Below are 144,179 nucleotides of genomic sequence, written 5' to 3' on the forward strand. Positions count from 1 at the left end.
CTATATCTCTGTGGTCCAATATATGGCAGCCACAATATGGTAGCTACTGAGCATTTTTTTTTAAAGATTTTATTTATCTATTCCTGAAAGACACACAGAGAGAGGCAGAGTCACAGGCAGAGGGAGAAGCAGGCTCCTCACAGGGAGCCCGACGGGGGACTCGATCCTGGGTCTCCAGGATCACAGCCTGGGCCAAAGGCAGATGCTCAACCACTGAGCCCCCTGGGCTTCCCACTACTGAGCATTTGAAGTGAGACTAGCGGGGATCCCTCGGTCACTCAGCGGTTTAGCGCCTCCCTTCGGCTCAGGACGTGACCCGGGGGTCCCGGGATCGAGTCCCACATCAGGCTCCCCACAGGGAGCCTGCTTCTCCTTCTGCCTGTGTCTCTGTCTCTCTTTCTCTCTCTCATGAATAAATAAAATCTTTTAAAAAAATATTAAGCGAGACTAGTATAAATGAAGAAATCAATTTTTAGTTTTATTTAATTTTAATTAAGATTAAAATTTAATAGCCACATGTAGTGGATGCATAGGACATCACAGTGTCTGGCCTACAAACACTCGAGCTACTGTGATCATCTAGTCCAAACTGCTTCTTTTATAGGTAAGGAACTTGTGACTTAAGAGAGGCGAAATAACCCGTTGAAGGGCACACAGCTGCTTATTTAAGGAACCAGCAAGTCGCTAAGCTTCTGAGGCGGTGCTCCTCCCTAGGATATCATTTGGTTCTATATCCAGGATATCGTGAACTTATAATCGAGGTCCAGGATCCTGACCTTGAGATATGGAGAGACGCTTAAGTATATTCAGAATTATTGAATCATGCTTTTTATAATTATAGTATGCTCACTACAATTTTAACATTAAGTTGATTTTCTTACACCCTGATTACCTGAGAATTATACTGGAAGTGTAATGTGTGCGTTGTAGGTCCACGGGCCCATCACTACGAAACGAAGCCTCTTTATCTGTATTATCCGCCTCATTATGTGTAAGTGCTCACTGGCCAGACGCTAGCCCCCCTCTAGGTGACCCCAGTCACTTCCGAGAGTTCTCAAGTCCTTCCTCTATGACTTTTCACCTTATTGCCACAACGCTGTGTCTGCTGCTACTAACTTTTGAATCACAGCCTCAGGCTCCACCTGTCCCAGAAAGACATGCGGATGAGAATTCCAGCTGTGCGGTGTTCTCAGGGGGATTAGAGATGATTTATGTAAACGCCTGGCATGCGGTAGGTATTCAGTAAAGGCAAACTCTTATTATTATTTTAGATTTCTTTGCCACCGGAGTTTTTAAGAGCACAGCTAGGCGGCTGAGTTGATGAATCTCAACATCATTTTCTTCAACTTTCTGCATTTGCTATTTGCTTTAGGCGCTCTCAATAGCGAAATCGTCTCATAACACGATTATGAGCAAGGGAAGTTCATTCATTCACTCACTCATTCGTTCAGAAAGCATGCGTGAGATTCAGTTATTCTAGGCTGGGGAGCACAAATATGTACAAGCTATTTCAAGGGTCTACGCAAATCGCAGCAATACGAGACGCTTTGTGAATTCTTCTGAGTCGCAGAGAGGAAGATACCCTCCCGGTTGGAAGGATGGTAACAACTAATATTAATCTAGCCATTTCCAAGCACTTCCACGTGCATCTGAGAACTTGATTCTCACAAACACCCTGTGATCAGAACTCGGGTTTGTAGAGGAGAATACAGTTCACGGGAAAGAGGGACTTACCGGGGTTGTCGTGGTCGGGTCCGCCCTAGGGTCTGACTGGCGAGGTCCCGAAGGCCGCTCCATGGTGTCCTGCAGGGAAACCTTCGTGCACAAGGGGGCTCTTCGCCTGAGTATTTAAGGAGGGACCACCTGGGGCAGGTGGACACAGGGCCAGGGCCTTTTAAGTAAACCAAACAGCAAAGACGTGAAAACTGGGAAGGTTAAGATGTATTTTGGAAAGGGTGAGTAGGGCATGTTAGCTGAAGCATCAGCTATTTCTGGGGGAGTCAGACGTAAGAAAAGAGCACTGCGCTGCGGCTGCATCACCCGGAGCTGAGCCACCCGCCTAAGTTGTTTAGGAAGTATTCAGAGGCAACGGGAGAGAGGAAGGCGTGTGCTGAACGCAGGGAGAATTAGGACAATCCGAGGGGTGAGTCAGACTGTCGAGGACAGCACGGGGAAGGCAGGGGACCCAGTTAGGAGGCGACGTTAAGGCAGACTTGTGGGTGGCAGGGGAAGAGGAGCCAGATCCCAGAAGCACTGGATGGTGTGTTCGTGCTGCGACGGTGCGGGCGGGGTGGCGAGGCGTGGGAGCTGAGACAGAGGCAGGGGAAGATGCCTCTTGGCTTTGAGTGGAGACCCTGCGAGAGTGGTCACGCCGCTAGCAGAGCAGGCGTAGCTGCAGAAGGAGCTGGCTCAGAAGGACAGATCCTGAGCTCCCTTTGGTTCTGCTGCGTCTGGGCCGCATTCTGTGTCTTGCCACCTGACTGTCCACTGAGAAAGTGGGAGGTGAGGAAGAAGAAGGGTTTGGCTGACCTCCCTGGCAGAGGGCTCTTCCTTCCTGTCTCTGCTCTGCTCCCCAGTCCCCCTACTGCGCCTGATGACAACAACGCCTGCTATGTGGTAAACACTCAACATAACTTGGAAAGAAACCCACTTAAAAGAAGATATGTCGGGAAAAGTTTTAGGGCAAGGGAGAAGACGAGGGTGCTAGAAGAGAGATGTGTGCCAACAATGGGAAGCACCAAATTCGAGTCACTGGATATAGCAATTTCTTGGAGATTAGGGACTCCGAGGCCTACGTTCTATCTCAGTGTGGGAAGGAGCCAGGAGATTCGAAAGAAGGGGAACAAAAGTTGGGTAAGGGGTTGGCTTCTAGTCCTATTTGTACCATCGCATTCTGAAGCAGAAGTCCAAGAAGTCAGGGAATTTAAATTCAAACCCAGACTTCCAGGTTGTAAAGAAAGCACCAAACCGCTGAGTCACCCAGGAATCCCCTACTTTTTTTTTTTTTTAAAGTAGACTCCACACCTAGTATGGAGCCCAACATGGGGCCTAAACTCATGACCCTGAGGTCCAGACCCGAGTTGAAATCAAGAGTTGGACACTCAAGTGACTTGGCCACCAGGTGCCCTACACCTTCTCAATATTTACATGTGTGATATGTAGATCTCCATTTGGGATCCTATCCTGCCGTATTAGGGGTCTTCAGAATCAGCCGGTCATAAAGATCTCCCTTGCTGTGAGTCTTGATCTTCCTTCTCCTTTCTTTCTTTTTTTTTTTTAATTTTTATTTATTTATGATAGTCACACACACAGAGAGAGAGAGAGGCAGAGACATAGGCAGAGGGAGAAGCAAGCTCCATGCACCGGGAGCCCGACGTGGGATTCGATCCTGGGTCTCCAGGATCGTGCCCTGAGCCAAAGGCAGGCGCCAAACTACTGCGCCACCCAGGGATCCCCTCCTTCTCCTTTCTTGACAACCACCACACTTTTTGGGTAATAACTTGTTTTATTGGCTGTCTCCTCCGACAGACATGAAGCTGCGAGGAGGCAGGAACCAGGCTGTCTTGTTTACAAATAGATCCTAGTGCTAGTGCAATAACTGACGATGGTATGTGCTCACTAAATGGGTTTCAAACTCTGAAATGATGAAAGACTTATTACACATTTGATGACAGCAAGTAGGGTGAAGAGAAGCGATGGAAGGGAGTAGAGTAACCTTTAAAGAGAATGCCTTGCTAAATCATAATACAAACAGAGCAGCAGTCTGGCAGTTTCTCTCACAATCAGGGAAACTGCCAAACGCACACTTCTATTGCCTTAAGAACTAGAGTTGAAGTAATCTATTCATTCTAAATGTTAGGGGTTTGCTGTTGTTGTGGTTTCCCTTCAAATGAGTGGTTGGATTAGGATCAGATATCATAAAAAGTGAGGACCTGGAGTTATCAAGCAACCGATTCACTTAAGTGCATTTAAAAAAAATGCAAATTGACATTTAACAATGAAGAATAAAACACAGCTTTTTGGTTTTCCTTGAAAAATTTGGGGATCCCTTGGTGGCTCAGCGGTTTGGCGCCTGCCTTTGACCCAGGGCGTGGTCTTGGGGTCCCTGCATGGAGCCTGCTTCTCCCTCTGCCTGTGTCTCTGCCTCTCTTTCTCTCTCTCTCTCTCTCTGTGTCTCTCATGAATAAATAAAATCTTTAAAAAAAGAAAAAAAAATTGGACCTTTGGCAACAGTGGTCTGAAGCCTTTCCATGGGCCTGTGTTTATCAACAGGCCACATCCCACCACTCCCAAAGCAAATGCTACCGGCATTGTAAGGCCTCCGGAGTCATGACCCTTGCACTTGCAGGATCTTTAAGGCCCCTTGCTTGGGGGGAAGCTGTCTTCTTTGATCTCGGTAGGGTTCTATTTCTACCGACTTTTGAATGACCTCAGTATCGCTTGAACGGTCCTATGATATTGCATACCTGCTTATATCTGCCACAGACTCTGAAACTGGCTATTTCACACATAATCAGGGGACCCCCAACTGCTCCAGAAGGCTCCCTTCTGCTACTGTTATTGATCCACGTTTCCTCTGATCGGTCCTCCGATGACCCTAAGGGGCGATCCTGCTAGGACAGCTGGTCTGCAGGTGGGAATCTGAGTGCTGCCCTAAGGCCGAGAGCATCGTGTGCGGTGGTGGCACCAGAAGGGTCGGGGACGCGGAAACGCGGGGACTGCGGGGGTGAAGCTTGCAGGACCGGGCCTGGGAGGACGACCGAGACAGGACGCCGCAGGGCCCGCGTGCTCGCAACCCGCCCAGAACTGCGGTCGCCGGAGCCGAGCTCCAGGTGCGCTAAGCCAGGTAGCGCATCAATGAACACGTGCACCGCAAATCTCCATGTCAGATGGAAGTAACTGCTATTTATAAAACCCAAGCAGAGCCGGGGAACAGCGGGCGAGGGCGGCTGCTATTCCGGGAGACCCCAGAGCAGCAAGTCAGCCAAGCCCAAACCGTCCACCGGCTTCTAATCCTCCAGGCTCCCCGAGAGCGAGCCGCGCCTCCCGCGAAGCCCCGCCCCCCGGCCTCCCCATTGGGCGCCGAGGTAAGCCCCGCCCCCGCCCCGCCCACAGGCCGCCTTGGGGGCGGGGCTCCGCGCCGCGCTGAAAGCCGCGCGCGCAGACTTCCCGGCATTCTTCGCGTTCTGTCAAGCCGGGAGGCTCGGCCCCGCCTGTCCCCGCTTCCCCCTCTCCCGCTCCCTCCCGTCCCACCACCCCCTGCGGTGCGTGGCATGCTGGGAATTGTAGTTCCGCCGCCGGCTCTGCGTCTCGCGCGCCGCATAAAAGCGCCGGATCCGGTCGCGTCGGAGCACGCGGCCTGCCTCGTCGAGGGGGCGCGAGGGGGCGCGAGGGCGGGCGGCCCGCGGGGGTCCTCGCGAGAGCACGCGGGCGGCCGCCCCGGTCACGTGACCCCCGCTGGCCGGCGCCGCAGCGCCATTCCCGCCGCGCCCGGCAGCCGGCCTGCGCCTCCCCAGGCGCTGCTGCCACCTCGCGCTCGGAGGCGTCGCGGAGCGCGCTCCCCGGCGCCCTCCCCCTCCCCCTCCCGTCCCCTCCCGCCCTCCCCCGGCTCCCCCGCCCGAGCCTCGCCGCCGCCGCCGCCGCCGCAGCCGCAGGAGTAGCCGCCGCCGGAGCCGCGCGCAGCCATGGCCGAGAACCCGGGCTTGGAGAACCACCGCATCAAGAGCTTCAAGAACAAGGGCCGCGATGTGGAAGTGAGTGTGTGCGCGCCGCGGCGGCCTGGGCCCCCCGCCCCGCGGCGGGCGGCGGGCGGCGGGCGGCGGGCGGGCGGGGAGGGGCGGGGGCCGGCGGCGGGCGAGCCGGGCGGCGGGCGGCGGGCGGCGGGGGCCGCGGGGCGGGGGGCGGGGGCGGCCCCGTCGCGCGGGCGCGGCCTGCAGCGGGCGAGGAAGGGCTGCGCGGCCGAGGCGGGGTCGGCTCCCCGCGCGGGGCTCCGCGGGCCGGGCCCGGGCGGCCGGAGGGGGTGGGGACCAGCCGGGGGCCGGGCAACCGACCTGCCGGCGGGCGGCGGTGGGGGAGGGTAGGATGCGCCGGGACCGCCGCCTGCCGCGCGGCGCCGCCGGCCTTGGAGCGGGCCCTTGGACGTGCACAATGGTGCCGCCCATTGTGCGGAGGCCCCGGGGGCGCCGCGGGCCCCGGCTCCGCTCCCGGGACCTGTTCCCGGCGCCTGCCCGGGCTCCGGCTGGCGCGCGGGATGGCCGCGTCCTCGGCGCCTTCCACCGGCGCACACGGGATGCGCCGCCCCCGGGGCCTCGCGGGGCTCTGCCTCGCGTGGGGCCGCTGCTGGCACTTGCGGGCGGTTGCAAAACCGCGTACACAGCGCGGTCGCTCGGTCGGCCGCCACTCCGCGTGTTGCCATTGTCTCGCTAAGGTGACACCAGCAGGTACTGTTTGCAAACTCGGCTTAGGGAGGCAGCGCTAGAGGTCTCTCTGCAGCTACGGAAAGCAACATAGTATGCAGGGCACTAACTTCCCTGGGACTCTGACCTCTGGGCTCGACGGGGAGGACGTGCTTGTAGGTCCACAGCGTCCTTTTCCAAAGCGAGGTGACATGATTTGCAGTTTTGGGATTCTTGAGAAAGGGCCGGTGGGACTAAGAAGCGTGCATGCCCCCCCCCCCTTGTCTTAGTGGTGGGAAAGCGTTCAGCGTTCAGTTTTGTCCAGAAACACACACACACACAAAAAAACCTCAAGCGATTCTTTTTTTTTCCCCCCAGAGCTATAAAACCGAATGCTAATTGGAAACAAGAAAAAAAAAAAAAAGCTAAGGAAATACTGTGGAGTTCCCATTCGATTAACACAAGTGAAGGTCATCTGTCTCTCCGTCCTGGTCCTGGTTACATTTCTTTTTGTGAGAAATAATTCTAAGCAAAAGTGAAACTTTAGGAATAGCAGCAAGAAATTTGGGGACCGCCTCTCGTTACTGGTTCACTTGATGAGAGGAATTAACTGTGAGCTCTTTCCATCAGTAATTGTTTTTGAAGCTTTACCTCTGTTGTAGAGCAAAACTTATGTAGTTTGGGAAATGCCCATAATTGTGTAGAAGAACCAATAACGTGGTTTCCTCTGTCGGATGTTGATGCTGGGTTTTGTTTTATTATTTGGCCGTATTACTGTGTTCTGGGAGCTCAGTGCTACCCAGTCAGGACGCTTGGACGTGATGGGTATAGGATAAATGTTTGCTGGTGATCAGAATGTGATCAGTGACTTATAGGTGCCTGAAAAAGAGGATGGTTGCCAAGCCTTTTAGCCTGAAAATGTTGATCACATTACATTCCCCAGGATACATCGGGGTAACTAAGGCATGAAACAGCAGACACTACACTAAGAGCTTCATGAGATTTCATTTAATCCTTATAAGAACTTTATAAACTAGATATAGAATTATCCCTACTTTACAGGAGGAAAGTACTTTAGGCGAGGACACGTGAGCGTGCTTATGTAGCATATAGAAGGTCCCTAAGTGGCAGCGAGCATTCATTCACTAATTGTCACTTGGACGTCTCACAGTATTAGGTCTTGGGGATACAGAGGAGACTAAAATTCAGCCTGTACCTCAAGAAGTTTACGGTTCAGTGGGAGTCATAGAAAAGTAAACTGATAATTGCAACGCAATTCATTGATAAGTACATTCCGAGAATATTCTGACTTGAGGCCGAGCAGTCCAGGGAGATGTTCTGGTTGATTCCTAGTGGATGAATTGGAGTAAGCTGATCCTGAAAGGTGAAAGAAGGTTGGCCCGGTAAAATGCAGGAAAAGGGAGGGCGCAAGGAAGGGGCATTGCAGGCTTGGGGGAGGAGTAATTGGGCAGCCCTGAGAGAATGCGGTAGGACTGCTGCGAGAGAAGGGAGTGTGACTAAAGGGTGAACTGGGGTCAGATCTGATAAGGAGGTGCCTCTGCTGTGGATTTAGGTATAATCAAGACTAGACACTGTACATAATGTAGTTTTATCCATTAGAAACTGTGTTAGGTCAAGCTTCCACGACAAGTTAGACTTGTGACTAGTTGAGATTATTCGGTATTTAAAACAGTGAGATGCCCTTTGATGAGATAGGATTCCTATCTAAACCTTTTCATGTACAGGATCGAGGAAAGATGAAACATTACAAAGTATGCAAGCAGCTGATACACGAATAAGATGCTGGATGCAAATATAAAATACATATTTTCCGAAGAAAACTCACAGGAAATTGTGAATGGGAAGAACGTTGAGGAAGAGAGTAATTTCAAGAATGACTTCCTAGAAAAGATGTTGGTGAATTTTATAGGAAGTATGTGCTAAACCTGAGCAGAGCACAAAAGAAATTAGTGAATAAAGACCCAGGTGAGAAGAAACAATAGATTCGGGAGTGAAGAGATGAGACTTCCATATAGCGCATGGTGGCCTGAGAAATATGCCCGCAGCGCAGAGTTGCTTGGACACTTCTTGATAGGGAGATCTGAGGGAATTTATTCCGGAGTCACGTTAGAGGTACAGTGTGGGTAGAGTGGTGGAAAAGGCGTGACTGGCAGTAATATCTAGGATTAATTCTGGAGGAATGATGCCCTTATCCCATATGTAAGGAGGAATTTTCAAAAAACATTGAGATTGGGGATGGTCATAACACGGAATGAGAATTTGAACTTCCTCTACCGCCGCCTCTTCCTTTCTCTTCCTCTTCTTCATAAAACTCACAGTAGAGCAAGGGGATAAAAACTTATTCTGAGGTCTGTAGATACAGATAGGGGAGGAAGTAATTATCCCGGATAGCAGTTTGGCGCTTTAGTAGGAGGAATGGATTTTGTAGCTAAAACTAGGGAATATGTTGTGGAAAGGAAGCTCCTAATTATCTTCATTTGCGCCGGAATGTGTGTTTTAATACTAGTCTTTTTTATGTAAGGCATTGTTCTTAGGCTTCCCCCCGCCCCTTAAAAAAGTATTTAAAACTTTTCCAAGACACTTACAGAAAAATGCACAAATGGAAATGTTAAATTCAATGAATAGTTATAAATCAAACACTCTGGTAATTGTCACCCAGGTCAACTTGCTTTTACTTGTTCCCATATGCCTCAAGAATATAACATTTTTATCAATAACAATAATAGCAATTATTTTAAAAATCTTAACACTTTTTAAGACTTTGCAATATACCTATATACTTATATACTCAGTATTTCATATGGATTAGTCTTCGCAACAATCCTATGAAGTATGTACTATTCTTATCCAGATTCACTGCTGAGGAAACTTGAGGCCTACGATTCTTAAGTAACTAGCTCTCCATCATCAGGGGTAGGTGGCAGGACCTAGACTTGTGGTGAAGCAGGATGACACTAATGCCAGAACTCTTGCTCACCATTCTTTACTGTCTCTCCACTGCATGGAGCCTCAGATCTAACTTTATGGAACACATCTGAACGTTAATTAGTGGGGAAAATACTTAAGAAATCTTGGCTATTTCACAGAAATTCCTTCTTGGTATTTTAGAACCTTGCTGATAAAAATTTCTGATATCATTTGATTTATGTGCCTCTTTTTCCTTTTTACTCTCACAAAGTTTCCTTATTAATGAGGAGCTAGTTAGTTTCACCAAAAAATAACAGCCACTGTCCTTGGGCCTTAACCCTTAAATTTTATGCTTAAGTTTCTAATATTGGGGATAATATGTATTTTCTCATCTGCAAATTTGACCAGCATTACCAGACTCAATTTTCTGTCTTTTGGAGCTTCTGTTGCTAAGTGGTACTACCTAATTGCTTAAGCTTGAACCCTTATTCTTGACTCCCTTTTCTTCCTTTCCTTCACTTTTCTGTATTGGTCAGTTATCCGAAGAGCCTTCGTATTTTACCTTCAATACCAGCCGTACTACAGCTGCGCTGGTTTGGGCTGCTGTCACTTTCACCTGCGTGAGTATGCTGGTGCACCTGGGTGCCCTGTCGCCAGCATCTTCCCTTCCAGTGGACCTTGTGGGTTGCTCTTTCTGAAATCTTTTTGTATTAACTTTCTTGGTAAGATCATTCCCATTGCCCTCAGGGTAAGAGGAAAACTTAAGATGCCACACACAATCCCTTTTATCTTCTTTGTACCAGTTGTGAGAAAGGACTGGAGATGGTGTGCGATTTTCTCTCCATGCCTCTGCACACGCTCTTCTCTCGTGTACCTTCTTTTGCTGTTTAGAGGGGCTAAACTCTTTCACTCTGGCAAACTCTTTCTTCACTCAGACTGCTTCCTGCATTTCTGGAACAGCAAGATTATAATTCTGCCACAAGCATGTCATCCTAGTTCAAGAAAACAAACTCTTCAGAAGGGCTTTTCCTGACTGACCAATAACATATTTAGTACTATCAGTCCCTAGTTTTTTCTTTCTAGTGCTTTCCTAGGTGAGTTTTCCTTTACCTCCTTGGGATAAACTGCTATGATCTACAACAAATCCTGTGTGTGTGTAGCTGTTAAAGTGTGTGGGCTCTGGGGAGGAAGCTGTGGGGATGGGGCAACTGGGTGATGGGCATCAAGGAGGGCTCTTGATGGAATGAGCACTGGGTGTTATATGCAACTGATGAGTCACTAAATTCTGCCCCTGAAACCAGTAATACACTGTGTGTTAACAAAATTGAATTTAAATTAAAAAAAAAAATTTCTTCAGGGGTGCCTGGTGGTTCAGTCAGTTAAGCCTCTGCCTTCGGCTGGAGTCAGGATCCCAGGGTCCTGGGACCAAGCCCCACCCACATCCCTTTCCCTGCTCAGGTGGGAGCCTGCTTCCCCCTCTCCCTTTGCCTGCTGCTCTCCGTGCTTGTGCTCTCTCTTTTTCTCTGTCAAATAAATAAATAAAATCTTAAATTTTTTTTTTTTTAAAGTATGTGTGCTCCATAAAGAAGCTCACTGAGGGTAGAGACCTTGGGCTGTGAGTGGTCATTTAGTGACCAGTCTATAAAATTTAACAAATATTCTGGGAAGAGAGACTAGATAATATATTTAAAAACACCGTACATTTGGGATCCCTGGGTGGCGCAGCGGTTTGGCGCCTGCCTTTGGCCCGGGGCGCGATCCTGGAGACCCGGGATCAAATCCCACGTCGGGCTCCCGGTGCATGGAGCCTGCTTCTCCCTCTGCCTATGTCTCTGCTTCTCTCTCTCTCACTGTGTGCCTATCATAAATAAATAAAAAAAAAATTAAAAAAAAAAAAAAAAAAACACCGTACATTTGGGAGTGAATGGTACTCTTTGATTTTAGGATTTCAGTAATTCCTTTTGGTGTTGACTCCATGGCATTGATACCGTTGCCTCGCCCTCCTTTGACAGTCTGTTCTGCTATAGTGTATTTCTGTAACATGAACTAATTCATATTTGAATGCTGAAGAGGAATGATGTTAACATAGAATTCATGTTGATCCATATTTGATTTTTGAGTTGCTTTTTACCAACGCATTGATAGCACTTGAACATGAACACGGGAAGTACAGAAACACAGTTGAACACAGCAAGTCTGAGCACACCCACATTGCTCCTTCACCCATAACCTACCTCTAGGCTCCATTTAGCCCTGCGTTCCATCCTAAAGGTGCTTGTAGCCCTAACCATCTTGATGTATTTTCTTTTTTTCTTAATTTCGCAGACCATAAAGTTTTTCGGGAATTCTCACACAGCAGATAGGTTATAATTATCTTTATTTGAACTCACTAATGGCATAAAATTTCTTCTCATCCTTCTGCCTCATTGATTACTCCTTTTTGGTTGATATTGCCAACTCTTCTCCCTACCTACTGAGTGTAGGCATGTCTTAGGATTCTGTCTGTGACTCTTTAGATTGTTTTTCTTACCCACATCCAGCAGCTCTCTTGATTTTAACTATCATTTCAGCGTGGGGGACTTAAATCTGTTTTAAGCATCTGCTGGAAATTAATCACATGAACATCACATCAGCTTCTTGAGTTCAAAGTGTTTAAAGCTATGTTCTGCCTTTTTTTCTTTTTTCTGTTTATGGCATCATCACCCTCACTGTGACCTGAACTTGAAACTTGAGAGGCTTCTTGGACTCCTTCCTCATCTTCCACATTCGGTCAGATGTCAGTCATGTAGCTTGAATCTCTGTGCTGTCTCTGGGTTTTGGCCCTGCCTCTCTATTCACTGCCTCCAGCTCACTTTCAGGCTTAGTACTTATCATCTAGCAATTTAAAAGTTGCCCCCCAAAGTGGTGGTCTTTCTCCAGTTTATGAGATCTTTCAGTGAGTCTGCTACCTGATAATTTTTCCAGATTCCACTTTCCTCCCTCCATCCCTTTCTGCCCCTTTAAGCTCTAGCAACACTGAACTTCTTATATGCTTATACATAATCTGGAATCCCGCCCTCCACTGCTTGCCAATGCTATTTCTATTCTCAGGGCTATCCTGCTGACTGGAATATCCTTCCCTGCCTCCTGTTGCCTGGCTAATTCCTACCCCTCTTGAAATACTCCACTCTGGGTTTAGCTCTTAAGAGAAATCTTTCTGAATCTCCTCATCTTCCCAGGTTGAGTTAGGTACCATTCTTCGCTCCTGAATCTATCTTTCTCATTGCAGTTATGATCATGCATTTCAATTATGTTTTCTTTCTCCTACTAGATTGTGAACACTCTGAGCACATTTGCCTGCTTCTTAGTACAGGGGCTGGAACAATGTAAGCACTAAAATATTTCTTGAATGAATATATCTGTGCTAGGTGACACCAGCACAATAATTTTCTTAAAATACATTTTTGAACTGAAACTTTTAATCTTTTAGTGCCTTTTCCTATTGCTTTCCAAAATAAGTTCAAGCTTTTTATTATGATAGGTAAAGTGTTGGGAGATTAAGACACATGCATAGTGAAATAATTTTAAATTTTTTCTTATTTTTTTATTTTATTTTTTTGAAATATTTATTTATTTATTTTAGAGTGAGATCAAGTGAGGGAGGAGGAGAAAGAGTTGTAAGCAGATTCCATGTCAAGGGCAGTGCCTGTCTTGAGGCTTAATCCCCCAACCCCTTGATCACAACCTGAACTGAAACCACGAGTCAGACACTTAACAGACTGCACTACTCAGGTGCCCTCTTACTTTTTAATCATAGAAATATTCCAATATATAGGGAAGTAGGGAGAATAGTATAATTCCATATGTATATCACTTCCATTTAATAAGTAACAGCTTGCTCTTTTTTTCATCTTTTATACCATCTACATATATAACAGACATCATGACATTTTACTCTTGAAGACTTAAGGCTACTTCTGTAAAAACAATAATGCATTCTTACATAAATACCATATCACCCTGACGCAATAATTTCCTAATAACATCTAATCTAGTCCACATTTAAATTTCCTCAGTTGTCCCGTCTTTTTCTTTCTTTTCTTTTTTTTTTTTTTTTAACATTTAGTCATAAGAACCAGGATTAAACAAGATCAGATCACATTTGGTTATGTTTCCTAAGTCTCCTTTGACCAAGAACAGGCTCTTCCCACCATTTTTTTTATTGTAATACAATATACATAACCTAAAATTTACCATTTTAAAACTATTTTAAGTATACAGTTCTGTGGCATTAAGTACACATTCGTTGTGTAATGATCATCACTGTTCCATCTCCAGAACTTTTTCGTCTTTCCTAACTGAAACTCTGTCTCTATTAAACAGGAACTGCATTCCCTTTCTCCTCAGCCCCTGACAACCTCCCTTTGACATTCTGTCTTTATGGATTTGACTCCTGTAGGAACCTCATATAAGTAGAATCATATAATATCTGTCCTTTTGTGACTGGTTTATTTCTTTCAGCATAATGTCTTCAGGATTCATCCATGTTGTAGCATGCATCAGAATTTAGTTTCTTTTATTATGACTGAATAATATTCCTTGTATGTAGGTACCACGTTTTGTCCATTCATCTGCTGATGGACTTGGGTTGCTTCCACTTCTTGGCTATTGTCCCCCAACATTTTATAAATGCTGTTAATTTGTTGAAATGAGGTCAGTTTTCTTGTATTAAGTTAAACCACATGAAATTTCCATTTTTGAAGCTAAAAGTATCTGTCAAATATCACCAGTTTCATATGGTTCAGCCTAATAAAATGACCTAATTACTAGATTTGTCTGTTTCTTTGTTCCTCCTGTAACTTGCTCCTCCTATTTCTTAGCCACCTCTGGATTTTCTCTAAACTGGAGGTTAGTTTTAGAGGCATGATTATCTTCAGTTTAAACATTTTTTTTTATTTAAAAAAAAAAAAAAACTTCCATTGGTGATGCTATGTATTTCAGACTATATCCCAGTAGTGGTGCTAATATCAGTCAAAGAGTTCAGATGATAAAGAGTAGATAAAGATAGTTTAGATAAAGAATTAGGGGTACCTGGGGGGCTCAATTGGTTAAGGGTCCAACTCTTGATTCCAGCTCAGATCATGATCTCAGGGTTATGAGAGCAAGCCCTGTGTCGGACTCCATGCTGAGTATGGACACTGCTTAGGATTTTCTCTCTCCCTTTCTCTCTGCCCCCCCCCTTTAAAAAAAAAAAAGAATAGTTTAATGTTATAATGTCATAGTCATTACATTTGGTGAAATGAATTTTAGTTATTTGGGTAAAATGTGACATAGACTGGGTAACATTTGAAGTGAAAAGAGTAATCTGACATCTTGGTATCCAACAAAGGAGTTAGAAAATGTATCTGGAAAATCTAACTTCAAAGTCTGTGGCGTTTTCTTTCCATGACTGACACTATTCTTAAGTTACTTTGGTTTCTTAGCATAAAGTTTGGCTATATTCTCATTTCCAAGGCTCTATTCCTTTACTTTGAAGATAAGGCAATAGTGTAGGGAGGATATAGCTGTACTTTCAGCATTTTTGCCACAAAAGAAAAATTTTGTCAAGGTGCCTGGGTGGCTCAGTTGGTTAGCTGTTTGCCTCGGGCTGGGGTTGTGATCCCGGGGTCCTGGGATCAGGCCCCACAGGAGGCTCCCTGCTCAGTGGGGAGTCTGCTTCTCCCTCTCCCCCTGCTGTTCCCTACCACTTGTGCTCTCTGGCGCGCGTTCTCTCTCTCTTTCTGTCAAATAAATCTTTAAAAAAATCTTTGTCACAGCCTAGGATACCAACATTAATAGTTAAAATGTGATAAAAATAAATCATGACTATATTTATTTGGAATTAACCTTTCTAAATGGTTGTGTTTCTGAGCTATAAGTTTATTTGTTTACATATACATACCAAACTTTCTGTTATTTTGAAAGGTCAGTGTTTCTGAAAATGTCCTATACATTTCTCTACATTCTTAAATAGAATGTAATTTATTTTCTTGTTTCTTGAGAATCACCATTGTGCATATGGACATCAGTTTTTACTTTTATTTAAGTAATGCCATTAGGTTCTTAGATTTTATCCTTAATTTCTAAGTTTAAGGAGTTTTTGCTCTTCATAATTCTTTTGTCCTTCCCTTGCACAGTCTGTCAGCTTTCTCTTTTTTATTTTTTATTTATTATTTATTACCCTGGAATTATGACCTGGGCGGAAGGCAGGTGCTTACCCAACTGAGTCATTTAGGCACCCTGTCAGCTTTTTCTTTGATATTGTCAGTGTGTTAACCTATAGTAGTTCCTCTCGTCTCCTTTAATTTAATGCTTCATATATCCTGGTGACTTGAATAATAGATTTATCACTTATATAGCATTTGCTATGGGCTGAGCAGGCATTGTTAATGCCAAAGATAATAAGTATAAATAACATTGTCCTTGCTCAGTTTAGTCAGAGACTGATACCTAAGCATATACAATTGACTCCTGAACAATGTGGGGATTAGCAGTGCCCATTCCTGTGCTGTCAAAAATTCACATATAACTTTGGATTCCCCACCTAACTACAGATACCCTGCTGTTAACTGGAAGCCTTATGGATAACATAAACAGTCAACCAACACATACTTTGTATATGTATGTTTTATATAGTTGTGTTCTTAGAATAAAGTGAGCTAGAGAAAAATGTTATTAATAAAATTATTAGGAATAGAAAATACATTTATAGTGCTGTAAAAAAAATTGTGTATAAGTAGACCTACATAGTTCATACCCATGTTGTTCAAGGGTCAGCTGTACTCTGTGTACAGCATGGTAAGTTCTGTGATACAGGTATGTAATTTGCAAAGTACTATGAGAGCATAGAGAAAGAGAGTGACCATGCCTGGGGAAATTGAATGAAGTTACACAGAAGATCACATTTGAGCTAGGTCTTGAAGAATGTGTAGGAGTTTGCCAAAATAGAAAAACAACATAACAGTGAAAATGTCATGGAGTCTTAAAGGTGTGATGTGTTCAAACAGTAGTTGATTTGGTAGCCTTAGATACATTCTCTTCTTTTGGAAACCATTCAGATGCGGCCAATTTCTTAGGAAGCTACTCTTCTGCCGTTGGGTATCTTTTGGGGAGATTTTTAATCTAAGTGGTCCTGTCTCCTTTCGTTGATTAAAGTGTCTTTTTCTGTTTAACACAACACCAGTCAAATGCTGTCCTTAGCATGTTAATCTTAACTGAGCTGATACTGATACCTGAGTGATTCAACTTGGCAGAAGTACTATGAAGAAGTCTTTTATTAATTCCCACCACTTAGATCTGTGGAGTTGTTTTCATCCCGAGTTTTTCATAGATGAAATTCTATAGCTTTTCCTTTGCTTCTGTGAATTGCTCTATATTTTTTTCAGTGAATTCTCCTGCGCCTCCCTCCCCCTTGTTTCTTAAACTAACTCAAGTCTGTTTTTATTGTTTGAAACGTAACTCTAATTTAAGGTGACCAAATGTTCTGGTTTGCCCAGGACTGAAGGAGTTCTCAGGACACGGGACTTTCAGTGTTCAAACCAGTAAATTCCTGAGCAGACCTTAACAAGTTGGTCACTTCACTGTAATTGAAACAGTTTGGGAGTGAAGATAATGAGTTTGGGGAACCAAATGTTCAGATGGAAATATCCAGTATGCAGCTGAAAATAATGTGTGCAGAACTAGCTTGCTTTGGTTATTCACTCAGCAGCTATTTGAATTCTGAACTAAGTATGAGAGAAAACAGTGGAAAATAATAACCAGTAACTGTTGAGCACTCACTATGTCCAAGGCACTATGCTTAGAATAATAATAGTAAGTAGTAATGATTAGATAATTGCCATTATACAGTGTGTTTAAAGACCTACAACTAGGAGGAGGCCGACCTGGAATTCAGTCCTAGATTTCCTACTTTAAAACCCTCTTCTGTTACTAACCATCCTTCTGCTCTGCCTCAGGACTCCCAGTCAAGGAATGTGTTGATTAATATGGAAATGAAGTAACAGCAAACAAATGCTTAGAATGGAAGTGTGTAGAGAGAACATTGGGCACATAGAGGAAGATTCAGCATGAGAGAGCCAGAGAAGGCTTCATGGAGATGATTGTTCTTAAGCTGAAACTGGAAAAATATAGGTCTTTCTTTGATAGTAAATCTTGGGTGGGCCTAGAGATAAGAGACAGCATGAAATATCCTGGAGAATAAAGTAAATCAGTTTTTTCTTACAGATGGAGTGACTGGAACGTTGGATAGAATAGACAGGGGCCAGATTGTGAAAGACCTCTCCTGCATTTTGTGCATTTAAGACTGTTGCTTCAGTTATGCCATAGGAGATAGATTGGTGAGGGTGAGAAGGGAGCTGGGAAGAACAGTGAGAAGACGGTCAGGGGTCTTAGAGAGATGAACAGTCTAATAACAGCACTGGCGTTGGGGTCCAAAGGCAGGAAAAGATTAGAACTGTTGTGTGGTATATGTTACCTTCTATTTTTTTTTTTTTAAGATTTCTATTTATTTATTAAAGAGAGAACTGCACATGTGCACTGGCAGCGGGGAGGGGCAAAGAGAGAGGAAGAAGCAGACTCCCTGCTGAATAGGGAGCCCAACGTGGGCCTTGATCCTAGGACCCAGAGGTCATGGCCTGAGCTTAAGGAGGATGCTTAACCAACTGAGACACCCAGGCGCCCCTGTATGTTACCTTCTAGAACAGAGGTTGGTGAACTTTTTTTTTTTTTTTTTTTTTTAATAAAGGTCCATAATATTTTTCAAAGCCTAAGTATTTTAGGCTTTGAGGGCCATACTATTTATGTCACAACTATTCATCTCTGCTGTGAGCATGAAAGCAGCCATAGACAATAGGCAAACCGATGGGTATGGCTGTTCCAATAAAGCTTTATTGATAAAATCAGGTGACAGGCTAGATTTGGTTTGTGGGCTAGATTTAGCTCATAGGCTGTAGTTTACCTAACCTCTTCCTAGGATATGGCCAGTAGTAAAGATTTGGAAGATAGGTCAGGCAATGATTTGAGTAATTAAGATGCTAATATAGATGAGAGTTCTTAGGTATAAGAAGAAGAGAGACCAGGGGAGGAAAGAACCCAAGGAAGCACATCATCCTAGGGCACTAGTGAGAAAGCCACTGAACAAGAAGTCTGTAGGAAGCTTACAGCAAAGTGGTATATTAGAACTTAGCGGGGGAGAGTTTCCTGAAGGAGGGGCAATAGTTACACTATCAGTGCTACTGAGAGGAGAGGTATGAGGAAGGACCTGAAGTGAGCCATTCATTATATTTGGCAATTGGGGCCAGGGAAAAGTGGAAAACCAAACAGTGGAGGAGGCTGGGAGCTTGATTATGATGGCGTGAGAAGTGAATTGGAACCGAGGTAGTAGAACCAGTAACTAGAAACTCAGTTTAAAAATTTGGTAGCCATGGGAAGGAGGAACCACAGGTTTGTGTGAGGAGGAAGTAGGGTTAAAGAAGGCTTTTTGTTGTTTCTTGTTTAGAGGTATGGAATTGACTCTTGTTTGTAGGCTGAATTGAAGAAGCCAGAGCAATAGAGTTAAGGATCTGGCTAGAAAAGGAGTAAACGATTGAGCCAAGAGTAAGTAGGGAGCTGTTAGGAAAGTGATATAAGAAATATAAGTTGTGAGGGATCCCTGGGTGGCGCAGCGGTTTGGCGCCTGCCTTTGGCCCAGGGCGCGATCCTGGAGACCCGGGATTGAATCCCACGTCGAGCTCCCGGTGCATGGAGCCTGCTTCTCCCTCTGCCTGTGTCTCTGCCTCTCTCTCTCACTGTGTGCCTATCATAAATAAATAAAAATTAAAAAAAAAAAAAAAGAAATATAAGTTGTGGTTAGATTCTGAAGGGCCTCAGGTGGAAAGGACTTGAAGATGAACAGAGGGGAATGAGGATGTGCTGAAGGTAGGGTAGGGAAACTTGAACAGATTATACCTAATGAAAAAAAAAAGATTATACCTAATGGCCTCTATTTTCTCTGATGTGATTCTCTCTGGGGAATAAAGGGCCTAAGAGAGGAAAAGGTTTTTCAGAAATCCAGGATATTTGGGGAGCAAAATATCTAGGAACAAGGGACCCAGATGAGTAACTATAGTGTTATTTTGATAACAGTTGTAAGCAATTTTCAGTTAATTGTCTCAGAATTAGCTATAAGTGCTTTTTTTTTTTTTTTTTGTAAGTTCATTTTGGATTCTAGTTAGGGGACACCTGGGTGGCTTAGTGGTTGAGCATCTATCTCCCTTTGGCTCAGGGAGTGACCCCGGGGTCCCAGGATTCAAGTCCTGCATCGGGCTACCTGTGTCCTTTGCCTCTCTGCCTGTGTTTCTGCCTCTCTCTCTGTGTCTCTCATGAATAAATAAATGAAATCTTATTTAAAAAAAAAAAAAGATTATAGCTAGAATGGTTAAGCCAAATTCTAAGTGTAGAGGTAATATTCCGTTGAATCATAAAAAAATTGAACTAGCAGGAATGTCAGGATTTAATGAGTCCAAACCTCATTTTCCACAGATGTGGAAACTGAGGACATAGAGAAAGAATGAATATTGTCTACTTATCTAGTTGGTAGCCAGAGTTTCTTAAATTCCAGTACTTGTATTATTTAATACAACACACTTAAAGATGACAAAAGCTATAGTTTATATATTTAAAGTAGGCTCCATGCCCAAACATAAGGCTTGAACTCATGACACTGAGATCAAGAGTCACATGCTCTACCAACTGAGCTAGCCAGGCTCCCCGACAAAAGCTGTATTTTAGAAAACTTCCAAATATATGCGAAGTACAGAGAATGAGATATTGAACTGCCATGTACCATTTAAAAACAAGATAAATAATGGCCAGTCTTGTTCACTTATATCCCTAAGCACTTCATCTTCCTCTGGATTATTTTGAAGCAAAATCCAGACACCATCTTTTTTTTTTTTTTTCTTAGAGCGAGCAAGCGAGCAGCAGGGGGAAGGGCAGAGGAGAGAGACAATCTTAGTGGGCTCCATGCCTGGAGCAGAGCCTGAAGTGGGGCTCAGTCTCACAGCCCTTGAGAGCATGACCTGTGCTGAAATCAAGTCGGACACTTAACCGACGGAGCATCCCAGGCGCCCCCAGACATCATCTTCTATATGTCAGTGTTTTAACATGTATGTCTAAAAGTTAGGTCAGTTTTTTTTTTTTTTTTTTTTTTTTTTTTTTTTTTTATTTATGATAGTCACAGAGAGAGAGAGAAAGAGAGAGAGAGAGAGGCAGAGACACAAGCAGGCTCCATGCACCGGGAGCCCGACGTGGGATTCGATCCTGGGTCTCCAGGATCGCGCCCTGGGCCAAAGGCAGGCGCCAAACCGCTGCGCCACCCAGGGATCCCCAAGTTAGGTCATTTTTGACACCAATTCTAACTTTTGAGTTTTTCCACATACCAGGTAATTCTCCTACACCCGCTGGGTGTCCTGCAGTTCAGTTTAGTTCTGGCACTGGGTACCTGGTGATAGCATCGGATTCCACAATTTAAGGGCTTAGTTCTACAGGATTTTACCCCCTGCCCCCCACTGCCCTTCCCATCTACACCATAGATTGGAGGTTCCTACAACCACCACCTCCTTTTTATTTTGCTGGAGTGACTCACAAAACCCAGAGAAACCTTTTACTTACTAGATTACCAGTTTATTATAAAAAGAAGTAACTCAGGAACAGCCAGATGGGAGAGATGCTCTCTCTTGGAGAGTGCCACTCTACCAGCATCTCCATATCTTCACAAAGGAAGCTCTCTGCATCTGGTCATTTTGGGTTTTTATGCAGCATGCTTGATTAAATCATTGGCTGTTGGTTACTGAAGTCAATCTCCAGCCTCTCTCCCCTCCTTAAGGTTGGGATGAGTGGGGACCGGAAGTTCCAGCCTTCTAATGACATGATTGTTTCACCAGGCAACCAGCTCCCATCTTTAGGTGACCTAAGGGGACTTTCCAAAGTCCCCTCAATAACACAATGAAAGACTCCTTTATAGTTGTCAACACTTAGGAAAGTCTAAGGGTTTTAGGGCCTAGGTGCCAGGAACACTAGCTGAAGATCAAATACATATTTCTTATTATAAATTGTAATATCACAGTAGGACATACAGTATTATACTTTAAAACCCCAAAACAGTAATTGTCATATCATTACCAAAATAAAAATGTACTTCTGATAAGAAGTTTCAAAGTAAAAACACTTGCTGTCATACCACACATTTACAGACCAAAAGAACCCCTCTTGGTCAGTTGTTTTGGGGTTGGGTGTGGCATAGAAAATTAATATGTTAAACAATTTCTCCGGGGATCCCTGGGTAGCTCAGCAGTTTAGCACCTGCCTTCGGCCCAGGGCGTGACCCCAGGGTCCCAGGATTGAGTCCCACGTGGGGCTCCCTGCACGGAGCCTGCTTCTCCCTCTGCCTGTATCTCTGCCTCCCTGTGTCTCTCTCTCATGAATAAATAAATAAAATATTTAAATAAAATTTTCCTTCTCTACTCAAACTGAAAAGAAATAAAGGAATAATCTCACCTCTGTCAAAACAGGTTGATGATAATGTGTAGTTAATCTTTACAGAATGGTATAGAAATTGTTACACAATGAGACTTTATGGAACTAAAGGTGTTTCCGTATTTGCAATATTTTGATAGTGATTTTCTTTCACTTTTTCGGATGAAAATGACCAATGAATGCTATTATACATTATCAGAAAGATATTAAAGTACTGTGTATGTCTTTGAAACAGCTTGATGCGTTCCAGTTTATTAAACCTTGACTTAAGAAAACAACAAAAAGTTTTCTTACCAAATGTATAAGCAAAAACAAATGTAGAAGCATTAGAATAATCAAGTAGGACAGCAATGAATTTGTGCTATGGTCCTTCCTGTGTTGAAACACTGTGTTCTTTCTTTGCATTCACTATCTCAGAATTGCAAAGCTGGTAAAGATCAGCTTTTCTGGGTATCTCTGTGATGTATACAGAGAGTATTAAGGTAGACACTGTTGTCATTTTTCTGTACTTAAGATAACAGTGGAGAGACAGGGACACCTGGGTGGCTCAGCGTTTTAGCGCCTGCCTTCGGCCCAGGGTGTGATCCTGGAGTCCTGGGATCAAGTCCCTCGTTGGGCTCCCCGCAGGGAGCCTGCTTCTCCCTCTGCCTCTGCTCCTCTCTCTCTCTCTTTCGTGAATAAATAAATAAAATCTTAAAAAAAAAAAAAAGTGGAGAGACAGCTGAAGACAATGGAGGAAGGTATCTGGATAGGCATTAAAATAAGAGATTGGATAATGTCTGCATCTTCCTCTCAAAATTCACGTATGGGAGAAAAAAAGGAATTAGGTAGCCTGAGGATGATCATGTTAGGTGGATATTGGGCTGTAGATGGTAGAGATGCAAACATAGATGATAGAGGACAACGTACAAAGTGTATTATACAGTGTTAATCTCAACTAGCAGAGAGCCATGTACTATACAGTTAGTATCTTTTTTGTAAATTCGAACCTAATTTTGCTAATTTGAATCTAATTCTATGATTATCTTATATATGTATCTTGGTTTTAGAATAAAGTATAAGAACATTTGTTGAGGCTTTTTAAAAATACTTTGTAAAAACAAATTTTTAATAACTTTAGCATTTGGTGTTTTAAAGAAAAACCTAGGAAGTGGATAGAATATTTTGGGAATGGTACTGCATAACACTGATTTGTGTACTAACTCGTATTAGTAGTTATTCACTTATTAGTTGTATTTATTCTGGTTTTATTTAAAAGTTAAATATATTTTAAGGAGCAAGAGAAGATGAAACTATAAATCATGATTCTAATGAGAAAATTTCAGCATTTGGATATATTCACAAATTTTAGGGAAAAAGTTTATAAACTGGTAATTCCCAATTAGGGTTATCACACTGTTTAATGATAAAATACAAATTTACTCCTGTATGAAAAGAAATTCTCATTGACTGAAATCCTTTAGTGAGAGTGACGATAATTTGGAATGCCTGGGTGGTACAGTCGGTTAAGTGTCTTACTCTTGATTTCAGCTCAGGTCATAATCTCAGGGTCATGAGATTGAGCCTCCGGCATCTGCTTAAGACTCTCTGCCCCTCCTCCTCTGTCCCCGCTCCCCCAGATAGATAGATAGATAAATTTTTTTTTAAGTGACAATAATTTAAAATGCTCCCTCACTTCCTTTGGACGGTTTACAGTTACTGTCATGGACTGTGGCTGCTGGCAGCGGTGTGGTTTTCAGTTATGCATTGAGTTTGAGAACTGTTTTTGCTACAAATAAACGAATTTGTATTTGGATGTTAAAGTTCTATAAGGGCTGAATGTTTGCTTTTGCTTTCTAAATTTTGTGAATGTGGGGCTAATACAAATACTTTTCTTCATCCTTTTGAGGTTTTGAAACTTTGGGAAGGTGGGATACTTGACAGACTTGGAACTAAATTAATCTAGATTTGGAATACAGAGGGAGAAAAAACATAGACTGTATACTGTGATTATGATATAGTGCAAATAGCACTGTCACTGGATATGACTCATCCAGCTTCAGATTTAACATTGGTTGTGTAGACCACCCTTTTTTGATGGAAAAAGATGGAGCAGAGGGAAATAAAAATGAATGAAACAAGATCCCTGCTGTCAAGGGGCATTTAATCTAGTAGGGTAAATATTACAGCTAAAGATAACTATAAGGCAGAGTGCGGTGGTTTAATAAAAGAAAAGATAGTTTGAGAACAAAGAGGAAGAACAGGTGAATTCCAGCCTTGCTGATTTGCCAGAGCTTTATAGCAGAGCTGACATGAGTTGGACTGAACATTTATTTCACGGTTTGAACAGATGTTGAATTAGAATAGCAGAGAAAACAATTTTTTAAAAAGATTTTATTTATTCATGAGAGACACAGAGAAAGAGAAGCAGGCTCCATGCAGGGAGCCCGATGTGGGACTTGATCCTGGACTCCAGGATCACGCCTTGGGCCAAAGAGACGTTCTCACCTGCTGAGCCGCCCAGGCGTCCCACAGATTTTTTTTTTTTTTTAAGCTAATTTGTGATCATCTGTGAATGAATTTCCCTTTGAGCATGAAATTCTGTGGATCTAGAGCTCCCTTCCTCTCAGGAACAGAAAAGGGAGAAGGAAGCAGAAGAGAAACTTAGTTTTAAAGTTTGAATTTACAACCCTGAAGAAACCAGGCAGCTGGATATCCTGGCCTAGGTGTTACAGGAGCAGCCTAGTTGTGACTGTTGGCAGGTGTTGAATTCAGGCAGTAGCTCTAGATCCTGGGACTGGTATGGCATGAAATCCCACCCCTCACCCCGCGTTGTATCGGAAAGGAGAAATTGGAGCTTCAACTTTCTTCTGTTACCAGAGGAGACACTAAGACAGTTCTAGCGAAGAAATAGTTCTGGTGCCACAGATTTTCAGAACATGACTACTTTGCGTGTGCGTGTGACATAGAAGATACCTGTTGCCTAGAGGCGTTTAGGGCTCTTCAGAAAAGATCCGGCATCCTCTTGCTCTTTTTGTTCAGTTCCTCTGCCTAATAGACTTTAATAATGTTAGTTTGGCTCCGTAACAGTACTGTAAATAAAATTTTTTTTGCATAAGTATAACATTAAATAAGTGTCACGTAAACAGCATTGTAAGTTTTATCCATAACACTGTTAAGGGTTAGTTATTGACTGCGTACAAATTTTTTTAATTATAGGGAATATTTATCAACTGCTGAAGTAGCAATAAGCAATACAACCAGTGCATAATACAGCTTTAATAGAAGAAAAAAATTAGAATGTTATTGGTAATTATGTATTATAGAAACATTAATCTTTGAAGCAAATTAATTTAGGAAGGGTTTTAAATAGTTTGAGCTTTTCTCAGTGGGAAAATGAACTTGTTTTAAATTACAGAAGTAATACACACAATTGGTAATATAAATTCAAAGGAGGAAATGAAACGTGTTACCTTCACTTGCCATCTCTCTATGCAAGTAACAACTTTTAATAAACTTTATTGGGGTATATTTATCCATCTTAAGTAATTAGCTTGATGAGTTTTGACAAATGATTACTTCCTTCTAGGCACCATCACTGCCAAAATGTAGAATATTTCTCCCTCAGAAGTTCCCCTATGTCCGTTTGCAGTCCTTTCCAGCCCCAAATACTAATCTGCTTTCTCTCATCATAAATTAGTGTGCTTTTTCCACTATTTCATATAAAGGTAATGATAATACCTACTCCTTTGTGTCTGTGTCTGTAGTATAACAAATATTTTTTTGTTTACTTGGAGTTCAGTATTGTTAATTGGTGACACATAGTCCATTCTGTGAATGTATCATAATTTGCTTATCCATTCGCCTGTTACTGGACATTTGGGTTCTTTTCAATTTTTGGCAGTTATGTGTAAAACTGCTATGATACTTGTTTACAAGTCTCTGTAGGTATTTTTTTTCTCTTGGATAAATCCCTAGGAGTCTAGGAGTAAAATGGCTGTATTATATATGTGTGTGTTGTTAGCCTTATAAAAAATTTTGAAACTTTTCCGAAGTGGTTTTAGTATTTTACATTCCCACCATAAGTATGTGAGTTCCAGTTATTTTTTTATTTTGTTTTGTTTTGTTTTTGAGTTCCAGTTATTCCACAACTTCACCAATACTTGGTATTGGCAGTCTTTTTAATTTCAGCATTTAATGAGTATATGGTGGTATCTCATGGTTTTAATTTTTATTTTTCTAATGGCTAATGATATCTACCAGGTTTTTGTTTATACACTTACAGGCTAGTCATATATCTTCTTCGTGTACTGACTTTTTTGCCTATTTTAAAGTTGGGTTAAAAAAAAAGTTGGGTTGATTTTTCTAATTACTAAATTGAGTTTTTAAATAATCTAGATACAAGTTCTTTGTCAGATATATGTATCATGAATATTTTCTCTCAATCTTTTGTTTGCCTTTTCATTTTCTTAAGTGTCTTTTGAAAAGCAAAAGTTTTAAAGTTTTGAAGCTCAATTTATCAATTTTTCTTTTATGGTTCATGCTTTGTAAAACCTTGTTTTTCTTATGCAAAGATTTTTTTTTTTCCTTGTTTCCTTCTGGAATTTGTTACTTTCATTTTTTCATTTAGGTTTATGGTTCATTTCAAATTAATATTTGTATGTACCATGAGATAAGTTGTTACAACACTTCAATTACCTGGCACTTTTGTTGAAAATCAATTGACACATATGTATGGTTCTCTTTCTGAACTCTATTCAGTTTTACTGATCTGTATGAATATCCTTATGCCACTACCTCACTGTCTACTGCTCTAGCTTTATAGTACTTTTTTTTTTTTTAAGGGGCAAAGAGTTTGTCATAAGCACATTGTTCTGAGAAAACATTTTTATTGAAAATATGGGAAGACTAAGTCTTGAAGTCAGCTTTTGTAATCTTCTATACCTTGTTCTTCCTTTATGAGATTGTTTTGGCTACATAACAGACATCATTGAACACTTTACCCAACAAGGTTAGGCTATACATTTACATTCTTCAGATTTTCATGGGACATTCTATAGGATAGGTCATATGTTGGGTCATAAAAGAAGTCTCAATAAATTAAAAGGTATTTAAATCACACTAAATATGTTCCTTGACCCCAGTGGAATAAAACTAGAAATCAGTAATAGAAACTTAGGAAATTCACAGATTATGTGGAAATTAAACAGCACACTTCTAAATAACCAATGGGTCAGTGAAATTACAAGGAATTAGAAGATGAAGAAGTTAGAAGAAAACAGAAGAAATTTAAGATGGATAAAAATGAAAACGCAACATGTTGAAACTTACTGGATGAAGCTACAACCATGCTCAGGAAAATGTATAGTTATAAATACCTAAATTAAGGAACCCCTCGATGGCTCAGTTGGTTAAACATTGACTCTTGGTTTCAGTTCAGGTCTTGAGCTCTGGTTCACGGAATGGAGTCCTGTGTAGGGCTCTGCCCTCGGGGCAGAGTTGCCTTGAGATTCTTTCTCCTCCCATGCTTCTCCCCCACTTTCCCCTCTTCTCCCCCTCCCTTCCACTTCACATTTTCTCTCTCAAATAAGTAAAATCTTTAAATAGATACATTAAAAATGAAGTATAAACTAACAGCAAACAGAAGATAGGAAATAATAAAGGTTAGAGAAGACAAAAATGAAATCAAGAATAGAAAAATAATAGAGGAAATCAATGAAATCAAAAGTTGGTTCTTTGAAAATGTCAACAAAATTGACAAACCTTTAGTTAGACTGATGGGAAAAAGAGAAAACTTAAATTATCTTACAGAAATAAATCCGATAATAAAGGAATACTGTGAACAATTGTATGCTAGCAAATTACATAACCTAGATGAAATGGAAAAATTCCTTAAAAAGACATGAACTACCAAAATTGACTCAAGCGGAAATAGAAAATCTCAATAGATTTGTCACAGGTAAAGAGATTGAATCCATAATCGCAAAACTTTCCACAAAGAAAAGCCCTAGACCAGAAGGAACCAGGAACATTTTCCAATTCATTCTATGAGGTCAGTATTATCCTGTTAACCAAACTAGACAAATGTATCACAAGAAAATAATATTACAAACCCATGTCTTTTATTAATATAGACACGCATATCCTCAAGAAACTGGGAGCAAATAGAACTCAGCAATATAAAGAAGATTGTACATTATGACCAAGTAGATTTATCCCTGGGATGCAAAACCTGTTCTCCATATGAAAATCAGTCAACATAATATACCATATTGATAGAATAAAGGATAAAACCACATAATCTTCATAATAGGTACAGCTATAGCATTTGACAAAGTCCAGCACCCTTTCATAATAAAAATATTCAAACTAGGAATAAAAAGGAGCCTCCTCAAGCTCATAAAGAGCATCTATAAAGTATCTACAGTTGGTCTCATATTAATGGTGAAAGATGGAAAGAAAGTTTTCCCCCTAAGATCAGGAACAAGATAGAGATGTTCGTTGTTCTTTGTATTCAACATTTTACTGGAGGTTCTAATCAGGACGATTAGGCCATGAAATCTTTAAAAATTTAAAAAATAGAAATAAAAGCCACCTAGATCGAAAGTAAGTAAAACTATTCTCTATTTGAAAATGATATAATCTTATATATGGACAATCCTAAGGAATCCACAAAAAAACTACTGAAGCTCTAATATGTGAGTTCAGCAAAATTCAGGATATAAGATCATTATATACATAGCAGTTGTATTTCAGCACTGTCAGTGAACAATCTGCAAAAATTTAAGAAAACAGTTCCATTCACAAAGAAATACTGAAGAACACTTAACAGAAGTTTAAGACTTCTACACTGAAAACTGTAACTTCATTGAAAGAAATCAAAGATCTAAATAAATGGAAAGACATTGTGTGTGTATGGTTTAGAAGAGTTAATACTGGTAAATTGAGATGCTCCCTACATGATGTACAGATTCTATGCAGTTCCTAACAGAGTCCAAATTGGCTTGCTTTTTCTTTCTTCTTTTTTAGCAGATTTTGACAGGTGGATTCTAGAATTTTTGTGGATATAAGTGACTCCAAATAGTCAAAACAACCTTAGAAAAGAACAAAGTTGGAGGACTCCTACTTAGCAATATCAAGACTTTTACTACACACCTACAGTAATCCATCCTGTGCAGTACTGGCATATGAATTGGGCCTCTGCCTCACAGAATACACAAAAATTAATTCAAAGTTGATCAAAGATCTAAATGTAAGAACTAAAGCTATGAAAGTCTCAGGAGAAAACATAAGTATAGATCCTCATAATCTCAGATTAAGCGTTGGGTTTTTTTGTTTTTTTTTTTTGTTTGTTTTTTGTTTTTTTTTTTTAGTATGACAGTAAAAACACAAGTGACAAAAGGAGATATCCAATTGGACTTCATCAAAATTAAAACCTTTTGTACATTGTGGTGCCTGGGTGGCTCAGTGATTGAGTGTCTGCCTTCAGCCCAGAGTGTGATCCTGGTGTCCTGGGATCGAGTCCAGCATCAGGCTTCCTGCAGGGAGCCTGCTTCTTCCTCTGCCTATGTCTGTGTCTCTGTCTCTGTCTCTCTCTCTCTCTCATAAACAAATACAATTTTTAAAAAATCTTTTGTACTTCAGAAGACACCAAGGCAGCCCACAGATGGGAGAAAATTGTATGTCTGATAGAAATTTTTATCTAGAATATATAAAGAACTCAGAAGTAAAAAGACGATCCAAGGGGCACCTGGCTGGCTTAGTTGGTGGCATGTGCAGTTCTTGGTCTTGGGGTTGTGAGTTCCAGCCCTACTTTGGATGTGGAGATTACTTAAATAAAATTTTTTTTAAAAATCCAGTTTTTAAATGGGCACAGGACTTGAATAGAAAATTGTCTAAAGTTATACAAGTGGCTGATAAGCACATGAAAAGATTCTCAACATTATTAGTCATTAGGGAAATGCAGATCAAAACCACAACGAGATATCCCTTCATACACATTAGAATGGCTAAAACAAACACATAATACCAAGTATTGGGGGAGGATATATAGCAATTGGAAAACTCATACATTTCTGGTAGGGTTGTAAAATAATGTAGCCACTTAGGAAAACATTTTTGCAGTACTTCAAAATATAGAATTGCCATATAACCCAGCAATTTTACACCTAGATACATACCCAGGAGATACAAAAACGCATGTACACAGATGCTTATAGTCGCATTATTTGTAATAGGCAAAATGTGGACACAACCCAGTGTTCATCAACTGATGAATGGGTAAATAAAGTGTGTATATTTATACAGTGGAATATTAGTAATAAAAACAAGTAAAGTACTGATAAATGCTACAACCTGGTTGAATCTCAAAAGCATTTTGCTAAGAAATGAGACAAAGGCCACATAGATTATTCCATTTATATGAAATGGCAGTCCATGGATACAGAAAGTAGATTAGTGGTTGCTAGGGTTTGTGGAAAAGTACAGAGAATGAATGATAAAGGGTGTGTGGTTTCTTTTATGACGAAAATGTTCTAAAGTTAGATAATGGTGATGGTGTACAACTCTGTACTAAAAACCCACTGAATTTATACTTTAAAGAAGTGAATTTTATGGTATGTGAAATATCTGAATAAAACTTAGAAAAAAGGTAACGTACACCTAATATATTAGCACAAGTTACGTAATGAAAGCATTTTCAAAATGGAAAATTATATGTAACAAGGGTAATGAGTTCTGGTATTTAAAGTCATTGGGGTTTTTTTTTTGTGAAAGGGCAGTGTTGTTAAGTTTCAACAGTCTTTGAGAAAAAAAAAATCACTTAAGAAATGTCATCTTTTCTGGGAAATTCCTCTAATACTCCAAGGCAGAACTAGTTGGTGTTTCTAATGATTACACACATTGCTGCCCATACTTAAAGGCTAAGAAAAGCTTAAAAAGCAAATTGTAGTCAGCACTAAAGTGGAGTATCTTGAGTGGGATAAAATATGTATCTAGAATTCATGGTTCCTGTGCAGCTAGGTTGCCCTTTTCAGTCTGCATTCATCCCAGGAGGTGTTCTCTTCTCAATATTCAGGCAAGGGCTTATTAGTGGCTTTCTACCATAAAAATTAAGTGTTCAGGGGAAGTAAAAGGATTTCAAATTGAAAATACAGATCTCAATCTGTAGAAAAGGGAAATAAACATTGATGACAACCTGCTTTGTGATACAAACTGTGCTTTTGTTAATGTTTATCTCATTTAATTCTCAGAACCACTTTTTGAAGTAATTTATTCTACTTTTGAAAAGTGCTGTTATCTAGAGTAAAAACAGTAGGTGAAGCAAGATCAATGAGAAAAATGATGAGCTCAGTTTTGAATAGGTTATGGGACTTGGGGTTTTTCTGGGGAGTGATCCAGGAGGCACTTCAACACAGGAGAGAGAGTTGAGCTTAAATTGAGCTGCTTACGTTCCCAAGGGTGTTGGTCTTGCAGAATATACCAAAACCTGCTTACTTACAAATACAACAGTTTATTTAAAGTATGCTGGCTAAAGGGAGCTGCAGGTGAGGAGATGGTTCAAGTCTGGCATCTAAAATTTATATTGGCGGGCAGCCCCGGTGGCGCAGCGGTTTGGCGCCACCTGCAGCCTGGGGTGTGATCCTGGGGACCTGGGATCGAGTCCCACGTCGGGCTCCCTGCATGGAGCCTGCTTCTCCCTCTGTCTGTGTCTCTGCCTCTCTCTGTCTATGAATAAATAAATAAAACAAAAAAATTAAAAATAAAATTTATATTGGCTGCCTTTCCTTCCAGGAAACTAAGCTTCCTTTCACATTCTCTCCCTGCCCCGATCACACATTTTTTTTATGGGTAGCACTTAATTTTTTTTTTTTTTAAGTTGTGCACAGACTGTTATCTGCTGGTGTGGATAGTCTCTTTAATTTCATTTTTAAGAAATTTTGTATTTTCTTAGGGGCTTATTCTTGAATGAAGTCTTCACATACTAGTAGTACTATTTTTTTTTTTTTAAGATTTTATTTATTCATGAGAGACACACAGAGAGAGGGAGAGGCAGAGACACAGGCAGAGGGAGAAGCAGGCTTCATGCAGGGAGCCCAAAGTGGGACTAGGATCACACCCTGAGCTGAAGGCTGCTAAACCACTGAGCCACCCGGGCTGCCCTAGTAGTACTAGTTTTAACAGCTTATCAATCAACAGTAATGGTTCATTAACTGAGATTGTGTGTTACTGACCTAAGGATAAGCATATAGATCAATAGAATAAAACTAAGAGTCCAGAAATAAACTTTTACATTTAAAGTAAATTGATTTTCAGGGGTGCCAAAACAGGAAAAACAGTCTTTTCAGCAAATGGTGTTGGGACAACTGAACTGGATATTCTCCTGCAAAAGAATGAAGTTGGGCCCCTACCTTACACTATAAAATTAACTCAAAATGGGTCCACAACCTAAATGTAAGATCTAAATCATAAAAGTAGATGAAAAAAATGTGCAAATCTTTATGTTCTTGGGTTAGTTTCTTAGCAGCAAAAGCAATCACATAAAAATGGATAAATAGACTTCATTAAAATTAAAAATCTTTGTTTCAAAAGATATCAGGGAAGCAAAAAGAAACCCATAGAATAGAGGGAAATATTTGCAAATCATATCTAATAAGGGACTTATATCTAGAATATATGAAGGATTCTTAAAACTCAGTGATAGGAGTGCCTGGGTGGCTCATCAAGCATCTATTTCAGCTCAGGTCATGATCTCAGGGTCCTGGATTGAGTACCCTCCTCATATTCACACACACTCTCTCTCAAATAAATAAATAAATAAATCTTAAACCCAAACCCCTCAATAATAAAAAGACAGTCCAATTCAGAAATGGGCAATGTACTTGAGTAGACATTTCTCCAAAGAGGATATACAAATGGCCAATAAGCGTGTGGAAAAATGCCAAATATCATTGGTCATAAGGAAATATGAATCAAAACCACGATGAGATGCCATTTCATTAAACCTACTAGCATGCTAAATAATAAAAATAGATTACTAGTAAGCCTTGGTGAAGGTATAGTGAAATTGAAACTCTCGTCATTGTTGGTAAGATTGTGAAATGGTGTAACTGCTTGGGAAAACAGTTTCACAATCTCAGAAGGTTAAACATTAATTTACCATATGACCTACTAATTCCATTCCAAGTTATATGCCCAAGAGAAAAATAAAAGCATATGTTCCTCCCAAAACTTACTCATAGCAGCATTATTCAAAGTAGTCAAAAAGTAGAAGCAATCCAAATGTCTATCAGCTGATGAACCAATAAATAATGTGACATATCTTTATAATGGAGTGTTATTCAGCAGTAAAAAGGAACGAAGTACTGTTAAATAGCTAACATGGGGGCATCCCGGGTGGCTCAGAGGTTTAGCGCAGCATTTGGCTCAGAGCATGATCCTAGAGACCCGAGATCGAGTCTCACATCAGGCTCCCTGAATGGAGCCTGCTTCTCCCTCTGCCTGTGTCTCTGCGCCTCTCTCTCTCTCTCTCTCTCTCTCTCTCTTTCTCATGAATAAATAAATCTTAAAAAAAAGCCAACATGGATAAACCTTGAAAACATTACACTAAGCAGGAGAAACCTATCACAGAAAACACATACTGTATGATTCCATTTATATGACTGTCCAGAAGAGGCACATCTATAGAGACAAAAAGATTAATGGTTGTGTAGAACTGAGGTGGGAGGATGAGTAGAATGGGGTGGAGGTGACTACTGAAGGATACAAGGATTCTTTTTGTAGTGATGAAAGTAACAAACTGATTTTGGTGATGGTCACACAGCTCTGAATATACTAAAAGCTATGGTATGCTTCAAATGGGTGAAATGTGTGGTGTGTGAATTATATCTCAAAGCTGTTATGATAACAAAGAGTAGTGGTTCCACTGTGATATATTGACTATTTGCAACCTAGATTCTATGCAGGTGGACAAAACAATATACTGTACTATTTTAAACCCTAGATATCCCTATAAAAATTAAATGTTTCCTGTTATGTGGATTCTGTTTATGACCCTTTGAAAAGTTCCACATTATTACAGGTTTCCAAATTCATCAGGAAACAGTGCTTGCTTCGGCAGCACATATACCAAATTCATCAGGAAACAATTCCAGATGACTCAGTTATTAATATGTAGATGATAATTGAAGCCACAGAAATATGTGTGACGTGATATCTTGGGTAGAGTGAGTAAATGAATAGGCCTATAGGGCTGTAGATAGAATATAGGGAAAAACAACATGGATGAGCGGAGGAAGAAGACCATAGAGGATAGTATGGAAGTTAAGGAGGTGAGAATAAATAGTTAACTGTTTTCCTGCAGAAATGCCACATAAGGGTTGTGTTCCATGAACAGAAGGTCGCTGATGATCTTGGCATTGGAACTTTGGGAGTGGGCTAAGTGAATGGAAATGAAGAGAGTATAGGCCATTCTTTCAAGAATTTGGCTAAGGTGGAGAAGAAAATATACGGTGAGGGAGGACTTTTAAAAAAGTAAGATGAAGGAGACATGAGGTTACCCATGATGATGGGAAATAGAGGTTGAAACATGGGAGAGAGGCAATAATTGATGAAGCAAGGCCCCTAGGAAGATGAGAGCAAAGACAGATACCTCTGGCTCTGTCATTTTTGATAGGGTGAAATGAGACAAGGATATTGGAGAATGTGGGTTATCAGGGCTGGGATGGGGGAGGAGATTTGGATTTGCACGACAGGAAGTTGAGGGAATTGCTACTATCTACTTTCTTAAATAGGAGGCCTGGTCATATGTTCAAAAGGAGGACACAAAGAAGGGGGTTTGAAAGTAGTAGCTTTTTGTACAAAATAATAAGAAACCTGGAAAAATTTCCGAACAGCAAGCATTGTGATGTTGAGATTAGAGACCTAGAATTAGTAATACCCATAATGAAGGGAGGTGGAGTCCTTTTTTTTTCTTTCTTACTCCCAGCACTTCACAGCCCAGCGTTTAGAGTGAGAATTGAAGTGACCCAAGGTAAAAAAAGAAAAAGAAAAAAAGAAGAAGAAGAAGAAGTGACCCAAGGTTAGCTTTTTGCCAAAGCAATAAGTTAGAATCACAGGGGACAAAAGAGTACGAGGTATGTAAGAAGAAAGCACAAACAATAGGGGGTTGATAAATTGATAGAAATTGGAGGGGCTAAGAGATTAGGGTAATCTTTGTGGATCTAGGTCAATCTGTTGAATGGCTAATTAGTGGGGAATTGTTTAATGCTTTAACTGGATCTAGGGAGAGTTTTGCTGCCAGGGTCAGAGAATTCCTCAGATTAGAGAACACAGTACAAAGTGTTTAAAATTCATATCTTCATTTCATATTTAAATGTTGAGCATTTCATAGTTCTTGAATGAAATGTAAAACATCCAAAATTTATCCTAATTATACTGGCAGATCTGTGTCTGGTTTTTGATTGCTACATAATTTCAAGTCATGGTGAAACTGAAATGTAGGTAAAAAGAAGAGCCTCAGTCTGTCCCTGACCAGCAGCCTCTTCAACTGGGTTGCTTGAAGGGTTGTTAAAGGTACCAAGGATGCTGTCAAGACTTGGTTTGAGAAAGAAAATTGAGCCAGCTGTCAGTCTTCAGTGAATATAAGGGAGATGGTGATAGAAATGTGAATGGACACACGGGGATATGTGGCTAAATGATAGAAACCTTTTCTACAACCCGGTAGAAGCAGTGGTCTTGTAGTAGTTAGAGATAGGTAAGATATTGACCCTGACACCTGTGGAATACGGGAGCATCATTAACAATGATGATAAAGGTAACTAACGTTTATTAAGGGCTTTCTATGCCAGACACTGCCCTCTTATAAAGAGTTAGCATGAATTCAGTTTGTCTTAGTAACTCTTTGAGGCATTGCAATCATCATTTTATGGATAAAGCAGCTGAGATAGGCCAGCAACATTCCTTAAAATATCATAAAGTTTGCATGTGAGGGGGCCAGTATTTAAGCCTGCTGACTCCTAAGAAGATGTTTCTAACCATGTTGTGCCATCAACAGTGCACTAGTCCAATGTATGTATTCTGTGTACATTGAATAGTTTACATTGTTTATAAGTACCTTTTAGGAAAATTGTTCAGTAGAATTTTTTGATGCTTTCTAATTGATGATTGTGTTATATGTCTCATAGAAGTATTATCATAGAATGGGACCCTGAAATTGTGGTTCTTAATAGTGTGGGCCTTGGACCAGTAGCATCAGTCTGGGATCTTGTTTGAAACAGATTCTTAGCCCTTACCCCAGACCTGCGGCTCAAGAAATTCTGGGAAGAGAGCCTACCAGTCTGTTTTAAACAAGCCAGAATGGGCAGCCCCTGTGGCGCAGCGGTTTAGCGCCGCCTGCAGCCTAGGGCGTGATCCTGGAGACCAGGGATCAAGTCCCACGTCGGGCTCCCTGAATGGTGCCTTTTTCTCCCTCTGCCTGTGTCTCTGCCTCTCTCTCTAGCTGTGTCTCTATGAATAAATAAATTTTAAAAACCTTTAAAAAAATAAACAAGCCAGAATGTAGGCTAAAGTTTGAAAACTACTCAGAGCAAGGTGTAGTATGAGAAAGTGAATGAGAGTTTGAATCAGACACTGGAATGGTATTGAGATTACCAGTGTTTATCAGGTCATGTTCTGTGAGTTGAAATCTGACGGGGAATTATTTATGGCTGCAGTTTGGTATGTTGGTGCTACTAGACACAAGTGAGATGGGAGGTAAAATGTCAGTGGATCAGAACTATTGACAACTCATAATGCATATTCCAATAGTATTGTTTTCTTTCCCTTAAACATTTAAAAATTATATAATATTTGATATACAAAAATAGGTAATGTCCATACAAGTTTTGAAGCCATAATAAAAGAGAGATATTCATGAATCTGATCACATCCCTAGCTTCCTACTGGAAATAATCCACTGTCAGAAATGTTTGTAAATCATTATTTTGCTCTTCTAGATTTACCATACATGTCTATATCCTGAAATAATATATTTAGTTTTGCTTGCTTGTTTTATAAAAATAATCTGAAATACTCCTACTCATAATATTAAAAAATAAGGTTTTTTGGTACTTTGTTCATCTAATGTTACATATCGGGATTTGTTCATGTGGGTCTAGTTCAGTCTTCCTTGTTGCTAAGTTGTATCTTACAATTTATTCTCCTTTTAGTAAACATTTGGGTTTTAATATTTTTGTGTTTTGCTGTCACACACTAATGATACCAGAAACCACTTGTAATATGTCTCATGATGCGTATATGCAAGAGTTTTTGGAGGATTATATCCTGGAGTAGAATTGCTGTACTCTTGGGTATTTTTCCACTTGACCAGATTTTTGCCAAATTGTTTTCCCAAAATGGTTGTACCAATGGACCTTCTACCAGTTGCTCTACATCTTCATGAATACTTGGTGACATTATACCTATTAATATTTGGCCATCTTAAGTGCAAGATGATATCTCAATGTGGCTTAATTTGTATTTTGAGTAGTAAGGTTGACTACTTTTTCATGTTGGCTGCCATTTTATCTTTTACGAAATGCCTTTTCTTATCTTTCTCTTATTTTTTTATTTTGTCTTCTTAGTGTGTGTATACTTTATATATTCTGGGTATTTATTCATTGTTTCAAGTATCCTTGCAGTTCGCTTGTGTTTTCACATTCTTTTTCTTTCTTTCTTTTTTTTTTTTTTTAATTTTTATTGATTTGACAGCACATGCACACACAAGCAGGGGGAGCAGCAGATGGAGAGGGAGAAGCAGGCTCTCTGCTGAGCAGAGAACCCAACATGGGGCTCAGTTCCAGGACCCCGGGATCATGACCTGAGCCAAAGGCAGATGCTTAACCAACTGAGCCACCCACACGCATCCCTCTTTTCACATTCTTTGTGACATCATTCAAAGAACAGAAATTCTAAGTTTCAAGAGTTGTTCTTTTGGATTTAGCATTTTTTACATCCTCCTTAAGAAATTTTTCTCCCCTCAAGGATCATAAAGGTAGTTTTCTTTAAAAATTTAAAGTGTTGTTTTTATAAGTGTTCAAACCATCTGGAATTGATTTTCTGTATAGTGGTACAGTAGGTATCGAGTTTCATTCCCCCTCCCCCAAATGGGTAATTATTTGGCCCAGCACCATTTACCGAATAGTCTATTTTTTCCCTTTGTTCTGCAATGCTCTCTCTATGGTATCAAATTCCCATATATGTTTGGATTAATTGGGGGCCCTTTTCTATTGGTGAATTTAATGTTTATATACCTCTTTAATGTTTATATACTTTGTTATATGCCTTTAAAAGTTGTCAGTTAATAAAATTGGAGCTAAACATGAGTAGTAATAGTAATTTATCATTAAATATCCAGTGTTAAAATTTCCCCAGTTGTGTTTTACATGTTTGAATTTGTTTGGATTAGTATCCAAATAAAGTCCCCTTATTGTGAGTGGTTGATATGTCTCTCAAATCTTTCAATCTGTAGGCTCCTACTATGTTTCCCAAATCACCCCTCCCACCTTTTTTGCTTTGTTGCCTCTTGTTAGAGAAATGGGATTATTCTGTATTTGGCTGTTTGTAACGCAGTGTTTAGTATATCTTTCTGTCCTCTATTTAATTTCCTGTAAATTGGTTGTTTGATATAAAGGTTCAGTAGGGTTTATTTATTTGCCAAGACTGATTTATAGATGGCATTATATATACTTTTTAAAAGAACTTTTTGTTGAGATAAAATTCACATGCATTTTCACATAGCACACATTCTTTTCTTTACTGGCTTCTCTGTCCCCTTATTACTTACATGAGTTTAGCAATGCATTTAGAAAGTATTTTTTCTGTTATGGCTAGGACCCAGTTTAATGAAACAGAAGACTTCTCAAAAGTATGAGGTCTTCCAGAAGTGACATATTTTATTAGGAAAGATGTATGTATGCTATTTAAAATAAATAACATTACCACATTTCTCTTTCTCTCACACACACCCGCCTCACGCTAAAAGTAACTCCTTTAAAACTATCAAAGTATCCATCGTTCAAATTTCCAATTACGTCAAATGTTATATATTTTTGAACAATTTGTTTGGATCAATATCTGGATAAAGGTCTGTAGGCTTACTGTGACTGAGTGAATTTGAAGTCTTTTTAATCTTTTTTTAAAAATTCGATTAGCCAACATATAGTAGTACATCATTAGTTTCAGATGTCGAGTTCAGTTGTTCATCAGTTGCATATAATACCCAGTGCTTATCACATCATGTGCCCTCCTTAATGCCCATCATTCAGTTATCCCATTCCCCCACCCACCACCCCCCAGCATCCTGTTTGTTTCCTGTGGTTAAGAGTCTCATGGTTTTTCTTAATCTGTAATCTTTTAACTTAAGGTGGTTTTTTTCCTTTTATAATTAGTCATTTAACATGTTTATCTGTCCTCTGTATTTCCTATAAATTGATAGTTGAATCTGGAGGCTTTATCAGATTCAGATTATTTGGGGCAGAGGGGACAAGGGTGCATCATATATGATGGTTTCCTTCTCCATCAGGATGGCACATAGTGTCTGATTGTCTCTCTCTGTCATGCTGACAGCCATTGAGGAACATTGCCTAAATTTATTACTTACTAGGAGTTGTAAATGGTGATATTCTAGTTCTGCCCTTCCTTCTTTATTAGCTGCAATACTATTTTAAACAGAAACTTCCTCTCATTTAATAACTGGTTAGGTTACCCTCATGATAAAATTTGTTTAGGTTAGGGCAGGATGAGTACTTGATTCTATTTATGTTTTCCGAACAGTGAGGTGGATGATCAATCCAATAATGACCAATCATTTTTTTTTTCATATTCTGAATTCATGAATTGAACCATATGCATGTTTCAGTTCATTGCGAGGTTTCTTTTAAAGATTTCGTTTATTTTGTTATTTGAGAGAGAGAGAGAGTTGCAGGGAGGAACAGAGGAGTAGGGACAAGCAGACTCCATGTGGAGCTCGGAGCCTGACAAGGGGCTCTACATGACCCAAGCCAAAATTAAGAGTCAGACTCTCAATTGACTGAGCCACCCAGGTGCCCCCATTATAGTTATTATTTTTTATTGATCCTCAGATTGACCATCCTTGACCAATTGGACCCCCTTCAAGGTGGCTTCTGAGTGTTTTTGACAGATACCGGAATTTTAAGTGGACAGATCTAGGAATATTTTTTAAAAAGATGTATTCTGCATATATTGAATTTCCAATTCAAATTCAGGACAATAGGTAAGGTTTTCCTAAACAACTTCTGTTGTGTATCTCTATATCCTTTGTCCCAGGTTGAAATTCCTTGTTTTCTTTGATACCAGGGATGGTAGAATTAGAATATCGCATTATTATTCATTTCCTTTACTCCAAATACATACACAATTATTCATTTCCTTTACTCCAAATACATACACAATGTCAGAATAATAATCTCAATACTAGAACCAGTAATAGGATTACTGAAAATAGGGTAGCGTTTTCTTTGTATTTACCTTGTCTTTAGGGTTGACTGGGAACGTACAAATTACTACGTTGAGAAGTTATTTGGGATAGTGTGACTGTGTCACCAAATGAATATACATTTACGTTAATTAATTTTTAAAATTCTTTTACAAATTGCTTTCATTTTTAAGTTTAATTTTGTTATACACGTACGTAATTCATTTTCATATAGTTTTGAAGTCAAAGGGTGCCTAGTTCCCTTCAGTTCTTTACCCTGTTTCCTCCCTGTTCCTGTATATTTTTCTGTGTAATCTGTTTTATTTACTGTATTTTGGTTTATTTTTGGTGTTTTGGAAGGTTTGTATACTTGTTACAGTGGTTAACTTTATTTAGTCTCCCCTTTTTTAGTTATTATTATCTATTGATTCCCTTTTATGTGCATTATTGAAATTGGTTGTGACCTCTTCCCCTTTTCTTCAGCATCTCATGTGAAGTATATCCTTTTTAAAAAAAGTTTTAAAGAATTGACCATTGTTTTGAGATATAGATGGACATGTAGTTGTAAAACATAATACAGAGAGATCCTATATACCCTGTACCCAGTTTCCCCTAGTGGGAACATCTTACAAAACTATAGTAAAATACTGATATTAATACAATGAAAATATAAAACATTTCTATCACCTTAAGGATCTCACATGTTGCCAGTTCATAGCCATGCTTCCTCCCTTCCGCCCCTGCCTCTCCTCAACCCCTGGCAACCACTGATCTCTTCTCTATTTCTGTAATTTTGTTATTTCAAGAAAGTTATATAAATGGAATCATATGGTATCTAACCTTTTGAGAATAGCCTTTTTCTCTTAGCATAAGTCCCTGGAGATTCATCCAAGTTGTTGCACGTCTGAATAGTTGGTTCCTTTTTATTGTTGGGTAATATTCCGTGGTGTGTGTGTGTGTGTGTGTGTGTGTGTGTGTGTAGTTTGGCTGAACTGTGAAGGATACCTGCTTTGTTTCCAGGTCTGGGTTTTTATGAATAATACTCCTATAAACATTTGTGTACAGATTTCTTGTGAACATAAGTTTTCATTTCTCTGGGATAAATGTCTAGAAGTACAGTTGCTGAGTATTATAGTATTTACATGTTTTATTTTTTAAGAAACTGTTTTCCTAATGGCTGTACCATTTTACAATCCCATTAGCAATGTATGACTTTCTGCACATCCTTGCAAACATTTGGTGTTGTCACATTTATTTTAGCTGTTCTGATAAATGTGTAGTTTTTATTTGTGGTTTTAATTTGCATTTCCCTAATGGCTAATAATATTGAAAATCTTTTCTTGTGCTTATTTTGCCATCTGTATGTATATCTGTCCTCTTTGATGAAATGTCACTTCATTTCTTTTGCCTATTTTCCAGTTTAATTGATTGTCCGTTGTGGTTTGAGAGTTTTCTATGTATTCTAGATAGTGATTTGCAGATTTTTATTTCAGTCTCTAGCTTGTCTTTCATCCCCTTCACATGGGGGCTTTCTCAGAGCAACATTTTTTAATTTTGATGAAGTCCAATTTACCAATTATTTCTTTAATGCATCATGCTTTTAAAAAAAAAAAAAAAAAAAAGGATCCCTGGGTGGCGCAGCAGTTTGGCGCCTGCCTTTGGCCCAGGGCGCGATCCTGGAGACCCGGGATCGAATCCCACGTCGGGCTCCTGGTGCATGGAGCCTGCTTCTTCCTCTGCCTGTGTCTCTGCCTCTCTCTCTCTCTCTGTGTGACTATCATAAAAAAAAAAAAAAGTAAAATTTAAAAAAAAAAACGATTTTATTCATGAGAGACACACAGAGGGAGGCAGAGACACAGGCAGAAGGAGAAGCAGGCTCCCTGTGGGGAGCCCGAGGCGGAACTCGATCCCAGGACCCCAGGATCACACCCTGAGCTGAAGGCAGATGCTCAACCACTGAGCCACCCAGGTGCCCCATCCATCATGCTTTTAAGGTCAAATTTATTAACTCTTTGCCTAGCTCCAGAGCCCAGAGATTTTTTTTTCTGAATGCTTTATAGTTTTACACTTAAACGTGATCCATTTTATATTAATCCCTGTGTAACATTTGAGACTTAAGTTGAGATCCATACATTGTGTCTAGCAATGTCTACCTGTTCTGGCACCATTTGTTGAAAAGTCCATCTTTATTGAATTGCTTTTACCCTTTGTCAGAAATCAATTTGAGCATATTTGTGTAGCTGTATTTTTTTTTTTATTCTGTTCCTCTGATCCACCAGTATAACACAGTGTTTATTATTATCTATGTGTTCTTGAAATTGGATAGACTGGTCCCTCCCACTTTATTCTTCTTTTACAAAATTGTTTTAGCTCTTCTAATTACTTTCCTTTTCTATATAAATTTTAGAATATTTTCTGTATTTACAAAGAATATTGCTGGGATTTTGAGAGGAATTGTTTTAAACCTGTATATTATCGTGGGAAGAACTGACATTTACTATGTTGAGTTTACCAATCCATGAACACAGTATGTCTCTCCATTTTTTTAGATCTTTGAATTCTTTCTTCAGTGTTGTGTAGTTTTCAGTATGTATGTCCTATACATGTATTGTTAGGCTCATACATAAGTACTTTTTTGAAAGATTATAAATGATAATGGATGTATTTTAATATTGGTGCTCATGTATTCATTGCTAGTATAGAGACATAAAATTGATTTTTGTATTTTTATGTTGTATCTTGTGACTTTGTTGAATTGACTTATTAGGTTTACCTAATCACTGGATTTTTTTTTTTTCCTAATGGCATTTTTCTTTCTTTTGGAAATCCATTCATTTTCCTAATATATCTTGATATTGGTTTCTCTCAGTTAATGTCCCAGGCATTGGTATACTCGTCCAGTATTTCATTTAAAGGTTTCTAGTTTTTAGTATTTGCTTTATTCCATTGCTTTCCTTTTCTTCTTTGAGGACTCCTTATTATATGTATGTAAGATCTTTGGTTAACTTTGTCGCTTTCATTCTAATATTTTCACCTTTATTTATTCCTCACTCCCTCCCTTCCTTCCTTCTTTCCTTCCTTTTTAAGCAATCTCTACACCCATTGTGGGGCCTGAACTTAATTAAAACCCTGAGATCTAGAGTCACATGCCCTACTGACTGAGCCAAACAGTTGTTTCTCACCTTCATTTCTTTTGATTAAAAATTTATTTGCACATTCTTTACCTTTTAAGCATTATCTATTATATATTGAATTTCATGACTATTCTTGATTAGATTTCCTTTCTGAAATGATTTTTTTCTTTTACTTCAAATCTTTTCCTGATTCCTACCACCTGATTTCTAAGTTTTTCTAATTCTGATTTAGAATGTTACTTTATATTTTGGTGAATATAATTTTCATTTGTTTTGTGGGTATGGCTCTTTGGTGGCAAGCTTTTAGTATCAACATTCTACTCCTTATTTTCTGTTGTTCATGTATAATAGGTTTTATTGAACTTTTTGGAGCAAGGGATTGGTCAGGATAGCTTTCCTAGCTTTACTACCGTATATCCCCTTCTTCTGTTGACTTTTACAAAATGATAAGAAGTATTTAGCTTCCCGTGTTCTGAGATAAGGCTCTGTTTCATTAACCTACTTTTGTCTCTCCTTTTCTTTGCCTCATTGTGCCTGTCTTGCTCAATTGGAATAATTCTTCCAGAAGTCCTTTTCAGTGTAGGGCTTTGCCCAGGAAGGGAGACTTCAGTCCTTAGTTTTTGAGTCTAGAGCCTTATCTGTGTGTGTGTGTGTGTGTGTGTGTGTGTGGTGTGAGAGAGAGAGAGACACGGGGGCGGGGGGCAGAGAGAAAGAGAGAGAGGAGATTGTAGGAGATTAAAAACTTTATTGAGAAGTTTTTATTCAAGAGAAATATAACACAAGTTAGGCTGTTGTAGTGATCTAGGTGAGGTGATGGTGGCTTAGTCTAGGATAATAACAGTGGAGCTAGAATGTTTGAATCCTATTTTTGGTGACTTGTTGGATGTCAAAGAGTGAGAGATTGAGCAGACATGGATGATCTCCCAAGATTGGAGTTCTTACAACTGTTTAGATGGTGGTGCTTTTTCCTAATGTTGGGAATATTCATGGAAGAGTAGTTTTTTGGGGGGAAAGGTTTTTTTGTGAGGGGAGGAGTCAAAGGAGGAGAGGGACCAGCTATTAAGATATTTGTAAGCATGTGGAATGTAAGGCCTTGGAACAATCTATCCTCTACCCCCAAACACACTTATAGACGTTTCATTTCTTCAGGGAGCTTTTTCCTGACTCTAGTCATGTCTCCTTCCAGTGCTGAACTTTATTTACTTTCCTATCTTAACATTTAACACATCTGTATTACTCCTTATTACTAACGTGTTTTTCACTAGACCAACTGTTAGCAAACTTCTCTTAAAAGGACAGATGGTAATAAGTATTTTAGGTTTGGGGAGCCAAGAGACAAAAATAAGGATATTATATGGATACTTAATATCCTTTATAGTATAACCACTTAGAAGTGTACAAACCATTCCTCATTGGCCCTACAAAAAACAGCCGAAAAGATTTGGGCCGCAGGCTGCGGTTTGCTGACTATTGTTGTACTAGGCTGGAAATTCTATATTTGTCTTCCAGTTACCGGCATATTGCCTGGTGCGTTTTAGATGAATTCAGTAAATTTTTGTTGAGTGAGTGAAGATAGTATTTACAGATTTGGAGCTCAGGCAAGAGGGCTGATGAATTAAAGATAGATATTTGAGAGTGGTCATCAAACAGTAATTGAAGACATGAGAGTAAATGAAATCACTTGGGAAGAATGTTAGGGAGGAGAGGGCCCAAGATGGAGCCTTTTTCTGTAACTCAAACAGAACTGAATGAGCCCTGACAGTGGTACTTGTATTGCATACATAGTAGTCCGTACCTGCTGGTGACCGACCCAAGCCCTGTGCTGTTTTACATGCATCCGGTTCTTTTGGATGAATAGGAGGCCTTTAACTATTAGAAATAGGTGAGGTAATAGAGATTTTTTTCTTAGAAGTTTTATTATCGTGAGTTATGTTATAATAAAAGAGGCTTTAGAATTCTGCCCCTTATACAAGCATGTGTCCTCAAGCAGTTGCCACCTTGCAGTAGAACTTCAGCTGTAAGCATTTACCATAAAGAACTGGTGAGGATTAGGTGACAAAATCTTCCAAGAAAGGGTGGGATATAGGATCAAAGGGAGGCCTAGACTCAAAAACTTCTCTTAAGACAGACTCTGGTCCTTGCCAGATTCTTAAACTGGAAACAGATAAGAATCAAGGTACACACATGTGCAATATTTGCATATAGTATATATATATATATATATATATATATATATATAATCTTGAATAGTTCCATTTCAACAATAAAAAGTTATTTCCAACGTCTCTTATACTAATTAACAAACTATTATCTAAATTCAGATGTATTCAAAGCACTTACTTAACTGGTAGCTAGCTTCTGATACGGGTGCTTCAAATGCTGACACCTACTTTGAAGTATGGATTCCTAATTTAGGGAACTTCACAAGTTGACTCACCACTCCTATTGGTCCTGAAGTATTTTAATGTGAATTACAGTGTAGCATTAACTTGATTATATTTTGTAAGGGATATGTTGCCTGAATCTTTTTTGTTGTGTGCCAGTCATCTTACTAACACTTCATAAACAATTAAATGGAGTAGTTATTGCAATGAAAATATTGTTTCTTCTCAGTTCTAGTAACAGTTGGATTAGATATTGATATAGGCATATTTTAACTGTGGTGCAATTCTGAGTGAATCAAGTGATTCAAGACAGTTTAGAGTTATCAAATTAGTATTGGTATTTGAAAATTGCTCAACATTTATTACCATTCTATATGATGAATTTATACATGAAATGGTCTGTGTATTAATAGTATTAAAGTCAAGGGATGCCTGGGTGGCCCACTGGTCGAGCATCTGCCTTCAACTCAGACATGATTCCAGGATTCCAAGATCAAGGCTTGCATTGGGCTCCCTGTGAGGAGCCTGCTTCTCCCTCTGCCTCTTTCTCTGTGTCTCTCATGAATAAATAAATAAAATCTTACAAAAAAAGGATTAAAGTCAAAATACAGAAATATAAATTAGATTCAAGGCTGTCATTCTACTGTTGAACCGTAATGGTGATAATAGTTTTATTGGAGCATCATTTCTTCACATTAAATGAATACTACTATTTTGTTTGGCAGTTTTATGTTTTATATATATTTAAGCTTAATTTTCTATCTAGATAATATTTCAGTATATTTAACAAACTTTTTGATTTGATTTTTATGGGATTTTTTTCCCTAAAAAGAGTTAATTTATCACTCCAATTTAAGAAGATTTGACAGAGAAACCATAACAAAAGAATTATTAAATAAAATAGTAGCATACTGAATGTGGCAATATATTAAAATGTGTCATGACCATATAACCTTTATGGAACCAGTATTCCAAAAATGTAAGGATTTTACCATACTTATACATGCAGTAAGATAATCCATCGTATCAGTACATCAAGGGGAGAAGGGATATCTGATCATTTCAGTCATTCCTGATAAGACCATGCCTAATAGAGCCTCTCAGTAAACTTAGAAGGACACATTGCCTTTTGATACAAAATATCTATCCCAAATTTATTTTCCCTTATCATGTGGTTTTGAGACCATGACAATGAATTATTTACTTTTTTAAAATATGAATCATGGGCAGCCTGGGTGCTCAGCAGTTTAAGCACCCAGGGCATGATCCTGGAGTTCCGGGATCGAGTCCCACGTCGGGCTCCTTGCATGGAGCCTGCTTCTCCCTCCCTCTCTCTCTCTCTGTGTCTATCATGAATAAATAAAATATTTTTAAAAATAAAATAAAATATGAATCATTTGAGGTAGATTTCACTGGTTGCAAACATTGAAAACCAACTCTGGCGGACTTAAGCAAAACCAATTCCAAATTTATTGGAAGAATATGGGTAGTTCATAGAATAAGTAGGGACACCTGAGAACTGGGACTAGTACAACTCCAGGATGTAGGTATTACTTATTGTCTTGTCCAAATATTCCTTTGGAAATTAATGTGCTACCCCCTTTTTTTTTTTTCTTTCTACTTAGCTCAAGGTTCAGAGCTAGGGCAAGAGAGTTCTGGTGGCATGGTGTTAGTTTCATGCCCTATTCAAAACTAGGAGAGAGTAAGATACTTCAATAGGCAGCTCAATCAAGGCAGCCTACAGCAGAGGGTATATAATTCCCCAAAGAAATCTGGGTGCAGTTAGAAGAGGGGAATGGATTCTAGGAGGTCAAGCTCCATCTCCCACTCTCCACAAAATTAACCAACAGCTTAGCTTTTCAACCTCCCATGGTTCATTTGAAGTCTCAAACTGACCAGTCGCTTAATCCTTAACAATGAATTACTTCTAAAAAAAAAAAAAAATGTTAAATATTAAATGCCTCAGACCTTAATTTATCTACTAGCAGTATCAATATTCAGGTACTTATGTATTCTTTATTTTTCCTTTTAGACAATGCGACGACACCGGAATGAAGTGACAGTTGAACTGCGAAAGGTAAGGGTGGTTGCATGTAACAGAAAGTAAAACTAGGAGGTTTTTCTGATTTTAAAATTCTGTATAACATGAATAATGAAAATACTTTGGCAAATTAGTGGTCATCCCTAAACCATACAGCATAAAAATACATCATTAAATAGTTTATGATGGTGTATACTTCTAATAGCTTTCATTTCCTGAGGTACTTACTATGTGCTGTGTGAAGTACTCTAGTGCCAGCATTGAAATTCTCACAGCTGATGAAATTAGATACTCTTCTGGTTTTGTTTTGTTTTGTTTGTCTTAATATGCTCTTTCTTTGGGCTGTGTGCTAGACAGGATTCCTCCACGTTCTTCATGTAGAAGTTACACATACTTGTTAAAGATGCTTTAGAAAAATAAAGTTGAATGACCTTATGTCTTACCAATTAAATGAAACTGCCATTAAAATTAGTTGTATTTTCTTCTGGGTTTTTTTTTTTTCTGAGGACTTTAGAGTAGTTAACATTCATGAAATTGTGTGCTCATGCAAACACATTTTATTTGAAGCAAGTATTTTAATTGCCAGTCAAGAAAATACACATAACTATTCTCTATATTACATGTACATTTTAAAAAGATTTTGAAATTTATTTCCAAATTCTTGTGTTCATCTTAGATTAGAGCCTTTTCTTGATCTTAATTCACTCCTGAAATTCCTATATTAAATTACCATCTTGAAACTTCTCAGTTTCAGAGAGAAGGAAGGTCTTGATTCTGAGAATAACAGTCTAATAAGTATTTATTTAATACCTACTTTGGGTCATGAATTTTTAGCCAGCATCAACGTTGTGCTCATTGGTATATGGTTCCTGAAATTCATTTTCCTGTACTACCTCCTCCTCCCCCACTCTTTAGTATAATTGAAAAATGCTTGCTATTTTCAGTGTTCTTTCAACTCCTTAACCTTTCCAAAGATACTCACAGATTAACAACAGTGATTTGGCAATCATGAATTTTTGAGTTTTTTCAGATCCTTGGTTCATTTGGACCAGAGAAGTGAACTACTGAGCTTACTAGAGTGAGGTGAGCTCCTTGCCAATCTTAATGCTCAGACCTAGCTTTTTTTTTTTTTTAACTTTTTATTAGCATATAACATACCTAGAAAAAGGTCAACATATCCTAAGTGTACAGCTTAGTGAATTTTCACAAAGTGAACACCTCTGTACCACAAGCTCCTAGATCAAGAAAGAGAACGTGATATGTATTCCAAGGCTCCTTTCCAGTTACTCCTTCCCACTAAGGGTAATCATTATCTTGATTTTTAATATTATAGATTACTTTGCATAGTTCGAATTTATATAAATAGAATGGTAAGTGTCCTTTTACATCTGGTTTTTCATTCATCATGTAAAGACTGTTCTCCTCAATAGAGGCAGTAGGAGTAAAACATCTGTTAACATCACACAATCTATCCCCAGATATGGGCCTTTACTTTCCCCTAAATTTTCATGCTTGGAATACAACTCTAAAACTTTTGTATTGGTCCTGGTATTATTACTATTCAGATTCCTCTTGTTTTAATGTTTTTAGTCCTTCTAATATGCTTATAATATTCATTTGTGTTTACATTGGTTATTTGTTCCTCCTCCTATAGTTGTGCTGTCTTCTATAATTTTTAGAATTAAAATTTCTTGCTTGTCAGAGTACATCTTTTTAAATATCCCACTTTGATTACCTTGGAGTCCTCTTATCTCTTCTTCGTCTCCCTACATAATAACATTATTTCCTTTCCAGTCACTAGAATTAGTTCTTAGAAATCCTTATGGAAGAACCAAAACTGAAGTCAACTAAAGAAATCTCAAGAAATTCCTTACTTCACATTTCAGAATTGCCTGGTTATACAGAATGTGAACCGTTCTGAAGCAAAACCTAAACTTCAGACAAAGCTTAATTGATTTTGATACAGTCCTCTAGAGGTGTGGAGAGCTCTTCAAGAGAAGATTCCTTTACTGTTTTTAGTTAGTGTCTGTCTCTACTTCTAGCCTTGCTGTTTGTATAGCTCCATTGAGGAGAGAAAAATCACAGCATTGTTGTTAATGACATTGAGGTTCTTGAAAATAAAAGAAAATGAGTTTCCAGAGTTTCACAGATGAGCTTGCTATCCATTTGCATTAGATTGTAATCTTCTAAAGTGAGGGTAATAACTACACTCCCCCACCCCAGGTACTCCCAAGTCTCTCTCTCCAGCCTATCCTACAACTAGTCAAATTCTGGACCTATAGTTGGTACTTATTAAATGCTAAATATTCAAGAATTAAATTGATTATGATCTTAAAAATTTCTGTATACTCAAATCATTTATTGAACTTTTATTTAAAAAATCATTTATTAAATTTTTAAGACAAACACTATAGATCCAGAGCAGTACTACTCAAAAATACTAATCTGTGACAAATTAAGGAGTTTGTGTCAAAATATTAAACAAGGGACTACTTCCTTTAGCAGAAAATCCTTCTGCCTAAATAAATACATTAATGAAACTAAAGAGTGTGTTAAAACAATGCGTTGAAACACACTGTTTAGTTTCATAGTTGATTTCTGGCACAAGCTCCATATCTTGTAGTAGACCTAACAAATTATTTGAGAAGTATTAGTCCAAGGACCATACTTTGAATAACATTGATACTGTTCTGTCAGATTGAGGGTGAGATCTATGGCCTCACATTCTTTTGACTTTTTTGTCTTCTTTTACCTCCTTGATATCTTACTTTCCTATTTAATTTAGGTACTTATGCATCAACACTTAGGTAGAAGTCTGTACTTCTGTTTTATATCTTGTTATAAACAGAGTTAAATAGGAATTAAGTAACTTGCTTAAAATCACACAGCTGATAAGTGGCAGGGCCGAGCTCTTAATCATTATGCTATAATGTCTCTCAAGGTAAATGTTTATTGAGTGCATAATGCCTCATGAGTTGAAAATCAGTCCAGAACCTGTCATTGGCGTTTTTAACTTTGGCACATTATATTAAACTTTATATAATCTCTTGGTGATTGATCAGTCAGATATCCCATTAGGATTTTATTGCTACTAGATTTGGGGTGGGGTTGGTTAAGTTATCACATGATGAAAAACACCACCCCAATGTCCTACTTGACTAATCAGATACAGTATAATTGTTTGGCCTTTTAGTAAAATAGCTTTGTAAAATTGCCTAAATTCCCCCGTATCGACGAGATAGAATTCATATGATCATATCAATTAATACAGAAACGAAAACCAGCACTCATTCCTAATAAAACCCTCAATAAATTACAGATGGAACATGCTCAGCTTGATAAAAAACATCCACAAAAAACCTACAACTAATATCATACTTAATGGTGAACAACCGAGTGCTTTCCCCATAAGCTCTGAGAACAAGGCAAGGATGTCTATTACTGCTCTTATTTAATACCGTTTTGGGAATTCTAGCCGGTGCCGTAAGTCATGAATAATAAAGGCATTTAGTTTAGAAAGGAAGATATGAAATTGTCTCTATTTGCAGATGACATGATTGTCTATGTAGAAAATACTAAATATTTTACAAAAAAGCTCCTAGAATTAATAAGTGAGTTCAGCAAGGTCACAGAATACACATAAAAGTCAGTTGCTTATATATGCATATATATGCTAATAGTGAACATGCAGAAACTAAAATTGCAAGCATAATACCATTTATAGCCACTCTGAAGAAAATAAAATACTGTGTTCTACATTAACAAAACATGTACAGGATATATGCATTGAATATTATGAAATGCTGTTGGAAGAAATCAAATAAGACTTAAGTAAATGGAGAGACATATATACTGTGGTTACGAATTGGAAGATTCATCATACTAAATATGGCTATTCTCAGATTGATCTATTGGTTTAATGCATTTCTTATCAAAATATCACCAAGATTTTTTGTAGACACAGACAACCTTATTTGTTTATTTATTTATTTATTTATTCATTCATTCATACATACATACATACAGAGAGAGCACACACATCTGGTGGGAAGGAGGGACAGAGGAAGACAGAATCTTTTTTTTTTTTTAACTTATATCCAACATCTTTTTTTTTTTTTTAATTTTTTTTTATTTATTTATGATAGTCACAGAGAGAGAGAGAGAGAGAGAGGCAGAGACACAGGCAGAGGGAGAAGCAGGCTCCATGCACCAGGAGCCCGATGTGGGATTCAATCCTGGGTCTCCAGGATCACGCCCTGGGCCAAAGGCAGGCGTAAACCACTGTGCCACCCAGGGATCCCGACAGAGAGAATCTTAAGTAGGCTTCATACCCAGTGTGGAGCCCAACAGAGGGCTCAATCTCATGATCCTAATTTTATGACCTTGGCTGAAACCAAGAGTCGGATACTTAACCAGGCACCCCCAGACAAGTTTATTTTAAAATGTATGTGGGGATCCCTGGGTGGCGCAGCGGTTTGGCGCCTGCCTTTGGCCCAGGGCGCGATCCTGGAGACCCGGGATCGAATCCCACGTCGGGCTCCCGGTGCATGGAGCCTGCTTCTCCCTCTGCCTGTGTCTCTGCCTCTCTCTCTCTCTCTCTCTCTCTGTGTGTGACTATCATAAATAAATAAAAATTAAAAAAATAATAAAATAAAATAAAATGTATGTGGAAAAAAAATGTATGTGGAAAGGCACAGGGTCTAGAAGACCCAAAACATCCTAACAAAGCGTTAAAATATTGCACTACTCCATATTAAGGCTTATGGAATAGCTACAGCAATGAATATTGCATGGCATTGGCAGAAGATGGACACGTTGCTCAATAGAATAGAAGATAGAACCTGCAAATAAATCCACACATACCCATTCTTTTGGCAGGTGCAAAGCTAATTCAGTGGAGGAAGAATAGCTTCTTTAGCAAATGGTGCTAGAACAATTGGAAATCCATAGGCAAAAGTAAATAAATAAATAACCTCAACCCAATTCTCATGCCTATACAAAAACATAAAATGGGTCCTGGACTTAAGTGTAAGACACAAAACTATAAACTTTTAGGAAAAAATGGAGGAAAGTTTTCAGGATCCAGAGCCAGGCAAATGCTTCTTAGAGTTGACCACAAAAGCATAAAAATAAAAAGAAAGCTGGACCTTAATAAATTAAAAAATTTTATTCTGTGAAAGCCCATGTGAGGAGGATGAAAATACAAGCTAGGGACAAGAAGAAAACCACACATCCAATACAGGACTAGTATCTAGCATATATAATGAATTCTTAAAGATGAACAGTAAAGGAAAAACAAAACCTACTTAAGAATGGGCAAAGATGAGGGGATCCCTGGGTGGCGCAGAGGTTTGGCGCCTGCCTTTGGCCCAGGGCGCGATCCTGGAGAGACCCGGGATCGAATCCCACATCGGGCTCCCGGTGCATGGAGCCTGCTTCTCCCTCTGCCTGTGTCTCTGCCTCTCTCTCTCTCTTTGACTATCATAAAAAAAAAAAAAAAAAGAATGGGCAAAGATGAGAAGAGACATTTCATTGAAGGAGATATGCAGATGGCACTTATTATGATTGTGATTATTAATGCATTATTAGCCATCAGAGAAACACGGATTAAAACCAGCTAAGCATCTGTCAAAATGGCAAAAATAAAAAATAGTGACAACATAAAATGCTAGCAAGGATGCAATAAAATTGGATCGCTCATATGTTGCTGATGGTAATGTGGAATGCTCAACTACTCTGGAAAAACATATAGCTGCTATACAACCTACCAGTCATACTCCTTACTCATTTATCCAGAGATAAGAGAACTGGTGTTCATGCAAAACCTGTACATGAATGTTTTAACAACTTTATTTTGTAATAGCCAAAACCTGGGAACAACCCAGATATCTTTAAAGGGTAATTGGTTAAACTTCAGGTGTCTTTGCTATGAAGTACCACTCAGCAATTAAAAGGAACAAACTAGGGGATCCCTGGGTGGCTCGGTGGTTTAGCGCCTGCCTTTGGCCCAGGGCGCAATCCTGGAGTCCCGGGATCGAGTCCCACATCGGGCTCCCGGCATGGAGCCTGTTTCTCCCTCTGTCTGTGTCTCTGCCTCTCTGTCTCTCTCTCTCTCTCTCTCTCTCTCTCTCTCTCAAATAAATAAATAAATAAATAAATCTTAAAAAAAAAAAAAGAACAAACTATTGATAGAAGCATCAACTTATATGAATTTCTAGGAAATTATGCCAGACACAAGAAAGCCCATCATGAAGAGATTATATACTGTGTGATTCCATTTATATAACATTTTTGAAAAGAAATAACATTTTGCAATATAAAATTTTAGAAATGAATGACAGATAAATGGTTGCCAGGGTTAGATATAGGGACAGGGAGGTGAGAGGGAGGTTGTTTGCTTATAAAAAGGCAACAGAAGGGCATCTCCTGTTTTTTGAACTGTTCTATATTTTGACTATAATGGTGGATACATGAACCTGTACGGGTGATAAAATTTATAGAATTAAAACACATAAACATTCATACAGTGAATACAAGTAAGACAGGAAATTTGAATAAGATCAGTGGATTATATACATGTCAGTGTCTTGGTTTTGATATTACACTATAGTTTAACAAAATGTTAATTGAGAGAACCTGGGCTAGGGGTTCTTGGGTCGCTCAGTCAGTTAAGTCTCCAACTCTTGATTTCAACTCCGGTCGTGATCTCAGGTGAAGAGAGATCAAGCCCCATGTTGGGCTCCATACTCAGTGTGGAGTCTGCTTGAGATTCTTTCTCTCCTTCTGCCTCTTTCCCACTCAAACACACTTTCTCTCTCTCTCAAAATAAATAAAATCTTTTTTTAAAAAAAGAGAACCTGGCCTAGGGATTTTTGCATTATTCTTGTAACTGCAAATTTACAGTTGTCTCAATCAAAACTTCAATTAGTAAAACCCTGAATTAGTTTTTTCTTAAATTTTTATTTTAATTCCAGTTACCTAACATACAGTGTTATATTACTGTCAGGTATACAATATACGGATTGAACACTTCATACACCACTTGGTGCTCATCACAAGTACACTCCCTAATCTCCATCACCTTTTTTTTTTTAAGATTTTATTTATTTATTTACTCATGAGAGAGAGAGAAAGAGAGAGACAGACACACAGGCAGAGGAAGAAGTAGGCTCCATGCAGGGAGCCCGACGTGGGACTCGATCCTGGCTCCCCAGGATCACACCCTGGGCCGAAGGCGGCGCTAAACCGCTGAGCCACCAGGGCTGCCCTCCATCACCCATTTAACCCAGTTCCCCAGTCCCTCCCCTCTGGTAACCATTAGTTCTCTATAATTAAGAGTCTGTTTCTTGATTTATTGCTTGCTCTTTTTTTTTTTTCCTTTTGCTCACTTATTTTATTTCTTAAATTGCACATATGGGTAAAATCATACGGTATTTTTCTCTCTGACTTATTTTGCTCAGCATAATACTTTCTAGCTCCATCCATGTCACTGTGAATGGGAAGATTTCATTCTTTTTTATGGCTGAATAATGTTCCATTATGTATATAAACTACATCTTTTTTTTTTAAGATTTTATTCATTTATTCATTGGAGACACACACACATACACACACAGAGACAGAGACACAGAGACACAGAGACACAGGCAAAGGGAGAAGCAGGCTCCATGCAGGGAGCCTGACGTGGGACTCAATCCCGAGTCTCCAGGATCACGCCCTGGGCTGAAGGTGGCGCTAAACCGCTGAGCCACCTGGGCTGCCCAAACCACATCTTCTTTATCCTTCATCAGTCAGTAGACACTTGGGCTGCTTCCATATCTATTGTAAATAATGCTGCAATAAACATAGGGGTGTACATATCCCTTTGAATTTGTGTTTTTGTATTCTTTGAGTAAATACCCAGTAGTGTGATTACTGGATCATAAGGTAGATCTATTTTAAACTTTCTGAGGAACCTCCAAGAGTGGCCGCACCTGTTTGCATTCCTACCAACGGTGTAAGAGAGTTCCTTTTTCTCCACATCTTTGCCAACACTCATTTTTTCGTGTGTTTTTTATTTTAACCATTCTGACAGGTGTGAGGTGGCATCTCAGTGTAATTTTGATTTGCATTCCCCTGATTATCAGTGATGATGAGCATATTGGTAGGTGTCTGTTGGCCATCTGTATGTCTTCTTTTGGAGAAATGTCTATTCATGTCTTTTGCCCATTTTTAATTGGATTATTTGGGGTATTGAGTTTTATAAGTTACTTGTATATTTTGGATACTAACCCTTTATCAGAAATGTCATTTGCCAATATCTTACCCAATTCCATAGATTACCCATAATTGTTTTCTTCACTGTGCAGAAGCTTTTTATTTTGATCAAGTCCCAATAGTTTATTTTTGCTTTTGTTTCCATAGCCAGTGTCAGAGAGCTTACTGCCTGTGTTCTCTTCTAGTATTTTTATGGTTTCAGGTCTCACATTTAGGTGTTTAAACCATTTTGAATTTATTTTTGTATGTAGTATAAGAACGTGACCCAGTTTCCTGTGCGTGATGCTGTCTGGTTTTCCCAGAATCATTTGGTAAAGAAACTGTCCTTTTCCCTTTTCCCACTGGATATTCTTTCCTGCTTTGTCAAAGATTAATTCACCATATAGTTGTGGGTTTATTTCTGGGTTTTCCGTTCTGTTCCATTGATCTATGTGTCTGTTTTTGTGCCAGTACCACACTGTTTTAATCACTGCAGCTTTGTAATATAAACTGAAGTCCAGAATTATGATGCCTCCAGCTTTACTTCTCTTTTTCAAGATTGCTTTGGCTACTGGGGACCTTTTGTGGTTCCACACAAATTTTAGGATTGTTTGTTCTAGTTGTATGAAAAATGCTATTGGTATTTTAATAGAAATTGCATTAAATGTGTAGTTTTGGGTAATATAGACATTTTCACAACATTGTTCTTCTAATCCATGAGCGTGGAATATCTTTCCATTTCTTTGTCTTGTCTTCAAGACAGTTCAATTTCTTTCATCAGTGTTTTATAGTTTCCAAAGTAGTCCTTTCACCTCTTTGGTTAGGTTTATTCATAGGTATCTTATTTTGAGCATAGTTGTAAATAATACTGTTTACTTAATTTCTCTTTCTGCTGCTTCATTATTGGTACATAGAAATGTAACAGATTTCTGTATATTGATTTTGTATTCGGCAACTTTACTGAGTTTATCGGTTCTAGCAGTTTTTTGGTAGAGTCAGGTTTTCCATATAGAGTATCATGTCATCTGTAAACAGTGAAAGTTTTACTTTCTTACCAATTTGGATGCCTTTTTTTTTTTTTCTTTTTTAAAGAGAGGAAGTGAGAGGAAGGGCAGAGGGAGAGAGAGACAGAGAACCATAAACAGGCTCCACGTCCAGCTTGGAGCCCAGAGTGGGGCTTAATCTCACAACCCTAAGATCATGACCTGAGCCAAAATCAAGAGTCAGATGCTTAACTGACAGCCACTCAGACACCCCACTTTTATTTCTTTTGTTGTCTGATTGCTGAGGCTGGGACTTCCAGTACTATGTTGAATAAAAGTGATAAGAGTGGACATCCCTGTCTTGTTCCTTACCTTAGGGGAAAAGCTCTCAGTTTTTTCCTATTAAGGGTGATGTTAGCTATGGGCTTTTCATATATGGACTTATGTTGAGATATGTTCCTTCTAAACCTAGTTTATTCAGGGTTTTTATCACAGATGGATGTTGTACTTTGTCAGATGCTTTTTCTGTGTCTTTTGAAATGATCATACGTAAAACCTTGAATTAGTAAAAAAGAATCCTAAAGAGAGCAGCCATTTGATAAGATTAGTTAAGTGATCCTTTAGGAAAAATAATTTCTGTTGTCAGATTTTTACATGATTGATAAGTCAGTAGTATTTTGGTCTTTTAAATTTTTTAATAAAATATAAAAAATAAAATTTTTAATCGGAGTATAATACACTGAGAGTGGCCAAAATGTAAATACAACATATAAAACTTGTGGGTGAATATCCATGTATCTACACAGCAGTAGTATCTTTCATAAATGTTAATATTGAAGGAAAGGTCTTATCTTTTGAGTATTTTTTTCTACTTTTTAAATTTTTTAAATTATTTATTAGAGAGCATGAGCATAAGGGATGGGCAGAAGGAGAAGCAGACTCCCCACTGAGCATGGGAGTCTGGGGGCTCAATCCCAGGAGATCATGACTTGATCCCGGAGATCATGACTTAAGCTGAAGGCAGATGCTTAACTGACTGAGCCACCCGGGTGCCCCTTTTTTCTACTTCTTTAGAAGTATTTAGATGCAGCTAGAGTTGGATTACTTAAAAAAAAAAAAAAGTTATAGAATATATTTAAGAAACAGCTCTGTAGCCAGAACCAGGGTTCAAATCTTAACTGATACTTCCTAGATATATAATTTAATTTCACCAGGTTCTCATTATGCCTATACTCATCTGTGAAATAAGAGATTTTAATTTTACAAGAACTAAAACTAGATAAGAATTTAACACAATGAGTATGTTGCTGGATAAGAACAAATTTAATTATGTCACATTCAGAATGGGGCTAATAAATATCTATTTTTTTCATACCATGCTTAGGAAGTGATTGCTGACTTATTCCACAAATTTAGGTATAAAATGTTCAGCCACTGGGATCCCTGGGTGGCGCAGCGGTTGGGCGCCTGCCTTTGGCCCAGGGCGCGATCCTGGAGACCCGGGATCGAATCCCACATCGGGCTCCCGGTGCATGGAGCCTGCTTCTCCCTCTGCCTGTGTCTCTGCCTCTCTCTCTCTCTCTCTCTCTCTCTCTCTTTCTGTGACTATCATAAATAAATAAAAATTTTAAAAAAATGTTCAGCCACTTTTTCAAGATGAAGAGAGAAATTTGGGAATGAAAAACTTTACATAGAGATCAATATACAGAATTTGTTGACTCAAAATTAACCTTCTTAACCAACAGTGTTAATTCTGTGTGGTTCAACCCTACTAGTCAGAAAACAGAAAGTTAAAAAAGATTAAGTACATAGTTGCTAAATAGATTAATAGATTCATTTCTAAAGTTCCTTTAAAAATCTAATTTGTGTGTGTGTGTGTGTGTGTGTGTTTGGAGATAAAGTAGGTGTTGAAACTAGGTTAGTTTCCATATCTTCTGAGCTCTCCTCCCACTTGACAAAAGAAAGAAATAGCTTTTATAGATCCTGAATTTATTGAAGTACATTGTCCAGGAGGGTAAAAATCTCTAGGTTGTTAAGTAAAGGGACAGTTTAAGTTACGGGTTTTGATGAAGCTTCATTTAATAATTAATTAGATTACCAGAAACCTACCCAGGGATTATCTTTCCTTGGCTTGTACATAGTTTTTGTCTTGTTAAGAGTAAAGTATGATTTTCATGCCCTATATTTTTTACTTATTTTAGGATGCTTTCGACTCAAATGTGGGAGTTATTAATTTTTGATAAAAGAAACAATTTACTAACTACAATAACTTTAAACTTGTGTATGCTCATAACATATGTCCAAATATATATGAAGCAAAAATTGACAAAACTACAAGGTAGAATTTGTCAAAGACATAATCATTGTGGAAGACTTTCTTGTCAGTAGTAAATATACCAATTAATAGTGGAAAGAAAAGTTAATTTGCAAGTGTTATATAAAAAACACATATAAAACCCTATGAAAAATGGTTTTATGATAGTATAAAGCTATAATTTCCAGACTGTTCATTGAAGTACCATGGGGCTCTGTGGTGAACCCAAAGGGACTTTTGGGATATTCTAAATTTTAAGAGAAACGTAGTGACATTTAACATCTTTCAGATACCACAGAACTATTAGGTACTGAAGTAGTTCACAATTAAACATTAGATCGCACTCCATTCCTTTTAATCACATATTTTAAGAGTGAAGTAAGATTTTTTTTCTTACAATTTATATGCCCCCATAACTCCCCCCCCCCCCAGCCCCACAACCCTCTGCCAATGACTATTAAGTTTTTTGGACCTGACTACTTGAAAAGGAGGTACAACAGGTATTTTCTTTGGCCTACACTGTGGACTGAGAAAGTTCAGAAAGTTCTGGTATGAAGCAAGTATCAGTTAATTTCAGGCTGTTGTACAGACTTATGTTCTCTGATCACAATACAATTAGATTACAAATCCAGGAATAAGATAGGAAAATCTCATAATTGTGAAAAAAGAAATAAAGCACTTCTGAAAATACTTCGAGCATCACAGAAATCCTAATGGCTATAGGATTACCTAGAAATGCACAATAGGAAAAATATTACATGTCAGAACCTGTGGAATACAGTTAAAAAGGTACTTCACAAGAGACATATATAGCAAGTAGAGATACAGAACAAATAATAATAGCAATTTAAAAGGCATATTAATATACCTGTAGCATAAGTTTTAAAATATTAGTACTTCACTTAGTTTTTGCTGCATAATAAACCACTCCAAAATCAAGTAGCTTAAAACAATAGCCATTTTATTCATTTAATAATTCTGTGGATTGGCAGAGTGGTTCCTCTGGTCTGGGCCAGTTCAGCTGATCTCTGCTGGGCTCCCTCATTCACCTCCGGTCAGCTAGAAGGTTAGCTGGTGACTAGATGATCTGTGGATGGTCTCACACAAGTTTCTGGCTATTGGATGGACCTTGGTCATCTTCTACACAGCCTCATCCTCCAGCAGGCTAACACAGTGTTTTTTCACATGGTGATTTTAGAATTGTAAGAGCAGCAAGAGGAATGCGTAAGCACTCTTCAAATCCATTTGATGAATGTCCCATTGCTAAAGCAAGTCACATAACCACACCTAGAATTAGTGCAAGACCAGACTATCCAGAGGCATGGATATGAGAAGGGGGATTCTAGCCATTTTTGCAAACAATCTACCACAGTTTGAATATAAGTAATTTTATGCCAATAGATTAGAGATCTTAGCTGAAATGAACAATTTCCTAGTGGGAAAAAATAATTTACCCAGCTAAGTCAAGAAGAAATGAAAAACCTAAGTAAATCTAAAAATAAATTATATCAGTAGTGATAAATTTAACCTCTTCCAACCCCCTGAAAAAGTAATCTTGCAGATAGTTCTCCAGCAAACATTCAAAGAACAGATAATTTCGGCCTTATTAAATGATTTTAGAGAAGGTAAAGAGGAAACACTACCCAGCCCATTTTATGAGGCTAGCAAAACCATGGCATCGAGAGTGAGGCCAAGACAGAATGAGAAAAGATGTTTATAAGCCAATTTCACTTATGAACATAGATTTTTAAAATAATAAAATATTAGTAAATTAAGTCCAGTAATGAATATCTTTAAAATTTTTCAAGAAAGGTTTATCTTGTAAACATGCAAGTTTTACATTGCTAAGATTCTAAGTTTAACATTAAAAAATCAATTAATTTACCACACTTACAGATGAAAGGAGAAAATTTATGTCCATATCAATAGATGCAAAAAGAAGCACAGTTTAATAAAATTAAGCATCTATTTGTGGCTAAAAAGGAATAGAAAAAGATCTTAGCAGATTAGGAATAAAAATGAGCCTCTTTACTGCCCCCCCCCCCAAAAGAGACTGCAAACGTTGTATGTTATGATAAAATGTTATCCTTGAATTGGGCATCATATATATAGGAGGTTTTAATTGTATTTATGCTTTGTATTGTTTTTATGCCTGAAATACCTGGGGGAATTGGAGGAATGGAGGGAGTCTGATTTCTGAAACGTCTTTGGAAGCTTGATTATTCAGTCTCAAAAAAGTTAAAAGAAAACAATAAAAATAGAATGGCATAAACTATAGTGAAACATTTAAATAAATTCCAAGAGATGTTAAAATATAATAAATTTTAAGATTAACCATTTTACAAATCACAAAGTACAATGCGTAGATATTTTTATTTAAAGTTTTGAAACAATTTCAAACTTGGAGTTTGAAATTCAAATTTACATTAGTACAAAAACCACTATACACTCTTTACTCAGCAGCCAGCTTCCTTGTTGTTAGCTTTTTTCTATATTTGTCTTATTCTCTCTCTCATTTACACACACACACACACACACACTTTTTCTTGAAACAGCTAAGTTATAGGCATATGCCCCCATTAACCTTAATATGTCAGTGCATATTTCATAAAAACCTACTTTCCTATGTAACCATAGTGCGTTTGTCAAATTAATACAGATAAATATCTACCATCTAATTCATAGACCTAACTCATATTTTGCTAGTTGTTCCTAATAATGTCCTTTGTAAATCCAAGGTCCAGTCTAGACATTGCACTTGTCCTGTTTCTTTAATCTCATTCAATCACAGTTCATGACTACATTTTTGAAGACTAGTTTTTGTAGAATGGCAGATTTAGGTTTGTCTGACTTTCCTCAGGTGGTGGCTGTTATTCTGGTCAGGAATACTACAGAAGTGGTACTGTTTTCTCAGTGCATGAGACCAAAGGCACATAATGTGGATTTGTTCTTTATTTATGATGATAACCTTTGTCAGTTGGTCAAGATGCTCTCTGCCAAGTTTTTCCACTATAAATTAGTAAGTATTTTGTGGAGAGCCACTTGATACTATAAAATATCAGTGCAAGGAGTTTAATATTTGTGAGATGCATTAATTTTAAAATAATGTAGAATTGATTGCATAGTTGCTAAAGAAGTATACTATAAGTGGGAATTGGTAGGTAATCTAATGATTAGCATACATATTAAGCCTCAGTTTTTTTAAACCTGTTTGCTTATACATAGGACAAAAAATAGGTTTCTGCAGATAATCCAGTAAACTTAAGATATACACATATTTGCAGTTTTAACTTTCTACTTGATCTGAATTTTAACATCAATATTAATACCTCTTTAGGAATTTCTATTATAATCAAAAATTTCTGTAAATATTGTATTGAAGACTAAATAGTATACCCTTTGAAATTTTAAGTTGAAAATGATTTTAGAAATCATTCAGTCTTTTTTTAAAAAAAAAAGAAAAAGATTTTATTTATTTGAGACAGAGGGGGAGAGAGCACAGCAGGGGGAAAGCAGAGAAAGCAGCGGAGGGAGAGGGAGAGGAAGGAGAGGGAGAAGCAGATTCCGCTGATCAGGGAACCCAGTGGGGGACTCTGTCACAGGACCCTGGGATTGTGACCTGAGCCAAAGGCAGCCGCTTAACTGACTGAGCCACCCAGGTGCCCCAGAAAGCATTCAATCTTTTCTCTATTTTGACTTAATTCCGTAGATAAACTGTAAACTTAAAAGAGGATTGATTTACCCAAAGTGATATATTACATGAAATGGCACATGTTGCTGCCATTACAAACAATTGAAATCCCGTAAGATGTAGAAATATATTTGCTAGTAGAGAATTTTTGTTTGTAAGAGCTAAATAACAAGCATTTATATCTGACATGTTGGCAACTAAATGGCATTTATGCTAATGAATTCCTATTCCCCACATTCCCAACAAGCATACAAACCTTAACATTTGAGCATTGAACTCTTTTCCATCTAGTTGATTTGTTTGAGTAAGTAGGCGAAAGTTAGCATACTGTTAAAAATGTATTTGCTAGGCTTGTATACTAATAATGCATCCCCAAATTTGAGTCTTTATTAAAGATTAGGAGGCATGATATTGGTCAGAACTGTTGGTATTTAATATGTGCATTTTGTTGTTTGTGTGTGTGTGTGTGTGTGTGAGAGAGAGAGAGAGAGGGAGAGAGAGAGAGAGAGAGAGAGAGAGAGAAAGAGAAAGCTGTACTGTTACCAGTTAATTTTGTTACCGAATCCAGGATGTAGCCTGTCATTGGTTTGTAGTATGCACATTTAATTCATGTTCTCCTTATCCAGAACAAAAGAGATGAACACTTACTGAAAAAAAGAAATGTCCCCCAGGAAGAAAGTTTAGAAGATTCAGATGTTGATGCTGATTTTAAAGCAGTAAGTTATCTTGATGTTATAAAGTGTTTTTATAATAATTTTTATAATCAGAGAATTTAATTTTTAATATAAGATCAATTTTATAATGATTAGTGTATATTAACTTCAGTAAATTTAGTAACTTCATTTTTTTTAATTTAGTAACTTTAGTAAAATAGACTTAATAAATGTAATTTTGTTTAAAAACTTCCCTGAACTGTCTTTTTTTTTTCCTTTTAAGCAAAATGTAACACTAGAAGCTATATTGCAGGTATGTTATTAATTTAATTCTCATTTTGAAGTATTTTGAAATTGATACCTTTTAAATTTCTGAAGTTTAAATTTGGTGTTACAGAATGCCACAAGTGATAACCCAGTGGTCCAGTTAAGTGCCGTTCAGGCTGCAAGGTAAATACTAATTTGTCCAGAGAGAGAATTATTATAGATGTTTGAGCTGGTAGTCTAGAAGTAATACATTGTTATTTTTGTTCATAGTTTGAAAATTATAGCAATTAATTTCTTATATTGCTTTTTCTAGAAAGCTATTATCCAGTGACAGAAACCCACCAATTGATGACCTAATAAAATCTGGGATTTTACCAATTCTAGTCAAATGTCTAGAAAGGGATGATAAGTAAGTATGGATTTGAGTCCCTGTTCACTTTTTTTCAGTTAACTGAAAATTTAGGATTATAATTTAACCAATGGGTTCAGTTAGGTTTCGCATTTATTATGTTTTTCATTTGTCATATATTTTTATGTAATTTTCTAATTCTGTGATCCTAATCAGAAGACCTAAAGTATTTCTTTTTTTTAGTTTTTGAAGTATGTGTATATTTTCTAGGAAAATTGTAGCTTCTGTTTATTGCCTGTTCTAACTTACCTCAAATATTTATAGTCTTTATTTAATTTGTTTTTGTTTTTGTTTTGAGAAATATTTTAAAACAACCCAAATAGGTTTGAGTCACTCTTTGCTTATGAGTCTATATATAGATTAACCTCATGACTGAGTCAACATGAATGGTTTCCAGAACTGAGTGGCTTTTACCCTGGGAATAGTCCAGCTGGTCCACTGATCTTCTACGAAGTCTTTAATAGAACTCCAGCCATAACTAATTGTCTAATAACTTGCTTTTTATTTGTGGTAAATTAAAAATCAGGTTATACTTTTCCAGAATAGAAAGGGAAAAACACTGTTTTGTATCTTTTGAGGTGCGGCCCCATTTCGGTTAATGTTTAGAGATACCTTGGTGTGCTGTATCATAAACCTCATCAGTTCGAATATTAACTGGGAAGAACATAAATTTGAACTCCAAAATATTTTTAAACAAATGCTGGTTTTTGCATTTGAGAGCATTTAGACTAAAATTTGGTATATTTTGCTAAATGTTGTCTAGTCAATTAGTTACATAGTGGAATATAAACATTGCCACTAAATACTTCCTTCTACTTTCATTGTGTGCTACAACCATCCCTCCAAGAGTGCTTAATACTTATTTTATACAATCATGTATATTTTCTGTATAAAGTATTTAAGTAAAAATAAGTTTTATGTCAGCTCTTTATTATTTTTTTTAAGATTTTATTTGAGAGAGAGAGAGAGAGAGCGCGCGCGCACGCGTGAGCACAAGCAGGGGGAGGGGCAGAGGGAGAGGGAGAGGCAGACTTGCCACTAAGCAGGGAGCCTGAGATGGGGCTCTATCCTGGGACTCCCGGATCGTGAGCTGAGCCGAAGGCAGACGCTTAACTGATTAAGCCACCCAGGCACTCTTATTTCAGCTGTTTAAAAAATAGTCTACTCCTCTACTTCTAAAGACCCCCTTTTTCCTTTGATCTCCTTCTCTCTCTCTCTCTCTCCTTTTCTTACTTTACATTCCAGCCTTTGGCATAGGCTTATTTGTATGTATCTGTGAAATATGGCATATATACAAAAAATATGCTAAAATACATATAGGCCTGTGTAACTACTGCCCAAAGCAAAAACAAAATTATCAGTGGTTTGGATCTGACTTTATGGATTTGTCATGGGAAATTGCATTATCATGTAAAAGCCCATAGACTTTGGAGCCACATTGATGTTGGTTTAAATCTACAGTTTGCTATTGACCCAAAACCCAAGTGGTTTTGGAGCCTCAGATACCTCTTCAGTAAAAATTAGGTGATTGTGAGGAATGGAAATAATATACCCAAAACACTACAATATCAAACTTAATTACTTAAAAAAAAAAAAACACTTTAAGTATTTAAGTAACTTAAATACTTTTCAAATGTCATCTTCAAATACTCCCTGCTATATCATTTTATTTTATATATCTCACTGTTTTCTCATTTAAGACCCTCATTTCCAGTATTTTGCCAAGCTACCTAGACTAGCTTAATAAAGTAACCTAATAACCCTTTCTGATTGTAACTCAGAACAACATAAACTCATCATCTTTGATCTTATTATCCCTTTGCTTCTTTTCGGCCTCTAATATCCTCTTTAGACCCTACCTTTTGCTAAAATTCATCTTGTAGTTCTTATTTGCTAGTCCATTTTTTTTATCTGGCCCACCTTTCTGACCTCACTGCATGTTCTGTCTCTGACATTTATTCTCCTTAAAATCTGTTTCCTTCTTGGATTCCTCTAACCATGTTACTAACAACCTCACTGTCTTTCTTTGATATTTATAGAGCTTTTTTTCTAAGTCCCTAACCTTTCACTCTCCTTAGTTTTTGCTCACTACTACCCTCTCCCACCTTGGTTTTCTATTTAAAGGAATTTATATTCTTTCAGCCATCTATCCTAACTTGATGTACATAATTTCCTTTGAATAGGTCTTTCCATCAGGCTTTAACCTTTTTTATCCATTTTTTATATCATGGACTCCAACATTATTTTCTTTACTCTCCTTTTCAGTAGCCCTCTATACTTAGTAGTCTATAGAATAAATTCCAAGTTCTGAAGCTTGGGATTTGAATTCTACTCCCCCTCACCCCCCACACACACATACACTTAGATAACCTACCCTCCCAATTTCATCCCTTGTTAGATTTCTGCATACTTTCTTAGCTTCCGCTCTCCTGATCTATTCCTTATCATCTGTACACATCATGGTCATTCAACTCGTGATATATTTTTTGTATTCCAGTTGTTAGTGCATTTATTTCTTTATCTGTCTTTAATAGGCTAGTTCAGTTTTCACTTTCTTTGTGAGGTCTTCTATCACAATTCCAAATTGTGATAGTAAAATCTGAAACCTTGTAGTAGCTCCAATATATATAAAGCAGATGATGTAGTGGATCAGCTGGGGTTCTAGCTTTAAGACCAGTCTAGAAGCCATGATAGTATTCAAGTGAAATGGTGAGGGCCTCAGCTAGTTCAGTGATTTGAGAGTGATGCTATAAATATAAGAAATGTTTAGGGGGGAAATTGACATGACTTTTTGATTAGATGTTTATTGGAGAGGAAGGAGTCAAGGAAAATAATGACTGGCTAAATGTTGCAACTATCAGTGGACATAAATAAGTAGATTTATATTGACTGACTTTGGAAGCCATTAGGATAGTCAGGTGGAGATATCCAACAGGCAATTGGATATAACAAGATGAAATTCAAGGACAGGGTAAAGGATAACTGTAGAGGTCTGTGGTCATAAATATAACTGGTAGTTATGTGTCTCAAGATTTTTTGTGTTTTACAGTCCTTCATTACAGTTTGAAGCTGCTTGGGCGTTAACTAATATAGCATCAGGAACTTCTGCACAGACTCAAGCTGTTGTACAGTCTAGTAAGTAAATTAACATCTTTACTTGCTGGGAGTTTTATAAAGGCTAAGAAGTGGAGTTTTATTGTAAAGACTGAATTTTATCTTACAACATTTTTAAACTAGTGAATTTTATGAGTTACTTTTGATGGTTGATATCTTTCCCGTGGCTATCATATTTTGCCCACCTCAGGGTGGGTAACTATGATTAGTCTGTTGATCCAAACTGACAAAAGAAGCTCTTTGAAAAAACTAAATGTCACCAAGTACTATCAATGTATGGGACACTTAACTGACTTTAGGTGGCACTGAAGATGATTTTAGGTAGTATATGATATTGCAATAAATTACATTGAGTCAGTGAGAATACTGCTCTCTTTCAGATATTTCAGAAATATCAAAGGAGAAAGTTCCCAGTTAGATATTAGCTGTACCAAAAAGGTAGCAGATTTTAGACTAGGCTTTTAATAGAAACTAGTAGGTACAATTTAATAAGAATGTTTTATTTGCATTTTTAATTTTTTGGTTATTTTCCATTTGTAATACTGGTAAGTGATGCTGCTCTTCTATTTATAGAAGTGATAAAATTAAATTACAAGTGTGAGGTCAGTTGAAACCATCATACATTGCTAGTGGGAGTGCAAAATGGTGGGCCTCTTTGGAAAACAGTTTATCAAAAGGTTAACCATTGAGTTACCATTTGACCCTGCAGTGCCACTACTGGGTGGAACCAACAGATATGAAAACGTGGCCACACAAAGACTTATGCATAGATGTTGCACATTTATTTACTCATAGTAGCCCAAACATGAAAACAATCCCAGTATCCATTAACTGATATGTTAGTAGATGAACACAATGTGTTTTATAGTGGAATACTATTCAGCAATAAAGAATGAAACACCGATATGTGCTATACACAGATGAACCTCAAAAACATTATGCTGATTGAAAGAACCCAAACACACACAAAAAATCCACATACTATACAGTTGTGTCTATATAAAATATCCAGAATATAAAAATCTGTAGAGAGAGCAAATTAAATGGTTGTCTAAAGCTAGAGGAGTGAGCAAGTAGGACTGCTATGGGTATGGCATTGTTTTGAGAGTGATAGAAATGTAAAATTAAACTGTAGTGATAACTGTGCAACTCTGTATAAATGCTAAAAACCATTGAATTGTTTACTTAAACAGATATATTGTGTGTAAATTATATCTCAAAACCATTTAAAGCGTGAGTTGGTTTTAATTTAAGTGTTAAGTAAATAATACAGGTAGTTCAGAGATACAACAAAAAATCCTGGAAGTAGTAAGTTCAGAGATACAACAGAAAATCCTGGAAGTAGTACACAAGTGACTGAAATTTAAGAAAAAATGATCTAGCTTATGTTTAGTTTCCTACCTAGAATGAGTATAATACCAGTATTTTAGAACTTATATTAACATGTAAATTATGTAAGAGTAAGGATTATAATGATAAATTATTTTAACATATAAGGTAAGCCAGATGTAGGAATGATCTTTAGTTAAAATCTCATATCAATAAATGAGATTACATTGGCTAAAGTCTTCTATTCTAAATTTATGTGTTTGGGGGTGAGGGGGGACGGAACTTTTTTTTTTTTCCATTATAGGAAAAATTTTCTTTTTCTTTTTTTTTTTTTTTTTAAGTTAATGATATAATAGCAACTTTTAAATCTTGCCAGTAGGCGTGTTACTCAAATATTACTAGGGGAAAATACTAAAATTAACTTTTTTAGGGTAAGGGTATTTGCCACATTTATTCATTCAGTGAATTGTAAGTGGGTAACCGTAGTGTGCCAGGCTGTGTACATTTTATCAACTTATTTAGCCTGAAATCTGTAAGCTCTTCAACATTCTGCAGTATCAATATTTGTTTTTATTAATAGATGCCGTACCTCTTTTTTTGAGACTTCTCCATTCACCACATCAGAATGTTTGTGAACAAGCAGTATGGGCTTTGGGAAACATTATAGGTAAGTTGGATTTAGGTTTAAAAAGACTCCAATTAAGAATCTTAATTAACTTTTTTCCTACATTGGCATAGCCATTACATCCTATGTTTCCTCTAATAAAATTAGAGGGTCCACGCCTCTAATCAACATGGGTTGGCTATCTTCTTGCCTCATAAATACTACCTTAAGATGGTACCTCTTGAAACAGATATGCAATTTGCTATCGGGATTAGTAGGTTAAATTTGTGTTCTCCAAATCAAAATCTGGAGAAACAGCAATACTTGATGCCCTTGACTAATGGTGAGGAAACATAGAACATCAGTGTCCCAACATGAGCCATTGCATACATTTCAGACTTTCTCATCCTGAATGTAATTTTTTTTTTAAATACAATTTTCATTTCTGTAGGTGATGGTCCTCAATGTAGAGATTATGTCATATCACTGGGAGTTGTCAAACCTCTTCTGTCCTTCATCAATCCCTCCATTCCCATCACCTTCCTTCGGAACGTCACATGGGTCATTGTCAATCTCTGCAGGAATAAGGACCCCCCACCGCCTATGGAGACAGTTCAGGAGGTAAATGAAGAATTGCAAAGCCCAGATGGTATATTTTCCCTATGTTTATGCTTTAGATTTTCATGCACAGGGAATGAAATAATGCATATACTGATTTTATTGCAGGTATGAGATTTTTTTTAAGTAACATATATTTAATTTTTTATTCCTGTGAAATGAAAGTTGAGTATCTTACGGCACCTGACAAAATGTTAGTCCACCCTAATTCTTATTTTTTAATGCCTACTTTCATAAAATTAAAAAAAAAAAAAAACTGCTTTCAAAAAGAAAAATACAATGGGAGAAAACCAAATCCCAGAGGTTTTGCATTGTTGGTTTACTACTAAAACAATAAGAGATTGCTACATATAAAACTAGTATATTTATATGAATATATATGTTCTTGAATGAATTTGCTTTAAGTCCAATTAAAATTTCCGTAAATTTCTGACAAAATCAGTGTTCTTAAATGTATGACATACTTTGTGTTAGATCTAATTAAACAAAGTCAAAACTTTCCTATTTACATTTAATTTGTAAATAGATCTGAGTATTTTAAATTTTTAAAAATTCTGTGCAACCTTTAATCACTTGACTGTGTTGAAAAATGTTAACTATGAATCTTTATAATTGACATCTTTCACCAGCTTCTGGGTTTTGCTGTTGTGGAAATGGAAAGGGTACTTAGTATGACTCCTCCACCCCCACTTCCTCCCTCCCAAGTTAAAAAAAAAAAAAAAAGATCTGTAAAGCCTAAATTCAGCAAATAAACTGTATACTTTGTACTGATTATAATCTTCTTCACTAAATCTTAAGTCAGAACCTTTAACTTGACTGAAGTAGCTAATTAAATAAAATCATATCTTATTCTTTAAGCAGGTAAGTAAAAGGACAGTTTTAAAAAAAGCTTTTTTTAGGGATACCTGGCTGTCTCAGTCAGTAGAGCATGTGACTGTTGATCTTGGGGTTGTAAGTTTGAAGCCCACGTTGAATATAGAGATTATTTAAAAATAAAATCTTTAACAAAAAAAAAAAAACAGCTTTTTTTTTAGATAACTGTGCTGTATAGTTGCATCTCCATTCTTTCCACTTGACATATGTCATAAAGTTACTAAAAACAACTGTTTTTCCTTTAAGGTACATTAATCTTTGCCAGATTTTATTTGGATATTTAAATTGGACATCTGAACTTTGGTTTTGGTTTTTTAGATTGAAGTGAAATCAGATTTTCATTTTTCTAATAAAAATTCAAACAAATTTAACATCTTTTCTTGCTCTGCAAGTAGTATTTACTACTTTTTGTATCACAGTTATTCATTTTTATAAAGACATACTCATCAATCTACTGTTATTTATTGTTTATCTTTTTTCCTCAGATTTTGCCAGCATTATGTGTCCTCATATATCATACGGACATAAATGTAAGTAAAGCAGAAGCTTAGGTTTGGGACTCTGTTCTTGATGGGACTGGAAGGGTTATTTATTTATTTATTTATTTTTAGACTTTGTCTTAGCATATGTTTTATTGTGAGGCTTCCACAATGTGTGACTGTTTTTCGAAATAGGATTAAGGTTATATTAACTTTGTATCTTAAGTTATTCAGATAGCAAAAATGCTAACTTTAGAGAAATTTCACATACATAGTTAGATTGTCTTAAATATCAATATTTATAAAGAGGTAAAAACTTTATAAAGGACCTTCATATTTCTATAAATCTCATTTTAGGGACACCTGAGTGGCTTAGTCGGTTAAGTGTCCAACTCTTGATTTCAGCTTAGGTCATGATCCTCATGCTCATGGGATCGAGCCCTGCAACAGGCTTTGCATTGGGCTCTGTGCTAGGCACTGAGTCAGCTTCTCCCTGTCTCCCTCTTCTTGCTCTCTCTCTTAATTAAATAAATAAAATCTTTTTTAAAAAAATCTCATTTGATTCTTAAATAGATATTATGTTGCCATTCTACAGAATAAAAAACTGGACCTTAGGGACATATTAAGTGATTTATCCAAGGTTGCAGAGCTTGTAAGAATCAAAGTTGAGGGATCACTGGGTGGCGCAGCGGTTTGGCGCCTGCCTTTGGCCCACGGTGCGATCCTGGAGACCCGGGATCGAATCCCACTTCGGGCTCCCGGTGCATGGAGCCTGCTTCTCCCTCTGCCTGTGTCTCTGCCCCACCCCCCTCTCTCTCATGAATAAATAAAATCTTTAAAAAAAAAAAAAAAACAAGAAGGAGTAAAACCATATCAAAAAATGAATTTTCTGCTAAATTTAATTCTAAGCATTCCATCAGCTAAGATTAAAGGGAAAATAAACAGAATATCTGATACTACCCTCAAGACTTTTACCCCAGGACCTTATGGCATAATGATTACAGCTAAATGAGAGCTTCCACCATCTACTGATGATGTTTATTTGAAAGCCAGGGGTATTAAATGGCAAAGTACTCAATTATAGTTGTATCTGTTAAGTTTGGCAAATACTCATGGATTATTAACCACCTAGGATAGAATTGTGCTGTGAACTGTTGACTCAAAGATAAAGAAGACATACAGACCATGCCTTCTAAGACCTTAACATTAGTAGCAGGTAAAAAGTGTTGAAAGGAATGAACTTTTGTTGATGACTTGCTATGCTGAACCTATTTCTGTAATTTCCTACAGATAAGGAGTTTGAAATTCAGTAAAATAACCTTTCTGGCAACCAGAAAGCTTCACTGAGAAAGTAACATTTGAAATAAGTCTCACATGGAGAAGGATGGCGGTAGAATGGCAACAGGGGTAGCAAAGATGATTATTTGAATAGCCGGCATTTATTAAGGGTTGAAAATGTGCCAGGCACTATTTTAAGCACTTATCATATATTAGCTCATTTATTCCTTATGAAAATGAGATTGGTACCATTGTTGTCTCCCTCTTACAAACGTGGTAAAAGAGGCAGGTAGTTAAGTAATTCGAGACAACTGTGACAAGCGCTATTTTGTTAAGTGGAAAGTCATTTCAGGTATATGAGGAAAGATATTAAAGACTCAGGAGCATACTTGGAGGGTTTGGAGAATACAGATAGTTAATAACCCAACACATTTTCTGAGGTTAGTTAAGTTGTAGAGTTTTGAATCCTGTGTTAAGCAGTTTGGGGTTTCTCCGGTGATCAGTACAGAGTCATTGAAGATTTTTAAATAGAGGAGTGATGTCATATCTGTTATAGTTAGATAACTTAGAAGAGGTATTCAGGGTTTGGAATGGGGAAAGTATGAATACAAATAGGCTTATTTTGCTATCATAATTGGTTTAAAGAAGTTGATGAAGGTCTGAAGTAGATGATTGAGAGGAAGATTTTGAATATTAATAGATGAAATAAGTAGAACTTGAAGAGGAAAGGATCAAAGTGAAGGAAAAGTAAAAATTACTTTAGTTTCTGATTTAGCAGTCATCATTGATAATATAATGCCATAACCATCAGGAGTAAAGCAAAAGGATGAGACTGGTAGAGAAAGATGAGTTTATTGTAGGGCAGAGATATTGATTCTGATTTATTTGTTGTTTCTCCGTAGCAATATTCCAAGAAGGAAAAGGTAATGCAGGTTTGAGAATTATTAGTATTTAAAGGATTCATGAAAATATGGGGGAAAAGGCTAAAAATTGAATTCTAAGAAATTCTCTGCATTTGAGCAGTGACAGCAAGAGAGGAAGAACCAGCAAAGGAGTTGGTAAAACTAGAAAGATGGAAGAATAAGTTATAAAAACAAAGAGTGGGTATAAATATGGCAGGAATTTAGCAGTTTCTGGATCATACAACATCTCCTATACCACTTTAAGAGCCATATATCATTTATGTAGCTGATATCAAAGAATAAAGGTCTAATTTGTATTCTGGATGAATGAATGAATGAATGAATGGTCAAATCATTACGTGACGTGTAGATTTTAGGGGAAAGTGGAATTGAGAAGACAAATTGGTGGTTGTAGTTTGGATGAGAGAAAATTAGCACCAATTTTAGAGCTTAGATATTAGGAAGACAAGAGAAGACTCTAAAAATATTTCAGTGATAAATTTGCTGGGTTTCATATGGATGGTAAGAAAAGAGGAAGTCATAACCCATCTTTCTAACGTGGGTTTTAGGGTTTAGGACACAGCGGAAAACAAGAATAGCAACAGGCAGAGGAATGAAATAGCACAAGGGACTTAATTTATGAGACACTGACTAGTGAGAATGCTGGAGAAGCTGGGTTGGGGTGTGGAGATAATTAGTTGGTTTTATAGATTACAATATGCTGATGTGACATTAGAAGAAAAACTAAATATTGACCCTTAGGAGTAGAGAAGAAATCTGGACTGATTCAGGTTAGTCTGTGTTTATTGCTTTCTAGCTATTGTGTTTCTTAAATTTGCAGTCCCTATGATTCTGTAGCATTTGGTTTTCCTGCCCTTTTTGAAGTTGTTCACGCATGGCCTGATGACATGCTGAGACAATTTTGAGTGTTACCTAACACTTAATTCAAATCTAGCTTATTGTAGTATTGCTGGTGCAAATAAAATTAATCTGTTGTAGCAGATTGGTTATATGTGGAGACTTGACTGTTGGTGACACTTGATGATAAGCGTGTCAGGTTCAGTGAATTACTAGAAAGAGTCACTGAAAAGCTATTACATTCATATTTATAGTTTATTACAGCAAAAGGATACAGATTCATTTAGGAAAAACTTAGTTATTTCCTATATAGGGAAAAGCCTAGTCCTTCCCAGCTGTGTGTCTGTCTTCTGTATGTCTCTGTTACACAGAACACTTCACTTCTGATACTTCTGGTTGCCAGATGTATAGGGGTTTTCCCCACAACAACATGCAAGTCTCTTTGATACCATCTGGGTATCCTACATTTAATTTGTGATACAGTCTACCTGGAGAGAATGTCAGATCCCACAGGTTAAGCATTCGTTTCTCTCCGGTCCCCAATGCCCGCCTTAACACTCACACACTTCAGATGTCAGTTGCAGGCCCAGATTGTCACCTGTGCTTCTGACTAACTGGCTATAGATTGGAAGTTCCAACAACCCTCTCCTTGAGTTCGGTTAGGTTAATTTGTAAAAGTGGTCTACAGAACTCAGGGTAACACATTTACCAGGTTATTAAAGGACATGATAGGGATCCCTGGGTGGCGCAGCGGTTTAGCGCTTGCCTTTGGCCCAGGGCACGATCCTGGAGACCCGAGATCGAATCCCACGTCGGGCTCCCGGTGCTTGGAGCCTGCTTCTCCCTCTGCCTGTGTCTCTGCCTCTCTCTCTCCGTCTCTCCTTGTGACTATCATAAATAAATAAATTTTTTAAAAAAAATAAATAAATAAAGGACATGATAAAGGATACAGATGAAACGATATAAAGGGCAAGATCCAGGAGCACCCTGAAGGCAGGAGCTCTACCCATGGGGAATTGGGGCCTACCACCTTCTGGGTGTGTATGTATTTACCCATGTGGAAGCTCACTGAACTCTGTACTATTGGAATTGGTATGCAGGCTTCCTCATGTAGGCATGATCAATTATTAACTCATTTCCAGCCCTTCTTCTCCCCCCTGGTGGATGAGGGGTAGGGTTGAAAACTCCAAACTTCTAATCAGGGCTTGGTCTTTCTTGCAACCAGCATCCATCCAGAGTCGCCTCAATAGAACAAAAGATGCTCCTAGTTCTCTTATCACTGAGGAATGTATAAGAGTGTAGGAATCCTGTGTCAGGGACAGGGGTCAAAGGCAAATACTAGAACATGAGGTGTTCCTAGTCTCTTATCACTAAAGAAATTACAGGAGTTTTGTGCCAGGGTCAGATACCTATATATAAAAATATTTATACTATTTACATGTGTAAGCATATGTACATTATTATTTTACAGGATTAAAATCAACAAAAGCAAAAGGCACAAGAGGCCAGAGTTTAGGAGAAACCAGATGCAGGTTTCCAGTTCTCCTCTCCCAGTAGGGTTGTTAGGACAGTGCTTTATTTTCCCAGTAGCAGTGTGTGACACAGATGAACACATGAAATACTGCTAACCGGGAACCTCCTGAACCTTGGTGTGCAGGGTATTCATTGGGGGTCATTCATGTAGGCATGGGCAGCCTGCATGACTGCCCTTACCTACTCAGTCTCCATCCCCTTCTGAAGGTCACACTGATACAGTGTGGCCCACAACTTCAAGCAAACTAAGAGAGATATTCAACTTAAGATCACAATGTTACATAAGCTGTTTGCCCAAGATCTCAGGCATACAGTGTTATCAGGCAAGGATAATCCAAGAACTCAGAGGTTATCTCAAAGGACCGGATCAAGGGCCAGTCCTTTTCTTTGGAATTTGTAGGATGTGAGTACCCATAGTCTCCTGTGTTACCCATTACTGCATATAAGGATTAAATGTTAGTACACAGTTATGACCCGATTCAGCTCTAGTTGTCTCCGAAGCATGTATGAAGTTGACATTCCATAGACATTCCATTGATATCTAATCTTCCAGGAAATGCTGTACACGTTAATAGCAGTTTTCTATAACAGTGCCTAACAGGACATTATTTGTTAGCACATTAATTGGTGGTGACATAAATCAATTGATGGTCTTTGAGCTGAGCATATTCTTATTGGAAGACTTTGAGTTGCTGGAGATTTTCCTTTGGTTTTATATGCCAGTTTCCAAGATTATTATTTCAAAACATTAATCATGTCGAATTATCAGTCTTTTGCATGTATGCTCTTATGTGTCTAGAGATTAGCTTTCTAGCAGTCTTCAAGTATCTGAAGTATTGGCTAAAGTAAAACCTTTTAAAGCTTTCTAGCAGAGAAAAATAGACATGAATACTGAAAAATAATTAAAGAAGCCCAAGATTACTGAAGATTTTGTTGGCATATCATTAATGAGATGATTAGCTGGAAGAAGAGTACAGTCACTGACTATTAGTGGCTATAAAAGCCAGGTAGTTTAGCATGGAAATCAAGAAAAGGGGAAAACCAAGAAAAAAAAAAGAGAAGTAGAGGGGGAAAGTATAAAATAACAGTTAACATTAGGAAAGGCAACAAAAGGTAAAATTATAAGCATCAAAAAAAAAAAAAATTACAAGCATCAGGGACATAGAGCAGCTGTTAGCCTGATAATGGAAATGAGAAAAGCAAACTGATGAAAACAGAAGTTGGAGTGGCCTGATAACTGTGTGCTGTGAATATCAAAGTTTTTAGAGCTTTTTAATAGGAATTTTCAGGGGCACCTTGGTGGTTCAGTCAGTTAAGTGTGCAGCTCTTGATTTTGGCTCAGGTCATGATCTCAGGGTCCTGAGATTGAGTTCTGTGTTGACCTCCGCGCTGGCTGGGGAGCTGCTTAAGATTCTCACTCCCTCTCCCTCTGCCCCTCTCCCTGCTGCTGACCATGGGGTGTTCTCACTATGTTTCTCTCTCTCTCAAAAATTAAATTAAAAAATGTTTTAAATAAAATGAAATCCTCAGTGAAAACCTAATCATATTACTAAACAAAATTAAAGAGAGACTAGAGGGATCCCTGGGTGGCGCAGCGGTTTGGCGCCTGCCTTTGGCTCAGGGCGCGATCCTGGAGACCCGGGATCGAATCCCACGTCAGGCTCCCGGTGCATGGAGCCTGCTTCTCCCTCTGCCTGTGTCTCTGCCTCTCTCTCTCTCTCTCTCTCTCTCTCTCTCTCTGTATGACTATCATAAATAAAAAAATAAAAAAATAATTAAAAAAAAAAGACTAGAGGTGTCTGGAATTTCAAGAGGCCTATGACTTAGCTATAGCTTACCTTCCCCCACCAGTTTTTCAGATACTGTTGTGGAGATTCCTTTGAAAATTATTAACTGACCTCAGCTTAGAAACCTTAAATATTTCATTTTTCTAGGCCTCTGTGTATTAGAAAGTGGTCTTCTGCTAGTAGTAGGTACCACATGATGGAAAAAAGGTTACGCCTTATTTAGCAGCCTCCTAAACTACAGGCCAAGGCAACATTGTTTTGTGAATATGGTTTATTCAAACACACTATTACAGATAGGTATTTAGGGTGTTTCCTGAATTTTGCAAATATAAATAACATAGCAGTAAATAGTCTTGTGTATTTTCATATTATTAGAGATACACTTGATAAATCTCTAGAAGCAAGATTGCTAGGTCAAAGGGTAGATGCATTGTAATTCTGTTACATACTGCCCAAATTCCTTGTCTTAGAGGCTGTGCTATTTTGTATTCCCCAGCAGCAGCACCATACAAAAGTGACTTTCTCCATAGCCTTGCAAGTAGAATGTGATGTCACATTTTTAATTTTTGCCAGTCTGATAGGTAAGAAACTATGTATCAGTTTTAATTTGAATTTCTTTTTTTTTTTTTTTTTAATGAATGAAGTTGGACATGATTTCATAGTTTTAAGGTCCATTTAAAATCTTTGCAAATAGCCTTTTGCATTTATTGCCTGTTTTTCTTTCAGATTTTTAGTCTTTTTTTTTCTTAGCTTTTAAGAGTTCTTTATATATTAAAGATATTAGCTTTTTATTTGTAATGCATATTTCCGATATTTTCCTAATTTTTTTTGTCATTGATAAATTTTGCCACACAGACTTCTTGCTTTTTATGTAATCAAATTTATCAGTCTTTTCTTTTGTTGAATTTAATTTTGTTTCCTAAGTTAATAGGTTTTTTTTTTATTACGTTAAGCAAATATCCATAAAATCCTATTTCGAGTGTTGACATCAAGACTGGGTGTTGAGGGGTACTTGAGTGGCTCAGTCAGTTAAATATCCAACTCTTAATTTCTACCCAGGTCATGGTCTCAGAGTTGTGAGATTGAGTTCTGTGTCAGGCTCCCTGCTGGGCATGGAGCCAGGAGCCTGGTTAAGCTTCTCTCTCCCTCTCCTTCTGCTCCTTACCACCCCCCTTAAAAAAAATGGCTGTTGAATTTTTCAGTGTCTGTGGAGATAGCCATGATTTTTCTCCTTAAATTTGTTAATGTGACATATTAATGGTATCTCTAAAATTGAACCATCTTTGCTTTTTTTTTTTTTTTTTTTTGAGATTTACTTATTTATCTTATAGAGAATGTGAGCAGGGGGAGGGGCAGGGGGAGAAAGAGACTCCCTGATGAGTGTGGAGCCCCATGTAGGGCTCGATTCCATGACTTTAAGATCATAACCTGAGCCAAAACCTAGAGTCAGACACTCAACCATCTGAGCCACCCAGGTGCCCCTCATCTTTGCATTTCTTAAGTAATTCCACTTGATCATACATTGTTTTCTTAGTGTGGTATGGGATCCTGTTTGCTAATGTTTTATTTAGAATTCTTGCAATTAAACTTTAGGTAATTAATTTTATGCTTCCTTTTTTTATTTATGTTCTAAAACAATTTAAACAATTTATATAACATTGAGTCTATATGATCTTTGAAGATTTGATTGTGTTGCTCCTGAAACTTTTGAGTCTTGGTACTTTGTGGGGTTAGTTCCTTGATAATTTTCTTAGTCTTTGCTATGGAAATTGGCTTCTTTAAGCTCTCTATGGTCAGTTTTTATAAATTATTGTCCCAGGGAATTATTCATTTCATCTAGATTTTCAACTTTACTTCCATGTACTATTTACTGTTCTTGTATTTTTAGCCTTTTTGAATTACTTAATTTTAGATATGTCTCTTGTACACAGCATAGAATTGGGTTCTATTTTGGGGGTCATTTTAAGAATCTTTCTTGTTTATAGGTGACTTAATCCTGTTTATTTTGTTTGGTATATTTGATTTCAACTCTGTCACATTATTTTGTATAGTATTTTGTGTTTTTTTTTTTCTATTTAGTGTGCTATTTTTTCCTTAATTTTTGGTACTTAGGTTCTTTTTTGCTCTGATGTTACCATTACACTTACACCTTTTGTAACGCCCATTTCTTTTACTATCTGGTTTGACAGTTTTAAATAGTATTTTTTGACTCCTGTGTAATACCTATACAATAATTGAAGGGCTTATTCTGTTTTCTCTTTCCTCTTGCCGCATCCTCCATTTTTTTTTTTAAGATTTTATTTATTCATGAGAGACACACAGAGAAAGAGGCAGAGACACAGGCAGAGGGAGAAGCAGACCCCGTGTGGGGAGCCCGATGTGGGACTCGATCCCGAAACCCCAGGATCATGGCCTGAGCTGAAGGCAGATGCTAAACCACCCAGGCATTCCCGCATCCTCCATTTTTTAATCTGCTTATCTGTTTGCCAAATTTAGGACATTTTCTGCCATTTTTTCTTTAAATAATTTTAGCTCCACTTCTCGGACTCTTGATAACACAATGTTAGACCTTTTGTTATTGTTGTACAGCTGTCGTGAAGTTTGGTTTTCCTGTTATTCAGATTGTATGGCTTGTATTGATACATCTTTGAATTTGTTGATCTTTTTTTTCCATTTTTCCATTTTACTAGTGAGTCCTTCCAATGAGTTTTAAATTTGGATTACTGACTTTTGCAGTTTGCAATTTCCTTTTTGGTGCTTCTTTATGTCTTCGGTTTCTTTGCTGAGATTTCCCGTATTTATTTGTTTTAAATATGTCTATAATTGCTCACTGCAGTGTTTTTGATAGTTCCTTGAAAATCTTTGTCCGATAATTTCAAATCTCAGTGCTAACATTTGTTGGCCATGTTTTCCCTTTTGAGTTGAAATGTTCCTGCTTCTTGGTATGACAGGTTATTTTCATTTGTAAGCCTGTACATTTGGGATGTTAGGTTATGCGACTCTGGTTTCTATATAAATCTTGTTACCTGTTACGGCTGCACTGGGTAGTAGACAGGCTTTGCCCACACACATAACAAGGTGAAGACACCATTCAGTAGGGAGGCCTTAGGGCTGGAGGGGGGATGGCAAGTGGGTTCAACTCTCAGGCATAGCTCCCTGCCAGCCTCCCATTTTTGAAGTTGCAGTATTTCTGTTTTTTTTCAGAATATACACAATTTATAAATTATTCTTCTACCTTATCCCACATTTATGTTAGTCTGTGATCTATAATGAAGTATTTTCTCAGGAAACTCTTAGTTGAATGAAGCTCATTCTCTAGTGCAGAAAGTATCAGCAGCTTTTTCTGAAAAGGACAGATAATAAATAATTGTAGGCTTTTGGAACCACATGGTCTCTATCCTATAACGTGAGATAGTTTTACTAGGATATACTACTTTTAAACACTTTACTCTCTTCCCTTCTCATCTTCTCTCAAGTCTTACACAGGCTTGGGGCAGGAGGCCCAGACAAAAGCTAGAATTTAATTTTTTCTTTTCTTACAGGTAATTTGTAATATTCTCTAATGCCTAATAATGTTGATGGTGTGGGCTATGTGTGTTTTTTATTTAAGATAATTTATTTATCAATTTACTTATTTATTTGTTTAGTTATTTATCAATTTATTATTTATCTATCTATTATTTATTGATTGATTTATCTATGTATTTATCTTTTTATCTATTAATGTATTTATCTATTCATCTATTTATCTTTATTTATCTATGTATCCATTTATCTATTAATGTATTTATCTATTTATTTGTCTAAATATTTATTTATCTGATTATCTTTATGTATCTATTAATGTATTATCTATATGTCTATTTTTCTATTTATTCATCTATTTATTCATCTATTTTTCTATTTATGTATCTATGCATTTATCTAATTTATCTATTTATCGTTTATCTGTTTGTCTATTATCTATCCTTTATTTACTTATCTATTTACTTGTCTATGTATGTATCTATTTTTCTATTTAGTTATTTATCTAGTTATTTATTTTTATCTATTTATTAATGTATTTATTTATCTATTCATCTGTTTATCCATATATCTATTCATATATTTATCTATTTATTGTTTATCTATTTATTGATGTATTTATCTATTTGTTTATATATTTTTATCTATTTATCTTTATGCATTTATCTATTAATCTAATTTTATGTATTTATTTGTTCATCTATTTATCTGTTTATATGTCTATTTATCTACTTATCTATTTACTCATCTATTTATTTTTCTATTTATCTATTAATGTATTTATTTATTTACCTATTTTCATTTATTTATCTGTATATCTATTTATGTATATGTCTGTTTCTCTATGCATTTATCTGTGTATATTTATTTATATATCTGTTTATCGGGATCCCTGGGTGGCGCAGCGGTTTGGTGCCTGCCTTTGGCCCAGGGCGTGATCCTGAAGACCCGGGATCGAATCCCATGTCGGGCTCCCGGTGCATGGAGCCTGCTTCTCCCTCTGCCTGTGTCTCTGCCTCTCTCTCTCTCTCTCACTGTGTGACTATCATAAATAAATAAAAAAAATTTAAAAAAAAAAAAATATATATATATATATCTGTTTATCTATCTTTTATCTATTGTTTTTTAATGCATTTATCTATTTAATTTCTCTATTTTTCTATTGATCTGTTTATTTATCTACTTATACATTTATCTGTTTTTATCTATTGTATTATCTGCTTATCTAGTTATATAGCTATTTATGTATTTATCTGTATATCTATTTTTTATCTATTTGTCTATTTATCTTTTTATTTATCTATTTACCTATTTATCTATGTACCTATTTATTTACTTATTTATCCAACTATCTATTTATTTATCTATTTATCTCTGTATTTATTTATCTATTCATTTATCTCTTCATCTATTTATTTATATATTTGTCTATCTTATCTATTTGTCTATTTATTTATCTTTATTTTATTTATTTATCTGTTTATTTATTTGTTTATTTGAAACAGAAAGTCCACGCAGGGGGGAAAGGCAGAAGGAGAAACAGGCTTGATGTGGGGCTCGATCCCAGAACCCTGAGATCATGACCTGAGCTAAAGGCAGATGTTTAACCAACTGAGCCTCCCTCGTGCCTCCATATGTGATTTTATTTGCTGTTTTTATTCATCTCTATACTTTTTGACACATATGTATGTGGATTTTAATTCAGGTAGCATTATTTTAAAGCAGCAGCAGCATTCTTTAATTTGGATACCTTAGTAAGAAACATCTCCAGATTTTACATGAGATATGACCTGTGCTTACATATGAACTCTCTGACTTTGAGAAAGTCAACAAACCTGAGGCTTTCTTTTGCTTTTATATTATTTGCAAAATCAGATGGGTTTAGGGCATGGCCTGCACTCTCTGCTCTTCACTTGAGGGCCTTTTTCAAGGGCTTTGCAAATAATTAAACTTTCCCCCAAAGTTAAAATGCCAACTTGCTTCTTTTGTCTGTTTACTTTAATAACCTGAAAAATTAATTATATTGAATATGTTTGAAAATCATTGGTATCTTTTTGGATAGACTTGAAGCATCTGGTATATGGTCTTGTTCTGTATATAAAGTGTTTCCTTAATTATTAGGTACTCAGCTTGGGCAGAGAGAAAAACTTTTTTGCCTGTTTTTTTTTTTTTTTTTTTAGATTTATTTATTTATTTTAGAGACACAGAGAAAGAGTGTGAGTGAACTCAAGCAGAGAGAGAGGCAGGAGAGGGAGAGAATCTCAAGCAGGCTCAACTCTCCACTGAGCATGGAGCCTGATGTGGGGCTTGATCTCACCTGCCTGAGATCATGACCTGAGCCAAAATCAGAAGTTGGACACTTAACCACCGGAGCCCCCTGCCAGTTTTTTAATTCATCCGTCTAATATATAAATGCAGATATTAGGGTAGAAGTTGTCTCAGACTTCTTTCTGTGTCTCGTTTTTGTGAAGAATGATCTGAGGTAGGCATTGGGAGAGTTCTCTCCTGCCTAGTAGATTTAATCAGGTAAGCAAATAATTTTGCCACCAGCTAAAACATAAAGTTTAATTACTTTTTATGTCACTACCTCTCATGTACGTTAATGTATTTTAAGCATTCAAACAAATACCTAAACTGGTAATTTTTTCTTTTTTTTCTTTTTCTTTTTTTTTTTAATTCCTGTAGATTCTGGTTGATACTGTTTGGGCTTTATCATACCTGACAGATGGAGGTAATGAGCAGATACAGATGGTTATTGACTCAGGGGTTGTACCATTTCTTGTGCCCCTTCTGAGCCACCAGGAAGTGAAAGTTCAAGTAAGTATTTTAAAATTTTTCTCACTTGTATAGAATCATGTTTGCTATGTAATCTGTTAAAACTTGAACAGCCAGGCTTCAGTTCTGTCTTTGTGCATATATCGTCCATATTTCTCTTCTATTTTACTGCATCTGATTTTGCTGGTTTCCAAAGCTTTATCTAACCCAGACTGAGTTTCAGGCTCATAATAGCCAGTTGTCCTTGAGCACTTAGACATATCCTCCAAGAATTCCTTCAGGCATCCCATTGCCATTTTGACCAGACAAAATTAAAATGTATCATCTTCTCCCACAAACCTTCCCGTCTTTATATATCCCCTTTCAATAGACCACACAGCCCAAGCTTGAAACCTTGATTCCTCTTTCATTTCCCCTCCATTACAAAGTCCTGTTAATTCTTATTATATATATAGCGTTCAAATCTATCTACTCCTTATGTGTCTAGAGCCACTGATTCAGTTCAAGAGTCTTTTTGTCCCTTCGAGATAATTGCAACAGCATCCTAAACTGCATTTCCTCCTCTCTCCTTTCTCCTCACTCTAATTACTGTTGGGTGGCTGATAGATATTCATTCCACTTCTGCAAAAGTGACTGTCTAGATGGAAATATGTGCCCATCCCAAGCCTTTAATAAGATATTTCTGTGGTACAATTTAGTAATAGATAAAAAGACAGTTGTTAAAAATGAACCTTTACTTTTTACATTTTCGTTTCTTTGTATTTTTTTTTAATCTTTTTTCAGCAGTTTTTCATAGTTTTTCTATATAATTCCATTTTTTTTATAAGACCTGTTTATAATTCAAAATTGCCTCTCGGTTCTACATAGTACTTTGTCTAAGAATACAGTGTCAATCATTCACCCCTTGCATTTTTACATTTTCTTGGGATTATGAAAAATACAAAATCCTTTCATCATAAACAAATTTATAGAAAGTATTTTTTCCCCACCCCAGACAGCAGCACTCAGAGCAGTTGGCAACATAGTGACTGGCACTGATGAGCAGACCCAGGTTGTTCTCAACTGTGATGTCCTGTCACACTTTCCAAATCTCTTATCACACCCAAAAGAGAAGATAAATAAGGTAAGACATATAATAGCCTCACTGGTGCATTTCTTTATCTCTGTATTTTTCTTTTTAACTGTCCCCTTGTTTTCTGTTGCTTTGGTTTGATCATGATTTTCTTCAAAACCACTGTAGTTGAGAATTATTTCAAAACACCTCTGTATTTTATTATAAGTGCTGCCCTGATAAAATAATCAGTGTTTTTACTTAAATAGATTGGGTGGTAGCAAAAACCAGTAAAATAGTAGCCAGTATGTGAAAATACATATGAAATCTCTCATTGGATGGCTGGTATCTTTTTTTTTTTTTTTAATTTTTTTTTTTTAAAGATTTTATTTATTTATGAGAGAGAGAGAGAGAGAGAGGCAGAGACACAGGCAGAGGGAGAAGCAGGCTCCATGCACCGGGAGCCCGACATGGGACTCGATCCCGGGTCTCCAGGATCGCGCCCTGGGCCAAAGGCAGGCGCCAAACCGCTGCGCCACCCAGGGATCCCTGGTATCTTTTATAAACAGAGAGATCATAATTTAATCTCTTTATGAAATTAAATTGGACCAAAAGAGAGACAGTGCCTAAATTAAAGGATCAAAACGTCTTTTTTAAAAATTTCAAACTTGAGATACAACCTTATTATTAATTGTTAAATATATACTTAAGTTCTTTATTCCTTTTGTGTCTGCCTTATTTCACATTGCAGAATTTTTTTAAGGTTCATCTATGTTGGAGCATATGTCAGAACTTCATTTCTTTATATAGCTGAATAAGTATTCCATTGTACATATATGTCACATTCTGTTTATCCATTCATCTGTTGATGGACACTTGGAGTTTTTCTACCTTTTGGCTGTTGTGAATAATGTTGCAGTGAACACTGGCATGCAAGTGTCTATTTGGGTCTCTGCTTTCAGTTCTTTTGGGTATATATCTAGGAGTAGAACTGCCCAGTCATATGGTAATTCTATGTTTAGCTTTTTTGGGGAACTGCCAAATTGTTTTCCGTAGCGGCTGTACCATTTTACATTCCCACAAGCACTGTATGAGGGTTCCAATTCCTTTTTTAAAATTATTATTATAGCCACCCTAGTAGCTGTGAAACGATGTCTGGTGGTTTTGATTTGCATTTAGTTTAATGTAGTTTTTTCTGCCTAAAATGCCACCATCCCCAAAACCAGCAAAATTGATCTTTTCTTCTGTGTCGTAGCTATATTTATATATAGTTACTCAACTATAATTCAACTGTTGGATTCTTAAGAAAACTATATTGTCAAAAAGTGCATTTTATGAATACATTTGTTCCAATGAAGGGAAAGAGGGCAGAGTCTTTTAGACTCTGGGCCAGTTAAATTTTTACTGTAGAAATTTCAGTAATATAGGTGATTTTTACAGCTAAATGTATTCCATAATTGGAAACAGAGCTGAGAAAGCTGGACAGAAGTGGGTGCAGAGAAGTTCTGGCCTGTGATCGATAAGCTCTAAGTGAAATTATCACTGGGGAAAGAGAAAGGGTTCGCATAGATAGCTCCTAAGCCGCAGCAGCCAGTTAAGTCTCCTCAGAAGTTTTTCACCTTTGAGCATTTGTGTTATTTGCACTGGGGATCATTATGGGACCCTCAAAGTAGAATAAAACTCGATTTTATTCCCTCAGCATTTTTTTTTTTTTTTAAGATTTACTTACTTATTTGATAGAGTGTGCGTGAGTGAGCACAATTTGCGGGGAGAGGGTGAGGGAGAGAGAATCCCAAGCAGACTCCTCACTGAGCACCGAGCCCGACATGGGGCTCAATCCCAAGACCCTGAAATCATGACCTGAGCCAAAATCAAGAGTCAGACACTTAACCAACTGAGCCACTGAGGCACCCCATATTCCCTGAGCATTTTTGAAAATTTTCAAACCTATGGGAAATTTGCAAGAATATTAGAGTGAACACCCATATACTCTAAACACTGATTTACCAATTAGTAAGATCTTACCACATTGGATGGCAAAATAAATCTGCAGTTAACTTTTTTAATTGTAGAAGAAGAGACAACATTTGACACTAAAACTAAAATAAAACCTGCTGGTTTGTGACTTATAAATCCTTTGGGGTTATAGTAAAATTTGTTATATAGACCCATTCTAGACTAATTAGATACTTAATTTCTAAATACATCTTGCAAGTAAATATTTTACAAGAAAGCAATTCTCCTTTCTTAGAAGTAGTTTTAACAGACTATTAAGAAATTTATTTCTGTCATTATCTTTTAGAGGGAGTTTAAGCACCAAAAATGTAAGCTGCACAAGTAAAGGTTTTTTGTCTGTTTTGTTCATTGCCATATTACCGTTGTCTAAAATGCCTAGCTTGTAGGCATATATTTTAGTGGGTAGATAAATGCTAGATTAATGGGGCCCAAATATGATGGATAGAAGTTTCCTTGTAACTTGTTTAAAATGAGAGATACTGTGTCACTTAATTGCTTTTTATATATGCATTCCCCCTGATGCAACTCAAGTGATTTTGTTATATGTAAAGTACATTAAAATAAAAATATAAATACATTAAAAATAATTTTTCAAACAAAAGTATCCTGTACCTTGTTCAATTATAGGAAGCAGTGTGGTTCCTTTCCAACATAACAGCAGGCAACCAACAACAAGTTCAAGCTGTAATAGATGCTGGATTAATTCCTATGATTATTCATCAGCTTGCTAAGGTCAGTCTTATTATGGAGTTTATCGTGTCCATTAATATATTATAACCAAGATTTTTTTAATAAAAAATTCAAAAAAATTCATGTAATCATTTCTTTTTTTTTTTAACCATCAGGGGGACTTTGGAACACAAAAAGAAGCTGCTTGGGCAATTAGCAACTTAACGATAAGTGGCAGAAAAGATCAAGTGAGTTTGGAGAAACTGTTAGGATTGTTAATATTGGAAAGTATACTACTCTTTTATCTTTAGGAGCTGCCGATTGTTTATAAGCCCTGTGCTGTGTTCTTTTTGGGGAAAAGATAATTATATAAATAAAAATTTTTCTTTTGTTGCCTAGGTTGAATACCTTGTACAGCAGAATGTAATACCACCATTCTGTAATTTACTGTCTGTAAAAGATTCTCAAGTTGTTCAGGTGGTCCTGGATGGTCTGAAAAACATTCTGATAATGGCTGGTGATGAAGCAAGCACAATAGCTGAGATAATAGAAGAATGTGGAGGTAAGAGTAGATTAAAGAAAAATCGTTGAGCCTGGAACACTAAAACATTAGTTCCTTTAAAGACAACTAATCAGGAAGAAAGCTGTCAGGAAAGATTGCTGTTCCATCATCAAAGTATGTTGCTATCCTTTGTTTGCTATGTTCGCATTCCAGGAGGATTTTCCAGCAAGCATTAGTCCGTATGTTGGAAAAACTCTGTGACCTTCCTAGAGGTTTACATTGCTTTTTAGGTAACATAAATCCTCCTCTTGAAGTCACAGTGCGAGAGAGCAAATTAAAAGCTTGGGAACAGGTACCGTAGAGAAACTTACAAGCTCTTGTTCACCTCCGCATTTCTTAGACTCCATGACAGTGAAACCCTTTTTTTGTGCTACACCTAATACCATGTGATTCTGTGGACCTTACTTTGTGAAATACTATTCCATATTGTTGGGAAAGGTTAATGATTTCAGAGTCATCTAGCTATTTTATTTCAGTCTTAGGATTGTTAGAGCTGCATGTTGAACTTACTACCACAGAAGTTACTTTGAAATTTTGATGAGAAAACTGTGATTTGAAATATTGTATTATTTCTCTGGTAATCACATATGAAACATATATTAAAAAGTTTTATTTTTAAAGGTAGCTGTTCAATATGTACTAAGTTGTCTAAACCTTAAATTAATTCATTCTGTTGCCATGTTTTATTTTCTATGTTGTGTTGATTATTATGTACAGTTATACGACCCAGTTTATTTTTTTAAGAGAAAGCAAACAAAATAGCATCATAAAATATTCAGATTAGAAGTTTTTTCTTAATAACAAGAAATTATCCTAGAGATGTTAGGGAGTTTTATCTATGATCATAGAAGTAGATCTTAATACTATTAATTCACTGCTCATTCTGGTTTTAAGATATTTTGAGATAATTTGAAATTAGCATTATAGTCTAATTCAGAACAATTACCCCCAGAAGGTTTAAGCTGCAGAATTGTTAGTCTTTGGCTTTTTATTCTTGTAGTTGCTTTGGTCTTTGGGAGTGTATACTTTTTTACTTAGTATTTTATAATTCTATAAAGAACTTTACATCCATTATCTTTGATACTTATATTCCCATTTTTCTGGTTTTTATATTACTATATAAAGAAAAAATGCAACTATTTCAAAATTACCTAGCTAAAAAGATATTTCAAGGAAGAGTACTGTTAAGAATTTAAATTTATAGACTTGTGCATCTAATGCATCGAGTAAATATATTGGGAACAGAAATGAAGGCATTCTACAGTTGTGAAAAGTTGTTTCCCAGTTTCATTGTGGCTATAGGATATAAGCACCCTATTTGATTTTTTCTTGAAAGAAATTACTTCAAATTTAAAGCTTTGTCTTCTGTTTATATCAGTTATTCATGAAGTTTCTGAAAACTTGTTTTATAAAGGTAGTAACATTTGGAAAACAATGGAAACATTAAAAACTACTTATACAAGATAATGTGCTTCCATTAAAACGGTCTGGGGAGGCCTTGGTTCAAGTTCAATCACTAACTTGCCACGCAACCCAAAGTAAACCCCTTACGTCTCTGGATCATACCTTCCTCATCTGTCAAATAGAGCGCTTAGGTGGATTTTTTTAACTGTCTGCCTCAGATACCAGGGTACCTCAAGGGTTTCTAAGAGGATGCTCTTAGAATTCGTGGGATGCTCATCCTAAACCAGAGCAGCCCAGGGTTTTATCTGTTTTTTAGAAAACTGTCATCTTTGGGTAATGGTGGGAAGGTGTTCTGAGTTCTTTCAGATTTTCCATTGTTAGTATGAACACAGTTTTTATATGTGTGTATGCCTAAGAGTTTGATTTTGTTTGTTTTTATTACCAGGTTTGGAGAAAATCGAAGTTTTACAGCAACATGAAAATGAAGACATATATAAATTAGCTTTTGAAATCATAGATCAATATTTCTCTGGTGATGATGTAAGTATACATTAAAGTATGGTATGCCTGCATGTACATTAAAATATGTACTCTAGGGGATCCCTGGGTGGCGCAGCGGTTTGGCGCCTGCCTTTGGCCCAGGGCGCGATCCTGGAGACTCGGGATCGAATCCCACGTCAGGCTCCCGGTGCATGGAGCCTGCTTCTCCCTCTGCCTATGTCTCTGCCTTTCTCTCTCTCTCACTGTGTGCCTATCATAAATAAATAAAAATAAAAAAAATTAAAAAAAAAATGTACTCTAAATTTACTAAGAATTTTCCTTTTATCATTAATAGGACAATTTTATAATAGATTTCTATCAGATACTCTTAAAGTGGCATTTCCAGTTATTTTTAATAATCTAAAAAAATTAATGATTATTTTCCATCAATCATTTTTTTTAAATACTGTATATGAAACATCATTATAAGGTAAAAATATAAAAACAGTTATTTGAGGGGGCACCTGCTGGCTCATTCAGTAAAGCATGAGACTCTTAATCTTAGGGTTGTGAGTTTGAGCCACACCTTGGGCATAGAGATTACTTTAAAAAAATTTTTTTTTCTTATTGCATTTGTAATCTGTTAAATGGGTAGAAATACTACAGTTGACTCCTGAGCAACAAGTGTTTGAACTGCAAAGGCCTACTTATAGGTAGAATTATATATATATATATATATATATATATATATACACACATATACACACACACACACACACATATATATATATATAATTACCAAACTATCAAATAATCAAATAGGGGGTGTGTGTGTGTATGTAAAAAATATATATATCAAATACAGGTATATGTATGTAAAATATATATATATCAAATATAGGTGTGTGTATATATATATATGTACACACATACACACACAGTACAGTACTATAAACGTATTTTCTGGAGCTCCTGGGTGGCTCAATCAGTTAAGCGTCTGACTGGCTCAAGTCATAATGTCAGGGTCCCAGGATTGAGCCCCATGTGGGGCTCCCGACTCAGCAGGGTGTCTGCTTGTATCTCTCCCTGTGCCCTTCCCCCCATTTGTGCTCTCTCTGTCCCTCTCTCAAATAAATAGAATCTTTTCCAAAAAATGTATTTTCTATTTCTTATGATTAGTAACATTTTCTTTTCTCTAGCTTACTTCATTATAAGAATATAGTATTTAGGGACACCTGGGTGGCTCAGCAGTTGAGCGTCTGCCTTCACCTCCGGTCGTGATCCCAGGGTCCTGGGATCGAGTCCCACATCAGGTTCCCTACAAGGAGCCTGCTTCTCCCTCTGCTTGTGTCTCTGCCTCTCTCTCTGTCTCTCTCATGAATAAATAAATTAAAAATCTTTTAAAAATACAGTATTGGGGATCTCTGGGTGGCTCAGCGGTTTAGCACCTGCCTTCAGCCCAGGGCGTGATCCTGGAGCCCCAGGATCAAGTCCCGCATCGGGCTCCCTGCAGGGAGCCTGCTTCTCCCTCTACCTGTGTCTCTGCCTCTCTGTCTCTGTCTCATGAATAAATAAATAAAATCTTTTAAAATAAATACAGTATTTAATACATATAATGTACAAAATATGTTAACTGTTTATATTATTGGTAAGGCTTCCAGTCAACAGTAGGCTATTAATAGTTAAGTTTTGGGAGTCAGGAGTTATACTTGGATTTTTGACTCTGCTTTGGGGAGGAGATTGGTTCCCCTAGCTCCTGTGTCGTTTAAGGGTCAACTGTAACTATAGAAATGATGTGTGTTGAGATGAGTAAAATAAATCTACAGATACAGAAACTTAAGAATGAGGCATGGATGAGGGAGGAGGTAAAAAAAAAAAAAAAGAATGGAGCAATTTTTATATGTGTTCAGTTTAATTAAATTGTTAAATTACTGGGGGGACTTGGATGGCTCAGTTGGTTGAGTATCCAACTCTTGGACTCTTGATTTGGGCTCAGGTCCTGATCTCAAGGTTGTGAGATTGAGCCCTCATGTTGGGCTCCACAGTCAGCAGGGAGTCTGCTGGAGATTCTCTCCCCCTCTGCCACTCCCCCCATTCATTCTCTCTCTCTCTCTCTCTCTCTCTCTCTCTCTCTCTCTCTCAAATAAATAAATCCTCAAAAAAAAAAGTTAAATTTATTATTATTATTAGTATTGATTTACTTGTTTTTATTTATTGATTGAAACATAGAGAATAATTACAACAGGAGCACCTGGGAGGCTCAGTTGGTTAAGCGTCTGCCTTCGGCTCAGGTCATGATCTCTGGGTCCTGGGCTCAAGCCCTATGTGTGGCCCCTGCCTATTCCTCTCCTCTCCTACCCCCCCCCCCCCCCCCCGCTCATGTTCTCAAACTCTTTCTGTCAAATAAATAAAATCTTTAAAAAGAAGAAAGAATGATTACAACATTTGTATAGAATTCTCTCATAAGAAGAAAGATTTGCTTATACCACAACATCTAGTATCTTAACATAATAAGGATATTTTTTGTGTGCTTTTTTTATAGATTGATGAAGATCCTAGCCTCATTCCCGAAGCAACACAAGGAGGTACTTACAACTTTGACCCAACAGCCAACCTTCAAACAAAAGAATTTAATTTTTGAGTTCAGTTGAGTGCAGCATCTTTCCCAATTCAGTACGAAGCACCACCAGACGGCTACCAAATGACAAGAAGAACAACAACAAAAGGCTCCAAAACACACATGCCTCTTCGTTTTGATGCTTCTAAAGCAAGCCATGTCTCAGTCACTTTGCAGTTGCCAAAAGTTACTATCACATGGACTGTAAATGCATATGCATGATTTCCTAAACTGTTTTAGAATTCTCCTTAACAATCTCAACTACCCTATTTTTCCCTGTTCCCGGGTGCCACACGCTGACAACTGCAGTCTCCAGTTTAGAATATTCCGTAGCGGTGGCATGTCAGCTGCCCACTTGATATTCCTTTGGAAAACGGTGCGCTGTGGATCAAGACACTTTGGTATGATGCATATACACGTTGGAAGACTTTCAAGAGGTGCAGTCTGATCTGAGCCTCCATCATTGTCCTCCACAAACATATTTTCATATTCTTTATGTGGAAGAATAGATTTTAAAGTACAAGCCAAATGATTTTCATTGGTGGAACTAACTGACACACAAAAAAAGTAACTTAAAAAAAGAAACTTGGTTATTGATTAAAACAGATAAGTCTAAAAAAAAACAAAAAAAAAACAAAAAAAAACTGTGCTTCATCTACCAGTAATTGATGTGTTTATTATCTGCCTCAGAAGCCAGGGTTGGAGGAAGAACTTTAGCTATGGATGGTAATGCTTTCGCCATTATACCTAATTTTTGAGAACAGCAAGCCCTATTTGACCACTCACTTCAGCCTGTGTGTTCCTGCTGTTTTGAAGTAATCAAATGCTGTGCATGGTATATTACCTGAGCTGCAACCTGTTACGGACTTGAACTTCTGGTGAAGTTGAAAGCAAGAGTCCCTGACCATAAAGAAAACAAAACAAACAAACAAAATAACAAAAAACAAAGGTCTAAAAAGTACCGATTAGTGATATTTTAAAAAAATCTTGCTTTCAGCTTTCAGGAGTTAATATTTTTTGTTTTAAATTGATAATTGGATATGGTTGATTTATATTGGGTTTAAACTGTGGAGCTTTCATGTTTACTGTAATTTAGTCTTAAAATATTTTTTACTTAGTAACCAGTGCTTTTGATAATGTGGTTGGCAACAAACCAGCAACTATCTAGAAGTGTTATAAAACTTCATTCTTTGAGTATTGGGAAAGTTAATTCAGATCCTACTCTAAAAGCATATTCATATATTAAAAGATTCAGACAAGGATCTGTGTAGAGGAGTAATCTGCAGTTATTTGACATAAACCTGATTTGCAGTGATCTTTCAGCAGTTCTGCAAAATCTGGTATTACTATGTAAAGTCCTTGCTTTTGGTAAATTGTCTGACCCAGTTATTAATGAAAGGATATGGATTTGAAAACTTTTAAACTGAACAATTTATGCTGTCACAGAAATGGTTTTGTTGCTATCGTTTACTGGGTATAATTTCCCAATGCATTGATGTGAAGGGATAGAAAATCTGAACTAATTTAGTATCCGGTGGGGGGTGTATTTACTGTGATGAAGATGAGACCGATGCCATCAGAGCTTTGTGAATCAGCTGGGGTGTTTTCACTGATAAACAACACATAGCAGGTGTGCATTCATTACAAATATATGTATCTGCCAAGGTGGAGCCACTTTAAAGAGTGAGTTTTGTCTTGTATCTGAAATGGATACAAGCGTATGTTTAAACTGCAAGATTTTTACTTGCTAGAGAATCTGTTTTAATATAGTGGTTTGGCCTCTGATTATTTATAGGTTTTATAAATTTTAGAATCAATTTCTCTTTAAGGTGGCTCAGATTTTTCAACTCTTGTGCACATAAAATTGAGTTGAAGTTCATTGTGCCTTTTTTTCTTTATCCAAATTTTGAGTTAAAGCTTCATATGGTAACTGCATCCTGTTCAGACACTGTAGTCGAAATTTTTGAAACTGTGTGGTGTTCACTAAAAGTAGGAATAACAAAGTCAAAGCTAATTAAGGTCACAAACTTCGGTGAAACCCTTAAAGTCCAAATCTTCTTGATATTGTGAATTGTACCCCTTCCAGGTTAGTTTCTTCTGGACTCTCCATACTCCTTACAGTTACCTTTTAAATTTTGCACACATTGAGATTAAATTGGGCCTCTACTGTGCCGATTCCTATTTCCTCTTGTGTTTTAAGTGCGAACTAACAACATAAGTGAACATTAGCATCAAGTAGTGCAGACATATGTGTGCATTTGCTTGATTCAATTTGTTGTGACCTTATCAGTTTGGAATTGGAATTGCACCATTTCGTAGACAAAGGAAACTAAGTATATTGCTGCACTTTTAAGTTTTCAGAACAGTGTTGAAAAATTGCATTGTTTTTATTTTTTTTAAACTCAGTTAAAAAAGACTAAAACGTTCTTTCAAAAGAGGCATCTAAATGTGTTCCTAATTTTGTATATGGGCTTAGGTTTTGTAACCAATAAAAAAAGCTGCTATCAAATACGATAAAACATTGGACAACTTATTTCTAACAGTTTCTCAATTTCCTAGTTTTGTTTTCTGTGTGGTTAAATTTAAACTATTTTTTGCACATCAGCCACAATGGAGGCAAATCATGAATTACTCCTTCATTGTATTTTAATATCCGTCTTCCACTGTAACAAACCGGACAGTAACAGTGTTAGATTTAAGAGTATTTTGTGACAAATAAGAAATACCCAAATCTTTATTCATTTCCTGAGCTGCCTTAACAGCACCGCAAACCAGGTGGCTTAGAACAGTAGGAACTTGCTGCTGCACGTTTCTGGAGGCCAGAAGTCAGAAACCGGGGTGCGGGCCTGGGGCATTCTGCGGGGGCCCTGGGGTAGGACCCTTCTCTGTCTCTTCCCGGCTTCTGGGGTCCGCAGCAGTGCCCGGCGCTCCCCGGCTTGTAGCTGCGTCCCTCTGGCCCCTGCTGTCGTCCTCGTCCTGGGGCGCGCTCCCTGCGTACCTCAGGTCTAGCTGCTGCGACTTAGGAAGGCTGTTCGGGAAAATGGCTTGGTTATGACTTCCATGAGACGACAAAGCCAAACTTTACGGCCTGCCCGATCCTTGAGACGAGTAGCTGGAAGATTTCGTCATCGAAGTAAACTGGGGAGTTTTAACTTGTGAGACAGAGGTGGTGGCTCTAAATGAAATCTGGGACTCACTAGGACAACTATGGAGTATCCGGATATTATTACTTTGAATAATGCCGCTGCAGATTGTTACTGAAAGACGTCCGTGCGTGTGAGGAAGTAAAGGCGGTCGCACCTTCCTGTAAGCTTGCCCTGATTTCCTTCAGAAGAGCTGTCCTCCTCCTCGGAAGATTGATTACTCAATTATTGCAAGTGGGAATTCGTGAATGTCCGTTGTCTTAGTGACGGTTATGAATTTTTTTAAAGATTTGGTTTGTCAGCGCAGCACGCACCAAGCAGGAAGAGCTGCAGGTAGAGGTAGAGAGAGCAGAAGAGCAGACTCCGCGGGGCGGGACCCCGGGACCCCGGGATCGTGGCCTGAGCCCGAGGCAGCTGCTAACCCACTGAGCCCCCCAGGCGCCCCTGCTTAGGAATTTTCTTTGGCCCTAGTGGAACTGGGGAATTTTAATTAAATCAATTCGGAGAAAGGGAGTATGATTTCTCCACACCGAGCTGCGAGTGTGGAGGTGCGCGCCCCCAGGGCGGCTCCGTGTGCCCAGCACCCGGGCCCCCAAAGTTCTCAAGGCGCCTGTGTCGGTGTTGTGGTCTGTCGGGTGGCCACGGAGCAGTGCTACGGGGAGTCTCCGTGGCACCCGGAGCCGGGGGTCTGTGTCCCCACACGGATGGGGCTCCCGACTGTACCGAGGAAAGTGTGTGGGACGAGGACGTGAGAACGTGGCCCCTGCACCTCCCTTAGCCTCCGGGTGACACCGTCCCCTAACTTTGACCTAAGTCCCGGTCTCTCAGACCCTGCGATACTCGCCCTGGAGGCGGCGGTTGTCGTTGGGGTGACCTTTGCGTTGTAGGATGTTGGGCAGCGTCTTTGGGCTGTGCCCTCTAAGGACCTCTGCAGTCCCCGTCGCGACAGCCAGTCTCCAGGCATTGCCACGTGTCCCCTGGGGGGCCAAGCCTGCCCGCGAACCACCGGCCCAGAGGAATGTCCGTAGACAACTTCGCGGCTCCAGTGACAGCCTCAGTCGTGCCTCTGTGTTGTGTGAACAGTCGCAGACGTGGCTCGGATGCGTCAGATAAAAAGAGGAGACAAAAATACGCTTTTTGTCCGTTCTCCACTTTCGGAGAACTCGGAGCCCGCGCTCCCGGGAGCCCCTGGTGTCCAGGCCCACCCGCTGCCGAGGACTTGGGATAGAGACGGGAACACGGAGGATCCACCAAGCCCCGCGAACGTATCCTGTGGCCAAGGAAAGGTGTGCGGGATAGGCCTGCGTGCTGATCGCCCGCGGTGTCCACGCCGCCCTGTAGCAGCGTTTGTCAGGCCTCGTGGCTGAGACACCGAAGTTCCCTGGGAAGGCTGCGGCGGGCGGCTGCGGCTGCAGGGCGCGCCTTTGAGCATCTGAGACTGGCCCCGGCCCGCCCCACCGACGCTCACGGGTTTATCAAAAATGCTCAAAAGCAGCGGGACGGCGGGGAGTCCCGCCGGAAGGATGTGTCCCCGCAGGGCCTCCTGCGCCACCGCGGCCTCCGGTGAGTCCCGCGTGGGCCGGGCAGGTGGAGCGGCTGCACCGGGAAGGGCGCGCTTCGTGCGGCTCGCACACACCGGAGCGGGCTTCCGAGGCTGGCCAGTCTGCAGCCGCCCCGCAGGAGCGGGGTCAGAGCTTGGGGGCCGAGGAGTGTGTCGCGGGGAGCCTGTCCACCTTGCGGGAGGCGTCAGCGGCGACCAGCTCCCGCCTCACTGCGGGGCAAGGCGCGGGGCCTCCGCCCGCAGCCCAGGGCCTGATCCTGGACACCCGGGAGCCAGCCTGCTTCTCTGTGTCTCTCATGAATAAATAAAAATCTTAAAAAAAAAAGAAAAAAAGCACCGCTCTTGAGCGACTTCTCTATAAAGCAGCCCTTCGGGGTTCCTCGTTAGCAGGAGAGCAGGGCTGCTCCTGTGGGTTGCGGTGCTCCGCCCGGCCACCCCACGCGGCCCAGTGTGGAAGCAGCCGGGCCTGGGATGGGCTCCGGTCCCTCCGGGCATCCCGAAGGCCCATGACCATGTGACACGATGAGCTTCTGGGTACAACGGAAAGGAACATCCCATTTCCCCGGACACTTCAATCTCTTAAGGTGGAGGCGACTTCTTCCAGTGCCACCAGCCTCCTCACGGTTAGACTCGGGATCGAGTAGCCGCCCGGGCGCCCTGCCCTCGGCCCCCTCTGACCCACTAGTTAGGCACTTACACTGTCAAACCGAAGTAGAGGAATTTGTAAAAAGCCGAGTTACTGGTTTCAGCCGCTTTCGTCATAATAAGGTCAGACCGTGCATACGTATCCTTCCCGGGTCGGGTCCTAGGCGGGGAGCACGTGGGGAGTTCAAGGGAGTGAGAATGATGGGGGGAGCAGGCCCCCGGGGCCCTGGGGCTGAGACTGCATGGCCGGGCGGGAAGGTGGCTGTGGGCTCCCAGTCCCCTTGCACAGGGCCCCGGCGGGGAAGGCGCGTGTGCCCGCCGCCACCTGCTGGCCCGCCCAGGCCGGGAAGGCCCTCAGGCTCCCGACGCCGAGCGGTGACGGGTGAACGGCTTGGGCCCCGCAGCCGCTGTGCGGTCGGGAGATGCCTGGCGGCTGAGGACCTGGAGTCGGGGACGCAAGGGTCCAGGGTGATGGCCGGAGGTGACCCAGCTGGGGAAGGGCGGGAGCTGGCCGTCCCGCTGGGTTGTGCGAATGCTCCTGAAGGACCGTGCAGGAGGGCAACCTGGGGGCCCGAGGCGGGGGACAGGCCTGGGCTGCACCTGCAGGGAGCACGGGCCTCGGACGGGGCTGTGGGCCGCAGGCTGAGCCCGCAGAGGCGAGGGCGCAGCACAAAGGCCGTGTGACTCCTCAGGCCGCGGACACGAAGGGATCCCGGTGGCCGGGCCGCTGCTGCCAAGTCCAGGAAGGACCGGAGGTGCCTTCGGGTTACTGATATGGGGGTCGGTGGTCCCCCCCTCCGTGAGGACGGTGGCACTGGGACCGGGCTGCAATCCAGGCTGGGAAGGACTGAGGACAGGGACGCACTGCGGAGACCTCGACTCTAGTCAGGTTTTTGTTGCTGTTGTTGTTTTTTAAGATGTTCTGTATTTATTCATGAGACCCACAGAGAGAGGCAGAGACGCAGGCAGGAGAAGCAGGATGCAGGACTCGATCCCGGGACCCCGGGGTCACGCCCTGAGCCAGAGGCTGATGCTCCACCGCGGGGCCACCCGGGTGCCCCTAATCCGGTTTTTATTGAGAGAGATACTGATCAACCATGCATGAGAAGAGCGATCGTCCCTTGCTAAGTTACAGGGGACACTCCAAAGCCCAGCAGGGGTCATACTCGCTTCTTCAAGCAGCACGCACTTAACTGAGCAGCTGGTGTGGGCCAGACCCCAGCAGGTGCCGGGATACAGCGGCCAAGCAGCCAGACCCGGGCCTGCCACGGGCGCTCAAGCTCTCGCCGCAAGAGACCAGCAATAAATGTGTAATAAATAACATAATTTCCCTGGTGCTAAATGCTATATAAAACATTACATGCGGAGTAACCCACTGAAATTGTGCTCGGAATCTGAAATCGTATTTTTAAACTGGTAAAATACACAACAACACCTACTGTCGTGACCATTCTTAAGCGTGTAGCTGAGAAGTGCAAAGTGCACCACAGTTGTGCAGTCCTACCCCGTGACTCTTTCATCTCGCAAAATGAAACTCCATAGCTATTTTTTTTAAAAGATTTTATTTATTCATGAGACACAGAGAGAGGCAGAGACACAGGCAGAAGGAGAAGCAGGCTCCATGCAGGGAGCCCCATGGGGACTCGATCCCAAAACCCCCGGGTCACGCCCTAAGCCAGGGGAAGACGCTCCACCCCTGAGCGCCCCCCCCCCCCCCGCCCCAGGCGTCCCTAAACTCCACAGCTATCAACTCTTCTCACCCCCTCCGGAGCGGTGGGCATCGTCCTGTCTGCGTTCTGTCTCTAGGGATACGGCTACTTCAGAAACTGCATATAAACCCAATCCTACAGCTCCTTTTCTTTTTTGTGACTCACTTAACCCCGCATCATGTCCTCAAGGTTCCCCCACAGTGCAGCCGGTGACAGGATCTTTCCTTTTCGCGGCTCTGTAATATTCCACTGCGTGCATACACCACCGTCTAAAACAGCAAATGGTCTTTTAGCCTAGGATCCTAGTGATACTTCAGTGCAAGTATTTAAAAATTCCTTTTTTAAAAAAGGTCTGAAACCCAAGTGTATGTGGGCGGCCGGTGTTTCATCTGGCTCTCCAGCAGCGAGCACACAGGCTCGCTCCGTCGGGCTACCGTCCCCTAGAACTCTGACTCCTTTCTCCTGGGTCTCTAAATAACAGGCGCCCAAGGAGGGCAGAGGGAGGGAGGTTAGGGGCAGACAAGGCGCCAGCAAACGTGCAGGGGAAGCGAGGACCGGTCAGGACGCGGGGCCAGGTGAGCGGGCAGGTGAGCGGGCAGGTGAGCAGGTGAGCGGGCAGGTGAGCAGGTGAGCGGGCAGGGGAGCGAGCAGGTGAGCAGGTGAGCGGGCAGGTGAGCAGGTGAGCGGGCAGGTGAGCGGGCAGGGCCCAGAGGCGGGGACTCCCCGGGCTGTCGGGGCCTGGAAAGGTCCCCTCAGGGTCCAGCGTCCAAGCAGCAGCGCCTGCTGCCCCCCCTCGACGGCTGCTGCTTCCGCGGGCGAACAGCGTCGGAGGCGCGGGGGGGGGGCTGCGGCCCAGGCCGTGACCCCGGGCCCCGGGATCGAGTCCCCGCGCGGAGCCCGCTTCTCCCTCCGCCCGGGTCTCCGCCTCCCTGGGGCTCTCAGGGGGAAGGGAATAAAGTCTGTTTCCAAAGAAACGGCGAGCGTCAGCCTCGGGGCGGAACGAGCCAGCAGGTGGCCGCGGACGCCCCGGGCCCTCGGCGGTCCTGCGGCCCCGGCACAGGGAGGACCCGCCCGCGGCGGAGTCGCCGGAGCCGGGAATCGCGTCCGAAGGTGTGGCCGCGCCTGCCGGGCTCGGCCTGGACCCGCTGCGGCCCCGCCGGGCCTGCGCCACCCGAGCCCCGCCCCTCGGAGGGCAGAGGAGAGGCGCGGGGGGCAGCCCGCCCCGCCCCGCCCCGCTCGCGCCCATCGACCCGCCCCTCCGCTCCCCTCCCGCTCGCCCCGCCCCGCCCCTCCGCCCGCTCCCCGTCCCCGCCTTTCTCCGCCCCCCGCCCCGCCCCCTCGCCCCTCCCGCTCGCCTCGGCAAGTCAGCTCGCCCCGCCCCGCCCCCGTCGCCCCCCGCCCTTCCCACTACCGCCGCTCCCCCCCGCCCCGCCCCCTCGCCAAGTCCGTTGTCCCCGCCCCGCCCCTCCGCCCCCTCTCCCCTCCCTCTCTCCTCGCCCCGCCCCTCCCCCTCGCCAAGCGCGCTCGCCCCGCCCCGCCCCTCCGCCCCCTCCCCTTCCGCTCCCCCTCGCCCCGCCCCGCCCGCTCGCCCCTCCCGCTCCCTCGCCAAGTCAGCTCGCCCCGCCCCTCCGCCCGCTCCCCTCTCCCCTCCCCTCTCCTCGCCCCGCCCCCTCGCCAAGTCCGTTGTCCCCGCCCCTCCGCCCGCTCCCCTCTCCCCTCCCTCTCTCCTCTCCCCGCCCCGCCCCTCCGCCCGCTCCCCTCTCCCCTCCCTCTCTCCCCGCCCCGCCCCTCCGCCCGCTCCCCTCTCCCCGCCCCCCTCGCCCCGCCCCTCCGCCCGCTCCCCTGTCCCCTCCCTCTCTCCCCGCCCCGCCCCTCCGCCCGCTCCCCTCTCCCCTCCCTCTCTCCCCGCCCCGCCCCGCCCCTCCGCCCGCTCCCCTGGCCCCTCCCCCTCTCCCTGGCCCCTCCCCTCTCCCCCCGCCCCGCCCCTCCGCCCGCTCCCCTGGCCCCTCCCCCTCTCCCTGGCCCCTCCCCTCTCCCCCCCGCCCCGCCCCTCCGCCCGCTCCCCTCCCTCTCCCCCCGCCCCGCCCCGCCCCCCCGCCCGCTCCCCTGTCCCCTCCCCCTCTCCCCGCCCCGCCCCCCCGCCCCCCCGCCCGCTCCCCTCTCCCCTCCCCGCCCCGCCCCGCCCCGCCCCTCCGCCCCCTCTCCCCACCCTCTCCCTCGCCCCGCCCCTCCACCCGCTCCCCTCTCCCCTCCCTCTCTCCCCGCCCCGCCCCGCCCCTCCGCCCGCTCCCCTGTCCCCTCCCCCTCTCCCCGCCCCCCCGCCCCCCCGCCCGCTCCCCTCTCCCCTCCCTCTCCCCGCCCCGCCCCTCCTCCCGCTCGGGGTCCGCGCCTGCGGGCGGGGCAGCATGGGCGCGGGCGGTCCGCTGCTGCTCTGCGCCTCGCTGCTGCTGGCGGGCTGCGCGCTGGGCCTGCGCCTGGGCCGCGGTCGGGGCGCGGCGGACCGCGCGGTGCTCGCCTGGCTCTGCTACGACGCCCTGGTGCACTGGGCCCTGGTAAGTGGGCGCCGCCCCCGGGACCCCCCCCCCCCGCGCGCCGCCAGGGAGACCCGACCCCGACCCCACGGATGCTGCTGCTCTACGGCCGCGCGCCTCGGCCTCCCGGATCCGTCCTCACCGGGGGGAGCAGGGAGGGAGGGGGAGGAGGAGGGAGAGGGAGGGAGAGAGGGGGGAGGGGAGGGCAGGGGATAGGGAGGGTCGAAGGGGGAGGGACGGAGGGAGGGGGGAGGAGGAGGGAGAGGGAGGGGGAGGGGGAGAGGGAGGGAGAGAGGGGGAGGGGAGGGAAGGGGATAGGGAGGGTCAAAGGGGGAGGGAGGGGGGAGGAGGAGGGAAGGGGATAGGGAGGGTCGAAGGGGGAGGGACGGAGGGAGGGGGGAGGGGAGGGTAGGGGATAGGGAAGGTCGAAAGGGGAGGGAAGGAGGGAGGGGGGAGGGGAGGGAAGGGGATAGGGAGGATCGAAGGAGGAGGGAGGGAGGGAGGGAGGGAGGGGGGAGGAGGAGGAGGCGCCCTGCGCCAAGTCTGGCTCCGAAGTTCGGCCTCTGTACCAGGCCAGGCTTTGGGAGGCGCGTCCCTAAAAATGCAGCCCACTTTATGAGTAACCAGGAGGTTAATATTTAAAGGAATTCTGTTGACGTTCCCCCCTCCCCCCCCCCCACACACATTTTTTTAAAGGTTTTTTTGTTTTTAAATAATTATGCCAAAATAGCTTTTTTGCACATTTGACCTCGCTTAGATCGAGGCAGACGTGTGGCTGATGTGCAGCAGGTCTGTAGGACTGAAGAAGAAGACATTTGATGCTCATTTAGTTCCCTGAATGTCTGTCAGGTGGATATATGCACATACAGACTTTGCTGGAATGTGAAATTCTTTCTTTCCTGAAAGTTCACTGCATATGGACATAGACAGTCACTGGGCCCCTCAATTCCTTTATTTATAGAATTGACTTTTTTAAGCTGCCATTGGACACAAGGTCTCCCAAAGAACAGCGGCAGTAAAACGGGTGGCCGGGCCCTCGTAAAGAAGATGCAGGATAACGTACTTTAGATGTGCAAAGATGCGTAATGACGCTGAAACAGATACCCAGATGCCCACCACCTAGTCCGATAACATGAAGTCTGCTTTTCAAGCGCAGACTGTTCCGGGTAACAGCGCTTCCGTGCAGATACTGATATTACTATCACAGTAACAGCGTCTAGTAGACTAGTAACTAGTGTCACTGCTGACAGTAATATTACTGTTCCAGGTAGTATTTACCTGGAAAATATTCCAGGTAACGTCTCCATTTGTGACCCCTTCCGGTGTAACTCAATGCATGAAGTCATTGCATCCCACCTGCTGTTCTGCAGGAAATGCCCTAATTTACCTCCCACAGCCGCAGTGTACGGGTCCCAGCTGCAGAAGAGTCCACTGTATGAATGCACCATACCTTAGTTTTTTAATTCTAAAATGCACATTTTTTCCCCACTTACTAGAAGTGTCAGTGACATAAAACCACTGTGGGGTAGTTTGTTGATACTTTATGTCTGTGAAATTGGGATGTATCTTACGGTTGATGGTGAAATAGGCTATTTAACACCCCACACGAATAGGTACATTTTTATTTTGCTGCTTACGTGCAACGCCTCGACGAGCATCCTTGCCCACCCGTCTTAGAGACTGGCGAGGAGGGCACTTGAAGGAAGGTTAAAGCCTGCGCGGAAAACGCACGCCCGCATTGTCTTTGGGAGTTGGCGGCAAGAATACCCCGCAATGTGGCATAAAGTCAGATTGGAAAAGAAAGGCCCCCAGAGAGCTGAAGGGGCCCTCGAGGCTTGGGGTTCCGCGTGACGTGGGAAGGCCTGGGAGCCTCCGGGAGCAAGGCCCGGTCACGGGCCCGAGCCTGCCTGTGTGCACTCACCCACAGCGGGGCTGAGTGTGCCTCAGTCTACCCCTTGTCCTCCGATCAAACCCCCCTGACTGTTCCCCCCACACTTTCCTCACCGAGAGCGTGACTTAGGCCTGCCCTTCAGGGTGAAGCACAGTTGTCATGTGAGACATGGGCTTCAGCTGTCCCCCATGCGTCCTACCCTCCCGCCCATGGGTCCTTCTTTAAGAAGTCCTGAGTCCCGGGGACGGCTCGAGTCCCTATTAACCCGTGTGTTTCGGGCATCACCCTTCCCCACTGAGCATCACCGTCTGTTCCCACCTCCTGCGGCAATAACTCGAGCCTTGACTCTTGGGATTCTAGGAATGTCCTCCCCCTCCTCCTCCTCCCTCCTCCCCCCCTCCTCCTCCCCCTCCTCCCCATCCTCCTCCTGTCTCATTAGGTCTCAGGTTGCCTTTTAGCTCACAGTCTGTGGCTGTCTCCTGTCCTCCCTCCCTTTTCTGGCCTTGTCATCTCCGTGGGGTTTGCTGTAAGGCACAGCTCCGCCCTGGTAAATGCGTGGGTGGCCCCCGGGCCGGGGGGGCAGGCCTGGCGGGTCGCCGTGGGCTTCCCTCTGTATTCGTGGTAAAGCTCTGCGACGGCTCACTTTCGGTGCCAACTGGACCGAGCCGTGGGACACCCGGTTCTGTTTGCCCGCGTGCTGGTCTGAGCGTTCTGTGAGGCTGTTTTGGATACGGTGGGCATCGAGGGGGAGCCTGGCAGGCTCCTCTGGCTGGTAGAGCACGTGACTCTTCATTTCAGGGCATTGAGTTCAAGCCCCATGTAGGGCATGGAGCCTCCTTTAACATAGCATAACATAAAATTTAAACGTATAGACTGAGTTTGGGTGTTATCTGTTGGCAAATCAAACTTCAATAAAAATATATATATAAATAATAAATAAACTTGTAGACTGAGTAAAGTAGATCACCCCCCCTGTGGGTGGGTCTCGTCTAATCAGTTGAAGGCCTGGGTGGGACAGAAAGGCTGACCATTGTTCAGAGTGAGCTAGGATGCCTGCTGCCCTCAGACCGGTGGGTACATGGGCCTTTTCCTCCTTCCAACTCAAACCGAAATGGTGGCTTTTCCTGGGTCTCAGGCCTGCAGCCTTTGGGCTAAACCCTCGCCATCAGCCTTCCAGTCACCCTGCAGGTCACGGGGTCCCAGCCTTCATGAGCCCGTGGACCGGCTCCTGATGATGCACCGTCTGTGCGAGTGTGTCTGTCTGCGTGTATCCCCGTCCCCCTGGGTCTGCCTCTCGGGAGAACCCCGATACACGCATAGAAATGGTGCCAAATTGCGAGTCCGAGGAACAGCACCCATAGCGACCCAGCGGCCGTTTTGAGGGTGTGGGAGTGCGGGGCCTGTGCTGCCGCAGGCCGAAGTTCCCTTAGTTCTCTAGTGTCCTGGACGAGCCGCGCACCAGGGGCGGGTGTCTGGGCGGCCAGGCCTCGGGACGGAATCCTGACCCGTGGTTCCTCATCTCCACAGATGGCTGGGTGCCGGCTGGGGTGCTGGGTGCTGGGTGCCGAGTTCTGGGTGCTGGGTGCCGGGTGCCATCTGGGGTGCTGGGTGCTGGGGGCCGAGTTCTGGGTGCTGGGTGCCGAGTGCTGGGTGCCGGGTGCCGTCTGGGGTGCTGGGGGCCGGCTGTGGTGCTGGGGGCCGGGTGCTGGCTGGGGTGCTGGGTGCCGGGTGCTGGGTGCCGGCTGGGGTGCTGGGTGCTGGGTGCCAGCTGCCGTGTTCATCCAGACAAAACGCGTGTCCTTCGTCCCCTCGGAGCTGAGGGCAACAGCCACCAGTGTCACTCTTGGTGGGACTCGGAGGGGAAGTTGCTTTTGCAGAAAGTACGGGGAGAAGCTTCGTTTCTCCTAAAAAAGGGGCGGGGGGTGTGGGGTCGTGTTGCTTTCCGACACAGCACGGTGGCCGTGCCTTGGCCTGGCCGGGAGGCTGGCACCTGGACGTCGCAGCAGCAGGACGCCCCGCGTGGGCCTCGCCGGCCCCCTCGTCCGCGCTCTCACGCACTTTCATATTTTTGTGTGACTGATATCTAAAAATGCTTAAGTACGTTTTGCCATTTAACCGAATGTCTTTGCTGTGATTGGCCAGGAAGAGCAGAGCAGGTTTACGAGTAGCTCCGGAGAGGGTGGCGCTGCCGATCCGCCTCGTCCAAGTGGACACGCCCGGGGAAGTGCCGTGGCTTCGTCGGCTTTCGCTCTGTCCTTTGTGACACTCAACGCCGTGTGTGATGGTCTTGTCTCCATCCATCCCGGGTGCCGGCTGGGGTGCTGGGGGCCGGGGTAGGAGCCGCCTGGAGAAGCTGTGGGCGCCCGCGGGGGGAGAAGGATCCTCTCATGCCAGCTCCTGGTCCTTATCAAGCACCTGTCTGCCTGTCGCCCCGCAAGGAGCTCAGCGTCGAGGGGGTCAGAAGGCCTCCCTGGGTCCCCCGTGGTTTAGAACAAAATTGCTTTAAATTGTAGATGCCCGTGATCGGTGCAGGACCTATGACATCTACCCCCAGGATCACGCCCCGGGCTGAGGGCGGCGCTAAACCGCTGAGCCTCCCGGGCTGCCCTGGGAAGTGACTTGAGTGTCCGCACGTGTCTGTGGCCACCGTGAGATACTTTTCCCCTGCGCTTCCCTTGCGCCTCCACGGCTGCTGCTGAGGAGGGGAAGCTGTGAGGGTCGGCCTGTGTCCCTGGAGCAGCAGCTGCTGTCCCAATTCCCTTTTTGCACGTCGCGGCTTCCCGGAGTCATGACTTCCGCTCGATGACATCCCCGTGTGGCCGCCAACACAATCACAGCCTCGGACGTTTCCATCCCTGGTTGTTTTATTTTTTAAGATTGTACTGATTTATTCCTGAGATGCCCAGAGAGAGAGGCAGAGCCCCGGGCGGGAGAGGCCCGAGGCTGGACTGGATCCCGGGGCCGGGCTCACGGCCTGGGCCGCAGGACGCCCCCCCCCTCCGCCGAGCCCCCGGCGCCCCCAGCCCTGGGCTCCGGCCGGGGCCTGCTCCGCTCACCGCCGCCCCCCGCAAGTGGCGTGTCCGACGGCAGGGCCGGGGCCGTGGTCCTGTGTGTGGCTCGGCCAGTGCCCGGGCGCATCCCGACTCACGCGTCCCACTCCCGGCTCGTGGACGTCGGGCTGTTCCTGGTTTGGGACTGTCCTTAACATCTGCGTTGAGAGACGCGCCCCCAGCGCCCGTGTGAGTGTGTTTCCATTGGGGGGGGAGACTCTTCCCGAGGTGGCTGTGCCGGCTCCAGTCCCGCCGGCGTCACCCGACGGTGGGGCAGCGCAGTCCTCAGCGGCTCTGGCTGTTGGGGCGACACTATGAGGAACGGGTGGCACCGGCGGCGGCCGCTTCCTCGTCACGCGTGGGAGGCTTGGCAGCGCGGGGAGACCCCTTGGCCCCGCCGGAGCCTGCCTGCGCGTCCCCACGGGCTGACCGCAGCCCTGCTCTCTCTGCTCCTGAGAACAGAGCCCCATCCCGGGGCTCCCCCCGGGGACCCCACAGTGGCCTCTGGGTGCCGCCACCTGGGTGGGGCGTCAGCACGGATGTCGGAGCGGCCACGTTCGGGCCATCACCCTTAGGACCGTTACCCTTGTCGTGTTTCAGTCGTTCTAACCGGTGCGTACGAACGAAACCTTTTTAAAAGATTTTTAAGATTATTTTTGGGATATTTTTATTTATTAGAGAGACCGCGAGAGCGCAAGCGGGGAGCAGCGGGGGGAGAGGGAGACGCAGGCCCCGCCGAGCAGGGAGCCCGTGGGGGGCTCGATCCCGGGGCCTGAGCCCAAGGCGGCCGCGCGCCCACCGAGCCCCCCAGGCGCCCCTACCGAACCTTGGTGGCCGTTTCCGCCGTGTCTGGGATACTGGACGTCGGGCCGTGTGTCTGTCTGCCCGCCGGGTATGTTCCACGGGGATGGCCCAGTTTTTAAAGGAAGCTTGTGATTTTGAGATTCTTGTCACTTCCTCCCCGGGGGAGGACACGGAGGCCCCCTGTACCCTGTGCCCGCTGTCCCCGGGACGACACCCCACAAAGCTCCCGGATAACACGGACACGAGGAAGGGCAGAGCGAAGAGACGGCTCGGCGCCCCGCATCCGTGGAGTCACGGCCGCGTCAGCAGAGCCCCAGGCTCCGCGGCCAGCTTCCGTCGGGAGTGGCCTGGCCGCCCCGTCCCCTGCCTGGCCCCCTCTGTCCCCGCACCCTGCCCACCCGCTGCCGTCCCCACACCGCAGCCCCGGACCCCACAGGGTTGAGGTCACTCTGTGCCCCAAACCCAAGCTGCTGGGGAGGCCGGACCCCGAGAGCAGCCCGTACCTCACAGGCCACAGGGTCGGGGAGCTGCCGGCCGGGGCCCTGGGGGGGCCGCGGTGTGAGCGGCAGGAGCCTCTGCTGGGGCCGCCTGGTGGCCGGTGCCTCGGGCGACCCACACGGTTGTCCCGCCGGGCAGAGAGCACCTCGGGCCGCGGCCGCCCCGTCCAGCTGTCGCCGCCCGTCCGGCACCTGCCCGTCCTTTCCGTGGTGTCCTCAGCCTCCCTCGCACAAAACCTGCCGCCCGAGGGGGGCTTCCCGCCCACGGGCGCCCGGGCCCAGGGCAGAGCAGCAGCCTGGGGGGCACAGCCCGCAGCATCGCGCCTAGAGTCCACCGAAGGCAAGACTCCAGGTTCTCTTAAATAAAACAGAGGAAGGGGCTGGGGCGAGAGAAGAACCGTGTTTCCCCCGAGGTATGGGGGCAGCTTCCCTGCGGGAAAGCGGCCCGGCAGGTGGCACCCGGCGCCCTGCGCTCCCCCCCCCCAGCGCCTGGAGCCCGCTGTCCCACGCCGCATGGCTTTGTGCAGGGCTGTCGGGGGCCCCTCGCAGAGGCTGGGACTTCCCGCCCGTTTGGCCTCCTTGGAGACGCGCCGCCTGGCTGCGTAGACGGTGCCTGCAGAAGCGTCTCATCCTGAGACCTGCGGGTGTTTTCGAGCCCGTAGCCGGGAGCGCCCGTCCCCGCCCGGTCCTCCGGTGGCCCCAGGTCGCCGCCGCCCGTGGGAGCGAGGCCAGCAGCGTGGGGGCCGAGCTCAGCACCTGCGCGGGCGAACACGGCCCCGTGGGCTTTGGGGGGACGCGGGCCCAGGACGGCGGGCTGCGCGCCGCACCCCTCGGCGAGGCTCCTCGGCACCAACCTGGGCAGTTGTTCACTCGGAGCGGCTGGGGCGCGGGGGGCGCGGGGGGCGCCGGGGGCACCGCGGCCGAGGCTGAGCCGTCCGGGGTCCTGGGCTCCGGCTCCCGGGCACCTCGGGTGACCGTCCCCGCCTCCGGGCTGCTCCCCAGGTTTGCGTCTCCGCAGCTTGCTGGCTTTCTCGCCCTTAGTTCTTTTAAAAGAAATGAAAGGGGATCCCTGGGTGGCGCAGCGGTTTGGCGCCTGCCTTTGGCCCAGGGCGCGATCCTGGAGACCCGGGATCGAATCCCACATCGGGCTCCCGGTGCATGGAGCCTGCTTCTCCCTCTGCCTGTGTCTCTGCCTCTCTCTCTCTCTCTCTCTCTCTCTGTGTGTGACTATCATAAATAAATTAAAAAAAAAAATTAAAAAAAAAAAAGAAATGAAAGATCTTATTTTTGTATTTGACAGAGAGAGAGAGAGAGAGAGCACGCGCGTGCACAAGCTGGGGCGTTGGCGGGGGACCCGGCGCCCGTCACCGCGTGTCACCACCGAGCCAAGGGCGAGGCTCAACCGACCAGCCGCGGGCGCCCCTGGCCCTCTGTCCCTCTCGCGGATCCCCAGCGCCTGCGCATCAGAGCCGCGTGTTTTCAGTGGACCTGCGCCCCCCAACAGAACACGGGGGGCTCTGAACCCTCGGGCCTCAGCACGTGGCCCACTGTGACACGGGCCTTCACGGACCTAACGGGGGGGAGGGTGGCCCTCACCCGCCAGGACCCTTATCAGAAGGGGAAATTGCGCCGCAGAGACTCGGGCGTGTTCGGCATCAAGATGCCGAGGTCGGAGCGCTGCTTCCAGGCCACTGGACCCCCCCCCCCCCGGACTGCGGCCTCCCCCGCCTCCCTGGCCCTCCTCGCCCGCTGGGCCGGCCACCTGGTGCCAAAGCCGTGTCCCCGCCGGCCCCCCGGGAGGCCCAGGGCCGTGTGGAAGCTGGGAGGGCCCCTCCGGGTGGGGACGGGCTCCGGGCCGGGAGTCGGGCCTCCCCGCCTTGGAAGAGGAAGTTTACTAAGGACCCGGACAGACGCGGGGCCTCCAGCCTCGGCTTGAAAACTTCCCCCCAGACCAGCTCCCGGGGTGCGCACCCGTGGGCCCCTTGTCGCGTCTGCCCGTCGGTCCCAGTCCTGCCCCCACGCAGCCTGAGGGGAAGCCGATGCCCGGTCTACAGAGACCACTGCCGCCTGCCGTTCCTCTGCATGATGTGGTGTCCTTGTCACCCAGCCTCACACGTGCCACTTGTTGCGTCTTATGTGGGGTGCGGATCCCCGGAGGCCCTTCCAGAGGGTCCTGCAGCCTGGGCCGGGGGGGCCGGGGAGCGGGCCTTTGGGGTCTAACCACGTGCTCTGGAATGCTGGCTCGGGGGCACCTTGGAGTTTGGGGGGGGGGGCGGGGGCAGGAGGCTTTGTCTCCCCGTCTTTATTGTTGTCAGATGTTTGGGCCGCTGCGGTGAGATTCCAGACTGGATGGCGGAGGGACAACCGGCATTTATTTCTCAGGGGTCAGGAAGCCAGCCCCCCAGGGTCAGCACCCCACATCAGGTCAGGCCCCCCAGGATCAGGCTACAGAGCTACAAAGCCGCCCCATCAGGCTCCCGAGCTGTCCCTGTCCCCCCAGAATCAGCCCCCCCAGCCATCCACCCGGGATCAGTCCCCTGAGCTGTCCCCCCAGGGTCAGCTCCCCCATCAGTCCCTGAACCGACCCCCGGGGTCAGCCCCCCCATCAGTCCCCAAGCCGTCCCCCCGGGGTCAGCCCCCCCATCAGTTCCTGAACCGACCCCCGGGGTCAGCCCCCCGCCCCCCAAGGGTCACCCCCCAGGGTCACCCCCTCCCCCGGGGTCCGGCCACCGTCCTGGCAGGTGAGGCCTCTGCTCAGGTGTCCTGCGGTGCCCTCCAGGTGGCCCGCACCTCCCCAGGCCGCCGCCTGGCGTGACCCCAGTGCATCCCCGGGGCGCCTGGGGGGAGGGCGCGTCCACACGGGCATCCGGGCGCGTCCACACCGAGGCGCTTACCTGGACGGCGCGGAGGGGGCTTCTCTCCACGGCGACCTCGTGAGGATTGGGGGAGCCTCCTCCTCCTCCAACGGGCGGCCCCGAACGACCCAGGGCGCAGGTTTGCGCCCCAGGCCTGGGTGTGACGTCAGGCTGGGTGTGATGTCATGCGGGGGCGGGCCGCGGGGACACCTGCGGACCTCGCAGGTGCACCTGCTGACGCCCTCCCGTCGTCCCAGCCGCTGTCGCGACCCCTGCCCTCGCCCGCAGCAGCCCCATGCACCTGCCCGCCCCGCCCCAGGATGCCCCCCAGGAGGGGCGGACCTGCGAGCACAGGCCCCACCAGGCCCCCACCAGGCGGGGGGTTTGCGAGGCTGAAAACCGAATATGCTGATGCATCTTGGCAGGACCCACGCAGGGCCCGCGCCGCCCGGGAGCCTCCCGCAGCCAGGATGCGTCTCGGGGCCTCCCCTCGGGCGGAGAAGCTTGCAGGTGCACCCGCAGGCCCGCCTCGGCCACCAGCTGAGCTACCACGAAGAACCAGAGTTCTTTTGTCTCTTTTATTTCTTTTTTTAAATTTATTTATTTATTCATAGTCACAGAGAGAGAGAGAGGCAGAGACGCAGGCAGAGGGAGAAGCAGGCTCCATGCAGGGAGCCGGATACAGGACTCGATCCCAGGACCCCGGGGTCACAGCCTGGGCCCAAGGCGGCACTAAACCGCTGAGCCACCCAGGCTGCCCTTGTTTTGTTTTGTTTTGTTTTGTTTTGTTTTGTTTTGTTTTGTTTTGATATGAATTTTGGCTTGTAGTTGTCTTAAAGCCTCCAAACTACAGTTGCTAAAAAAAAACAACAACAAAAAAATACAGTTGCTAAAACTACAGGCCTGCAACACCTTAGATGAAAAAAACGACGCTGCTGTTGTTATTTTTATTGCTGTGATACACTTTAGCTTTTAAGTTAATTTTGTTAGCAGCTCAATTAGCGACAGTCCAATCAGTCAGTCACCAGGGCATCTAATAGGAACTTCTGTGTTTTTTCCTGTTTTCCTTCTGAATGTTTTTTTTTTTTTTAATTTATTTATGATAGTCACACAGAGAGAGAGAGAGAGGCAGAGACACAGGCAGAGGGAGAAGCAGGCTCCATGCACCGGGAGCCCGACGTGGGATTCGATCCCGGGTCTCCAGGATCGCGCCCTGGGCCAAAGGCAGGCGCTAAACCGCTGCACCACCCAGGGATCCCTCTTCTGAATGTTTTTTAAAGCAAAATTCCCAATCCCCAGAAGTTGAAAATTTTTTAAATCAAGAAATGTGGTAAAATTTTCCTCATCACCCTCCGAGGAAATATTTTTAATATTTGAAAATTTTTAAAAATATTAAATATAAAAAATCATTTAAAAATAAAATAAAAATATTTTAAAATATTTAAAAATATTAAATACAAAAATATTAAAAATATTTTTAATATTTGAAAAATTAATAGCAGAAAGTATTTTAAATATTTATGGCTCCCTGTTAACATATACGTGAAAAGTGTTGTGCTTTTTTTTTTTTTAAGATTTATGTTAGAGAAAGAGCAGGGGCAGGGGCAGAGGGAGAAGAAGAAAGAGAATCTCAAGCAGACCCGGCACTGAGCGCAGAGCCCACCGCAGGGCTCGATCCCAGGACCCTGAGATCATGAGCTGAGCTGAAATCAAGAGTCGCAGGCTCAGCCGACTGAGCCCCCCGGGCGCCCTCCTGAAACGTTTCTTGAGGGTGGAAACTCCACAGTCTCAGGAGCCTGAGGTCGGGGCTCAGGAGAGGAAGCGGTTGGACCTCTCCCTTGATCCCTTCTCACTGTATTTGTGCCCTTCAGGACCTATCCCTTTAATAGGACATTTAGTCATTGCGGTAGCGAAGCCCACCGCCGGGACACGCCAGGACCACCGCGCGCCCGGCAGGCCCACTTCCACGTAAGCATCCAAAGTGGAAACCGGGGCCTCACGTGCTCGCACCAGCCAGTTGATTCTCCGAGGCCGGAGGGAGGAAGCACCCCGACGTCCACCGGCAGGTGCATCGAGACACGATGCGGTGGCCGCACACCTACACTGTTGCGTGGCCGTGAGAAGACACGGAGGCCTGGCACCTGCTGCCCGGGCAGCTTGAGCCGAGTGCGGCGGGCGGAACGACAGGCTGGGTGCGATCCCGCGGGTGGGCCGCGCGGAGACGGCAGAGTGGGGCGTCGGGCCGGGGTAGGAGGAGAACCGGGGCTGGATTCCTCATGGGTTCGGTTTCAGCCTTAGCTCTGGAGCCAGGCGGTGCTGATGGTCGCACGCTGCTGTGAATGTGCTTACCGCCCTGCAGTGGACCATTAAAATGGTGACAATAGCAAATTTCGTGTATATTTTACTACAATATATATATTTTTTTAATTTATGTTCTTTTTACGGGTGGGAAGGGGGAGAGGGGAAGACAGCCAGGCCTGGGTGCTGCAGGCAGAGGAGCAGCTCATGAAAACCAGCCTGAGGGCAAAAGTATACGGGCCCTTTGCCCTGGCGAGGGAGCCCGAGGGGGGGCAGGGGCAGAGTCTGGACCCAGCAGGACTTCAACGTCCTGCCCTCTGCACCCCTGGGCGACCGGCCCTGTCCTTCCTTCGGCCTCAGCCTGCCTGCCACGGCCCAGCTCTAGGCTGCCCCTCCTGGAAGCTTCCCCGACTGTGCCAACCGCAGGCCCCTCCTCTTTTTGCAATATTTATCGAGTTGGAAGTTGGTGTTACCCAACTGGATAAGCTCTCGGAGGCCAGGACCATGCCTATTCTAAATTTAAAAAAAAAGAAAAGAAAATTCCTGGCCATTGACTTAAAAATGTTATTCAATTAGTAATGTTATTCTTTCTTCCATATTTCATGTTCCACCTGTTTTTTTAATGAATTTTTTTGAGGGGGTAGATAATTGTTGAGTCACATGTAGTCGTAAGAAATAATACAGAGCGACTCCTAGGTGGCTCAGCGGTTGAGCATCTGCCTTCAGCTCCGGATGTGACCCCGGAGTCCCAGGATCGAGTCCCGCATCCGGCTCCCTGCATGGAGCCTGCTTCTCCCTCTACCTATGTGTCCGCCTCTCTCTGTGTGTCTCTAATGAATAAATAATTAAAAAAAAAAAAAGAAAGAATACAGAGAGAGCCCATGTACACTCTGCGTAGCTTCCCCCAATGGTAACATTTTTCCAACCTAAGTACAACATCGTACAGTATGAGCAGGACATCGATGCAATCCACTCGTCTCACTCAGATTTCCCTACATCCACTTGCACTGGTGTGTGTATTAATTTCTGTACCACTTTAGCAACCGGGTAGGTTCAAGTACCCACCACGACAGGATAGCAGCCAGTCCCAACCCCACAAGGCTCCCTGGAGTTTTCCTTTTGTGTCTACTGCCACTTGCTCCCCCCACTGCTGTCCCCTTCCAGCCACTAACCCCTGGTGACCGCTAATGTGTCCTCCATTTCTAAAATTTATCATTTCAAAATGTGTCCGATAAATGGAATCAGTGAGCACGTCATCTTTTGGGGTTGGCTTTCTTCGCTCCCCAGATTCCCTGGAGATCCACCCAAGTTGTTGAGTGTATCGGGCGTCGGTTCCCCCTGATTGCTCGGGAACGGTCCCACGTGAAGGGACTGTGGTTCGTTTCAGCGTCCACCTGTTGAAGGACGTCGGCGTTAAGCTGTTACGCGCAGAGCTGCTGTGGACGTCTGTGTGCTTGTTCTTGTGTGAACAGAAGTCTTTGTTTTTCTGGGACAAGTGCCCAAGAGCGCAGTGGTTGGGTCCCCATAGTTTTCCAGAATGGTACCGTCTTCATCTCACGAAACGTGTGGGTGATCCACGTTCTTATCGGCATGTGTTGTGGTCAATTTTTTTTTTTTTATTTTACCCATTCTGATAGGTGTGTGATTCTAACCCATTTTGGTTGTAATCGGCATTTCCCTGACTGCTACTGATGTGGAACATCTTTCCGCGTGTTTGTCTGCTGTCTTTAGAGCCTCCTTACTGAAATCTCTCTTCATTTCTTTTGCCCGTTCTCTAAGTGGGTTGTTTGGGTGTTGGTGGTTGTTGAACTCTTTTGTCTCCCACTACCCTCCCCCTTTTTTATTTCTAATCCTTTTATTAAACCTTTATTCCCGTGTACTATCTAACAGGCATTCGGGATACAGAGATAAAAGACAAAGACTCTGCCCTAAAGGAACTGACAGTTTTGAGGGGGAGGCAAGTAAGCAAGGTCCTATGTAGGAGGGCACCTACTTCCCATCAAGAGAGTCAGGGAAGCTTTCCTTGCTTCCTGGAGGAGGCAGCATCTGATCAGCATGTGGAGGCACGAATATATTTATTAGACTTTACATTTACTACAGTTGACCCTTGAGTGTCATGGGTTATACTGCACTGGTCCACTCCTACATGGATTTTTTTTTTTAATAAATATAGTACAGTAGTCTGTGTTTTATGATTTTCTTAATAATTTTCTCTAGCTCACTTTATTGGAAGGATACACTATATAATTCATATAACAGAATATGTAAATTGACTGTCTAGGTTATCAGTAAGGCTTCCAGTCAGTAGTAGGCTATAGGCTATTGGTAGTTTAATTTTTGGAAAGTCAAAAATTACATGTGGATTTTTGACTACACAGGGGCTGGTGCCCCTAACCCCTGTGTTGTTCAAGAGTCAACTGTATACCGCCGCTCCATCTGAGACATGGGTGTAGTAAGAAGTATACAAAAGCCCCTCGGGGTATCTTTTAAGTAGTTCATTATGTGACCTTGTCATTAATTCAAGGTTAGTAGACACTGAACACAAAATATCATCCTGGGTTCTTGAAGATTGTGAGAGATAAGACAGCAAGCCAGACCCCAGGGATGTGTGATCTAATGGGAAGCTGGAGATTCAGCTTCAGCAGCAGACAGTTGATGACAGAAGCATAAATTTAGGGATCCCTGGGTGGCGCAGCGGTTTAGCGCCTGCCTTTGGCCCAGGGCGCGATCCTGGAGACCCAGGATCGAATCCCACGTCGGGCTCCCGGTGCATGGAGCCTGCTTCTCCCTCTGCCTGTGTCTCTGCCTCTCTCTCTCTCTCTCTCTCTCTGTGTGTGTGTGACTATCATAAATAAATAAATAAATAAATAAATAAATAAATAAATAAGAAGCATAAATTTAGTGACACGGTAGCATGAGGAATTGTCACCAGGAGGTTGGGAAGATTTCTTGGAGGAAGGAGGGTACAACTTCAACGGGTAGATATAAAAGGAAGAAAATTTGTTATATGCTCATCGGTCCCTGCATCCCCATCTTGCTCTTACCTGCAGAGTTGCTTCTGAGGAAAGGTCCTGGACCTGATTGCTGGGGAATGCTCCCGAGCTCCAGGTGAAGAGATTGCTAGTGGAAGTCACGTGTAGTTTTAGGATGAGATCCACAGTCTAATTTTAGGAGGTCCTTCATCTTACAGCTAGATGGACTGAGATCCACAGAGGATCAAATTCAGCCCAACCTCATTGCTCCTGCCGGCCAGGCCAGTGGGTGTGTTTTGTCTAGAAAGTCGTCAGGCCAAGCCAAGGAAGTGGTGTGGATTTCTTGCTATGTCTCTGCTAAAAATAAGAAATTGGTGAAAATAAAGTCACATAGTGGATGGGGAGGACTTATTTTAAAACATTGCTGTTTAACTCCTATGTAATTTTTAAAAATCTGCCTTAAAGAATATGATTTTTACAAATACTCTGAGGTAAGCCACATTTACCAAGTAAGTAACTTACACAGTGTCAAGAAAAGACAAAACAAACCAACTTTAAGGCTTCCGTTTAGCAGAGATCAGCTGGAAGATATTAATGAGATAGGAAGAAAGTCAGATTTCTTCTCTCAATAAGAAAAAAAAAAGGCAATTACAAACTGTAACATAAAAATATTTTATAGAAAGTCATGGCCCCAAAATGCAGCAAACTAAAATATAGCCTGATTTTGAGAAATTTATGAGGGTAATAAAGGATGATCCAGCTGCCACATTCTTCTTAAAAGGCACAGGAGTCAAAATACTGGATCTATAGAGATAGGGGTTGTGGTCCTCTGCAGAGAATGACATTTACCTAATCACCATATTGTAAATGCTGTTGATTTTAGGCTTTTAGAATCCACGTAAAACAGGAAGACAAATATGTTTACAGAACAGGAATGGATCTGTAATCAATCTCAGGAATATATAAGCAAGGTAAACAGAAGATGAGCGTTGGAAATGGGGTGGAGAGGAAGAGAGCGTGGTGGGGGCTAGCATCCTTATCTCATGTGTTGGGAAGTCCTGATGCTGGGCAACACTGATGAATGAGGAAACCGAGATTTTAAGTTTGCTACTTAAGTTACAAAGTTGGATAACTAATGGAAGAATTAAAGAGCTATTTGAGAAGGTTCAGGGGTGCTTGGATGGCTCAGTCGATGAAGCAACCGACTCTTGGTTTCAGCTCAGGTCACCATCTCCAGGTTGTGCGATCAAGCCCCACATCAGGATCCACAGTCAGTGGGGAGTCTGCTTGAGATCCCCTCCCTCTCCTCCCTCTCCTCCCTCTCCCTCTTTCCCTCTAGCCCCCCCCCATGCACGTGCTCACTCTCTCAAATAAGTAAATCTTTAAAAAAAAAAAGAAAGAAAGAAAGAAAAGTGTTCAGAGCATGCCATTCTGTGCCATTATGGCATATGGATAGTATTGAGCTGAAGGCAGTTGGAAAATAGCAGATGTGGGAAGGCCTCTCTGACTCCTCCTTTGTACCTAAAATTAAGTCCTTAAATTTCCCATGAGAAAGGTACCCTCCCTATACCAGGAAGAGAAGAACGTTCTAATCACCAGAGACTTGGAGTCAGCGCTAAAATGGTCCTATACAAACAAGCCTACTAAAATAACACGTATCTTCCCTTAGTTTCCCTCATATATTTCTAGTCACTTTCCCACAATTTACTGTCCCCTAGTCCACGCGCCTTTGTCTTGTGACATGTCCATGATTTATGACTGTTCTTTGTGTAAAAAAAAAAAGTGTATAAGCATTTGGGCCTAACAGCTCCTTTGGTTTGTTTTCCTTTTAAGGACTCCCGTGTACCTGTAAAAATAGGAAATAAAATTTGTGTGCTTTGCCTCTGTTAGTCGGTCGTGTTAGTTAATTCTTAGGCCAGCTGCAGAATCCAAGAGGGCAGAAGCAAGTTTTTCCTCCCCTACACTATCAAAACAACTAAACAGTGGAGAAACAGAGGGGAGACATAAGTTAAATCATAATTTTTCAGGATTGGCAGTTAGTTGAGAATATCTAAAGAAATAGCAGCGTAAGTATATTGTGAGTTAGGGCGATAATCCCCCGAACTAAATACAGCAGTGACTGTAAGTGGTCAACTCTGGGAAGTAGGAGTGTAAGTGAGCAGGGATGGGGCAGGGCCATAATTTTAATGCCATATAAGCAATTGCATTTAAATATATATTTTTTTAATGATAGTCACACACACAGAGAGAGAGAGAGAGAGATGCAGAGACACAGGCAGAGGGAGAAGCAGGCTCCATGCACCGGGAGCCCGACGTGGGATTCGATCCTGGGTCTCCAGGATCGCGCCCTGGGCCAAAGGCAGGCGCCAAACCCCTGCACCACCCAGGGATCCCTAAGCAATTGCATTTAAAAAAGGGGGGGGGATGTTGTATTGACCAGCAACAAAACTTGTTCAGAGGAGGAACATGACAATTAGATACCCTGGTGGATTCTAACTAATTAGTTTTGAAATTTAAGCAAAGGAATACTTCAGTTATTGGAAAAGCTAAGTGTAATTGCAGCTATTTCGTTACCTGAAATTTAAAATGTAGCCCGTAAGGATTTTAATTTTCCTAAACTTGCCCTCCTGCAGGAAAAAGAACTAGTTCAACTCTGACATAAGATAGGTGAATGCCACTTTTGTTAAGAGAGACCCTGGCTTTTTTTCAAGGTGAGACAAAATGAACTGCTGTGAGGTTCTTCTCAAAGGTGTAAAATCTCTGGAATAATCCAGAATGTAGCCTTTTTAACATAATAACCTTTAAGCTCTTTCCTTGTGCAAGATTTTCTGTTTATTCCCCACCCCCTGCTAGAACACACCTCTGATTTTATAATGCCAGTCATTGAAAAACAGCATTTATTAGATAAACATTCCCTTTGGACATACCTGTTGGCAGGGTCAGGAGTCCGGCCCGGGATCGCACCCCACGGGGTCGCGTAGGTGCCGTGTGCAGAGGCCGCCGACCGGGATGCGGGCTCCTGGGGATGGGGCCATCCTGGGGCTGTGACGCCAAATCAGAGCCTCTCTTCCTTTTCTTCTCTCCAGGAAGGCCCTTTTGTCTACTTGTCGTTTGCGGGAAGCGTTGCGGATTCCGAAGGCTTGATTGCTTCCTTGTGTAAGTACCGTAAAGTGTTTGCATTTGGGATGTCCCAGGAGATTAATGGCACGTGTGACTGTCAATTAAATGAGCACCTGTAGCACCAATCATGTGATTCCGTTTGTATGAAAGGTCCAGACTGGGTGACTCTCTGGAGACAGATTATAGACTGGTGGTTGCCTGGGACTAGAGGGGGTGCCGGAGGAGGGGGATGGAATATGAGGGATGGGTTATGGGTACGGGTGTCTTTGGGGGAGTTAATGAAATGTTCTAAAATTTTGTTGCAAAAAAATAATAATAATAAAATAAAATTTCGTTGCAATGATTCAAGTCTGTGAATATCCTAAAACCTATTGAATCATACACTTTAAATGGGTGAATTATATGTTGTGTGAATTGTATCTCAGTAAAGGTGTGTATTAAAAAATAGGTTTGGGGACACCTGGGTGGCTCAGTGGTTGAGCGTCTGCCTTGGGCTCAGGGCATGACTCTGGGGTCCTAGGATCGAGTCCCACATCGGGCTCCCTGCAGGGAGCCTGCTTCTTCCTCTGCCTCTGTCACCGTCTCTCTCTCTGTGTCTCTTGTGAATAAATAAAATATTTTTTAAAAAAATAAAATAAAAAATAGGTTTATAGCGCGGATTGAGAAGTTTGCAGTATTTGGCCTCGGTGTTCTTCTGTACTTTCAGTACCAACTTTCACTTTATCATATGTACATGTATGTGCACCACCGTACGTGCACGTGTGTGTACCTCTCGTGCGTGTATCTAGATAATTTCCATTCCTTCCGCTCTGCGGAGATACTGACTAGCTTTGCCTGCCTTCTTCGTTCTGCTATAAGTCAGTCAACAATCCATCAGTCAGTATGGGCTTCCCCCCATGCACTGTGTCAAATCTGACAAATAAATGAGCCGGGCTGCGACGGGGGCCTTTGCCACTATTACGGAATTGCCTTATGCAAGGTAACCTCTTTCAGATTTTGCGCCTGAAATTCTTCGCTGTTTATCTCATTTCTCCCATAATTCTGAAATCGGATCCTCCAGCCAGGATCTGTGTGGGGGCTGCTGTTCATCACTAGCATTAGGAAACTTCTAGAAGATTGAGGGAGCTGGTGTCAGTGCTTCTCAAAGTGGAATGTTTGTCATCCTTGATGCCTGTCAGGTCGGAGCCAGTGGTAGCTGGGGGAGCCCGAGCCTCCACCTGGGGAGTGAAGTGTTGCTGCACACGTGTGTGTGTGTGTGCGTGTGTGTGATGAGTAGGCCAGAGTAGAGGTGCTTGGGAATTGCTGGGGGGATCCCGGGGGCTGAAGGAAGGACCCAGCCGCAGTCACTGTCCTCCATCCTGGCTCCTGGCCTTGCGGGACAGAAAGTGAACAGCCCAGATCCGGCTCAGGCCCATGAAATGCGAATGTCTAACCCGACCTTTATCAGGCATCCACACCTTACATTTTCGGCCTTAAAAAAAAAAAAAAAAAAAAAAAGTAAGGACTCATTTAATGGTTGTGTCCTTTATTCTTGAGAAAATGAAGATCCAGTCCCTTCTTGGACTTTAAAGGGCACCAGACTGCCTTGGACAAATACAGATTCTGATTCAGAGGGTGTAGGGTGAAGCCCCCCAGATGTTGATCTGTGGGCTGTCCTTTGAGTCACCAGGATGTAGAGCCGGGCCAGGAACGTTACGTGGATCCTGTGAAAGAAGGACTTACTCATGATGACAGAGAAGATCCTATTCAGGAGGTACCCCGACAGTGGAGTCGGCAGTAGGGAAGAGAGCTCGGGCTCGGCTCCAAATACAAGGACAGGTGGGGCTCTACGGCCAAGCAGCAGGTGGGATCAGTGGATGCAAAGTCACTAAGACGAAACATCAAGGATGCGGATTCTGAATGGACCAACTCGACAGGATTCTTGCTGCAGCCCGGCCGGGATGATGGGATGTGGTGTAGAGGGGGAAGGATAAGGACCTTGGTCAGGTGTCTGCACCGCCCTGTCCGTGACAGCACCACGCACAGTGGCCGAGGCACGGAAACGGCCCAAGCGTCCATCGACGGATGCGTGGATAAAGGACTCAGGAGGGTGTGTGCGCGCAGTGGAATACTATTTGACCATACAAAAGCAAGAAATTCCACCGTTGTGACGACACGGTCGGACCCTGAGAGCATAGGCTGAGTGGAACGGGCCAGGCGGAGAAGGGCAACTACTGTATGACCCCGCTTGTATGTGGAAGCTTAATGAAAGAACAAAACCAAAAAACTCAAAGTCCTAGAAAAAGAGGCCAAATTTGTGGTTACCGGAGGTGAGGGGTAGAGATTGGAGGGACTTGGATAAAGGTGATGAGGAAGTCCGAACTTCGGGTCACCTGGGGTGGGGGGGTAGCAGTTGGGCGTCTGCCTCCGGCTCAGGCCGTGACCCCGGGGTCCGGGGATCGAGTCCCGCCTCGGGGTCCCCGCAGGGAGCCTGCTTCTCCCTCTGCCTGGGTCTCTCTTTCTCTCTGTGTCTCTCGTGAATAAATAAATAAAATCATAAAGAAAAAAGAAGACGACGACGTGCAGACAGACTTCAGCTGCGAGGCGGGTGAGTCCCGAGGCCGAGCTGCAGACGTGCCCAGGCTGGTACCGCTGCTGGGAGCCCGAGTTGTCAGCACGAGGAAGAAAACACGCTTTTTCTTGTTTCTTTTGTATGTGCGTGGAGTGGCGGGTGTTCACCGAACTCCCGTGATGGTTTCTGGGCGTCGGGGGGCCGGTGGTCGGGCCGGGGCCGCGCAGCAGGAGCTGGGGTGAGCAGGTGCAGGGCCCGGGCGGCCGCCAGGGACAGCTGCCCCTCGAGCGTGTGTGCCCCCCGGCCACCCTGCGGCCCCCACGTCTCAGGGAAGCGACCCCCCTGGGGGGGCTGCGGGGGGCCCCAGGTATCGCGGGCGTATTTAGGTGTAGAGGGAAAGTGGCCCTTGGGGCACCGCACACGGCATCCTTGGGCCAGGCCGACGGGGCGGCCGCACACCGGCCTTTCCTGAGAGCCCGTGTCCGCGGCCTCACTCCGTTCTTTCTAGAAGAGCCCATCCTGATAGTGGAGCCTGGAAGGCTTTTGTAGGGTGCGCCCACCCCCAGCTGAGCCAGGGGGGCTTAGGTGGTGATCCACCCCCCCCCATGCCCATCTGGGCCCCTCCCGCAGCCCAGGCCGCCTCAGTACCCCTGCACCGCCCCACCGCCCCCCAGCACTCAGTTGCTCTGCCGGTGTTCATAAATGCTTTTTAAAAGACAAACAATAAAAATTTAATACAAATATTAAAATATAATAAAAATGTTCCCACGTCTACATGACACCTGCAGACTTGATGTAGCAGCTTCAAAGCAAGGAACTGTTGACGCGTTTACCTACATGATTATTAAGGATCGTCTTTGCAGAATCTGGTTGTGGTGAACTGACTTAGAATTCTGCTGCTTGGGGCGCCTGGGGGGCTCAGGCCGTGACCCCGGGGTCCTGGGATCGAGTCCCGCAGCGGGGTCCCTGCATGGAGCCTGCTTCTCCCTCTGCCCGTGTCTCTGCCTCTCTCTGTGCGCATCTCTGATGAATGAATGAATGAATGAATGAATGAATGAATGAATGAGAATTCTGCTGCTTGTAACGAAAAGGGCGGGGGCGAAGAGGGTGCACGCGTGACTGCGCTTCGGGAACGCAGTCCCTTTACACGTCACATGATGCCGTTATTATCCCTGGTGTCACACGGCAAATATGTCCCGCTTCTGCCTCCCACCAGGGCACTGGGAAGACCGCAGGGGACGGCGGTTCTTTTTCTGTCCTCCTTAGGGGGGAAGAAAAGTCATTTCCACTGAGTGTCAAACAAATGGTTGCCAGATGAGTAACAAAATGCACTTCACTTTTAGGGAAAGAATATGGCAAAGCCGACGCGAGATGGCTCTATTTCGACCCAACCATTGTGTCCTTGGAAGTTCTGACTGTTGTCCTGGATGGGTCCCTGGCCTTGGTCCTTGTTTATGCCATAGTCACAGAGAAGTATTACCGGTAAGTGCCTTTCCCCTGGCCCGCGGGAGACAGGACAGGCCTGCGCCGCCCCAGCGCCCACGTGGCACTTGGAGTAGATTGGGACCACATTTTTTAAAATTTTTTTTAAAAAAATTTTTAAATTTATTTATTCATGTGAGGGAGGTGGGCAGAGACACAGGAGGAGGGAGAAGCAGGCTCCATGCAGGGAGCCCGATGCGGGACTCGATCCCGGGACTCCAGGATCGTGCCCTGGGCCAAAGGCAGGGGCTAAACCACCGAGCCACCCAGGGATCCCCTATTGGGACCACATTTATTTGTTAGATGAAAAGTAGAGTAGGGGACGCCCGGGGGGCCCAGCGGTGGAGCATCTGCCTCCCGCTCAGGCCGTGACCCCGGGGTCCCAGAATCAAGTCCTACATCGGGCTCCTCGCAAGGAGCCTGCTCCGCCCTCGGCCTGTGTCTCTGCCTCTCTCCCTGGGTCTCCCATGAATAAATACATAATATCTTAAAAAAAAAAAAAGATGTCAGGATTCAGGGCGCCACGTGGCGCCGAGCTGGCAGCTCCACGCCTCGTTTCCTTCCCCGACAGGCACTTCATACAGGTGACGCTGTGCGTGTGTGAGTTGTACGGCGGCTGGATGACCTTCGTCCCAGACTGGCTCATGGGAAGCCCCAACCTCAACACCGACGACTGGCTCTACTTTGGGGTCTACCTGGTATTTTTCAACAGCGTGTGGGTTCTGATCCCAGGACTGTTACTGTGTCAGTCGTGGGTGGAACTCAAGACCATGCATTACGGCCGGAGCGGCTCACGGGAGAAGCTGCAGTGACGCCTCCGAGTCGCAGCGCTGCTGTCCTCGGGGAGCCGGGGACAGGCCCCGCGTGTGGCGGCCTAGCGCTCCCCGTGCCGTCGCCTCCCACGCCTGCTCCTAAACGGCCTGTTTCCAATTGATCGGTCGGTGGCAAGTGTTTGTTATTGTTGTTTTTGTTCTTATTTCAATTCAGCGACAGTGCGGGGAACAGAGAGTCCAGTTTAGCTTGTAGTAGTAGCCCCTTTCCGTACGTGCCCTGAGCTAGCCCGAGTGTCCCACAGCAATAAAGCCAAGTATCAGAGAATCCCGTAGAGCCTGCTAATTTCTTATTCAAGAACATACTCGCGTCTCAACTGTGAACCCTCTCACGGGTCTTTCGGTTGCCAGAGTGAAGCCGGAGATGAAATGGACGCTTCTAGTTTATTTCTGTACTTGGTCCCACGGATGCGACAGTCGTCGAACCCGGGATGGTGGGCTCCCCGCGGGCGGCGGGCTTCCGTCTGCCCCGGTCCGGAGCGGGACACTGAGGAATGCGCACAGTGGTGGCAAGACGTAAATGGGGAGTGAGGAACACCGGGGAGTAAGGGTGACAGAGTAAGGTGACGGGACCCCTGGGTGGCTCAGCGGTTAAAGTGCCTGCCTTTGGCTCGGGGCGTGATCCTGGAGTCCTGGGATCAAGTCCCACGTCGGGCTCCCTGCGTGGAGCCTGCTTCTCCCTCTGCCTGTGTCTCTGCCTCTCTCTGTGTGTCTCTCATGAATAAAAATAATCTTAAAAAAAAAAAAGTAACGTGACAACGTGGTGGGGAAGTGGCAGCTGCCGGGCACACCCTTGGTGCTTCCCTGCAGTGCGGGAGGGATGGCGAGCATCTGGTGTTGGACGACATCCGTGAGCACGTGGTGTTGCACGACTTCGGTGACCATGTGGTGTTGCACGACATCCATGAGTGTGGGGTGTTGCACGACGTCAGTGACCACGCAGGGTTGCATGACATCCTTGAGCACACAGTGTTGCACAACTTCGGTGAGCACGTGGTGTTGCACGACTTTGGGGAGCACGTGGTGTTGCATGACTTTGGGGAGCACGTGGTGTTGCACGACTTCGGTGACCATGCGGTGTTGCATGACATCCGTGAGCACGCAGTCTTGCATGACTTCTGTGAGCACGCGGTGTTGCACAGCATCGTAGCAGGTCCGTCGCGGCGAGAGCAGCAGTTACACAGGCTCGCTCCCCGCGACACTCGAGGCTCACAGCTGGACCTTCCACCTGGGAAAGTGCAGCCCAGAGCCCAGGCGCTCGGGGAGTCCGCACTGTCTCCTCCCTGCCTCGTCCTGCCCTGCGGAGGGGAGGCCCTGGCCACGCCTGTGGTCCTGGATGCGAACCTGGTTTCCCCTTTCAGGACCTCTGAGGGGTCTAGAGGATAAACGCCTGGGAATCATTTCAACTATTCCTCCTTTTTTTTTTTTTTTTTTTTGGTGACACATGAGGAGCTTTGACGTCAGTGTTCTACCTCCTAGGTTCTGAGAGGTAGTTGCAGCTGTGGCATAAGCACAAAGTAGTGCTTGTGGGCTGAGGGGCTCCCAGGGTGACCTCTTCAGTACTGCCCCCCTTGGGGGGCTCCCTCCGTGAGCATCCGAGAGTCGTTCCTAGCAGCTTAGCCAAGTACCTGCTCTTGCAGCCTCCCGGGGAGTTTTGCAAGCACCTACCTTCCTGTGCGGACTCCTCAGAAGCCCTGGACGACTCCTCTTTCCCGCACTGCATCTTGACAGTATTTGTTGAATATGGAGTAAGTGTAGCCAGATGAGTTTGGAGGCTCTTCGATTATCACATTAAAGGCTTTGGCGGTCGTGCAATAAAGAAACTTGATTACTTGGTGAACCCAACTTTTTCCGAACAAACTGACCAGGCCGCTTTAACAAGTGAGATGGCATTTCATGGAACGTCACTCAGGGGAGCACTGAGCCGCGCAACATAGCATCCATGAAATTAGAAGCAAACCAGTTGTTGATAAATGTTCAAAACCTGAAATAACCATTTACCACCGCATAGAAACATTCTAACGCTCAGGGGGAAAAAATGAAAGATAGATAAGGAAGTAAACTATAAAATATTATTGAGGGACGTTATAAGAGAAAGTGGAGAGAGAGGCCATGTTCATATTTTAGAAGATTCAAGATTGTAAAGAAGTCAGTTCTCCCCACTTTGATATATATAGATTCAGGGTAATCCCTGATTCAAAAATCCCAGGAGATTTAAAAAAAAAAATGATAATGAACAAGTTGACTCTAAGATGTTTTAGGGGAACGAAACGCAAAGGGCTTGGAAAGCTAAGACAAGTAGGAGAACAGAGCTGGGGGTGCCTGGGTAGCTACATTGATTTTGGCTCAAGTCATGACCTCAGGGTCCTGGGACTGAGCCCTGAGTCGGACTCTGGACTCTGCAGTGAGCCTGCTTGGGATGCGCTCTCTCTCCATCTCCGTCTGCCCCTCCTCTCGCTCATGCTCCTTATCCTCTCTATCTCTCAAATAAATAAATCTTAGGGGATCCCCGGGTGGTGCAGCGGTTTAGCGCCTGCCTTTGGCCCAGGGCGCGATCCTGGAGACCCGGGATCAAATCCCACATCGGGCTCCCAGTGCATGGAGCCTGCTTCTCCCTCTGCCTGTGTCTCTGCCTCTCTCTCTCTCTCTCTCTCTCTCTCTCTGTGACTATCATAAATAAATAATAAATAAATAAATAAATAAATAAATAAATAAATAAATAAATCTTAGGGGCAAAAGAAAGAACGGAATTAGAGGATTTACACTACCAGACATTGTCTTAATATGAAGCTGTGGCAATTAAGGCGATGTATCCCGGGCACGGAAATAGTTAAGAAGCATGTGGAACAGACTGGAGAGTCCAGAAACACAGCTTTCCATATATGGACACTGGATTCGTGCCCAAAGTGCCACTGCCAAGCAATGGGGGGAGGGTGGTTTCCAGTAAATGGCACCTGCTCGGCTGCACGTCCGCACGGGCCAACGTAAATCCTGAGCCTTACCTCACACCGTGCAGGGTCAGTCCCGGGTGGATGGTTGATGTAACTATGAAGGGTGAACAATAAACACTTCAAGAAGAAAAAGAAAACCAGAAGACTGGTTCTCAAGAAGGATACAGAAAGCCGCCGTGAGTTTGCACTGAAGTCCACCAAAAGCCACCACGCGCAGAGGGAGAAAGGAAGCCACAGGAGGAAGACAGGTGCAGAATGTGCTCCACCAAGAGACTCGCCCTACATGGTTGGAGAATTCTCGTAAGTCGATTAGAAAACCTAACAGAGGGCGCGGGCGGCTCAGGGCCTGCAGCGCAGGGTGTGACCCCGGGGACTCCTTGCAGGGAGCCTGCTTCTCCCCCTGCCTGGGTCTCTGCCCTGTCTCTGGGTCTCGGGAATTAAAGAAACAAAAGGCTTAAAAACAATAAGAAAAACAAACACAGCAGGGTGCTGAGGCCTGGAGTGGGGTGGCCCAAACCCAGCGAGCGTGGGGGGGGGGGCAGGGGAAGGCTGGAGAGCCTGCGGCCCAGTCGCCCGGTGCCCACGGCGGCGTGGATGTGATTCCTCGCTCTTGCCCCCTCCTCTTGCCCCTCAGAGGCACGCTCCCCTGGTGCCCCGGGGCAGAGGGGCTTTCCAGCAGCACCGGAGGGCAGGGTGTCAGCCCCGCGGGAGCTGAGGTCCGGGCTGCCAGGGCTCCGCTGGGCTCATCCTCCCCGGGGCTGCCCCCACCGTCCCCGGGGCCAGCGCCAGCCTCGGGGTCCCCGGCTGTGACAGCGGCTACCGTAGGTCTGATCCGGGTTTCTTTTTTTTTTAATTTATTTTTTATTGCAGTTCAATTTGCCAGTATATAGCATAACACCCAGTGCTCATCCCATCAAGTGCCCCCCTCAGTGCCTGTCACCGAGTCCCCCCCACGCCCTTCCCCCCTCCCCTTCCACCAACCCTAGTTCGTTTCCCAGAGTTAGGAGTCTCTCATGTGCTGTCTCCCTCTCTGATATTTTCACTCATTTTTTCTCCTTTCCCCTTTATTCCCTTTCACTATTATTTATATTCCCCAAATGAATGAGAACATATAATGTGTCCTTCTCCGATTGACTTACTTCACTCCGCATCAGACCCTCCAGGTCCATCCACGTCAAAGCACATGGTGGGTGTTTGTCGTTTCTAACGGCTGAGGAATATCCCACTGTATCCATAGACCACAGCTTCTTTATCCATCATCTGTTGATGGACACCGAGGCTCCTCCCACAGTGTGGCTATTGTGGACATTGCTGCTAGAAACATCGGGGTGCAGGTGTCCCGGCGTTTCATTGCATCTGCATCTTTGGGGTAAATCCCCAGCAGTGCAATTGCTGGGTCGTAGGGCAGGTCTATTTTTAACTCTTTGAGGAACCTCCACACAGTTTTCCAGAGTGGCTGCACCAGGTCACATTCCCACCAACAGTGCAGGAGGGTTCCCCTTTCTCCGCATCCTCTCCAACATGTGTGGCTTCCTGCCTTGTTAGTTTTCTCCATTCTCACTGGTGTGAGGTGGGATCTCATTGTGGTTTTGATTTGTATTTCCCTGATGGCCAGTGATGCAGAGCATTTTCCCACGTGCGTGTTGGCCATGTCCATGTCTTCCTCTGTGAGATTTCTCTTCATGTCTTTTGCCCATTTCATGATTGGATTGTTTGTTTCTTTGCTGTTGAGTTTAATAAGTTCTTTATAGATCTTGGAAACTAGCCCTTTATCTGATACGTCATTTGCAAATATCTTCTCCCATTCCGTAGATTGTCTTGTAGTTTTGCTGACTGTATCCTTTGCTGTGCAAAAGCTTCTTACCTTGATGAAGTCCCAATAGTTCATTTTTGCTTTTGTTTCTTTTGCCTTCGTGGATGTATCTTGCAAGAAGTTACTATGGCCGAGTTCGAAAAGGGTGTTGCCTGTGTTCTCCTCTAGGATTTTGATGGAATCTTGTCTCACATTTAGATCTTTCATCCATTTTGAGTTTATTTTTGTGTCTGGTGCAAGAGAGTGGTCTAGGTTCATTCTTCTGCATGTGGATGTCCAGTTTTCCCAGCACCATTTATTGAAGAGACTGTCTTTCTTCCAGTGAATAGTCTTTCCTGCTTTGTCGAATATTAGTTGACCATAAAGTTCAGGGTCCACTTCTGGATTCTCTATTCTGTTCCATTGATCTATGTGTCTGTTTTTGTGCCAGTACCACACTGTCTTGATGACCACAGCTTTGTAGTAAAACCTGAAATCTGGCATTGTGATGCCCCCAGCTACGGTTTTCTTTTTTAAAATTCCCCTGGCTATTCGGGGTCTTTTCTGATTCCACACAAATCTTAAAATAATTTGTTCTAACTCTCTGAAGAAAGTCCATGGTATTTTGATAGGGATTGCATTAAACGTGTAAATTGCCCTGGGCAACACTGACATTTTCACAATATTAATTCTGCCAATCCATGAGCATGGAATATTTTTCCATCTCTTTGTGTCTTCCTCAATTTCTTTCAGAAGTGTTCTGTAGTTTTTAGGGTATAGATCCTTTACCTCTTTGGTTAGGTTTATTCCTAGGTATCTTATGCTTTTGGGTGCAATTGTAAATGGGATTGACTCCTTAATTTCTCTTTCTTCAGTCTCATTGTTAGTGTGTAGAAATGCCATTGATTTCTGGGCATTGATTGTGTATCCTGCTACACTGCCGAATTGCTGTATGAGTTCTAGCAATCTTGGGGTGGAGGCTTTTGGGTTTTCTATGTACCATGTTGAATAGCAGTGGTGAGAGTGGACATCCCCGTCTTGTTCCTGATCTTAGGGGAAAGGCTCCCAGTGCTTCCCCATTGAGAATGATATTTGCTGTGGGCTTTTTGTAGATGGCTTTTAAGATGTCGAGGAAAGTTCCCTCTATCCCTACGCTCTGAAGAGTTTTGATCAGGAATGGATGCTGTACTTTGTCAAATGCTTTCTCTGCATCTATTGAAAGGATCATATGGTTCTTGTTTTTTCTCTTGCTGATATGATCAATCACATTGATTGCTTTACGAGTGTTGAACCAGCCTTGCATCCCAGGGATAAATCCCACTTGGTCATGCTGACTAATCTTCTTAAAGTATCGCTGTGATCCGGGTTTCTCAAGGGACTGTCAATGCACCATGATCTGTGGTCCCGTGGGCTCCAGCCTCCTGCCCACATAGCTTGTAACTGGGGCGCTCCCTCCTTTTGTTCCCTGTGGGTTAGCGCTCCAGTTTCCCGGGGGGCAGGGGGATGTGGACAGGATCTTCCTCAAGCCCCAGCTCATTTGCCTGTGACCCCAAAGGCCTAAGCAGACCTTGCCAGGGCAGGGGCCTCGGGAGTGCTGGTGATGATGCCCGCCTGCAAGGTGTCAGGCCCCTGCCCCGGGGGTGCTGGCCACAGCTTCCCAGTTCCACGTCATGCTTTGCCTTATAAGGGTTCCACGGCTGGGATCCATCTCTTGGGTTGGCTATTCCAACCATTGGAGTCAGGGCTCTGAGATTTCCCCTGGTGGAAAACCCTGTTAAGGGTCACTGAGCCCAGCATTTCCCAGTGGCTGGCCCAGGGAGCCCCCCTTTCAGATCCACCACGTGTCCCACCCCTCTGACTAGAGCTTTATGGAACCTACTTTGGGAAGCGTCGGCCCAAACCATGCATCGCCTCTCGAGCGCCATCAGCTGCCTCAACTCAGGGCCGCATTCCACCCCAGATGGCGTCTCTTAGGACACCAGCCCCTCCCAGAAGGGAACCTGGGCTCACCGGTCCCGAGCCAGCCCCACACAGCCCATCTGCTCAGCCCTAACCCTACTCAGCCCTGCTTTCCACCACACGCTTGTTTGCCCAGCCCCTGAGCCATCCTAGGGCGACAGGAACGGCCAGAGGAGTCCCCTGCGAGTCCACATCTTCACTGTCCCCCCAGGTGAACTCATTCCAGGCTCTCAGGCCTCTGGAACCGTTGCCTGCTCTCCCCCTCTTACTAGGACCTGCTCGCGGCACACTCCTCTCATCCACCACACGTCGCCAAGATGGGGAAGGAGCCCGGGGGCCGGGGACACCCCAAGAGCACGTGCAACTGGAGAACCAAGTCCGTACGAGGTCAAACATGCAATTTCACATGCCTCACAACAGGAAGCCAGCTTGGGTCTGTAATCGTGTATGTGCTGAGGAAAGGATGTTGGAACCTCAGGAAGGTGTGGCGGGTGGCAGGGGATACCCTGCCTTACTTGAGCATATGCTTTCTTGCTTTGTGTCCAAGAGGGTCCAACATAAGTGCAGTCACATCTGGGGCACGCAGGGGAGGGCGACCATGGCTGCTTCCCAGTCGCCTCCTCGGAATGCCATCCTGGGCCTCATAAATCTGGGAGATCTAGATATAAACCCAGAATGGTCGTCCCCAGTGTTGGGGGCCTGTGTTCGTCAGCCAGTGTCAGGTTCAAGGCAAACATCTCCTGGGTTCCATGCAGCAGGAAGCGTTTGCCTGCGTAGCTCCGTGTGTTGTCTGGGCTGGACCGATGGGAACGGGCTCAGCCGGTCGGTTCTGCACAGGCCGCAGGGGCTCCAGGGCGCTGCCCTTACTTGGGGACCCTGGATGGCCACGGCGGTGGTGGCTGTCCTCCTCATGTCTCTCACCCTCCAAGGACGCACGCTGCCCAAAGCTTGTTCCTCCAATGGCTCCAGCCGAGGTGGAAGAGACTGAGCCCAGGTGTGAAAGCACAGTTCTAGCCCCCCGTCGTGTCACATCTGCTGCCATCCCCTTGACCAAAGAAGGTCACTCGACCAAGCTCAAGGTCGTCTGTGAGGAGGCCGTGCCCCAGTAACGGGCAGAGAAGGGAGTGAAGAGCTGGGGACCCAGGTCAGGGCTCCAGGGAGCCATGGAGCCAGTTGTCACAGAGGCATTTGGCTGTGAAGATGGCCTGGGGACCCAGCAGGTCCGGGGAAGTCAGATGCGGGGGAAAGGAGGGGAAAAAAGACTTGTTCCTTAGTGGTTGTTTTCATAGCAGCTTCTCTCGGGGAATTTCCTGAAGATCTCACAGGAAAGAGGCACAGAGGAACACACCGCCCGAGTGATCCCGAGGCCCGTGGAGGCAGTGGGCACAGAAGGGCAGCGTGGCCTCCAAACGACTCTTCCACGGCTGAGGCTGGGGAGCCTTTCTGACACACAGGTGCCAAGGACGGCACCTAGGTGAGCATCAGCCTTACCCAAGAGTCAGGGGTGACACACGGGCAAGGCCAGAGCCTCCAATGGGCAGCTTTAGGTGCCTACATCAACAGCCAGGGGAGCAGTTACCCAGAACATTTTGGTTGCTCTCCACTTATTTACTTATTATTTAAAATGTAGTTTTTATTTACTTCTTTATTTTTATGAAAAGAATACAGACATGTGGTTTCAGAAGGGAAATAAAAGTAGAGGCTTATAATGAAAAACAACAGCCTCTTGCCCCACTGCTCCTAACCCCTAATACCTTCTCCCCCGGAAAACTGGCTAGTTTTCCCTACTTTCCCCTCCCATGTGTCTGTTGCTGTTCCTTGATTTTTTTTTCATCATCACATACAACCTAATCTCCTCTGACCTTGGAAGGCGAGACTTGAACGGTCTGGCTTTCCCCACACCAGTTCTCACCCCGCACGTGAGTATAATCCCCTTCCCCATATTCCCGACGTAGACATTTTGGTTCAACGAGTATTTAGTGTATGTACTGTTATGAATATGAAAATAAAACCGTTGACAGCTGGGTTATGATAGTAAACTATGATTACATGTCTTTTCAGTGCGACCCTTTGTTTCTCCAGGAGCTGATTATTGCTGTTTGTTTGCTTCGTTTTCTGTGTACTTACCGATAAGACAACCTAAACTCTCAAAACTGAAAGCTTCCCTGATAGAATCAGACCGATAAGGTAAACCTTTCCCTCTTTTTGATTTATGACCAAAGACATGAAGTGAGACATCCTTCTGGGACCCGTTCCTTCTCTGGCTCCCAGCTGACAGGTGGTGCTGGCAGCCCCTGTGTAGCTCTTGTTCTAGAAACTCCTGTGCTCCCCGTCGGGTGTTGAATCTGCAGGGACAAGCGTCTTTCTTTGCTTCTCTGGAAATGTCATTATTCTATCTGCACAATTGACCGATTAGGTCTGACGTTCTGGGTTGGCAATGATTTTCCCTCAGAACGTTTTCATCTTACTTTTTGTTTTCAAATAATCGTAGACTTTCCGGAAGGTCGCAGACACATTAGTGCTCCACCTAATGCCTTCACCGGGCTGCCCCGGATGCCAACACCTAACATAGCCGTGGCACAATGATCAAAACGAAGGCGATAATTTTTGTACACTGGTATTAACTGAATTGCAGAGTTTGGAGTTCATCAGTGTTCCCCAATAATGTCGTTTTATGTTTCCAGGGTCCATTCCAGGATCCCACATTACAGCTGGTTCTGGAGTCTTCTTCGTCTCTTCGAATGGGTAGCAATTCCTCAGTCTTGCTTTGTCTTTCATGATCTTAACAGCTTTTTTTTAAGGTTACTTATTTATTTATTCATGAGAGACAGAGAGAGAGAGGCAGAGACACAAGCAGAGGAAGAAGCAAGCTCCACACAGGGAGCCCGACACGGGACTCGATCCCGGGACTCCATGATGCGCCCTGGGCTGAAGGCGATGCTAAATCACTGAGCCACCCAGGGATCCCCGATCTTAACAGTTTTGAAGAATAGTGGTCAGGTACTTGGTAGAATGTCCCATGGTTTAGATTTTTTTTTTTTTTTTTGGTTTCTCATGATTAGGCCACGGTTCTAGATTTTTTTGGCAAGAATACCATGGAAGTGATGCAGCTTCTTACTGACAGCGTTAATCTTGACCCTTGGCTATATGGTTCGTGCCAGTTTTCTCCACTGTAACTATTTTCCTTCTCATAATTAGTAAAGATACCAGTAGACACACTCTTTAAAAATGTTTATTTTAATTTCAGCATAGTTAACATACAGTGTCATGTTAGTCTCAGGTGTACAGTGTAGTGATCCCAACACTTGCACACACCACCCAGGGCTCATCACAAGTGCCCTCCTTAACCCCCATCCCCCATTTACCCCCTCCCCACCCACCAACCCCCATCCCCTCAGGTCACCAGCTGTGTGTTCTCTGTAGTTAAGAGTCTATTTCTTGGTTTGCCTCTCTCTCTTTTTTTCTCCTTTGCTTGTCTGTTTTGTTCCTTGAGTTCCACCCATGGGTGAAATCACGGTATTTATCTTTCTCAGACTGACTTATTTCACTCAGCTTTCTACTCCCAAGATCCATCCATGTTGTTGCAAATGGCAAGACTTCCTCATATGTATGACCGGGGGATGGTCCACTGCATGTAGATACCACATCTTGGTCCCTTCATCTGCGATGGACGCTTGGCCCGCCGCCTGTCTCAGCTACTGTGAATAACGCTGCAGTAAACACGGGGGTGCATGTATCCTTTCGAATTAGCGCTTTCGTATGTTTTGAGTAAATCCAGTAGGGTGATCACTGGATCATGGGGTAGTCCTATATTTAATTTTTTGAGGAGCCTCTAGTGGACGTACTTTAAGATTATGCAAATATCCTGTTGATCCTCAAACTTCCGCCCACTAATTCTAGCCTGGATTGCCGAATCTTGCCTACAACAGTTATTACTGTGATGTTCTTAATGGTAATTTTCTATTTTCCTCCTGTCTTTCACATGTGTTGATATAATTCTTTTGTAGAATTACAAAAGGTAGAACCTTTTGTAATGTAATTACAGAATGTAATTCTAGAAGGTAGAACCGTCCCTTCTCTTCCATTTATTTAGTCATTATTTATTTACATCAGCATGGATTCATAGGTTTTTTTCTGCCCCCTAAGGGTTATAGTCCAATTTCATTGTTAAAACTGCTCTCAGAATTTTCTTAAGAGTTTATTTTTTTATTTCAGAGACACAACCAAAGTGGGGACAGAGGGAGAGGGAGATGCAGACTCCCCGCTGAGCAGGGAGCCCAATGGGAGCCCTGGATCCCAGGGCCCTGGGGTCATGACCTGAGCCCCCAGTTGCCCCAGGAGGTTTTTGTTTCTACCTCGTGTTCCAACTTTGGGTGTTCAGTTTGCAGTACAGGCTTCCAGGAGCTCTTTCTTGTTTTCTAAATATTATTTTTATGGAGATCTAGCCTTATGGGTGTGACATCTTCTCTTATTTCTAAAGCTATTTATTGTTTGGGGGAAGTGTTCTTTTGTTTCCTGCACGGATCTCTTTCTGAGTTACTTTTTTGTTTGTCTGTCTGTCTTTGTCTCTCTTTCCTGTGGGAGGCTCTTTCTCAGATGTCCTGGCATTCTCCACTGTCTGTCTACATGTGAGTGATGCACCTGCACAGGATAGTCACTCCGCGCCCAGCGATCTCCGTGGTCCCTGGGAAGGGAAAAGTGGATCTTTACGGTGGGGAGATCTACACTGCCTTTGCCAGACCTCACTTCACCGCTGGTGAGACAGCAGATGTTATCTCCTGACGTGATGCAATATGAAGTACAAAACTTCACCCCTGCGACTTGCCAAAAACATCTGATCTGAATCTATCCGTCCCTTTAGATCTAACTTCCAGTCGACAAGCTTTACGAGATACAGGGACAAGGTAAATGATCCCACAAGGGAGCCATCAGGCAACTCAGTTGTGAAACCCTCCTTGAGTTAGATGACCTGGTCCCTTCAAAGGGGGATGGGGGGCAAACAAAAGGACTGGTCTAGGGAAGACAAGAAAGAGACTTACTAACCAAATGCAATGGCATTCTAGGGACAGTGGGGGAAATTTCCATATGGATTGAGTATGAGACTATATTAGGGGATTATTTTACATTTCCTTAGGTGCCATCATGGATTATGTACAGATTTCTATTATGTGCGATAATGACCTTCCCCTGAGACATGTAGGGCGGAACCATCACAATGTCCACAGCTCATTTTCAAATGGTTCGGAGAAACAATACACGGACACACATTCGTGTAAAGATAAAGCTAATATGTTAAGATGCTGATTGTACCGACTTCAAAGGGAGCACATGGGTGTGCATTACACTATAGTGTTTCTATATGTTTACTTTTTCCCTAATAAAAAATATAGTTGGAAAAAAAAAAAGAGGAAGATACCACCAAGCTGCCTGAAGCTTGTGCGAGCCCTGGGTCTGCGGGGAGGCTCATCAACGGGTGGGCCACCTGTGGGTCTCATCGGAGGACCTAAGGACACATGCCAGGGCTGAATAAGTCCTCCCAAGGGGCCCCAGTCCCTGCCCGGGGCGTGCGGACCCCACTGCCAGCCCTCGGGAGCTGAACAGGGAGGCGGGCTGCGTAGCTTCACCTGTCAGTGCACGAGCTTTCACTGAATACTCCTGTTTTCATGGACGTGTCACCCCCTCCTCAAGTGACCGGTGCCTCTAGAGAATAAACCAATGGCATCCCACCAGGGAGCACAGGGACAGTTGCGTGGCCTGAGTTAGACAGTGAAGGAGCCTGAGGGTCTACGTCTCTTCCTACAGGCTTCCCACCATTGCTTCTTTCAGCTCCATTTGGAAGCTTCTTGATATTCCAAGTCTGGAGATCTCCTGGGGTTTGGTGCAAAAGGGCTTGCTTGTCACCGTGAGCGTGGTCTCTGGGCCACACCCCTGCACGTTCTGCTGTGTGACCTGGGACAGGTTATCTAACCTCTCTGGGCCTCATCCCCCAAATCAGGATACACATTCCAGTGTGGTTGGGGTAGTAAATGGGTCTACGTACCTTCAGCACGTAGACCAGTGCCTGGCCCAGAGGGAGTCCCCTGAGCTGCGCACGCACACACACGATTACACCCGCCAACCCCCAGCCCACTTGGGTTTCCGCTTTGTCTGGTCTATGAGATCACTTTCCGTCTTCCATAATTTTATCGCTGTCTCCAGCCTGCTACTCTCTCTTCTGCTTTCTTGGTCCATGTGGGGTTTGGCTTCTTCTTCTTCTTCTTTTTTTTTTTTTTTAATCAGTGTCCTGTCCCACGAGTGAGGTTTGGGCAGATAGTAGAGTTACGTGACGTTGCATTTCCCGACCTTAAACCACAAGCCTCCGCGACCTCCCGGCCCTGCCCCTCCTAGTGGCCCCCATCAGGTAGTGTGGTCATCGGTCTGGCCCCGGCTCCCTGCAGTGTCGCCGGCAGAGCCTGGGCAGTGAATGAACGTCCGGGCTTCTCAGGCCCGAAACCAGCTCCGAATGTTAATCTAGGAAAGAGCCGAGAAGTGGCCCAACATGAACCTGCTGGTTGAGCTTCTTTCTGAAATCTGAGTCATCATCACGGGCTGGGGGGAAGGAAGGGCTGGTGGCCCCACAGCTTGTGTAAGAACCTGGTGCAGGACAATCAGCAGGCTTCTCAGCCCCGCAGCCCAGAGCTCTGGATTCCTGGGGATCACCTGGTCCCTGGAGGCGGCGCCCCTGCCGATGACTGACTTGAGGAGTTTGGAACGCTGGCCGCTGGCCGAGAGGAAAGAATTCCCTCCCCCCAGGCCGGAGGAGGCCCGTGCAATTCTGTGATCCTCACTTCTGCCCGGGGCCTTAATGCCATCCTCTGCACCCGGACAAGTGCCACTCAAAGTATAGACTACAGCTGAGGACAACGCGGCTTTCCCAGTTAGACCCTGATGTGCCTTTGGTGGGTCGTCCCCTTGTATTGGAGCAGAAATAAGAGCTTGGGCTGCTCCGTGGCCTGGCGGAGATGAGGAGGAGGAGGAGGAAGGAGGGGCCAGATCCTGAATGCCCTACTCATGCCGCTGCACTCCAGAGGGGTGCTCCCCCCCACTCCTACCCCCACCCCCACCCCCCACCCCCGGGCTGGGAGTTAGCTCTCCACTCCCTGGCTGGAGGCCACCATTTCCAAGTACCTGACAAGGTGGCAGTGCTGTCACACACCAGACCTTCCCTCCTGGGCCTTCCTACACACACTAGGTCCTCGCTGTGTGGACAATGAGAGGTGCGCGGCCTGCACTCCTACGGCCCTGAGCAAAGCTGTGGAGTTCCAGCTCTTTCCTTTCGGGCAGCACACCTTACTTTTTTCAGCTGTTCTCAACCTTTAGCTTCGCCTTCCTAACGAAACCCAAGAAGGTCTTAAGAATTCATTCGCATTAAAGTGCAAATAACTAATGACCCTTGCTTCTTCTGGGGATATTTTCTTTTAAAAACTGAAATCCAAGGAAGGAACCTATAAATGTGGAATTTCAAAGAGGAGTGGAATTGAGCGTGAGCTTCACGGTCCAGTCTTCTGAACTCATTCCTATCCCTCCAACCTACTAGCTTTTTGCAAGAGGAGGGGGCGTTTAAACGTGGTGAAGAAGGTGTAATGTATAAACCTGTCCAATCACTACGTTGCACACCGGAGACTAGAGGAACCCTGCGTGTCAGCCCTGCTCAGATGATGAAAAGATGGAGCGCATGGAGGAGATACTAAGTCTAGGCTTACGGTACTTCTCTTGAAAGTGCTCTGGGCCAGGAAGGGGCAGAGAAGCACTAAGAGAGGTCAGGAGACATGGTAGGAAGGTAGATGGAGGCTAAGTGTCCAGAGTTTCCGAATTCATAAGCACTGTGCTGTGACCTCACTCCTACCTCCTCTACCCTTTACCCCAGCGATGACACCCCCTTTACCTCCTTTACTTCCAGTCTGGGCCTGGAACATTCTAGGGGTGGAAGAAGGGATGTGCAAGAGAAGCCTGGGCCCCCAGAACTCTGTTTCTTTCTTTTCCTTCTTTCTTTTCTTTTTCTTTTTTTTAGATTTTATTTATTTATTAATGAGAGACACACAGAGAGAGGCTGAGACACAAGCAGAGGGAAAAGCAGGCTCCCTGCAGGGAACCTGAGGCAGGACTTGATCCCAGGACCCCAAGGTAATGCCCTGAGCCAAAGGCAGATGCCCAACCACCGAGCTTCCCAGGTGCCCAGAACTCTGTGCATCTTTAATGAGCTGGGGCCTGACTTAATAGTCGTCCCACGTGGAAAGCTAGCCTGTGAGTTGGAGGGTAGGGACCATGTGTCTCCTCCATCCCGTAGCACGTGTCCGAGGCTCAGCGTTCTGCACATGCAGTAGGTGCTCAAGAGATACGCACTGGCCGGCCGGACGCATTGCCTGGCTGCACTCTCACAAGAACTCCCTATTACCCGTCCCTTTCTGCAGGTGAGGCAGCGGGAGCTTAGTCGGGCTAAATAATTTGCCTGGGTTGCCCAGTTGGTGAGACGCAGAGCTGGTGTTCTAGTGAGTTCTGACCGGCTTTAAGGCCAGGCTCCAAACCAGAGCCCTTAACTGCATTTAGCATCAATTTGAGCAAAGGGTGGGGTTGCGTCTCCATCTCGGGAGTGATTCTCTCATGGAAACATTTTCATGACCCCCAAAATCTTTGTACACATTCTCATATCCTTTTACATTTTCCCTGCGGGATAAACCAACATTTCACCCGGTATGAAATTTTGTGGACTTCAAAACGGTAAATAAAAATGGCAAAGGGATGCGGTAGAATGTTCATAATCTGGAGAATAATTTATAATCATAATGCCTCCTTTTATTTGAAGAATTGGGACTGCTCTAGTGAGAACTAATTTGTTTAGGTCTCTGATTTCACGCTTAGAGTAGGCTGCAAAGCTCCCCACCTGGATATTTCCAGGCTCCAAGTTGCTGTGCGGAGGAGGGGGCCGGGGGAGGGAGAAGGATTCATTATTAGGTCTTAGCTTGAAATCTGAGGCCAGTTTCTAATGGGAAGTTCTCAAACACTTGCGCCCTGTGGCTGTGGGTCCCACTGGACTCCCGTCCCTCATTCCCAGCTGAGGGTCCTCCAGACACCTTCCAGGTGCTCTCCCGTTGATTGCCCCGTACCAGGTCACAGGTGCAACCAGAACTCAGAGCCACACCACCCGAGGCCGCTGTTGGGCTCCGATAAGAACGAGTCTCAGCCAACCCAGAAGCCTCTCCCCAAGGTCGCAGAGGAGGAGGTCGGGCTTCTTATCGGACCAGCATTCAGCCGACCCATGTGGCTCGGACCTCGGGCTGCAGAGCGCAGGGAGGAGGGCGTGCGGGGCTCTGCTCCAGCCAGCCCTGCGCTGACCAGGCCTCGGGGCACCATCTGTCAGACGAGGTCATCCTAGATGCACCTGGTAATTGGGGTCACCGTCTGTTAGCTAATTGGCTTTAAGCTAAAGAGAAAGAAAAACTTCTCCTATTTTTACGACAGGGGGTAGTTTTGCAAGGTGGAGTGAGGCGCTTGCCCAGTTAGGCTCCTGCCCTCCCACAGAGACCGGAGGCAGGCCCTAACCACCCCCCAGGATGGCACTTCCAGGGGGATTGGCCCCGGGTCCTTGAGAAAGACATTCCCGAGTCCTAAGGCCGGCAACGGCTTTGTTTAGCTTTTAGAAGGATTTATACACGTTTTGAAGAGACAGAGGCAAGACCTACAAGTGGTCTAAAGCTAATGCTCTAGGAAGGGAGCTGCGGGGAGAAGTCTCCTCCTGGAAAGAGGACAATGAAGCCTCCTATTTCGAATTTGTATTTGTCCTCCCCCCACCCGCCTCCTGTTCCTGCACTTGGGCTCTCCCGTCTTACCCCAGGTGCTGCAGAAAGACAAGGACCAAGACGGAACAGCTGAAGGCCGGCCGGGGGGCTCCTGGGCGGGGGGCTCCTGGGGTGGGCCTGTCCTCCTATTCACCCGTCACTTGAGTTGCACCATCTTGGTTCTGGAGAAAGTGCAAGCCTTCTGTGAGGGACCTCACCACCACCACCCACCCACCTCGAGGCAGGGGCCGGGACACGAGGTGTTGGTGTGTGTCCTGAACCCTTGAGGCGAGGTCCCGGCTCACCCGCGTGCGGGGCACGGGCGCCTGGTCCGCTCCGAGGGCCGCAGCCACCCCAGCGCAGCAGGCAGGAGGCGCGGGTGTAGACACACCACACCCGGGAGCGGTGGACAACTGAAAACCACGACACAGCAGAACCAGGCCAAAACCAAACCCTGCGGTTCACTTTCACCAAAGAGGGTTTCTGACCAAGACAGAGAGGGAGAAGAACCTTTAAAATCTGTGAGCCGGGAAGGGAGAAAGCGGACCTCACATTCCGCTGGGCAATCAGCCCTCCAAAGCAGGACAGGTCTCACTGTGCCCCGTGTTTGCAGAAGAAAAGAACAGAGTCATTTCCATGCAGGAAGGAAGCCGCCACCGAAACAGAAGACATGATCTGGTTTTTCCTAAAGTTCCCTGTCTGTAGCTCCGTCGTATATATGCGTGTGTCTCTGAGCCAGCCGAGGAGCAGGAGGGAAGCCCTTCCATCTGCCCCCACCTCCTGCCTCCGTGGCCCCGGAGGGCCTGGCCAGCCTCCCGCGGGGAAGCAAGGCCTCACGCCACCCTACTGACTACTGGCTGCCCCACCTCAGGTGCCAGGGGCAAAGGGGTCCAATTCCCAGTTCTAAGGGCTAGCCCGGGCCTACTGCCACTTTGGCTTGCAGGCAGGCAGGCAGGGCTGGCTTCCCCGGGGAATCTTGCGCATCACAGAGGTACAGAAATGTTGGGCAAATACGACCAAAAAATAGTATCTTAATAGGTGGTGTCCCTGAACAAAAGAAGGCACAGGCCCGAGTGGCAGAAACGAAGGGCAAAACCACAGCCAAGAGGCTGGGTGTAAGCTGGGAGCCTGGCGCCAGAGAGGCGTTAGAGGAGCCACGGGCAGGCTCCAGGGCCCAGGTGAAGGCTCCACCAGCAGCGTGGGAGGAGCAGGTAAGGCCTGAGCTTGCTCGCAGGACCAGGCCGGCCGGTCTTGCTCTGAGCTCAGGAGGAAAGCAAGCGCGTCAGAGCTGCGCCTTCCTTCCAAGGCGACTGGCGAGCCCTGTCCACCGCTCAGGGAAGCAGGAGGAAGCGCCTGGTCTCTCTGGGGACACGGGGGCGTCGCATCCCTGGGCCCACGCGTGAATGGGCAGAGTCCAGCTCGGTGCCACCTTGAAGGCCGGGAGCCCCAAGCACAGAAACTAACGTAACGCTTCGCCTCAAGCAGTTGAGGCCTCCAGGAGCCTCAGGAAAGCACTCGGTGCGACCACCCGGGGCACGCGGGGCACCAGGATGACCAAGTCCTGCCCAGGATGCGCTCAGCCAGGAAGCGACCCATCCCCCGGGGAAAGGCGCCTGGCAGGTGCAGCCGGCAGGGACTCCCGGGTTCGTGCAGGCTCCGAGGCATCTATCGGCACCTTCACAGCTGGTAGGGGCACCACCGCCAGCTGCGGCCCGGCCCAGCTGTGCCTCCCTGTCCCGCCTTCTCAGGCCACTCCATCCCCCCGTCACATACACTCAAAATCTTGCAGCGTCTTCGTCTTCTCTCAGCTTTTCCCTTAAGAAAGGCTTTCAATTTCTCACCTTTCTTCCCTCCTCTCGCCCGATGCGGCGACGGCCAGCTACCCGTCCCTCTTCTTTTTACTCCCCCTGCCCGGCCACAAAGGTATCCTCCTAAGTGGCAGGTCCAGTGGTTTTGCTTCCCGGAGCCAAATCCTGCTTACGAAAGTCCAAACCGTCCCCAGCTTGGGCTTAAAGCTCTCTCCAGCTTTGTTTCCTATTATGAGGCGCCCCCCTTCCCCCCACACCCCGGCCTCCTGCTCTGGCACACTGGGCTACTTGTCCTTCCTGCGCTCTGCCTCTTACTTCCAAGCAGCCTCCTCCCTCCGACTGGACTGCTTCCCTCATCACATCAGCTGCTGGAAGGTCAATCTTGGCTTAAACCTTCTAGAAACAGGCTCCAGCGGCCCACGGGCCAGGGTCATGGGCAGCGTCTTGGGGCACGCCGCGCTGCCGGGGCTGCTGAGTGGCCCGCGGGCCCCCTGGCCGAGCCTGCTCGCGCGCCCCAACTCGGGAGGGTCCTCCTGGACTCGAGAGCGGACCCTGGTTGCAGTGAAGCCGGATGGGGTGCAGCGGCGGCTTGTGGGGGACGTGATCCAGCGCTTTGAGAGGAGGGGCTTCAAGCTGGTGGGGACGCAGATGCTGCAGGCGCCAGAGTCCTTGCTGAGCACCCCCTGACCTGCAGAGGAAGCCCTTCTGCCCAGCGCTCATCAGCTACGTGACCTCCGGCCCCGTGGTGGCCATGGTCTGGGGGGGCCCCAATGTGGTGTGCTCCTCGAGGACCATGATAGGACACACCGACTCAGCTGAGGCCGCCCCCGGCACCATCAGGGGGGACTTCAGCGTCCACATCAGCAGGAACATCATTCACGCCAGCGACTCCGTGGAGGGGCCCGGAGGGAGATCCAGCTATGGTTCAGAGCAGTGAGCTGGTGGACCGGGCAGACGAAAACCACGAGAGCAGCGTCTACGCAGCCTAAGCACTCGGGCTGCCCTCAGCCACCCTGCGGCCGCCC

The 144,179-nt window shown here is 43.6% G+C and overlaps 2 protein-coding genes and 1 pseudogene across 2 annotated transcripts; all 3 read left to right on the plus strand.

The window, feature by feature from the left end:
• Positions 1–5,463: 5,463 nt before the first annotated feature.
• On the plus strand, positions 5,464–95,409 carry KPNA3 (karyopherin subunit alpha 3). The gene is made up of 17 exons (XM_072760527.1): positions 5,464–5,753; positions 47,856–47,900; positions 63,714–63,803; positions 64,024–64,053; positions 64,138–64,190; positions 64,321–64,416; positions 67,466–67,551; positions 69,440–69,526; positions 69,915–70,084; positions 71,440–71,484; positions 84,002–84,133; positions 85,086–85,214; positions 87,786–87,890; positions 88,004–88,075; positions 88,227–88,389; positions 90,239–90,333; positions 92,816–95,409. The coding sequence occupies exons 1-17, from the start codon at positions 5,685–5,687 to the stop codon at positions 92,912–92,914; spliced, it is 1,566 nt and encodes a 521-aa protein (XP_072616628.1). The 5' UTR covers positions 5,464–5,684; the 3' UTR covers positions 92,915–95,409.
• Positions 95,410–102,309: 6,900 nt separating this feature from the next.
• On the plus strand, positions 102,310–125,576 carry EBPL (EBP like). Its single transcript, XM_072760528.1, has 4 exons — positions 102,310–102,500; positions 119,933–120,002; positions 123,861–123,999; positions 124,571–125,576. The coding sequence occupies exons 1-4, from the start codon at positions 102,354–102,356 to the stop codon at positions 124,809–124,811; spliced, it is 597 nt and encodes a 198-aa protein (XP_072616629.1). The 5' UTR covers positions 102,310–102,353; the 3' UTR covers positions 124,812–125,576.
• An 18,010-nt stretch (positions 125,577–143,586) lies between these two features.
• Positions 143,587–144,179, plus strand: part of LOC112933929 (nucleoside diphosphate kinase, mitochondrial pseudogene) — a 628-nt pseudogene continuing 35 nt past the window's right edge.

The sequence above is a fragment of the Vulpes vulpes genome, chromosome 6 (assembly GCF_048418805.1).
Source record: "Vulpes vulpes isolate BD-2025 chromosome 6, VulVul3, whole genome shotgun sequence".
Lineage (NCBI taxonomy): Eukaryota > Metazoa > Chordata > Mammalia > Carnivora > Canidae > Vulpes > Vulpes vulpes.

Bases quoted from the DNA above. Each gene is read 5' to 3' on its own strand.
- KPNA3 (XM_072760527.1), top strand. From the start codon at position 5,685: ATGGCCGAGAACCCGGGCTTGGAGAACCACCGCATCAAGAGCTTCAAG. The intron at 64,191-64,320 runs GTAAATACTAAT...TGCTTTTTCTAG, and splicing joins AGTGCCGTTCAGGCTGCAAG to AAAGCTATTATCCAGTGACA. The intron at 69,527-69,914 runs GTAAGTTGGATT...TCATTTCTGTAG, and splicing joins GGCTTTGGGAAACATTATAG to GTGATGGTCCTCAATGTAGA.
- EBPL (XM_072760528.1), top strand. From the start codon at position 102,354: ATGGGCGCGGGCGGTCCGCTGCTGCTCTGCGCCTCGCTGCTGCTGGCG. The intron at 102,501-119,932 runs GTAAGTGGGCGC...TCTTCTCTCCAG, and splicing joins CCCTGGTGCACTGGGCCCTG to GAAGGCCCTTTTGTCTACTT. The intron at 124,000-124,570 runs GTAAGTGCCTTT...CTTCCCCGACAG, and splicing joins GTCACAGAGAAGTATTACCG to GCACTTCATACAGGTGACGC.